The sequence below is a fragment of the Choristoneura fumiferana genome, chromosome 3 (assembly GCF_025370935.1).
Source record: "Choristoneura fumiferana chromosome 3, NRCan_CFum_1, whole genome shotgun sequence".
NCBI lineage: Eukaryota > Metazoa > Arthropoda > Insecta > Lepidoptera > Tortricidae > Choristoneura > Choristoneura fumiferana.
In genome coordinates, this window is record NC_133474.1 from 8,477,419 (window position 1) to 8,610,729 (window position 133,311).

Below are 133,311 nucleotides of genomic sequence, written 5' to 3' on the forward strand. Positions count from 1 at the left end.
CCATACTTTTGTCGAGGAAATCATAATGATATTGATTATTACTAGGTTCCACCCTGGTATGTACATGAATCAGTTTGTTCGACTGTACATTTATGGATGACCCCTAGACTTGGAGTGTGATTTAATCAGTTTCAGGTTTGCAACTTTGAACACGAACGTTTTAAACGCGGGTAGTTGTGCGCCGATATTAGTTTCGTCGGGTAGTCGCGCAAGCAGAGCGAGCAGCAGCCACCGAGACGCGTTGCTCCGGGATGAAGGGTTACAATTAGCCCGAAACATGTCGAGCTAAACTCGATTTAAGACGTGAGTTGACCGGTTTTTTTATATTTGTAGGTTTGCGTTAAAAAAACAATGGCCAAATGCGACTCGGACTCGCACACCGAGATATCCCTGCTTTGTTGGTATCTATGAATATCCAATGTAAACACAGCCCTACTAGCAAATTTATGCAGTGTAGAGTCATTTTAAGTAGTTAGTTACTGACGTAGAGAAAGAGATAAACAATTGATATTTTCAGACTTATCTTATAAAAAAAATGATTTGATGAATGATTGCTTGTGCTATATAAGAGTTACCGAATTTCAACTCTCTAGGATAGCCGGAAGTAGGTACAGTATCTGTACTTTTTAATGACTGTATCTTTTGCGTTACATTGACTTGAAAGTTTAATTTGTTCACTGCTCCAAGGGATAGCAGACCTATTGTATGTATTTGGTATTAATTTCAGCTTGATGTCTTACGCGCTCCTGAAAAAAAGGCTCTTGACAGACCGACACAAGACAGCAAAGTACGAGTACTATAAGGTTCCGTTTATCGCCCCCGATGCAAAAAGAGGGATTTTATAAGTTTGACGCCGATGTCAGTCTGTCAATTTTGATGCAGTTTTTTTACACGAAAGCGAGTTTCCTTGAGGTAGTTTTTACCTAAGTTTCATTAAAATCGGTTCTGTCGTTTTAGAGATATTAACTTTGAATGACACTGTCGGGGGTTTCTAACTTTTTTAAGCTTTTTTTAAAGGGTTTATAGGGTATACCGAGTGAGGTACAGAACGCTAAAAAGCAGGGCTACTACGCAATTCGAAAATCGAAGTTTGTATCGTACGTACCGTCCCTCTCACTCTCGTATAAAATAACATTAGCGTCAACGGGACGGCAAGATACGAAGTTCGAATTTTGCAGTTGGTAGTATAGGGCCAGGCCAGGGTTGCTGGTGCGTACCCGTGGCTTATCGAGCATGTTGCCGGTCGGCCGCCCCGCGTGGGATGTGTTGCTACAAAAACGCGAACGCCCTTGGACCGGCCGCACCGCACTGTTTATTCGACTGTCGTCTAGCACTTAACGCCGACGTCGATATTGGCTATTTTTGCACGATACAACACCGAGGAAACATCCACTCCACAAAATTATAAGCCATTTACACATCTACGAATGGGTTATTCAATATGAAAATTTCTAATATTTAAGCGCATGAATTTTTAATGGTTCTAGTAAGTATTCTCAAATTACTCTAAGTACCTCTTCTATGGATATTATTGAATTAGGCAAAAAAATTAATTTTCACAACGAAACCTGATTCAATAAACTCACTTTTGGGTATCAAATTCAATGTAAATAGATTTATTGAGTAATTGATGGATAACATATTTGATTGATTCAGGTGTCACTTTGCCATGTCAATGACCTACTCTTTTACCTTGCTTCTTCGTTCTACAAATCGTGCGCCACAGCTACGTTTATGCGACACAAAAGTTTTTACGTTGCACAGGCCAAATTGATGTTTTACTTTCATGTAAATAAAAGACATAATCAACGTTTACTATAACAACAATGCTTATATTCGTAACTAAGTATTGAAAAGCATAGCATTAAAATTACTTGACATTTAATATAGAATAATGTCATGCCACTTAGATTATCGATCAGGAGGTATAACATTATTTTAATTTACGTAATAAGGTCCTATGTAATATTAACAAAATAGGTAAGGTTAATGTTTCACAGAAGAAACGAAGCGCTTCAACCAGGCGGAATAGGAACTCCGCGTAGCGTCGGGCACTTCTCGTTTATAAAATATTCTCGCATATTATTTGAGAAAATGCTATACCTATATTCCTTGACGTAAACAATATATCACTTTAGGTACTCATAATCGTTGCAACTCTCGCGATGCTCGGCCTGCAAACTACCATGTCACTTGACTTTCTTACTTTCCGGTCCTCGGCAGTAATGTAAGTACTATACCAGTAATCCTTTCTTGGAATCAAGTAATAGGTACATCTGGTTAATAATATGCATGAAACCTACCAGTTGTCGTACAAAAATATTGTATGAAAGCACAGTTAATCCACACTTTAGCTGCGGAACACTTATCTAAAGCAGCCTACATGAGATAAGTTGGTATTGATGTAGAGCAGGCGAAACGTCGATTTTTTGTCAACCCTATATAAATGTGATAAGAGATATAATTGTTTATCCGCAATTCGCGTGGACGTGAGGTTTGGTTGCCGCAATCAGTGTTATAGGTAAATCGCTGTAAGCCCGACCAGCAGACCTTTTCACAATAAAAGTCCCAGTGGGTTTCTCGATGAAACCAATATTGGCTTACTGAGACAAGGTTGTACTGCAGATCGTGTGATCGTTTACCTATTTAGCTTGAATTACTGTACCGTGTGTTGAGAGCATTCCGCAGTTTTACCATTTACAGCACTTGAACGTCCGAGGGTGTTCCCTTCTTTCCCAGACAGAAATTTTACAGAAACTTCGAATATTATTGTTTCAATTAGGTACTATTTACTTGAATGAAACATATTTAATAGAAAAATAATTTAATGAATTTTATAATGTTTTTATTTACCTATTTAACAATCAAACTAGAGAATTGATTTTTATAGAATATTTTCTGTTCGGTGTATTTATTCACGATATTTTGTTTCAACGAAAATGTAAAAATAGACGTTATGTTGTCCATAATATAATTAAAAAAAAATGTGCAACAAATTATGAAATAATAAAAGTAGTAAAGTGATTTTATTTTGTTGTGTTGCAAGTGTCATTTAATAATAATTATGCAGATTTCAGTTTTATATGCATTTATTTCAAACGAATCGCTATCAGAAAAGTAGGTTAGGTTAGGTTAGAACCGTGACCTCACCAGCACCAGAAACTGGATCGCTACCAGAAAAGTAGAAGGTTAGGTTAGAACTGTGACACCACCAGAAAGCGAATCGCTACCAGAAAAGTAGGTTAGGTTATGTTAGAACTGTGAAACCCACCAGAAAGCGAATCGCTACCATAAAAGTAGGTTAGGTTAGGTTAGGACTGTGAGCCCACCAGAAAGCTAATCGCTACCAGAAAAGAAGGTTAGGTGAGGTTAGAACTGTGACCACACTAAAAAGCGAATCGCTACCGTTATAGGGGGGTATGCATTTTGTCGCAGTAATTAATTGAAACATTTAGAAACTACCACCACATTTTTTTTTCTTGGTAATAAGTTTTATATGAACTAAATAATATAGAATAAAGAATATTTGATTTGTTATTCTATGATATGAATACCTAAATAATGAATGTTATTTGTAACAATAATCAATGATACAAATTTCTTCAAAGTAAGTGTTCCATGTATTGATTATTCTATGAAACAATAATATGAGAACAATTCTGTTAAACGAAATTCTATTTAAATGTTTTCTGCGAACCAACGTACAACCATGTCCGAGAAATCACCAATACGCACCTGCATGAATACGGCATTTTATTCAACGAGGCAGTTAAGAAATTTACAAATAAACTATACAAGCACAAATAAGTGAAGTTTTAAAAGATTTGAAATATTTATTTTTATTATGTATTAAGTACTTACCATTAAATATTGACAGTATCAAATAAGCTAACTTAAATCAACCTTTCACCATCCGCAGCCACACTCGTAAAACCTATAATTTCGTAAGATAGTAAATAATAGCCCAAATTAATTTAAATACAGCTATCAACAAAGTTATCTGTCTCCACACAAAGTGTGTCATAGAGTTTCTCGTAAACATAACAAAATTGTAAGTTATAAGATATATCGTTTTCTTGAATCCCAGGTTGCTTTGTCTGCCGTCTATAAATCATATTGACCTCGAGGTCGAAATAATTCAATACCTCTCTCTTTGAAAAATTGTCTTGTTAACAGTACTGGTAAGTTCTTAAACCTGACTTTTGATTATAAATCATACAAATTGGTTTTAATTGTATATTTAAATATCAATGCGATGACTTAACCACTTGCTTCCTAGCGGCCATAGATCAAATCGATCTTTATATTATAAATTGAAGTCACCATTTGGATGATAATAATGAGCTTCCATGGAATTTGGGAGACATTGTATAGAAGCATCCGAGCCATCTCTATTATTATGTCCTCTGGAAACGTTCCGTATGTCCGCATTACGATTTTGACACCCAGCCCTTTTAAAACCCACGCGCCGGTGTTCCATTTCAATCTCATGTTAACAGTGACATATCAACGCCCGCGCCCTCGCGTACGTTAGCGCTACAACCATGTTATTAGCGCATGGCCAGGCGTAGTTTATCAGGGCTACAAAGACGGGTAACCACAACAACGCATAACAAAATATTCTCGAGACTCGATGCCAAGACAAGCGCGCAGTGAAGACGTTGCGTTATCTTGGGTTTTATCTCGGAACGTGACCCCACTATCTGCCGCGCAGGCCGCCCGCCCATCTCAGACTTCTTCTTGGAGACCAACGCAAATAAATACACTCACAGGCGTATATTACGGAACGAAAGCCATTAATTTAGAAATGCCGATCTGTCGCTCGATTGTTTACGATGCACGAGTCGGACCACCTTGTCCGTGTTATTAATTGATCGAGTGATTCCGATAAGCTTTGTGTGTAAACGATTTTGAAAGATACCAATACGGCGTTTTAAAAAATATTTGGAAACATTTAATTTAAATTCAATAATAAAGAATATCAGCAAGAGAGATAAGGTACCTAAACCACTTCGTGCTGGTTACTGTCCCAGTAACTGCCACCTTTAATATAAGTCAGTAGGGCTATTGGGCATTAGCATGTTAAACACTGGAAGAGTTACCTTATATAGTACATTGTGCATTAAGGGGCGTAAGAAGGGGATTACTAACGAGGTTCTATCGTCTAGGCGGAGGCGGAGGGCTTTTAATGACCCGAGTTTGTAATCCCCTTACGGCCCGTGATATACGCACAATGATTTTCATCACATTGCGAGGAAAAAATTCAAAACAATAAGTTATTTTGTGTCCAAACACTTCACAGCTCAGCCAAAGAATGACACTAAGAAATCAACTGAATAAAATATGGCTACCCGCCAATACAGGGGGCAACTACAAAATTCGAAAATCGAATTTCGTATCGTGGCGCCCCTCTCACTCTCGTATTAAATAATATTAGCGTCAGGAAAACGATATGAACTTCGATTTTCGAATTTCGTGGTAGCTCCCCTGATTGTCACTTTTTTCGAGTCGTCTACAATTTACCATAGATATAGATAATACTAAGAACCGTGTTTAGTTTAGAATTCGAATGGTCTTACGGTCAGATTATTTCAACATGCTAAAAAAATATTTACTAAAATTATTGTAAAAAATGTGGCAAATTTTTGTGCTGTAAAATTGGGTTATAGCTACGTTTTAAAGATGTACCTAAATAAAACGTTGGCTGACTTGAAACCTCTTTAGTCTGAAATAAGGTACCTACTAACTATTTAAAACTAAAGTCATAACTAACTCCCTTGGGGCACAGAATAAGAGCCACTTGCAGTAAACACATAAATCTCGAGTTAGCGTTAGGCTCAGTTTAGTAGTGTCAAATTGTATGGAACTTTCAAGCTTAAGTCTGGATTAACTACTAATTCTAGACTTATTTTTCCTGCAAGACGGCCTAAATAAATCCATAATTCATAATAACATTATTGACGAGCAAGTGTGATTCTATTGTGTGTGAGTCTATTATTTTTGTTCTGCAGTCTATGGAAGCGACGTCTCTCCGGTCCGGAATAGAACGGGGTATGAACGAACAATATACCCCGATCTATTCAGATACTCACCGAAACTCTCGGGTCTAATAAGTATTTCTATCGTTCTGGTTTTGTTCCTACTAATTAAATATCTAAAAGGTGGTAATTAAGTCCTAGATTTACCTCATTTAGCATTTAAATCAACCGAACAAGGAAGTTAAAGCATTCGATAATGAACTACCTAGTCTATGTATACCTAGAAATGCACGCCAATATAATAAATATAACAGACTTCTAATTATGTGTATTGCTTGTAACAAATATTTAAGTAGAATACATATTTGTAAACTATTCTTTTATTCGTTTATCGTTTTTCACATAAGGTATATTAATGTAAAATTTTAACTCGAAATATTTTTTTAAGTATGAAATACTGGCCCATAATTTATATAGTTTTGTCCGAAATATTACTGGATGTGGTAGCCATACTATAGTTGATTACATGATAAGGCAAGCACTCAACACACGTAACCTTTTTAGTGGATAAAGTCCTTGTTTGCACAACTTGTATACCAACAGGATTCATGGCCAACAAGTACTATCGTAAAATGTTTCGAATTGTTCGTACGGAACGGAACAAACAATACAGTGTAATTTTCACTATTTTGTTAACTATTCACGTAGGTACATTAGGAAAATATTTTTGTTGCAACATTGCCACAGAATAGATAATAGTACATTGGCCAAAAAATTATCTGGTTTTTTATTATGATCTCTGTGACACTTACAGGGATAGCTCTTATAGGGTGATTATAGTTACGGAGATAGAGCCACTTCGAATCAAAAATATAAAACCCTATTATTCCCGATGCAGAGGGAATTCGGAAGAATCTCTTCTTTATGCACTACTGTGACCACGGAAGAATAAAAACTTGTTGATTGTGATCTTCAAAACATATGTCTGCCTAATTTCAAGGTCCTAGCTCCAGTGGTTTAGGCTGGGCGCTGTGTCTGACAGTCAGTCATTCATTCAGTAATGTTGTTCTTTTAATTAAGTCGACAGTGTTTTCTTTGACTAAGGTTTAAATAGTGCCACAGGGATTAGTAAAATCCCCAACCATAAGAATACCTTAACGCCGAACGGATGAAATGATTCTATTTCTTGGTTAGGCAGCTAGGGTTTTTCAAAGCTTCACTTTGTTGCAAGAACTTCACTTAGATCTTTATCAAAAGACTGAGACTTCTCTCCTTCACCAGGACATAACCTGGTTTTTATATAATTGCCAGCCCTTCCAGTTGCTTTCAAGTTTTCAATAACAGAAAAGTTGTGAAAGTTAGTTCTACCTGTACTTACCTACTTAAATATTTAGCCGTCCGATGTCTTAATAATTTGTCGAGGTTTCATTGCAAAGGGTGGTACTTTACAAGTTACGAAGGAGATAAAAGTTAATCTGGGCGTGAGGTTCCATTTCCGTGAATTCCCCGATGAACGGACTATCTAGGTATACGAATTTTGTTTTTACCGACGGATCTCTTGATGTGCAAATCTAAGTCGCTAGGTCATGCAATTTTCAAAAAAAAAACTTGGCAAGTGCGAGTCGGACTCGCGCGCCGAGGGTTCCGTATACATTTATAGGTATGTAAGTAAACGGGAAACGTGTCTTGAAGATATTTCTCGCTTTTTCCGAGTGATTTAATAAACGTACGCAGTGTGGAGTCAGATTATATTGGTCATTCGTATTTACAGACAGACATAAAAAAAATCAAGATTTTCAGACTTTCAGACTTTCAGGTTGGTTGTGTTATAATAGCTACCTTCATACCAAATTAAAAGATTCTGAGTTCATGGGAAGTACCCTGTAGGTTTTGATTCCCTCGCGAGTTTCGAAAATTTGCGGAAATTTGCAGCATAAACAGCTGCATCTTTTGATTGCGTTGGCTTAAAAGTTTGATTTTTACACAGCTCCAAGGGACAGTATACCTCAGTATTTGATATGAATTTCAGCTTGATACCTCCACACGTTCCCGAGAAATAGGGTCTTCACAGACAGACAAACAGACAGACGGACAAAAAGTGATCCTATATGGGTTCCGTTTATTTCCTTTTGAGGTACGGAACCTTAAAAGAGTGTGTTTTTTATTAAAGTTGTCCCAAAATATGATTCAAAAATACAGTGCTAAAAAAAGCATTCGAACCAGTGGGTTAATAATATAAGTGAGTGATAGTAAAGTGACGTGCAGACAACGGACATGCCGTGAGGGGTCCCGGTGCTGGTGCACCCGGCGCGTGGGGTCCGCACGTAGGGTTACCTACCATAGGATATCGTTTCTACTTTGAAAAATCATCGATTTTTATCCCCAGTGTAAAGAGAACTGTTAAGCCGGGTCTCCACTGAGCGAGCCGCCGCGCGAAATGGTTGCTGCGCAAGTCGGTTCGCTTAGCGTGGACCCGGCTTTATAAGTTTGACGTTAATGTCTGTTTGTCTGTTCAATAAGTTATATATAGTTATGTCATTAGAGGCTAAAAGGACAGAGATGGACGTAGGTAATGGGACTTTGTAGGATATAAGCTGTTCATAAAGGAAGGAGTTGTCATGGAGAGGACATGAGAGAAAATATATGATTAGTGTCTGCAATGGCCAAGCCACACTCACAAACATCAGACTCGAACAGTTTAAATTTAGCAAGGTTGGCGGCCATATATATTTATTAACAGAAAAAATTAGGGTTCCGTACTAAAACTACAATAATGTAACTCAAAGTGTAAAAAAAAGTTGCCATTAAACATCTTTCATCGCATGCGCTGCAGCAACTATTGATTATAGAACAAAAAAATGTTTTACGATATTAAAGAATACATCAAGATCTACAAAAAACTTCGCAATACCATATGTCAAACTATTGTAGTTATGGCACTATACCTACTTTTTTACATTTTAAAAGTTGACAGAAATGACGACTAAAATCAGACCATGTTATCCATACCTTTGTAATAATCTTTATCCAAATAAATAATTTTATATTCAAGACGGTTTTAATAACTACCTGTAGATTACTTTTTGAATTATTCACATCGGACATTCCATTTAAAAGATATTACGAAATTAAAAATAACAATCTAACCAAAAAATGCATTTACTCTACGTTGACGCGCTCGGCTTCGTGCGTGTCGGGCGTAGTTTTTGGGAACTTGAGCTGAAAAATGTGTAATTTCAAATCAAAAACCAAATACGAAACATAAAAGAGTTAACAGCCAGCACAAAACCGGCCAGTGAAAACGCCTGGAAAACGACCGAAAAGTATGCAACACGATACACTCATGCAGCGTAATAATGCTGCAGTATGTATATACGTAGAGTAAGATAGATAGATAGATAGATAGATAGATATAATCTTTATTCTTCAAAACAAAGACACTCGTAACGCAAGAAAAATCATCTTCTAAAGTTAGTTATCGTCTAAGTCTTACGAGTAGACATAATGTCAAAGTGACAGCCAAACTAATGTTAATTAAACATACACTTAACAAGCCTTTATTAATAGCAGGGAAAATCTAATATGTCTTCATATTGCTGTACCTTGTATAACGCAATTAACCACAACACAGTCATTCAATCGGAGTTTAGCACGCATTTCAATGAACTTAACATAATCTTGTGGCACCAAACGATCTCATTAACTCTGTCGGCATTCAGAAGCACTAACTGTTGCGTAGTAGGTCATAAGCAACAATTTAATTAAGAAGTAAGAATACTCGATGTTCACTGAGCCGATCAAGTTTAGGAGAGACAGAGAAAGGGCTAGGTTCCAAAAATTTATAAATAGTCTGTCAATTAGATTTTCAAAAAATAGCGGATACATAGATTTATTTATTTATTTCATCATTTAACTTTGTACATGTCACCTTAGGCCTAAGTACAGCCCTGTTTAAGGGCATAGCAAGCAATATTAGCAAAAGATATGTATTATTTGTATTGAAATATATTACACTTATCTAAACTAAACGAAAACCATGAATGAAAACATGATGCTATTTGTCAATTAAACGAAAAAATATAGACATAAGTACAGCCGTTTTAAATTCCGTGGGACGTCACCTATGTACATACTTAAACTACGGGGCTATTACGAAAATCGAAGTTTCTGTCGTTCGGTCCCTCTGACACTTACAATATTTAATACGAGAGCGAGAGGAATGATACGATACGAACTTTGATTTTCGAACTTCGGAGTATAGGCCCTCTATTTACTATAGTAACGTTACGCACGGGCCCCGGGTCTCCCGAACTTTGACTCGTTTATCTTTGTAATTTTTTGTTTGATTGACAATAAAAACTTGATAGTTGCCATCTCTGCCAAGTTGAAAGTTCCAACTCGAAATGATGATACTTACCCAATAAAATACTGTTTTAAACTTTCACGATTCTCACTCGTAATAATATATTCCGGGACTTAATCACTACTAAGTACTATATTAAATGTTAAAAATATCTTGAAGTTTACTTAGTAACTTTTATCTTTTAAATGAAGTTTGCAAGACAATAATTTAAGACAAAACGGTTTCGTTCGTATTATTGCATCTTCATCTTATGACATTATGAGATTTTATCAGAATTCTCCTCAAACTCAATATTATTTCAATAACTTCTTCAGTGAAGTATTTTCAAAGTTAATTAAGTAAATCGTGACCCTAATGCCTCCTTAACAACTAAGTAGTTTACTGACTTCTGCTAAAAATAATAGAAATTGGTTTTTCTGTTTGATAAAACTTAACCCTACTCGTAACTTTTGAGATCCACTTAGGTAGGTACTTAAACTTCATCGCGACAAAAGGATCTACGGATTTACACTGTGAACCACATTAAAAGCAATATTATTAATAGGTTTTATTGTTTAATTATGTAATTCACATTCATATTTTGAATTTCGTTACAATTTCTCGATAACGCAAGGGGCAGAGGTCAAAAGCATACCGTTACTTAACTACTAACCGCCATTTATATTTTATTATTATTATCATATAAGAACCTAAAAACTCTGTCGCTGTGTTGTTTATTGTTATCAATAGATATTTATAGTTGGGTTTTTACTTAATTTTGGTTCTCTGAAAGGCGATAAGGTAATTTTAATTACTGCAACTTAATTACTTTGTGATTAGCAACTCAAGAACTTAACGTTATTTGATAGAGGTTCCCTTTGCATGAACAAGGACCATCTCTGTTTTTGATCTTGCAGGAAGCTACCCAATATGTCACGAAACAACAATGGAGTCCTGTTACTGATCTTAATGCGATTATGTGTATATATTTTGGAATAAATTAAAGAAAGGTCTACCAGAATTAAATAAAGGATTAAAAAATCATAGATAAGTGTTATTTTTAGGGTTCTGTAGTCCAAAAACGGAACTCTTGCAGTTTCATCATTTCTGTACTTCTGTCGGTTTGTCCGTCCGTCTGTCTGTGGCTTAGCTATAGAGACTTTTATGCCCGTCTTCCGCTAAAAAACGGGACATGAGCGAAAACAATGGTCAAGGACTGAGCGGACCGGAGTTACAAACTTAAGTAAGAGTTCTTATTTAGTGGAAGCAAATCAATGCAGTATGCAGTTTGCTATTATAATAATAATAATGATTTATTGAATAATTGCGAGATAACTGAGTCCGCTCAGCCTGCAGTGTACTGTAGGCATTAGTGCTAAATAGAACTAGATACATAATATTAACATATAAAACACGCGGATGAAGATAATAAAACCAAAATTTTGAAAATTTTATTAATTTATATTAGGATTTATTTTATATAAATGTAGATAGGAATTGTGGGAATGTTGCTCGTTTGCTAAAACAATTTTTCGGTTCAGGGATCGAGACCAAATAAATAACGGATAAAACCCAATTGTCATCGATTATGTATGCACCTACATTTTACGTCTATAAATTTTAATAGGGTTTGAGATTCTAATTAGGTCAAGGTTAAGAGGTATCTTATTTTCGCACTTGACGCATATTTACTTTTCGTAAATATTGAAGGGGGTCGACTTGACTTTAATTACTTTTAATTAGAGATGCAGCTTCCTATGTCTAAAAAAATATTTTCAATGATTTAACCATTGAAAAAGTGAGCTATGATGAGTGAGCGAGTCATGGAGGCGTAGTGTACAGGAAATGTTCGAAAATACAGTGACGCACGATGTTTAACATTCACATTCACCCAGTCAAAAGACGATTTCTAAACGCAACAGGAGATAAAGTAACATTTTTATGGGAAAAATTCGTATTGAGCATTATTGTTGCAGTTAGCATATCGTGACCGAGAATTTATGCGTATTTTATATGTTCGGGTGCCACGATTACAAAAGCATCTCCGTACACAACAGCATGTCTGCTTGTATAGTGTCTCGGAGCTGTTTATTTTACCGTTCTTTATTCGAGATTCTACGGAAATTGTTCGCTTAGATATAGATAGTCTATACTTTCGCGCTTAAATAATATATAGTACAGTTTACGTATTTACAGTCATTAGCACCAATATATGACACAACAAAGCGTGCATAAATTATCTGATGCGACTTATTCCTGGGCCGGTAAGATATGTCAGATGTAGGTGTACATAAATCATCACACTATACATCTTTAGGGTTCCGGAGCCAAAATGGCAAAAACGGAACCCTTATAGTTTCGCCATGTCTGTATATCTGTTTGTCTGTCTGTCCGTCCGTCCGCGGCTTTGCTCAGGGACTATCAATGCTAAAAAGCTGTAATTTTGCACGGATATATATGTATACTATGCCGACAAAATGGTACAATAAAAAAAAATTTTTTACGGTACCTCTCATACACGTAAAGTGGGGGTGATTTTTTTTCTTATACAACCTTATAGTGTGGGGTATCATTACCATTAGGGGCTTGCTAAGACGATTTTTCGATTCAGTGATTTGTTTGCGAAATATTCAACTTTAAAATGCAAGTTTTCATGAAAATCGAGCGTTCTAAAATCTAAACCGTGGGTGGAAAATTTTGAAAAATTCAGGATGGTAGTAAGTATATATCAAACTTTCCCCAGTTCCTGAGAATTATTAGTAGTTTAAGAGTAAATAGCAGCCTAAGGTATAAAATATACCTAAACTATGGAAGATTCCGTATAAAATACGAAATTCTTAGAAAAATATTACTTATTTTTTTCGTAATGGCTACGGAACCCTATTTTGTACACGCTCTAATTTTTACATATATATTGTACCTAATTGTTATAAATAATAGCAAAGTTAAAAATCTGTTCGTATTTTTTTAAACGCATTGTTTAAGTTTACAATAAGTGGGTAATTAGCACAGTAACAAACAGGAAATGAATTGCCTAAAACTACCCATAAAGACTAGTGTTATGTTAAGACACTATTATGATTTGTTGGTAGTAAAAGTAGGTTGTGCATCGTAAATTGTTTTACCTGTTTCGCTAAAACATTCTTACATATCACTTACTCTTACCTGTGTCACTACAAATACTACAATAGCTTTTGTTTATATGAGTAGTACTTGCTTAAATTTCCTGTAGAATATTACCACCAACAGTTATGCAGTTATATTTATTTACTAGCCTTTTTCCGCGACTTCGTTAGAACCAACAGTTGAATTATAAGTTATGTAAGAAAATAAATAAAATATGAAATACGAAGCTGTCCTTAAACACTCCATTAGTTTCTTAACATGCTAAGGTACCTAATCAACAGTTTATTACGCCTTTATGTAACTAGCAATGGGCCTAGTGCAAGTTAAGACCGAGAGAGCATCAACAATTCCTTTGTAAAGTTAAAAACTACTCTCAAATAAAATTATTATGGACATAAATCTTTTAGAATTTATTTAGTTAATAAAATTGACTTCGGCTGTAACAATATTGGAGACGTGGTCAAGAGGTTTAAAAACATTTTTATATTAGGTTCAGATTAAGACATTTTTACGTCATGCTCCCTGGAAACCCCACTGTCTGTTTTATGATTTATTAAGACATAAAGGTGATGTGCGCAATATGTACCGAATACTAATTCTAACTACTACTAACACTAATTTTAATTAGGTACTAACCTGCTTGAAAAAAGTATCTCAATATATTCGAGTGTTTGTTGTACCTACACAACAAACTGAATGTGGGGATGCTGGGGAGATGTACTACAGCAACCCCAAATTCAGTTTATTGTACTCTCGATTTTATATTGAGATACTTTTTTAAAGTAGGTACACTAGAACCAACTGAATCGTGACCCAATGTGGAACCTTTTCGTAGTAAAAGTCATAGTGACATCGCATTGCTTGACAAGAGAATTTATTATGACAGTTACTGTGAGAACGTTCTACGGTGGGTCAGGAATCAAATGATTCGACTGTACTAATTCGGTACATATTGCGTACATCAGCTTTATGTCTTAATAAATCACAAAGCAGACAGTGGGATTTCCAGGAAGCATGACGTAATTTTTTTTATTTTATTAAAATAGATACCTTATCATTATCACCTGTACCTTTTTATTTGTTCTGTGTTTTCTGTTATTATTGACATTAATAGTTTTATTTATGACTGACGATAAAAAATATAGATAAATACATATATAGGTAATATACATAATTTCAAAATGATATGTCCTCTCTAGAATTAAAAATAAATATGTTCGAAAAGTGGTACAAAGCCATCAAATATCAATAAAGTAACTTTTCGTCATAACCTTTGATGTCTGGACTAAGTTATCCACTTATCCGTTGCCTTTCCTCTTTTCATCCTTTTAAAGTCGCCTACCTAAGCTTTTACCAATATAAGGTAAATAAATGAATAATTATCATATGATTGTCCTAGTTTAATTTTTGCCGCAAGTTGGTAAAAATAGCTTTTTAGTGACATACACAAAATATTTATTATTAAGGAATTAATCGACTGAACTATTTACAGAATCGAATACTAGCATAATTACTTAATTATGAATTCAAACACTACCTTAGATCTACATAATTATGTAACTACACGAAACAAACGTACCCATTAATTAAATTAATAAAATTGCCGCCTATGTGAATTTTCGAACCGTAGAGGTAACTAACTACCTACTTGTTAGGTATTCAATTCATATAAATAATTAAATGACTAAAAGGAAAAAAAACTGTCTCTTAGATGTACTTACTCGTATGAATTATAAAAAGTTTATGTCGTTCATGCTACAATGAAAATCTTCAATTTTGTTGCCGCCGTCATCCCTAAATGTAAGTATATAAATAAAGTTGGAAAAGTTTTTCCTACTAAAATCAATAAAACATTATGTGGTTATTTAAAAGAAAATATTAAAACAAAATTATGAATTTTAAAAAATTAAGTCATATTCTGAAAGCAAAACATTTTCCAAACTCACCCTTCGTTTCCCTTTGGGTTTATCCGCAACTTGTTGCTCCTTCTTCCTCATGTTGACGGGAACGCACTCCAAAATCCAGTTAAATTTATCTCAAGTCCTTCACAAAACCAGAAATGTCACGAAAAAAGTTCACTTTGTATAAAATTTCCGAAACACCACAATCACATATCCATACGATCGGCGTACGCATTTTACCGTTCCGCTTTAGTTTATCGCGAAAAGTTTTGGCAAAAGTTGTGTTGTGAATCACAGTGGTGCTTTCTAACTTTTTAAAGGTTATAGTTCACTGTTTGATCACGGGGGCTGTTGGTTGTAATGACGTGTTTTCACTAGTGGAAATCCTTATCGGCCTGTGTAGCGTGCGGGAGGCGTCCCGCGTTGGAATCAGCTCGGCAGCGAGTGGGCCTCCTGCTCATCGCTACCCGCCTACAAGCCCGCCCGCGCGCCTCCCCGCTAAACATCTCAAATTAAATCCCTTTGCCCCTCATTATGATAAAGGGATCGTTGACAAGATGCTCAACGATGATCTTTTGTTTTGGGGAGCTTGGGCTAATGTCAATAATGCGCTGACATGCTTTGCTGAAGGTACTGTGTATGAATAGTATCCATGTAAATAGTTGTATCTCGAGTACTTTATGAAATTACAGCGGTGTTTATTATAATTATACCTATTATTACTGGTAATTACTTTATTTTAATCTATCGTAAGTTCGCGGGTGAGCAAGGACATTATTTTAGTTCATTTAAATTTTTAAACTTAAATTACCCACAAATTTCGTAATAAGTACATAAATATCATAAATAAATATAAATATCATGGGACACTTGACACCAATTGACCTAGTCCCAAAGTAAGCAAAGCTTGTATTATGGATACAAGGCAACGGATAAACATACTTATATAGATAATAAATACATACTTAAATACATATTAAACACCCAATTAATTTCGTACTCATTTTCCATGAAATGGGGGTAATCTTGACTCTACAGACGTTCCTCTTAGTTCAGAATGAAAAACGTTTGAATTACAAAAAACCTTTTTTTTTAGTTGTAATGAGGATCTCTTTACGGGTGATATCCCGATATCGCTAGATGGCATTAGTATCCAGAGTTTCCTTTGACATTACAGTTTTGCTTCAGAATGGCTCATTTAGTTTAGTTAACCAATCACAAACGTGACACAAATGTTGAAATACAAACTGAAATATAGATGCATAGAAAAACCAGAAAAATAAGACCAGTGCTGGGCATCGAACCCAGATCCTCGGCATTCCGTGCCACGTGCCACTACACCACCACTGGACCAGTTTGTCCACCACTGGACCAGTTTGTCCAGTGGTGGTGTAGTGGTACAGCACGTGGCACGGCATGCCGAGGATCTGGGTTCGATTCCCAGCACTGGTCTTATTTTTCTGGTTTTTCTATGCATCTATATTTCAGTTTGTATTTTCGATATGGGTTTTACAGGATGACCGTAAAAGTAACAAAAAATTTGGAATTGAAATAAAAAATACAAAAAGATTCCAAAAAACCAATCTGCACAATGTTGAAGTTGGCAAACAGACCCCATGATACTAACGCCAACTAGCCTATAACAGAATCTCTCATTACTTACCTACATAGTACTGTCGGAACATAATGAGGGCTATCGCGTATGAATTCGCCACTAAAGGCGCTAGTGTAGCGTGAGGTCTGCGAAATGTCAAATCTCATAGTTTTTGGGTGACCTACGCGGGTTTATTTATAATTAGAATAATTTTGTGAATACTTTGCAATATCTGAAATTAATTATGGCAAATATTCGTTCCGGGGCAATGAATGTCTGTATTTTGAGACAGTTTTGTCTTTCGGAAACCTTTGTCCTCCCTTTTTTCCGAACAAAACTGGGACTATGCAACACTGCTCGATATTTTTTTATGGTACGGTTTTAAGGTGTATTCAATATGATTTTAATCTAAACTTTGTTTTCACGCCCGTAATAACAGACTTTGAAAGCCATACTTAAAAACCTCACGCAACAGTGCGCCATCTAGTGAGACAAAAAACTAATAGCCCTCATTACGTAGCTCCGACTCTAGCCCTTGATCGAGGTAGAGCGAGATTGTTTACACCGCATTCGCGCCTTTAAAAACCACCATCAAAATTTTATTTAACACTGGAAAATGGCGCCCCTTGCCATCAGCAGCCTACGAAACTCGAAACTCGAAGTTCGTATCGTACCGTCCCTCTCGCTCTCGTATTAAATAGTATAAGTGTCAGAGGGACCGCACGACACGAACTTCGAGTTTTGAGTTTCGTAGTAGCCCTGCTGGCGCCTAGAGCGACGCTCCCTTTGCTCTACCCCAGCGGGCCGGCGCTGTAATCACGCGTTTTATTTATTTATTTCTCCAATGTATATGAAGCCTTATGAATTGCACACTTCAGTCTACTCGTGTGTGACGTGTGTACGGCCGCTGCAATGCAAGTAACTGAAACTTCAAGGTAATTTTAGCTATTTGATAGCGTGATTAAGGATATGTTGGGAATTACCTAGGTCTGTATGTATTGATTTGTGGTGTTCGACAAAAAATAATTGTATTGTATTGTATACATTGAATGAAAATTCACGAAAGTGACTGTGACTGTGATAGACAGACAGAAACGAGTGAACCCTTAAAAGAAATATAGAGTTGTTGAGTAACGAAATTTTGTCTTTTAACTAACGCAAGTATGATTAATAGTTCTAAATGAATATAATAATCATCGTTCTTTTTTCTCCTCTACACTGTATAATTAGGTGTGTTTAGCCACTGTGCTGGGATTGTGTGGTTAAGGTATCATGCGTAAATTGTGAGCACATAATTGCAAACCCGTATGGGTTAGTTTGTTTGTTAACTCCTTTTAGGGTTCCTTATTATTTAATACATTTAGTAACAAAAACTATAGACACGTTTCAATTTTAGACCGGTTAAAAGATAAACTAATATCTTAAAAGTGGAAATTAATTATTGTACCTACATTTACGAGTAAGTACTTATTTATTCCGGGGATCTCGGAAATGTTTCTAACGATTTCGATGAGATTTGGCGTGTGAGGGAAATAATTTGGATGCGAGTGGGGCTGTTCAGCGGAACATGTAGTGTTGGGCTGGCAACCTGCAACGTTTAAAGATTATTTGAATTAGTACGTATCTTCTCCGAATAAAACAATAGTTATTTATGCAACAAGAGAGCAAAGTTGTTTTTTTAATGCGAGTGTTGAATTTGAATCCCGAGTAAGCGAAGGATTTTATAATTGAATCACGAGCATTAGCGAGTGATTCTAGGTTAGAATCCTGAGAGCAGCAAGGGATTCAAACACACGAGATGCAAAAAAACTTTGGTCTCGTGTGACACATACAATTTTTCACCTCAGCAGCGAAAACATAATTTAAACGTAACATAAGAATATAACCACATATACCTACCTGTTTACAAAACAACCACATTTTTTTAAATATAATCCGAGTATTAAGAAACAAATATAATAATCACATTTAAAACCCTTACTCAAAAATGATACGTACAGTTGCGATTACATCTTTAAAAAGTCACCAGAAAGTTAAGAACAATACAAATCTCATAGGTACTCATAACATGCATTGTAATTTGAACCTAGAACTTCTTGTAAAATATGTCATACTTATTTTTTAATACCGCAAAAAGCCTCATCTTTGGGTCATTAAAAAGATTGAACAAGTTAGTTAGTTAGTTAGTTCTTAAGTTACATTTAAATTATGTTCTCGTTGCTGAGGTGAAACATTTTATGTGTCACACGAGACCAAAGTTTTTTTCATCTCGTGTGTTTGAATCCCTTGCTGCTCTCAGGATTCTCACCTAGAATCACTCGCTAACGCTCGGGGGGGCTTCAAAATACCTCGCATGGTCACAGGGGCGGGGGAGGGGGCTTAGGTCTTCGTCACGTAGTCAATATTTTTCTTCTAAATACTTAATATTTTATCACTTGTGATAATAGTACCTAGTTACCACGTATTCTTGTCGTCACGCGGCAAGCACCGTACCCTATATACGAAACAGTCTAACTTTTTTTTTAATTTTATGTATGCAATAATCATTTAAAACCATTTCATATCACATCATCACATTTTTTATGAATTATATACTATGTGAAAACTAGAGTGGGAGGGAGGGGTTCTTGGCATATTCTAGACGTGGTCACCAAGGGATGGGAGGGTGTAAAAAATTGCGAAACCAGATACGCGCGAAAAACAACATCACTCCTTGCAGTCGGGTAAAAAAGGTCACGTATAGCATGGGTCGTAGCGGGTACTACCCTTACTTATTTTTTCCGTTATTGTGTATTGATGAAAATCACTCCAGAACAATAAACAGCATTTTATCGATGCGTATCATCAGTTGAAGCCTTCTTATTTGCCACCGAGACACAAACCTGTGAATCCGTTCGCACCGCTGGACTTGGGAAGAAATTTGTATTTCCCTTTAATTAATTCCCTTTACTAACTCTAGACAGCAAAAGTTGATTGCTGATAACACTGGCTGGTTATTCGAAAGACGAAAATAGCGAATTCGTGAAAAATATTGTTATTAGAGTTATTTACTTAAAGGTTAGTAAGTTTTTGGTAAAAAAAACATTTTTTATACAAGCTTTTATGCTAACTGTACTTTTTGTTGACTGTACTTGTATTGTCACCCAAACTACATTTGTATACCAAATTTTATGTCGATGCCGTTAACCGTTGAAAAGTTCCGTCCTGTGGAGACGATCCTGGCCGGACTACCAGGATGTCACTACCAGATTATTGTAGTGTCACGCAATTTACATACCTAAGTATACCAAATTTCAAGTCAATCCAACTACTGGAACTTGGTCGAATTTAACTTGCAAGATTGATAACAGACAGACAGAGGGACAGGTGAAACTAAATAAAAGCTTGTAAAAATAAATATAAATTGTTTAAATGCCCATTTCATTATTGTGTTTACCATGTCACTATTCGTATTCTGTTGCTCTTGCTTTGTAGGTCTACATTTAAAAGCGGTTATTTGAATAGTTCGAGCAGAGTTGAGTTGACAGCGACGACGCTACGAGTTAATTTAGCTGTTGCTGAAACTCAAAGTTTCTGACGTGGGACCTTCACAGAAGAACGTGTCGGGTAACCGAAGGAAAGTAAGTAATTCTGACGACCCAGATGTCTAACGATAAATGAAATGTCTATTGACCTAAGAAAATGGGGCTCACTTGACGTTCATTGGTAAGATCTATGCCTGTGAAAGAGTATAGCGTTATTAAATGAGATTAATGAGACTGACCGACAGACAACGCACAGCCTAAACCACGCGAGCATGAATGTTCAGCAGCAATATTTCTGGAAGTTGTATTTTTTTAATTCCCGCAGGATGTGGAATAAAATAGATCCAAATTTTCAGTCCCGAAGGTACTATGCCATAAAAAATACTTACGAATGAAATAAAGGTACAATTGAGGTACTTAGTTATCTAAACTATCTTATAAATAACTTAACTATATATACGAGTACAATTCCCCCAAGTCTTGTGACTTTATTTCCGTAAATATAGTAAGATACTTTGAATTTGTCGTTAAAGTAGATAATAATTATATTAGGTAAAAAACGGTTTTCAGGATCTTTTTTAGCCGCCCCCCGCACGTTTGGTAGTTGCTGGTAGGTAGGCGGCCGCCAGGGTGTCTGTACAGGTAGCGTCCCACACCAGCGCACGGCCAGTCTTCCAGGGTATCAACGACATTCCGTCAGGGCGCTTGCCATTCGGTCCGCACAATCTGGGGCTCCAGAGCAGCGGGAACGTTGGTACTAACGAGCGCCTTTCTGAGAATGTCGTTGAGAGCGGCGTGGCGGGACAGGCGGCCGGCACCCGAGGAGCAGGAGAGGCCATAGTATTATGAAACATATATATTGATACGACCTGTTTTCGTAATGTGTTACATTGTTGTCATGTTTGCCGAGCCATAAATGAGTCAGCTTTTAAATGTACGTATACATATATAGGCAGTTTTGGGTACTGGATTTAGGTTATCTATGGCCACATTTTCGAGCAGTGTCGTGAAAAAGTAATTTAATCATATCGAAAATACAGACATGGATGCACAGAAAAACCAGAAAAAGAGACCAGCACTGGGAATCGAACCCAGGTCCTCAGTAATCCGTGCTGCGTGCTACTCAGCAACCCTACACCACTGCTGGACAGAAATCTAGACACGATTTTTTCCTATGCATACAACATATCTCAGGTTGCTTATTTCTACTATGCTACTTAAGCAGCAGCACTAGCGACATCTATGTTTCGTCGACAGACGTCACATTCTTTCTGAACTAACCGCTCACCCAGACAAGTGATGTCGCTACTAAGCAATCAAATTATGATTGGTTTTTTGGAGTCTTTTTGTATTTTATTTCAACTCCAAATTTGTCACTTTTACGGGTATCCCGTGAAACCATATATCGAAAATACAAACTGAGACATGTATGCACAGAAAAACTAGAAAAAGAGACCAGCACTGGGAATCGAACCCAGGTCCTCAGCAATCCGTGCTGCGTGCTATAACCCCTACACCACTGCTGGACAGGAATCTAGACACGAATTCCTCGTGGTAAAATAAATCACGATTTTCAAAACTCTTCATTCAAGTAGGTATGAGTCCATTAAACTTAATTAGAATCTCATCTCTGTGTTGCTGGCTTTACAATGAAAATCGATAAAAGGGACGCTGGCCGTTGGCCCAAATAATGTTTACCAGAAAATTCAGTCAAATAACCACATGGCTAAATTGTGTTAACTAATTCCGCCAAATTGGAATGAGGGCTATCGAGTATGAATTCGCCGCTAGAGGCGCTAGTGTAGCATGAGATCTACGAAATGTCAAATCTCATAGTTTTTGGGTGAGCTACGCGGGTTTATTTATAATTAGGATAATTTTGTGAATATTTTGTAATATCTGAAATTAATTATGGCAAATATGCGTTCCCGGGCAATGAATGCCTGTATTCTGAGACAGTTTTGTCTTTCGGAAACCTTTGTCCTCCCTTTTTTCCGAACAAAACGGGGACTATGCAACACTGTGACATGATCGATATTTTTATGGTACGGTTTTAAGGTGTATTTAATATGATTTTAACCTAAACTTTGTTTTCACGCCCGTAATAACAGACTTTGAAAGCCATACTTAAAAACCTCACGCAACAGTGCGCCATCTAGTGAGACAAAAAACGATAGCCCTCATTAAAACGATATGTTTGTAATCCATGACTGAATTCACTATGGGGTCTATATCTATAGATACCTGGCTAGAACTGGGTAGGTACCTAATTGTATCTAATCTCTTATTTTGTCAGGGAAGTTTACTAGGATTAGGAAATTAGACTTCGTCAAACAATTATCTAGTTTTTTGTCACGCAAACGAAATGAATTGACGTCACTTCAGGTAGGTAAGTAGCATTTTTACTTTCGCACCACTAATCGTTGATCGGAGTTCGCACCCCAAAAAAGTGGAAAGTTAGATACAGTCGCGATTTCTGCATCTGTAATCATCTGGAGTACCTAGCGAGAGTCCATAGGCGGTGTTCACTTACCATCGGGTGTTCCGTTTGTTCGTTTACTACGTAGAGCACAAAACATATTGTGATGCGGCTGGTAGCGGTTAGCTTAATTAATGACTGGCTTGTAATTAATTATGGATGAGCGTCATTGTATGGTCAGGTCGGGATTGTCAACACCAGCTGATTGAATCAATTGGGAGCTCTTTCTATTTATATGATGCAGATATTTAATACATGAGTGTTTAACACACAGAGCATTAACTATGACAAAGAAAATATAAAATAGATAAATACATTAAATATTTATTATCTCGACGCTTACAATACAATAAAATACAAATACTCTTTCCACTTCTCATGCTCTAAAAGTAGGGCAATATAGCCTTACGAGGCGGGAGTAAAGTGAGTACTTTAGTCCCTAGGGAGTAAAAGTAATTATTTTTTTAATTGACTCCGAGTGACTTAGATAAACTCAAACAGCCAGTACTTGCAAAAAATAAGATTGTGTGTGGATCATTTTCAAGACGAAAATGTTACGTTCTTAGTCTACGTGGTGTTAGTTCTTTCCTTTTTTCGCATAGAAGGTGGCGCCATTCTATTTTCCCCAGTTTGTGTATGGACCATTTCGCCGATGCATTTTTGTTATATTTTTGTCTGGTTGGAAAAAACTACTTACCGCGAAAATTTTGAAATTGTTGTAGAGCGTAAATCGTAAACGATAAAAATAAATTGATTATTCTATCAATGTCTTCAAGCGATAGTGAAAATTATGATGTCGAGAAAAGAGCAAAAGACTTAATTGATAATCTTTTGCCGCCGAAATCTAGAAATATTTGTTTTTAATTTTTGATTAAATCTTTTTGTACTAAAATTACTATTTTTTCTCGCAATCGAAGTGAAAAATAGAGTTTTCACCACGAGACTAAAAACCAATATATAAACCCTCGTATTAATAGACACCCTCGCTAAAGCTCGGGTGGCTAACCACCTCGGGTATGTATTGGCTTATTTTAGTCCCTCGATAAAAAATATACTATTATTGTACACCAGGAATAGTAAGCGATACAGAAAAACAGGTAGACAGAGAAAATTACAAGGTAAGCAATAGGCGGCCTATTGCTTAAGAGCGATCTCTTCCAGGCAACCTTTTTACAGAAAGAAGGAAGGACTAGTATACAGCAGGTGGTGCATCACCAGTAGATTAGAAAATTAAATCGCAACAAAAACACATCTACACATACACATTATTATACATATAATACACGTCGAAAATAAATATAGACAAGGGATAAACAGCCACAAATAAATAAATAAACTAGGATAAAGCTAATTATTACACGATTAGATTTAAAGAGTGCAGACAGAGATTTTGCCAGTCGTAAGTCAATCGGTAAGGAATTCCACAACCGAATAGCCTGGACAGTATAAGAATAGACATAGAATTTGGAGTTAGAAAGAGGCACCGTAAGGGGAAAGTTCTGAGAGCATCGAATAGAAGTAACGTAGCTAAAACGGTCTTTGAGGTAGCGAGGAGTAGCAGGGTTAAAGAGAATGCCGTAAAGAAGGTAGAGAATGTGAGAGTTACGGCGAAGGCGGATTGGGAGCCACTTGAGCTGTGATCGAAAGTTAGAGACATGATCGAACTTACGTAGACCAAATATAAACCTAATGCATAGATTTTGAATTCGCTCAAGTATATTAAGCTAAGAGATCGGGATAACAAATGTCAGCATAGTCGAATATAGGGTGCAGTAAAGTTTAAGCAAGCGCAACCTTAGTAGCAAAAGGTAGGAAATTCTGAAGCCTTCTTAGAGATCCCACCGCAGCAAACACCTTCCTGCTCACCTCGCACACATGAGGAGACCATGAGAGAGTGCGGTCTAAAATAACACCCAGGATTTTGACCTGATGTGCATACGGTATTAGTACTCCGTCAAAATGCACCGGTGGCAAAGATGCAAAGTCGACTCTTGGGACAAGTTTCGAGCTACCAATAACAATGACCTGGGTCTTTGTTGGATTAACAACCAAGCCAAATCGTTGGCTCCATTTTAAAATCTTTTTACTATGCTAAACCCTCGTAAATTATTATAATTATGATACGTATATGCTACGTGTTTAAAAAAATCGACGTCCAACTTGGTAGTTTCGCTTCTTTATTACACGGATCTCAGCATCTTATTAGGGTACCATCGAGGTAACTGAATCACGTAACAGAGTGGAAACCTTTTCATTTAAACAATTTAACTATTATTTCTTTGGCAGATGTATAGGATGCAACATAACATTTAGTAGCACAAAGGTTCCATCCTTTACGCGATAAGTTTGAGCGTGCCTACTGTTTTTTTTTAATACATAAATAATATTTTGTTCCTCCTGGAGCCCTAACTTCTTTTAATAGACGTAGTTCTAAAGACCTAGACGTGGTTCACCGGCTTTGTTATTTTGAATGTTTTTTCAAAATTCTTAAAATTCTTTATTCAATGAACAATTTTTACTTTATAAAGTACATTCGGCCGTTATTCTTAGGGGCTGTTTCACCATCCATTGATTAGTCTTAACTGACGGTTAAATGTGATGCCGTCTCCGTCTATTCGAACAAAACAAATAGAGACGGCATCACATTTAACCGTCAGTTAAGACTAATCAATGGATGGTGAAACAGCCCTTTAGTGTATTAACATTGGTTCCTTCCCTTATAAAGTACGCAAGGGCTCACGAGGATAAAGTATAACTGTACACCTGTGTCCGCTGGAAATTAATGCAACAAAACATTTCATAATCATCCCAGCCTATATACGTCCCACTGCTGGGCACAGGCCTCCTCTCAGAACAAGAGGGCTTGGGCCATAGTTCCCACGCGGGCCCAGTGCTGATTGGGAACTTCACACACACCATTGAATTGCTTCGCAGATTTGTGCAGGTTTCCTCACTTTGTTTTCCTTCACCGCAAAGCTCGTGGTAAATTTCAAATATAATTCCGCACATGAATTTCGAAAAACTCAGAGGTGCGAGCCGGGGTTTGAACCCACGACCCTCTGCTTGAGAGGCGATAGGTCAAACCACTAGGCCACCACGGCTTTTTAATTGAGACTAAAGTTTGTCTTGAACTTTTAGTTTATTAGGATTCCAATTTCCATGGAACTGCTTTAACTTTACGCTACGGACTTACTCGTATACGGTAGACGTACCTTAGTACGTAGTGCTTGAAAGCTACAAATTTAGCTTAAGTGTAATAAAACTTTAAAACTTTCACATAACTCTTTTGAAATTTAAAATTAGGTATGTAAGTAAGTACGTGATATCAACCAGTCCAATTTTATAAACGTTGCTTGCTTACTACATTTGCATAGTCTTGCTTCAAGAAATTTGAGTAATCGTAATACCTACAGTTTCTTTATAAAATCACATAGAAATCTACAATTTTTTTCCACGACTTGTAGGTAAGGTATGATCTCTATGAAGACTTCATAATGCGCCAACTGCGCCAGTGGGCTGGATTCCCGCACAGCATCAAGTAGGTAAATAATGGTAATTAGATTCCGAAGTGTACCTACCTACCGCGTTTTGAATAGGCAAGTATCTTGGTCCACGTAGGGATGTATCTAGGTCGGCCGCGTCACGCACGCACGCCTTTTAAGCCGGGATATCTTCACTCACGTCGCCACGCCAAGTTACGATTGTTCTCACTACACGCTTTGTTTACGAGCGCATAATGGCCATCTTGCTACTATTGTCGGCCTCACGCGGGTGATTGAACAATTAGCCAATATAAAGCGGCACTGTCCTGCACAACGCAACGTTACGTATGCCTCCTTTAATCTTCATCTTCATGTTCCACCAAAAACATGTTGTGAAAACTGGCCAAGTGCGTGTCGGGAAACGCGCAGTTATGAACCCATGTGACTTAACGAGGGTACTGCCATACACCCCAGAAATCTATAAAAAAGTAGGTACTTAACATGACAGACTGACGACGTACACAACCTAAATCACTGTAGCCAGAGAATTGAAATTTGGCAGACATATTCCTAGACGATCATAGAGGTGCACAAGAAGGGATTTTCCAAAATTTCTACGGGACTGGGAGTCTTTTTTTACTTTTCTGCGCGGGCAAAACCTCAGGCACTAGCTAGTTTACCCATAACCAATAGGCAGCAACTGAGGTTTAAAAATAATAATAAAATAAGTAAATATAATTTATTTAGTTCGGAAAACAGGTTCCACATTATGTTGTTAGTGTCGATTAGTTTATTATATACCTACTAGAAAAGTAAAATAAAAACGAAAAATTTAAATAGGTTAAACAAGGTTAAACATGAGAGATGATACTAAGAACTCAATCGGTATTACGTCAATTTAAATATGCGTCTACGTCTATCAAAAAGCAATAATGTCTGGCACGAAAAGAAATTAAAGATTTCTCAAGCAGATACATTATACATAATCATAAAATATTTATGGCCTATAACATACGTGTCGCTATAATGTTAGCTTGATATGATTGACGTCGATGGAAAAATTATATCGGTTTATGTGAAGACATGTAGCAGAGATTGTGGAGATTACCGGTAATTAGAGCCGGCTGCGAGCACAAGGGTGCGTTGTTCGTGAACCAGGTCAGACGGTTCCGTCAACGACCGAGATGACAACAGGCTGCCATTCAAGGGTAGTTATGGCAAATGTGCCAAACTTCTCTTAAAGCGCTATGAACTTGAGCATTCACTTGAGGAGATCATCGAGCATTCGCCTTTTTTTTTAAATAGAGCCAAGCATAAAGCCAAACATTGGTACGAATATTGAGGCGATCGTTCCAGGGAACGCTCTTGTAAATACTCGTCAAAAATTTTATCACTAGGTATGACGTCGGACAGATGCTCGGCAAAAAGCTTGAAGCAAATTTATTGTCGTTTCGCTAGAATGCTCGCTAAAACGCTCCTGGTTATTTAGTGAGTTTTTTTTACCTGTAATGTAACATTCGCTAAAATGCTCAATTGCTCATTACAAGTGAATAATCAATTTAGGTCACGCTCAGTCCTGCCTATCCATAATTATTTACACTAAACATACCTATGCCTGCCAGTCCTGGATTTATAAATAGGCCGTATAGGCCGCGGCCTAGGGGCGGCAGCGGCCTAGGGGCGGCAGATTTCAAAAAAATATTATTTTAGAAAGTTACATAGGGCGGCGGATATAAAGTGGCCTACACTCATAAAAAACATAAATCCGTAGCTGATGCCTGCACAAAAATTTGTTCACAGAACGATGCTTGCGGTTGAATTTTTATAGCGGGGATAAATAACTTCTTACAATGTTTACTTACATTATTTAAAACGGCCGTGAATTATATTGTACTTTCGGGATGTTTTTGGCACTATGACGCAAGTAGAGTCGGAAAGAGAATAGCAAACCATTATTGGGAGACATCACGGTCAAATGGTAGCGGGTAATCGACAGACGACCACACACGAAGTCCTCATTGACGTACGTTAAGTTATTGGAATTGAAACAAATCTGCGATCAAACATTACTAGGCTGCTTCTTTGCATGTGATTGTGCAAAAATAAAGAACGTGTCAACATGAAAATATGTTTTTTTTTATTCGACTGTATGGCAAACGAGCAAGTGGGTATCTTGATGGTAAGAGATCACCACTGGCCATAAACATTTGCAACACCAGGGGTATTACAGATGCGTTGCCAACCTAGAGGCCTAAGATGGGATACCTCAAGTGCCAGTAATTTCGCCGGCTGTCTTACTCTCCACGCCGAAACACAACAGTGCAAGCACTGCTGCTTCACGGCACGATTAGCGAGCAGGATCGTGGTAGCAATCCGGGCGGACCTTGCACAAGGTCCTACCACCTGATGTATTTGTTATGTTAGGATTAGTGTTCCCATACTTCGACAGAGATTTAACTTTATCTCTAAATATATATTAATGAGTACTCTATATTTCAAGCTCTGGTAAGCCGTATTACGAGTACTACATATATAAAGCCAAAAAGCAAAGATTTTTATTTTCTTACGTGTGCACAACATTAGTATTACAGTACTTGGATGGAGCTGTCACTGTTATCAGATGTTAATTTTCGTCGACATCTCAGCTGCGTCACATCCAGAGTACCTACCATAACTAGCGCGCAGTACTCATGCTGAACTGATCAGGCGCATTAATAAATGACTAAACTCCATTTATTTTAACATTTGAAACTTAACAGTAAAATTTGCACACGTTTTTAAATGAAACAACATAACTATTTAATATTGTGTTAACATCTATATTAAAAACATGATAAATACCGCTAATAAATGTACATGTAGGTATTATTAGTCCATTTGTGTTCGAAATACCGAGAAACGTGTGATACAATTTGTCCGTTAATTCAAACCTTCAATTAAATGGAGTATAATTTGTAGGCGTTACAAGGGTTTGTAAGATTTTAAAATATATGGACACGTGGTGGACCAGTGGCCAAAAAAGAAACTATTTTACGATGTGCCCGGTATAGAGCTAGGAATATCGACGAATGCGTTGCTCTAATCGATCTGCCGTATTATTTCTCAGGCACATCGTGATATGCCTGGCCAACGTTTAGGCATATCATGAAATGGCGGCGTTTCACGATATGCCTAGGAATTTCGTGATCTGGCGGATTTTACGATCAGCCGCCGACATATACATAAAGACGAAATATTTCTCTTTACTTGATTCATAGCACGTGTACAGTTAAATCATTTAGCCGGGATAGCTAATTTTATTTCATTTCTAGTAGATGGAGATCTTTTATTGGCAATTTAGTAATAACCTTGTATAGCAGGGGGACGCCACAATAGAGAAATCCAGCGAGATAAAACTTTTCTGATGGCTAAATTATATCATGCACAGGTATTAAGAAGATAGAGAGATTTAATTAAAAGTAAAATGCGATCTAGGCATTTACTTTCTAGGAATCAATATGGTGCTGTAAAGTTCAGCTTAATAACGAACGAAGGGACTTTAAATTAGCACAACTGTTCCTTAAGTAGCCAACAAAACGCCTGGTGATTAAGTACATAGCAGAGAGACTTGTGCACAGGAAAACGCATGCCATTACGAAATTCATTCCCGATAACTCATGACATGAATGCAGTATCTTCTTGCCTACGGTTCACAGAACTCAAATTAGGTATAAGTACGTGTACTCTCTGTGTATGTTTACATGCCTTTAAGACAAGCGTGAGTCAATCTCGAAAGTCATTACGATATCGCTTAGGTGTCAGTGGTGGGGAAATGGACTTGGGACGTATCGGGGACACTTACCTTATCTGCGAAGCATTGTCCGTGTAACAATAAAATGTGTTTATTAATTAACGCACCCGCTTGTCAACGGCAGGGCTCTTAGCCTTGCTCCTTTATGGGTTATTCCCAATTGTCGACAACTCGGTATTTACACCGCAAACTACCAGGATTATTTTCACACTTATTGCCGCGGGTGTGAAGTACTGGGGATTTGATCAGTGCGGACGACTGAAAAAAACCTATGCATTGTGAACTCTGAGTCCCGCTATAACGTAACGCACAGCCTGAATCATTTGATCTAGTCTAGTTTACAGAAATATTCCTTGAGGATTATAAATTTGCACTAATAAAGGATTTTTCGAAATTCCTGTGGGATGTAGGATGAAAAGGATTTAAATTTTAGTTACAAGGCTTAAAATTTGGCATGCAAGTAAGTAAGTAGTTGTAATAACTAAAACTTATTTACAGATTCTCTAAATTAGGGTGGACACAAAATTTTATGAAACATTTGAGAATGCCAAAGTAGACGTTAATACGAGTTTCCAGCTATTATCTTTTATTTCGATGTTAACTATATTGGGTTGCTAACTAGTAGATTGTAATGAAAACGGAGGGATTCGGACAATTGAGAATAGCCCTTCTTAATGGAACTAACCAGCGCACCGATGTGAAGAATCTGACGCCGTATTTCTTTCCTAAATCATTACCGTATTTAGACGTACTTTACGTTAGTTAGTTAATGAGTATTGTTTATCCGGAAACAATTAGGTCAAATATCGGATATTTACATATCATTACTTTAAATATTATTACATAAAATCTTAATATATAATAATAATTTGTAACATTACAATAATAATGGAATCAAGTACCTATTGTCATTAAGTTACTCGTAATTGTCTCAACTTAATTTTGTAAATGAACCTGCAATATTATTATAATTTTCCTAGTGAAAGTTCCAGCAAACAATGCAATTGTGTTGCCTGGCGTCCATCATTGCACACGTCATTCTGGGTTGACCGTCGAGCATTAAGTTTATGTTCATTTCACAATTTACGTTTAAGCAATCAATTTCTCGAGTTCCCTAGCTGAGCCGGAGGCCTATTGTTGCAATAACAAATTGCTTCGCAAGAGCCAGTGCGAGATTCCTCACAGAATATAACCATAAGTCCCACGGATCGCGTATGTCGATCTCGTCGGGCCGGGGCAAGACAGCCAGCGGTGCTGTCGTCGGCGGAATTCGATTTATCGCCGTGCACAACGTGGCCCGTTGTCCTGTGCCCGCGCCAGGGCTATCGGCACGCGATCTGTCGCTTACTGCGCTAACGAACTCGTTTTCTCACTGAGTTTCTACATTGACGACATCATCGCTCATTTATTGGAATTTTAATTTCCTAGACCATTTTTAGGGTTCCGTAACCAAAATGGCAAAAACGGAACCCTTATAGGTTCGCCATGTCTGTCTGTCTGTCCGTCCGCGGCTTTGCTCAGGGACTATCAATGGTAGAAAGCTGTAATTTTGCACGAATATATATATAAACTATGCCGACAAAATAGTACAATAAAAAATTAAATAAAACTAAATGAGTAAATTAAATAAAACATGAAACTAAATATGTTGTATTTTTTAAAGTATTAATCTTAGCGGTCCCCCGACACCGACGACGCTTAGATAAAAAATATTACTAGATACTTATACTAAATTAACTTAGGCTAATTTTGCGGGAAATCAGCATAGTCCCCGCGGGATAGGGATAAACAAATTATTCGCAGATGAAGTCGCGGGTAAAAGTTAGGTAGTGCATACTTATTTTGTCTTTTTAAGCGGCGTTTTTTTTCGGGCGTTTTATTTTTATTTTTCTTGCGTTTTTTCATGTCAGGGTTTTTTAATTTTAAATTTAAGTTTTTTATTTTATGTTTTTTTAAACTGATTTTTTTTTAACGTGTACTAGTGTGTTGGATATCCTGACTGCAGCATCAGCTTATCTTGTTGCCACCATTGCATTGTATGTAGAATCAAATACTAATCAAAAGGAATCAAACACGATATATCTGCTATGGTTTTATCAAGAGTTTACCTACTAGTGTTCTGGATATCCTGGCTGCAGCATCAGGCCGAGAATTCCATAATCTTGCATAGTTATATAGCATATATGGGTGTTTCAAATTTTAGGTCCCAAATATGTTTGGAAGTAAAGTAAAATACCCGTTATGCGTCTAAGATTCCTACCGCAGCGAACAAAAGAGCTGATGATCTTGAAACGGCTGAACCGATTTTGATAAAACATGTCTAAGAACCATCGCTAGAAAACCTGCTTTCAAATAAAAAAAACGCATTCAAATCGGTCCACCCGTTTAAGCGCTACGGTGCCACAGACAGACACACATAGCGGTCAAACTTATAACACCCCTCTTTTTGCGTCGGGGGTTAAGGACAGTGAAAGCTGACTCTTTAACCTCATTAGAGCAACGTCCTTTGTCACAACGCTGTATTGTTATGGAAATATACAAGGATATGATATCAGCACGGCAACCCTGCTATGCGATCCCCGCGAATTAGTAGAGGAGATTGAGTACAAGAGGTGTCGGATTACCCGCGTCCGATCGGGGGCCGTGGCCCTGCCTCCGTCAACCAGCAGCAAGGGCTTCGTAGTTTATACTAACACTTACAATTAAACTTTGATGGCGTCTAACATTAATAGATATTTTCATTTTATTTTCATAGGTACCGTATATTCTTGACTTCCATTAATTTCGGCAGTTTTAGTTTAGTGATATCACCTGGTAATCAATATATTGGGCATTTTTTTTCATACGTACGGTCAAGGACTTTAATTGATGACCCACCATGGAACCATTTCACATTGAAGGGAAGAGACAAATACGTCATAATAAACGGACGTCACACAGAGCATAATCTTAGAAAATAAGAAAAACTTTCTAATTTTGCTAAACCTTTAATTCTACACAAAAGAAATGAATCTTCAGGATTAGTTCAATACAGTATCATACTTTTTGTTCTTCACTGAATCCCAAAATTTGGTAGGTACAAAAGAAGCCAAGAAATTGCTCATTTTTAGGGTTCCGTAGCCAAAATGGCAAAAACGGAACCCTTATAGTTTCGCCATGTCTGTCTGGCTGTCTGTCTGTCCGTTCGCGGCTTTGCTCAGGGACTATCAACGCTAGAAAGCTGTAATTTTGCACGAATATATATGTAAACTATGACGACAAAATGGTACAATAAAAAAAAAATTTTTTTTAGAATACCTCCCATAGACGTGGGGTGATTTTTTTTCTCATCCAACCTGTAGTGTGGCGTATCTTTGGATAGGTATTTTAAAACCATTAGGGGGTTGCTAAAACGATTTTTCGATTCAGTGATTTGTTTGCAAAATATTCAACCTTAAAGTGTAAATTTTCATAAAAATCCCCCCCCCTCTCAAATCTAAACCAGTGGGTGGAAAAATTTGAAAAAAATCAGGATGGTAGTAAGTATATATATCAACTTATAAAGAAAACTATAACGGTTAAGTTTTCTTCAGAGTTATTAGTAGTTTAAGAGTAAACAGCAGCCTAAGGTATAAAATATACCTAAACTTGGAATATTCCGTACAAAATACGAATTCCTTAGAAAAATATTACTTAATTTTTTCGTATGGGCTACGGAACCTTCTTTCGGGCGTGTCCAACATGCTCTTGGCCGCGTTTTTGTAATATAAATGTTGAGTTCGATTTAAGGACCTAATACAATTAAATGTAACATCGACCAGAAAAAGATTCAGCACAGTATGGCTTTATGGTAATGAGATCTCTGTTATATCTCCGACATGCTTCCTTTTTTATGCTATCGACTAGAAATTACTTCACAATCATCAATAACCTCCACGGGAACCACGTCCACGCACCGATATTGACAAGCCAGTGATTTAATTTTTTTCTCTGTACAACCACACACTGCACCAAGATTAATGGCAAGTAATTTCGATCATACTCCATACTTACACAATAATAATATCCCTTTCCTTTCGCCCGATAGTAATTACTGTTACCCGGTATCATCATCTCCACTTCCATCGACATGAATGGTAAATTAGCAAAAAATAATCGCGTTGCGGCGAGCTTTGAAATCGCTCAGATGGTCCCACACAGACGCATCGTCCATCAGCCTTTCTTGCAAAACAGCTGGGTACTGAATGCCTAGGCAGGCATATATTATTCTTACTTAGTTGCTCCTATGAGACCTTTGACTGTAGAAACTAATGAGACTTTTTAGAATTCCGCATTTCAAAAGAGAATGAGGAACCCTTGTAGATAGGGTCATTAAATTATTCGTGGCGGCATGGAAAAACCGTGCAAGTGCGAGTCGGACTCGCGCACCAAGGGTTCCGTATAAATTTGTAGGTACCTTTTTATGAATATCCAGTCCAAAAGTTCATAGTTAGTCAACGGAAAATACCCTACAAACCTTGATTCCCTTGAGGCCGTCGAAATATACGTTTTTGCGGCAAAAACGGCCGTAACTTTTTTTTACGTTAACTTAGAAATTTGATTTTACCACAGCCACTAGGACTGTGTAGACCTGAGTATATAGTTTTAATTTCAACTCGATATCTCCACGCGTTCCACGGACGGACGGACGGACAGACAACAAAGTTATCCTATACGGTTCCGTTGTTTTCTTTTGAGGTATGGAAATAAAAATACGCATATCACGAAATGGTCCAAAATCAGCAAACTATAATCAAACTACCTATATAGCTATAGATACTTTAAGAAAATATTTTACATAGGTACCTACGAGTAGGTACATAGTAACTAACTTCTTAGAACTGAAAAACTACGAATATTTTTCATGAAATGCGTGATGTCAGTGCACTTTTTGGTATTGTTCCAACAGTAGCAAAGCAAGATGTTTACGTAGGTATCTACGTTTCATCGTTTCAAGGAAAAGCGTTCCCATTCTTTTCCTTAACCAGCTGTGTGTAAGTGCATGGCGCAATAGACATTTAGTAAACATAAGTGCCTTACTTCTGCTTCAAAGAGGATGTCTTGCGATGATTGAAGCGTTGCTTTTGTTCATTTGGGCGTCACACTACACGTGTAGCCAAAATATTAAAGACCATTCTACTTAGATACTTACAGTAAAGTAACTACCTGTTCGTGGGAACTTATTTTACTTGCTTTCCGTTCTTTAACGATTAACTAGGTAGATACAAGATTTTTCACGTTGCTTTTTCGCTACAGCGGCGCTGCGGAGAAGTAATCAGTTCATTGATATGAACCTCCGCAGGCATAGAAAATATAATGAATATCTTGATTGTAAAATATCATTGACTTCTGTGCTCTGTGCTAAACTTTTCGTATAATATGAGGACAACGAAACCCAAAATTCAACCGCCCAAATCTTGAAAAGCCTTCAGCTATCTCGATATAAATTACGGACGTCGTTGCGGAAGGCATGGGGGGGACGGCTGCCCCCCAAAACTGGCCCCCATGTTTAAAATTAATTTATTTACATTACACGTCCGTGTTCGGGTTGGGACATCAATTTACATTATATATTTAAAGTAACACCGTTTAACCAGTACGAAATATTTATATTTCGCTGAATGGCACAATGAAATAAATTTTAACAACGGTAAATCAAAGAGTTCAGAAATAAATTATACCATTTTATACAGAAAATATTCCATTCTTTACTTCTGTCATACATACCTTGGCGGTAAAGGGTGAAATTTTAGAGAAAATAACCTTTTAGCAGAAAAAATCGATTAATTATAAAAAAGTTAGTATTTGGTAACATATTGCGCTGAAACTATAAGTGATATCGCTTTTGAATGTATGAAAGGTTTATAGTAAATTTATCGAGGATTATTTTGTTCCTAAACACTTTTTTGTATCGTGTACGGTTTTCTTTTAAATTGGAAAATACCGCGCTCCGGGACATTTTCGAGGGCGCGGGGGGGTGACGCTTGCCCCGGAGGGAGTGGATAAAATTTAATTTTGCTCTACTACGAAACTCGAAACTCGAAGTTCGTGTCGTGCGGTCCCTCTGACACTTATAGTATTTAATACGAGAGCGAGAGGGACGGTACGATACGAACTTCGAGTTTCGTAGTAGCCCTGCAGGTCGGACATGACGAGGATGACGTTTTGATTTTTTAAATATGTACGTGGTTGCGTACTGGCCACTAAGAACGGATTCGGTTAAAAAAATAATTATGTCATAAAAGAAAAACTAAAAATCGGTGGGACGAGGGGTGACTGGTCTCGGGGTCTCGGCCAAACTGTTAAGCCTCTACAACAATGTACTATTTTTGAAAATTTTATTTTACTCCTTTGTCGGCGTCACTAATATTATGTCTTGGAAAATTGCAGCTTTCTAGCACAATAAAATCTAAACTAAGCCACAGACCGACGGCCGGACATAGCGAAACTGTAAGGGTTCCTTGTAGAACTACGGAACCCTAAAAAGGAGAAATCGTTTAACATAAGTACATAAAAATATAGAGTCGGTTACATAAGTCCTTCTTGCTTTAAGTCGGTTAATAAAGATTTTTATTAAAGTAGGTACAAAATTATAATCTTTCATGTAATATTGAGTGGCAGTGAGACATTATCAATGTTCAGGGTGTCACACAGCAAAGGGATAATCGTAATTAAACCTTTCGCGTAAAAATGTAATATGCAAATTAATCCACTTAATACCTACACGGACCTTTTTGGTTACAGTCTTAAGTAATATTTTACTTGTATAAAATATGATCTCGGAAATACACTTTTTGATATTTCTTTGAGCAGGTAACTAACTGCGTAATTTGTAGAGACCGCCCTTGTCTCGCTAGCAACTACTTGCACTTGTAGCTAAATAGCTTTCACAAGGGGAAAGTATGCAAGGGGCAAAATCCTACAATTATAATAGTTATTATAAATGTCAAAGTTTGTGAAGATGCTCGGATGTTTGTTACTCAATCACTTCTAAACCGCTGAACCGATTTAGATGAATTTCGGTATACAGAGTTCGAGTCCCGGGGAAGGACATAGGATAGTTTTTATCCCGGAAAATTTCATAGTTCCTCCGGGATAGTGATAAACGAATACTACGCGGACTGGGTCGCCCGCAACAGCTAGTTTATTTATAAGCGACGTCTACACTTGTACGTAAGTATCTCCTATTTTTGAGTACCCAAATGCAAACTTTTGCTAACTGTATTTTTTTGTTGGCTGTACCTTCTTGCATTGTCATCTATAAGAGGTTTCGCATAATAATTTAAATAATATTATCTACACCGAATCTTATCTACTTGCCGAAATTTAGTTCTTTATAAACCGAATGATTGTTTACCCGAATATTATATTAGCATAATATATATGTATATATACATGCATAATATTGTTTAGCATATATGTAATTTAGCCGCATTTTGATAGCCCGAACTCCTGTCCAAATTTATGTCCGAAAATAAATTAAGTTCTATTTTATGGTAGTGTAGGTAAATATAAAAACGGTGAATGGTAAAACAATATAATTATGACTAGAAAAATAGATTATTAGGTTAGGTTAGAATTGTACCTATTTGTAACGGAACAAACAGCCACCAGTAAAAGAGGCACGGTCGTAAAAAGGGGGCCGGGGGGGGCCCGCATTAAAAAACAAAGATATTCTACCCCCCTATTAACCTGGATAGGTTCGTTAGTTACCTTATGTCCCGCAGATTAAAAATAGAAGAATGAAAGGATACTCGTTTTAATATATCGGCAAAATTACATTATGCGAAAGTAATTTTCTGCGTACTTAACTAATTTATGCGTAAGTCATTTTTTGCCTAAACAATATTCGGAATTCGCATTATGCGTAAAGCCCATTCGGCTTACATTACATTGGTTATGCGTAAAAGAATTCTGCGTAATAAAATTATGAGAAAACAGTTTCGGCACAAATACTATTATTCGTAAACAGATTATGCAAAATAGAATTATGACAGAAATATTCGTAAACAAGGGGAACCGAATTAACTTATAAGATTTGAACTGAACAAAAATGAACAACAAACACGGCAAGACAAATAAAAGCCTGCAAAATTTATTTCATATTTCTCCTCAAACTTATGATCTCATAGGTACTCGAAATATTTATATTAGACCAAGAAGCTGCTTTCAAATGTAATACCTAACGGAATAGGAAGGATGGAATGTTTTTATTAGCCATTTGGTGTTTTATTATTTCCCATCAGAGAATGAATTCAAGGTTGGAGTTTAATTCAAACAATGGTAAATATGAATCGTATTCAAATTATTGATTCAGAACATTGTTTATTTGTTTTACAAACTAGGTAGGTGTACTTAGAAACGGATGTGGCCGGCTGGCGCACAGAGAATGGATTTTAATTTCCTGCCGTTTAAACTGGCACTGGCGCTTCGTTAGTAGAAATAAGATCTCTTGTGAAGATGTCAATGAACGCAAACGAGCAGCCCTTTCCTCCAAGATACAGCGTAACCCTTGGAGTGGCAAGCGTCCGGGTCCCGGCACACCCTTGTTTGGCAGGCGACCGTCTCCCGGCACGCTGTCAAAAACCCTTGAGTGGCAAGCGACCGGCTCCCGGTCGTTGGCGGGTGACGTATTTCACTAACAAATATAAACTGGCAGACCTATATCTCGCTTGCTTATTCTTGCAGAATGCGTTCATAAATAGACAAGGATGGCATTTATTAACGGCCGCGGCAACATTACGGAAGAAATTTCGTTCTTATCGTTTACTCAAGTTTCACTGTGTGGCCGCTGCCGTGCGCTGGTATTTTGGAAACCTCGTATTATACTATTATTTGATATTGAAAGACTATAAAAGGGCTTTGTTTCGTAAATAAATTAATATTTTACGAAATAAATCAGTGTTTCCTACAGGTAATTGTTTTATTTTGTAATTATAGTTATTTAATACATGACTGAGAAAAATTTGGTTATCAGATATTTGATAATGAATAATAAAGTTCACAGAAATTGAAGGTCATTCATTGTTATTTAATTAGATATGCCATTTTATGCTAAACTATCACTGTAAGGCTTATCTATAAAATTAAAGTAGTTTTTTTTTGGTGATATTTTTAATAAAATTCGCGAATTCGCGAAATTAATTCGTAGGTGTCACTGCAGTCAAGAAAGATTTTTTCAAAATGGCCGCGCCGCTTGACAGTAAATTTTAAATATGGCGCTGCCATTCCACAGGGTAACTGTGAAATTAATTCCCTTTACTGGAATATCCTTTTCCCCTTTTCAGGATTTAACGCTACTTTTGTTTTTAATGTACACAATAGTCTCTCTAGGTTTTAAAAGTACAAAATAAACGAGAAAACACATGTAGCTTAGCAACATGCTCCCGATTATTGTCTTAGCTATAAAGTTTTTCCACCAGTCACTTAAATTATTGTTTATCCCCGCCCACAGCCCCGTAAAAACAACTATTTCGATCGTGGCCACTATTATCCAAAACACATGCCACACGCGGACATGACGGAACCGGACCTTGAATTCCATCAAACAGAAAAGATAAATAAATGCTAGAAATACATAAAAGCCTCTTCTCACAGTGCTCGCTTGAGGTATTATTAAAAATAACAGCATTACCTGGTAATGCGAAAATAAAACTATGATAGCGGCGAAAGGAAAAAAGTTAATAAATGCAGCAATAGAGAGCAATCGTGATACGAAGAACATATACCACCCTAAGAAGTGGACCAGAGCAGCTGATACATCTTCTGGCTCAAGGCCACGCATCTTCAGAGGGCCAGGAATATGCCGCGGTATATCCGGCTCATCTTGGATCACCTCAACATGTCTGCGTCTGGGAGGAGCGGACAGCCAAGTAGGTATAGATTCAGCGTTCTCCACTAATTTTTCAGCCCATAAAGACAAAGCGCCTGGTTTTGGTGCTTCTATAGCCGGCGGGGGTGGTATATACACTTCCTGGATAGTATACTGCGTGTCTCGTCGTCGTGGTGCAACTCGGTCAATAATCGATATCGGCCTCACGTATTCACTGTCGCTCTCCAATGAAGAGGAGCGCCTGGATTTGTTTATTGGTATTGGTTGCAAGTAGTCGGAACTTGCATCAGAGCAACATCCCTCGTCATCGAAAAATGGTTCAGTCACATTAGATTTTGGCGAAAACTGTATCATGTCACTAACAATTTTATTTCTACTATCGTTTGACGTTTGTGATACTACAGATGTTCTTTCTGCTCTGCGCAGGGGAAGTGTTTCATAAATATGTTCTTCTTGTTTCACTTCTATTTTACTGGCTAATTCTGTTTCCTCATTGGTAGCATTTTCAATTAAAACCTCTGAATTGGTCTTCCACGGATACTGACGACCGCAAATCTTTTCTCTTTCAAATCGCCTGTAAACTGTTGCTGTGCTGGCCATCCGCAGCGATGACATCACTATGCTCACCCAGACCAGAGAAACTGCAAACAGATAATTTGGTCCATAAATTATATTTTTTACCAATCATCACACACATCTATGATAGTACCTAGTAGATCCAGTGGCGCATAATAAATATTTTCGCTAGACAACCCGAAGAGTGAGCGAAGCATGGGTTAGGTACGTCTTCGGACGCAAAACCTCGCATTAGTGTACATACAACACCATAGCCGTCCTTGGTGGCTTGTCTACTTAAGCGAGTTGTTACGAGTACGTCATACCACTGGTTGGTACATAAAGTGGTTTTACTCAAATCCAATTAAAATTATCATGCGGGATCTGCACTCAAACGTGATCTATGGTAGGTATTGCAAGCGCCCGTAGGTGATGGTCATGGCTAGCCATAAGATTAGTCAGACAGAAGATTAAACTATTCAACCAGATAAGATTGTAAAATACTTTACATTTTTCAAATCGAGGGTCAGAATAGCGTGACATCATATCCAAAACGTTCAAGATGGCATGTGGCGCAGAGTGGATGAATGCCTGAAGGAAGAGATAGAGTTCCATCGGAGAAGGAGCTTTCGCAGTCAATAGAGCCTCTCTGGTACGTTCTTCATCTTCAACACGGGCCGCGCAAACTGCTTCTACCCACCAAAATACTTGATGACAATATCTGTAAAAATATTAGAAAAGATTTGAAAAGGTTGATTAATTCGACGGGAGAGAGCCCCTTAAAAAGTTAGAACTTTATAGATGGCGGATAGCGTAGGCTGAATTGAAAATACAAACTGAAATATAGATGCAAAGAAAAAACAGAAAAATAAGACCATCACTGGGAATCGAACCCAGGTCCTCGATAATCCGTACCGCGTGCTATACCGCTACACCACTGATGGTCAACGGTACCGACACGAATTTCCCCTATGCACCTCATATCTCAGCTTGTTTGTTTCTTACTTAGTCACTTAAGCAGTGACGCTAGCGACATCTATGCCGTAGCCCTCATCGAGAAACTTTTTTCGGCACTCCATTGGAACTAACCGCTCACCCGGACAAGAGATATCGTTACTAAGCAATCAAATTAAGATTGTTTTTTTGGAATCTTTTTGTATTTTTTATTTCAATTCCAAATTTTTACTTTTACGGTCATCCCGTAAAACCTAAATTGAAAATACAAACTGAAATATAGATCCTACTGAAACTGAATTATTTTTCTGTTTTTAAGAATCATAATTAATTACGGATGTAGGTTAATTTTTGTATTACAAAATTTGCACCATCTGTTTAAAAGAAAATTTGTCCGTATTTGTATTTCCATGTAATCAAAACACGAAAAAAGGATCGCAGAAAGTAAATGTATGTTACTCCAAATTTAACGCGAGCGAAGCTGCGGGCAAAAGCTAGTATAAAATATGTTTGTAGTAGGTACTTGAGTCTTCGATGTTTGTATGTATTTCAGTATTATGTGTGTATGTCTACCCGTTGTTTAGCACCCATAGAACAATCTTTGCTTAGTTTGGGGCTGGGTCAATTGGTGAATTTGTGAGAAGATATTATTATTATTTAATTAATTGTATATCATTATCGTCAAATTTCAGTTCAATTATTTGATGATCAATATTATTTTCCAGTGATTATAATTAATTTTTAGGAAGCCATTTCTATATTGTTTGGTGATTCAGTTTTAGTGACACATCTATTATTTTGGCACCCAATATAATTATTTGATAATCAATATTATTTCCGAGTAATTTTTAAATAATATTTTGGTAACTATTTTAATATTATTTGGTGATTCAATTTAGGTGTCAGATCTACTATTTTAGGAACAAATATTATTTATTAGGTTGCCGAAAACGCATTTATTAGGTGATAAATAAAATCATAGGTACCCTTAAAAAACCAACCAAGAGCGTGTCGGACACGTCCAAAACAGGATTCCGTAGCCATTATGAAAAAATTAAGTAATATTTTTCTAAGGATTTCGTATTTTGTACGGTCTTCCAAGTTTAGATAAGTATAAATAAATAAATAAATATCACGGGACAATTCACACCAATTGGCTAAGTAAAGTTTTTTGAAGAGGTGCTAAATATATTTTTCTTCGATAGTCGACGTCTTAATAATCGAGGAACTGCAGCTCTTTTATTTTTATTTCCTCTTATGAATTAGAAATATTTTTTTAAGTGGTCGATATGACGTTTGTGAGATTGAAATGGCAGAACCGTTGAGGGCTTAGTAGTAACAGTAAAAAAAAAACGACACCTGTCACTACTGTCACTGTCAAGTAGAATCTAACCTAAAACCGTTTTATTTGCTTTGCGATTTGGTGAGATCAATGTGTTTTTTGGATAATTTTTAAAGACCTCTCAGCACAAACTCAGTACTTTAAAATTTGCCGCATTTCTCCACGACCTTTGCATAATAATTGGACCACGATTGGACAGTTTCGACGACTATTTTGGCTCTGCTTCTTCGACAACGCTATCTTGTATTCTCGACGACACTTGGCTTGACTTTTGGACCATATTTTCTATTTAAGCGGCTTCACCTTTCAATACGAAATGAGTGAATTTGTGCGAGCAGATTCTTGCCACACATGGCTATGAGTCTAGAATATTTTGACACCAGTGATAAGTATACAATGTTGCCGAAATCAGAGGAGATAAAGCACTTGTCCGTACCGGTAAAATGGATGAACGTAAGTACAAAATTATATCAATACAGTTTCTTGTCTATTTTTTTTAATTACATTTTAGGGCATCAAAAGTTGAATATGTTGCCGGACCAAAGTTGTTCGAGAGCACAGAATAACAAAAACATATTACCTATATTGTGACCATTTACTTAAATATCAACTGACAATGTGATTGATGCGACAGGTGATATTGTTCTGCATTGGCTGGTATATATTATGATAGAGTAAAATTTCTGTGGTTAGTGAAACATTATATTGTAAGTTGTAACTAGCTGTTGCCCCGTGACTCTGTCTACGAAGAATTCGCTTATCGCTTTCCCGCGAGTACTATGCATTTTTTCGGGATAAGACTGTGAGATAAAAAGTAGCCTATGTTCTTCCTCGGGATTCCAACTACCTCCATAATGAATTTTGGCTAAATCAGTTCAGCAACTGAAGCATGAAAAGTTAACAGACAGACAAACAGAGTTCCTTTCACATTTATAATATTAAATATAAGTAAGCATTTATAATAATTTTGATACTTTTTTTCAGGTGGATGTAAACACACATTGGTGTTTTTATTTTGGTTGCAAGAAAAAGCCAGTGAAGGAGCATAACCTTTTTTTTCCAAGGACATGCATTTTTCCATAAAAAAGAGGCATAGAAGTATCACAGAACTCCTCAATGGTTAATGAAAGAGAATAGAATAGACTTAAGATTTAGCACGGAAATGTTATTTTGAACATGACGATCTCTTAATACAGAAATGTATTTTTAGTTGACAATGCAAGTACAGTCGACAATAAGTAGTCAGCAAATTTTTTTTCTTTAAAATATCATTTTTGGTTTTTATTTGTGTAAGCTTTTATTTTTCCGCACAATACTTTTTGTTGACTATACTTGTCTTGCATTGTCATCTTAATCTGTAATCAGTATAAATACTGCTGTGCTAAGCTAATGGTACTTTAAATTTGTATTCTCATTTTGGTTTATAATTATAATACATACATACTCGTACATTGCAAGTCGAATAAAATTTAATTGAATTTACAGATGGTAGGACCTTGTGCAAGGTCCGCCCGGATTGCTACCACCATCTTGCTCGCTAATCCTGCCGTGAAGCAGCAGTGCTTGCACTGTTGTGTTTCGGCGTGGAGAGTAAGACAGCCAGTGAAATAACTGGCACTTGAGGTATTCCTTCTTTGGCCTCTAGGTTGGCAAGGCATCTGCAATACCCAGGTGTTGCAGTTGTCTATGCGTGGTGGTGATCTCTTACCATCAGGAGATCCACTTGCTCGTTTGCCATCCAGTCGAATAAAAAAAAAAAAAACTTGTAAAATATGTTTCTTTTCACTTATGATTCTCATCATCAAAAATAACGAAAAAATGTGCAGAATTTGTAACATTGCTTACAGAGATTTTGATCAGGTTCGATTCCCGGTCATGTATGTATTAGAGTCAGACAAAATAAAACAGTTGAATGCCATATATATCCATACTAATATTATAAATGCGAAAGTGTGTGTGTTTGTATGTTTCTCCGTCTTTCACGTCGCAACGGAGCGACGGATCGACGTGATTTTTGGCATAGAGATTGTTTATGGGCCACAGAGTGATATAGGCTACTTTTTATTCCGGAAAAATAAACAGTTCCCGAGGGAACAGCGCGCGATAACCGAATTCCACGCGGGTGAAGCCGCGGGCAAAAGATAGTATATATACACATCCAGGTCAACTGGTAGAACAAACAATACAATCTAGGGTCACTGTCACAAGTACAAGTACTAAAAATACAAGTAAATCACCACGGTTTTGTTATAACTTATGATCAATGGTATGCATATTGTTTACATGTATAACACACAAGTTAATCAAACCACGGTTGCTTAGGAAATTAAAAATCTTAACAGCGCGATTCAGCTTTTCCTTGAGACAAGATAGTGACATCTTTTGATGCAAAAGTAAACTAAAATCCCGGTTTAACACATAGTAACCTATTATTATATTTGTATTACATTTCCTTGTATTTCTTAGTAGTACTTCTAATGCCTTTATGGGGATGGCACAATATTTAATTTATTAAAAATACGACTTGTTTTTAAATTACCCTTTGCCAGGAATATTATATACATGTTCCAATAAATCGGGTCTTTTGAGACATATGTTTATGCTAAACGTTTTTATGATAATTTGTGTATTTATGAAATAAAAACAATATAAATGAAGTATTGCATTTTTAAAATGAACTAAAATAATTTCCTTGCTCACCCGCGCCCGCGACCTTACGATAGCTAAGCTTATGCAAAATATGCAATAATATAATAATATAATATGTTTTTATTATGTTACTGCAAATTAACTAAAACCATCTAAAACACATGCAATAGGACAGCTTTGTATAGGTAGCATGTTCCAACAAATAGGGTCTTTTGAGTCATATGCTTATGCTAAACGTTTTTATGATAATTTGTACATTTCTGAAATAAATAAAATATAAATTATTGTATTTTTATTATATTACTCTCCAAATTAATTAAAACTATCTAAAACACATGTAATAAGACAGCTTTGTTTACATAATTTTATGTGGTTATGGTTAATAACAGAGAGGCTTCAAAAATACGGATTCTTTTAATCTTCAAATCACGCATTTCACATGTATCCTCAAGCTCGCTATGACTTTAGATGGACAAGTGCAAGTTGCAAGCCACTTCATTCTGTAAATGATTTAGCAGAAACTCACTCATTCCTTCAATACACTTTGAAATAAAGAATATAAACCCATTTGTGCAACATGCAATTAATTATTTTAATGTATTGCATGACTCTTACTGAGACCATGTCCTTTTTATTGTTTTGGTAAAAAAACGAGATATCTCTGCTTTCTGTTATGTTTTCCTTTGCCGTGTTGTTGATGTTGAAGGGCTAGAGGATTCGTATAATGATGTTGTTGATGAGCAACTTGCAGTGGAAGATGAAGCTGACTTGCACCAAGTCGCTTGTAAAGACTAGGATGCGTAAATACGCCGAATTCGGAAAATCTCGTTTGTATTTCATAGACGAAGGTACAAAGCATTGGAAAACATTTCTGTAATGCTCCATTTCTACTCGAATACTGTCGGAGTCGTCTGAATCCATTGTAGGGATACTGTGATTCGAATTTACTCGTAAGGCAGTCCAAATGTCAAGCCAAGGGTGGCCGAGAATTCAAGATAACGTTGTCTAAGAAACAGAGCCAAAATAGTCGTCGAAAATATCCAATCGTGGTCAAATTATCGTGCAAAGGTCGTGGAGAGATGTGGCAAATTCAAAAGCCCAGAGTTTGGGCTAAGGTCGTAAAAATTATCCAAACAAAAAACACACTGATCGCACCAAATCGCAAAGCAAATAAAATGGTTTTAGGTTAGATTCTACTTGACAGTGACAGCAGTGACAGTTGACTTCGTTTTTTTTTAATGTTTCTACTAAGTATTGAGCCCTCAACGGGTCTGCCATTTCAATCTCACAAACGTCATATCGACCACTTAAAAAAATATTTCTAATTAATAAGAGGAAATAAAAATAAAAGAGCTGCAGTTCCTCGATTATTAAGACGTCGACTATCGAAAAAAAATATAATTAGCGCCTCTCCAAAAAACTTTACTTAGCCAATTGACCTAGTCCCAAAGTAAGCTTAGCAAAGCTTGTGTTATGGGTACTAACTAAGCAACGGATAAATATAATTATATAGATATAGATACATACTTAAATACATATTAAACACCCAAGACCCGAGAACAAACATTCGTATTTTTCATACAAATATCTGCCCCGACACGGGAATCGAACCCGGGACCTCAAGCTTCGTAGTCAGGTTCTCTAACCACTAGGCCATCTGGTCGTCTAAAGTATATTTTATACCTTAGGCTGCTATTTAAGAGTAAAACTACTAATAATTCTCAAGCAAACTTAGCCGTTATAGTTTTCCTTGAAAGTTTGATATACTTACTACCATCCTGCATTTTTCAAAATTTTTCCAGCCACCGGTTTAGAGTTTAGAGGGGGGGACGCTCGATTTTAATGAAAATTTGCACTTTAAAGATGAATATTTCGCAAACAAATCCCTGAATCGAAAAATTGTCTTAGCAAACCCCTAATGGTTTTTAAAAGACCTATCCAACGATACCCCACACTATAGGGTTGGATGAGAAAAAAAATAACCCTTACTTTACGTCTATGGGAGGTACCCTAAAAAAAATTTTTTTTTTAGTTTTTTATTGTACCATTTTGTCGGCATAGTTTACATATATACATATACGTGCAAAATTACAGCTATCTAGCATTGATAGTCCCTGAGCAAAGCCGCGGACGGATGGACAGACAGACAGACAGACAAACAGACAGACATGGCGAAACTATAAGGGTTCCGTTTTTGCCATTTTGGCTCCGGAACCCTAAAAAATGTTCGCCAGCTTCAATGAGGGCTATCGCGTATGAATTTGCCGCTAGAGGCGCTAGTGTAGCGTGAGGTATCCGAAATGTCAAATCTCATAGTTTTTGAGTGAGATACGCGGGTTTATTTATAATTAGAATAATTTTGTGAATATTTTGCATTACCTGAAATTATTATGGCAATTATGCGTTACGGGGCAATAAATTGTCTGTGTTTTGAGACAGTTTTGTCTTTCGGAAACTTTTGTCCTCCCTTTTTTCCGAACAAAACGGGACTATACGCAACACTGTTGCACTGTTGCTCGATATTTTTATGGTACGGTTTTAAGGTGTATTAATTATGATTTTAATCTAAACATTGTTTTCACGCCCGTAATAACAGACTTTGAAAGCCACACTTAAAAACCTCACCTAAAAGTATGCAGGTAAGATAAATGTGACTGCCAGAACGTACCATAACGAAAGGTAATGGAACATTTTGCTTGGAAGTAAAAGATGACTAGCTTTAAATACCTACTTAGGGGCTGTTTCACCATCCATTGATTAGTGTTAACTGACGGTTAAATGTGATGCCGTCTCCGTCTATTCAAACAAAACAAAGAGTACCTATTTTCCTTTGCTATTTTTATACGAAAATGTTAAAATTTCCGTTCTTGCCATTTTAGTTAGTGATTCCAAAAATAGATGCACCGAGCACAAAGCGACTTACCATCTTGTGCTAGCTTGCCGCCAAAATATAGCTGGTGACCAATGTATACCAGAGCTCCAGCACAGCACGACAAAGTTTAATTGTTGCTTACCTTCCTATTGCTGCTACAGGAAAAAGCAAAAAGTTTCCTATTTGCATGAATATCCATTTCAAGTCATTTTTCTCTATTTGCACGGAAAATGCAGAGGCTTCAGTTTGCAATCCCGGAGGTGGTGAAGCCAGAGTGAAGATGAGCGCTATCAAGGCAGGCAACACCATCAATATGGTGCAGAAAATAGCAATTCTGAAAAATAGCTGCAGTTAAATTTTCAGTCAATTCTATGAATCATTTTCATTATAATTGATATTACTCACCCATTATCACCGTTCAGGAAATGCTCACAGATAAGTGCTATGTCAAAGCAGATCAGGGTGAGGTAGACAAGGAGGCCGCCGCAAGCAGGGAACACCCTGTGCAACAGCAAAGCCTGCCATGTCGGCAGCTCCCAGCCCAGAACCTCACCCGACACCTCCTTGTCTAACTTGCATGTTACCATTTCTGACCATTACCGACGATTTCTGTACTTACTAAATTGGCTCACTTTTTTTCTACCTCAGTTATTTTTTACAGTTGTTTAAGAGTAGCGGCTGTTTGTTTCAAACCAAGAAAACTAAAAAGCAAATGAAACAGATTGTATACTCCCATTGATAACGCTGATAAGATATCGGTAGAGACAAACAGATAACTGTAACAGTGAAGGCCTAGCTTTTTTTTGGTAAACGTTGATATAAGTACAATTTAGGCGTCCTACTTGGTATTAATTATAGCTGCTTAAACCTATTTATTTGAGCATTTCACTGAAAGTGGTTGTCATCTGACCCCAGGTCCCATTTTCCATCTACCAAAAGTCCACTTAGCAAAACAACCTTTCATGGAAAGCAGAAACAATTTTTTTTTATTCGACTGGATGGAAAACGAGCAAGTGGGTCTCCTGATGGTAAGAGATCACCACCACCCAGAAAAATCTGCAACACCAGGGGTATTGCAAATGCGTTGCCAACCTAGAGGCCTAAGATGGGATCAATTATTATTATTAATATTATTATTAACTTGGTAATCATGCTAACAGGGACCTAGGACATGGGTTGGTGACTGTGAATGCACTAATTTTCAAGCAAGTGAGTGAAGTTATAACTTTCGAATGACCAAAGAACCTACTATTCGGCTTAAGATTTCTCGTTGATTATAGTGAAAAAACGGAAAAAAAATACTTTCATTAAAAAATCAAACTTAAAAAATATTAAGCGTCCAATAATAATACATTGCAGATCCTATTTTCCATTTTATTCACTCATTCGGCTTTGTTTAAACTTTGTAATAAAAAAAGCGTTTTTAATATTAACTGGAACAATCAGTCAATACGTTTGACTTTGACAGATTGGATTGATTGATTGACGCGCTTTAGGTGTTGGTTTGGTTGGTTGTGGATTGTGGGTTGGTTATGATAGATAGTTTCATAATAAAAAAAAAAACTAGCAGTTACTCTAAAAATAATATTTTTATTATAAGATATAAAACATTTATAGTACTCAAGTTTTCCGACATGTATAAAAATATTCTATCGAGGACTCTACTTAGCAAAACCACAAGGTTGTTCAAAGGTTCTGTTGATAATGTGAAACAAGTACACTGTGCAATTTGCTTAAGAAATCCTAGACAAACATCGAAGCCAAACAACCAAGCCTCTCCAGCAATTACTAGCAAATACCAGGTCATTACAGATAGCAACGCGACGGTTATCGAAAATACGGCAGAGGAGCATTTCCAAGAAGAAAATAAGTACCCCATATTCAGTGATGAATATGATGGGGTTAATCTTACAAGTATGGATACCCACATATTGAACTGTGTGCTTTACTATGTGGATCTATAATTTTACTGTACAGTCACGTCTAAAATATGTATACAAAAACAAGGTTGCATAAATATGTAGTCATACATTGTATCAAAAATATTTATCTATTACTGACACCAAAAATTGTATTCATTTAACTTTTTCAGTATTATGTAATCACAAAATGCTTCAGAAAGTTGCATACTTAAATAAATTCCATTTAAATGTATCCACCTCGTAGGCAAAAATAAGTATACATGAATGGGTTCCATATACATATAACCACACCAATTTGGCAAATATTTGTATACGCCGTTTGATTCATAAATATGTAAACACGATTTGATATTTTGATTCGTTTGAAGAATTACTGTTTTGTCTCTTTCGTAACCTGCATGCGGGCAGGGACATACATACTACGAATCCATACTCCATTAAAGTAATATTATATTATACTGGTGACCCGTTCCGGCACAACACGGTTACGGTATACATAGACACCGTGAATCACACTATTTATTTGTGAAAACCGCATCAAAATCCGTTGCGTAGTTTGAAAGATCTAAGCGTACAGACAAAAAAAGCGACTTTGTTTTATACTATGGAGTGATGAATTGAAAGTAACTCTGTCTGTTCCGGTATCACGTCGAAACCGACTGTCAAGGGGCTGAACATAGGGTACTTAGTTTTTATCTCCAAAAGCAACCCTTAAGGGGAGAAAATGGGGGATGAACTGACTGGAGTGAGCTGGATGAAATTTGGTATGGATATATTTAATTTTTTATACACCATCAAGATCACCAAATACTTGGAAACGTCCAGTGGTCATTAATATCGACTAAGCCAAAGCGATCAAGTTGTTCGGGTCATCCACTGAGGACAGATCCACTGAAGCATCTATAATTTGCAATCTTTAATCATTGTAATTAAAATTAAAATAAAATTAAAATAAAAACAAAAAAATGCTTAGTGCACCTTTCTGAGAATGACCCTAAACTGAAATACTCAATATTTACAAGTCAATTCAATCTAAGGACTGTCAAGTGCGTCATAGAATAATCGTGAGATAGACGTATGCAGTGACAAGTCCGCACTGTTTTCGTGAATTGTCAAATCAGTTAAATATACAACTTACGATTCTATGCCAGTCAGACAAGGTTTGTTGTTGCAGTCTGGATACATATTTATGAATCAAACGGCGTATACAAATATTTGCCAAATTGGTGTGGTTATATGTATATGGAACCCATTCATGTATACTTATTTTTGCCTACGAGGTGGATACATTTAAATGGAATTTATTTAAGTATGCAACTTTCTGAAGCATTTTGTGATTACATAATACTGAAACAGTTTAATGAATACAATTTTTTGGTGTCAGTAATAGATACATATTTATGATGAAAATGTGTGGCTACATATTTTTCAATTTTTTTTGTGTATACATACTTTAGACGTGACTGTACATATTTTGTTCTGTTTACAGGAGGAAAAACTGGAGTATTTGAAATTGAAGACCTAGTTGTTCTGCTTCAAAGAGAAAACTCCAAGGATATATTTGTAGCCACTGTACCGCAGAGTATAAATTATGTAGATTACATTTGCATTGTCAGTGCCCGCAGCAAAAGACATATATTAGCACTGGCAGAATTTGTTAGAAAAGTTTATAAGAAAAAGTGTTACAAATCAGATTCAATACCAAGAATTGAAGGGAAAGGTTCTGATGAATGGATGGCTTTAGACTTAGGTACTTAACCTATGTAACTATTAATTGAACTTATTTATCAAGAAATGGTATAAAAAAAACCTGTAATGCTTTATTCATTGTAAGCAATTGTTTAATCTGTATTATTTGTTTACAGGTAACATTGCATTGCATATTTTCTCTGAAAAGGCTCGGAAAGTCTATGACTTGGAAACCTTGTGGGCTGTGGGACCAGAGTATGATGACCAAATGAACAAGAAGCATGATGTTGCTGATATTTTCCAGAATTATAGCTCATACCTTAAAGACTTGAAACCTTTATCATAGTTATACTAGTCTAATAAACTGATATCTTATAATACATAAGAGTTTTATTAAAACTACTGTCTAGATTTTAGTCTTTAACAGATTTTTAAGAGATCAATGTAGGTGCAATAGTACCATGTTACATTAATATTCAAGGTTGCAGGCAGACAATAGCAAAGCCTCTTTTTAGCTTGTCTACAATGCAAACCGATTCTAACTAAAGATACTTGGATATAGCGGCATGCACTGGGTCTACTTCAGGGCATTGTTAATGAGTTTAACTTCTACAGACTAGCTGGGGTTACAGCTCCCTACCTATAAATGCATAATAATTAATTAAAGCTTTCACTGATGATATCAGTTAAGGCTAGTCTTAAAGAAAGTTAAAACTATATTTTTATTTGTTATTTTGAGCAACTTCTTTATTTCTGTTATGTATTGAAAAAGGCATGTCTAAAGGTGATTAGATTACAATTAGTTATATATATCAAGTAGTTCAAAGCAAATTAAGTTATGAATTGTGCTCAGTAAAATATTATGGTAGTAGGGGAATTAAGTCTATCAGAAATTAAAATAAGTGCACCATTAAAAGTCTCATATAAAATGTTTATTTTTGCTTAATTACTTAATGATACATAAAGTACTGATGGTATTGGAGAAATTATAATACAGCAATTGATTTTGTGTACTCCAAATTAAAATATTTGTTGCATTAAAATTTTATTACAAACATTTATTTTTAGTCACAACTATCCACATAATGTGTGTTTGTTAATATAATTTGATATACAAAATAACAATTTGGCATATTTTTGTTTATGAACTAGCTCAAATTTCTAAATGCATCATTACAATGTAAAATAATTATAAAAGCACAGCTGTTGACTACAACATTCATTCCACAATCACAAGATTTATTTCTTTTCAGTCAAAATGCATATGCACATTCTAATAAATCTAGTTATTATACTAAATAGCATAGTTTAGGAAGCAACCTATATGTATAAAAGTGCTTCTAGTGAATTATTAAATAATTATAATAGTTAAACTAATTGGAAGCCGTTAAACAATAAATAATAATATCAACGGTTGAAAGGAGAAATTGACTAAGCAACATTTTTGTGAAAATTTTGAGACATAGCTCAAACGACAGTGAAAAAAATTACTTATTCTGCATATATAATAACTCACTATCTTAAAAAAATGTTGTTTAGTCAATTTCTCCTTTCAGCCGTCAATATAGTATTGTAAGATTTATGTAGCAGTTACAGTGAATTAAAAACAAAGTTTATTGGACCACATGTAAGTCTTTCATTTTCATGACTATCATCAGTACAAGAAATGTATAAGGAAGAAGAGATGCAGGCAATATTTATCTTACTCTGCCAAAGTATGTTACCAATCAGTTTTGCACAAATCAATAATATGTTGAAACTTGTAAATTATTTGCCTTTTAATTCAGATCTTATACAATTAAAATTGAGAAAGTATTTTTCTGTTACTTAGCAAAGCAATAATTTAAATTGATTTGGTGCAAAATTTCTAAATTTAAATATTCATTCAAAATACACAAATACATATTCAAATTAATTGCTTTATGTTTGCATACATGTTTTGGCTCATGACTATTGAATTAAGACAATATGGCCACACTTTTTCTGACTCCAGCACCTGAATTGACATTGTCTAAACTTGACCACTTCTTGATGCCATTCTTGGCAATCTCAGCTGATATTTTGTCCTCCATGACCCGAGACATTGCTTCTAGTTTTTGTGCCCGCTCCTTGCTCAAAGGTTCACTTGGGAAAGCTAGGTCATTAGCCTCGGCCAGCGTGCGTAGGTCAAAGTAATATTTAGCATACACACTAGATGGAACATTGATGTTGAACTGCAGCATCTCTAAGAACTGCCTCTCCAACTCGTTCATGTCTTCAACAGTTATGTCTTTAAGAATTTGGCAGTAATCCACATTCCACACGGCCTGGTCATCCCACACTTTACTGGCTAGTAATATGGCTCCCAGAACTATTCTTTTCCAATTTGACGGAGCAATATCTAACTCAGCACAAATAAGGAGTCGCTCCAAGTACACAAGTGTAATGATAGCACATTCTGCAGTAAGTTGAGCAGCATTGAACAAAGTTCTAACAAATTTATATATCTGCTTGTGCTCAGGATTATATTTATCATAATCATCACTTACCCCTTCTTTGCTCAGGGGATGTAGCTTTTCATCAAAAATATCAAGTTGACGCTCAGAAGTTCTGTTCTTGATGTGATAGTAGATGGCCAGAGCCACACATTTCACTGTGTTTTTGAGGTTGGGCTGAGAAACGGTACTGTCGTCCAAGTAGATGGTGGAACAGGAACTACTTTTCTTGAGCTTGTTGTCAGCGATTTGATGTTGGCTGCGCTTCCTGGTCATGCCATTCTCTAAAGAGGCCTTTGACCTTTCCATGAAGATGGTCTTCGCGACGGGGTCTTGCGACGGGTCGAGGTCGCCATCGTCGGGCTCGCGCTCGCTGATGTGCTGGATATTGTTGGAGCTCACTTCGCCCTCGGGTAGGTAGTCCTCTAACTTCACGATGTCTTTCCGGATCGGCGATGGGCTCCGGTAACAACAGCAACTGTTTTGGTTACCCATCTTCGAATGCGATTGTTGCACTAAAGATAACTTGTTATCATTCTACGAGCACTACCAGAGTGCACTGAATACTGAACGCACTTAAATAGCGTGCCGAGTCACTGGAATCACATAAAAGGCCCATAGTATCTGAAACAAATAACATGAGCTCTTTAGGTTTCATTGAACGAAACATTCAATTAAATAATTGCTCCAAATCATAATTAAACATCAAGTACCTTAAAACAGCAATCACTATTAGTCACATTTCTCTGAAATGCAAAAAATAACAGAAGAGAAAATATATCATTCACTTTATTGGAGATTTGACAGTACGTACGTACGGTACGAGTAAGTACGGTACGCTTAAAGTTGGCTAATAAGCTGCTAGTTGGTTGCGAATGAAACGAACATCATTAAAGCCTGACGTTTTTTATCCGGCTTGAAACAGCTTTGTTAAACGCTTATACTTAATTTCATATAGAACTAGACTATGCTATGAGGGCTTTCGCATCGCGTATGAATTTGCCGCTAGAGGCGCTAGTGTAGAGAGAGGTCTCCGAAATGTCAAATGTCACTGTTTTTGGGTGAGCTACGCGGGTTTATTTATAATAAGAATAATTTTGTGAATATTTTGCAATAGCTGAAATTAATTATGAAAAAATATGCGAAACGGGGCAATGAATGTCTGTGTTTTGCGACAGTTTTTTTCTTTCGGAAACCTTTGTCCTCGTTTTTTTTCAAACAAAACGGGACTACACAACAATGTGGCATGCTCGATATTTTTATGGTAAGTACGGTTTCCATATGATTTAAATTTACATTTGGTTTCCACGCCCGTAATAACAAACTAACCACCCCACCATCACCACCATCACCATCTTGCTCGCTAATCCTGCTGTGAAGCAGCGTGAATAATTATTTTAAATTTATCCATATTTCATTATTTAAGTATTTATTCACTTGCCATACCAACGTTTGCCACAAAATATATAGAGCCGTGCTGTTTTTCCGGATTTTTTAAAATGACATCTTATAGAATGCAGTAGGTTAGGTTAGTTTAATATCAACTGAAGAAAATACTATTTCAGAAATAATCTACTTTATGGCAAATGAAAATTATGACAAACGATACATTATGTCATATGGAATTCGTCAAAACGATAGAGAACCTCACTAACCGTTCTTCATAATGTAATATAACACGCTTGTCCTGGACGTGTGCTTATCATTTTACTAGATGCGTCCATCTATCTAGTAGTGTATTAAACATAGGCAATCTCGACTCTAAGAAGTGATCTGATCCACTGAATCTGGCTTCGATACTGGAACCGATTCTGCTTATCGACTCCGGCTGCTTTATTGAATTCGGATCACTGGAGCGATCATTGTTTACTATCGGCGTACCGCCTTGGCTCCCGACCGAACATATCCGATTCGATCCGAAGACACGAAGTTCGAATTTTGCACTTCGTAGTAACGGGCCTGAATCGTCAATCCCGGACCGCTCGATCCAAAAGTCAGTTAAAGTCGATAAGATTTGAAAGGAGCCGATAAGGGATTCGGAGCCACTTAAGGACTTGATTTTTTTAATCTTCAGATCTGAGGGTTTATTGTGTAACACTCGCGATCACAATCTAATGACAGTTTAAGTATGCGAAAATTGTCTTTTGATTGTGATCATCATAATCTCGAGAATAGTGTGATGTCTCTTATTGCTATATGGAATGAAGTATATTGTCTATGGTATAAACATAGGTGTACACTCTATATAGTTGACGCCGAAACTCTATATCGACACGGCTTTGCAGGGCTACTATGAAACTCGAAACACAAAGTTCGTGTCGTGCAGTCCCTCTTGACACTTATACTATTTAATACGAGTGCGAGAGGAACGGTACGATACGAACTTCTAATTTCGTAGTAGCCCTAGCCCTGCTGGCTGGCAACATTATTTCCCAAAGAGAACTAAACAAAATGGCGTGCACTTAACTGCGCTTGATCGAATTTCCGGTGATGGCCGTTCGTTTGGATAAATTAATTTCATAATCGAGCTGTTTTATTCTATAAACTTGCGAGTTTAAGTGACTATAGACATTGTGTTATTAAAATATTCTACAATAACCAAGTTTTAAGCATTAAAGGTATATTATTTTAGGAAAGATGCGTCGTAAAAGCGAACGCACAGCCAGCAAGAAGGCTAAGCCTTCTCCAGAGAAAAAAGCCACAGAAAAACTCAAGCGTACTAGAACCTCTAAACGTCGTAAACAGTCTACTTCTTCAGAAGAGTCAGCTGAAGATACTAGTCCACCTTGCGATACCGAAGCGAAAATCGTAGAGCCGGAGAAGAAACCACCACAGACGCCTACTAAAGAAAAAGAAGTTTCAGCTGAGGACGCGCACGAGGTATGGCATGTGAAGACAGCAGAGGTGCCCAGCGACACCGGTGAGATTCAAAAATTAAAAATTTGTTTGACGCGGCCGCCCTCAACCCCTGAACGAGTTGACAGATCTCCCCGTAGTCGCAGGAAGCATTCCCGCGCTACCAGCTCTAGCGACACGCCTAGTGTTGAGGCCGTAGAAGATCGCAAAAAGAGTAAGCACCGATCAAAGCGCGCCGCCCGCGAGTCCAGGGATGAGCCTGATCAAAATCAAGATAGTCAGGGCGATGAAGCTGAGGTTGATTCTGAGATGCAACCCGCAACGAAAGATGATCAAATCACACAGAGCACTGAAGCTGTCTCTAAATCAATTCCAGATGAAACTCCGATGTCTACCACAGGTGAAGAACATAAAACAGATGAGACAGAAAAACCTACAGAGAGTGAAAAACCACCAATTGATGATCAGAGTAAAGAATCTGATGTTCAAGGAAAATCATCAGATGCAGACACAACAGTTGCATCACCCAAGGCTGAGGATAGGGGTGATCAGGTAGAAGACAGTAAACAATCTGATGAAGGCAGTTCAACACAATGTGAAGCAAAAATGGAAACGCAGACAACACAGGAAGCCCAAGTGACTGAAGAAAGAAGTGATAAGAACAAGACAACTGATAACAAATCTGAGACAAGTGAAAGTAAACCTGAAACTGAGGATTCTAAAGAACAATCTAAAGGGACCCAAGAAAAGGAGGAGGTGACAACTGAACAAGAGGTAAGTAAAAGTGAAGATAGCAGTAATAATAGTAAAACTGAGGAACCGGAGTCCTCTCAAAATGAGAATCAAAAGGCTAATGACAATGATGTTGTAGATAGCTTTGAAAATATTGACAAGGAGCGGAGGCGGTCTGTCTCCCCAGACTCAGTGAAGCCCAGGAGAGAAGAGCGCAGCAAGGAGAGACGCAGGAGTAGGGAACTAGAGCGCTCTGAATCAACACAATCTGCAAAAGATGAACCCATACAAAATGGGCAAGCTGCTCCCATTGTTATAAGCAGGAAGAGGAGATGGGGTTCAAGATCCAGCAAACTTACTACTCAAAAGTCAATAACTATTTCCACAGATATACTTAAAGAAATAATTCCAGATGTTAAGCCTGTGGAATTTGAAGAAGTTATTGAAGAAAAAAAGCAGCATAAGCGAATACAGTCCAATGAAAAGTTAGAGAGACCAGTATTACCCAAAATTGTCATAGATAATACTGAACACATGGAACATTACAAAAAGGAGTATGAAGAGAGGGAGTCAGAAAATATTAAATCCAGGGAACCATTGGCAGCTAACAGGAGGATATCTATTGTAAAAGAAAATGATAGTATTATTGCTAGGCCTCCAAGTCCACCCAGACATAAGCAGTCCTGTATCCTGTATATCACAAACCTTGTAAGACCATTCACTCTACCACAACTGAAGAATTTATTGCAAAGAACAGGAAGAATCTCTGAAGAGGGATTCTGGATAGACAGAATTAAGTCAAAATGCTTTGTCAAATATGAAACTGAAGAGTAAGTACATTTTACAATTTATTATCTATAGCTAAGAACTGAATATTTTCCAACATAAAACTAAATCTTCTTTCACCATTTACAGTCAAGCTGTTGAAACCAGGCATGCCCTGCATGGTGTCACATGGCCTGTATCCAATCCGAAGACTCTACAAGTGGACTTTTCATCTCAAGAAGCATTTGACAAAGCCAAGGCTAATGAAGATACAGACAATGCCCAGGCTACAACCATCCCAGGCACTGTGGAAGATTGGCTTCGGGAGCAAGATATGAAAAGAGAACGAGGGGAAATGGTATGTTTGTTTTCATGTTTCATTTCATCATAATTTCCCTAGTTAAAAAATTTCAATGAAGGATTGTTAGCTTATTTTTATTAACTAATAATAAAAATTTGTTTATGTTTTTGGTACATATTTTGTTACTTATTAGGTTCCTACTCAAATTCCTCATGAAATACTATAGAAATTAATAACATAGTAAAATTAGACCATTTCACATCATTATTCTTTCAGCTATTCTTAACTAAGTATAAACCATAGGAGGAATGCAGTCCTAGTGGTATACATATATTTGATTAATTTGATTGTGACACAAGTCACTGAATAAAGATTACAAATTTAATTCCAAATTCAAAATTATTTATTGCATGTCACATTACAGGCGTTATAATGGAAATGTAAAATTAAAATAATTATAGCTAAGATATTGCTTATTTTTTAATTTGATTTAAATATTTTACAATCTAGATAAAATGTGCAGGGAAAGATCTCTTTTACTATTGAAAGCAATTATTTTTAAAATATTCGTTTGTTCAATGTTTTTTTTTGCAGGATAAACCATGGGAGCGGAAAGCGGCGGTTGTTCGAGAATGGGACTTTGGGAAAAATGACAAGGACAAAGACAAGGAGCGACCCAAAAGGGATGAGCGCATTCTCGAAAAGCGACGACATCGCACACCTGAAAGAAGCCCAGAACCTGGTAGGCAGATAAATTATCGATTTTTTTACATTCAAGCTTTTCATCTAGTTAATTGATTTTTCATGCAAAATATTTGAGCTAACATTTTCTATCTTCTACCAAGTTCTATGGAGACTTCCATCAAGTTGTATGGGACCTAAAAAGTTAAATTCTTGATAGTTCTGATTTTATAGGTTTAAAGCATTATTGTAATGTGTGTCTAATATGATGGTTTATTTTTACAGCAAAGAAATTTAAAAAGAAAGAGGAAGAAGCTCCTGCTAAACTTTTGGATGACTTGTTCAGAAAAACAAAGGCAACTCCTTGCATATATTGGCTACCGCTGTCTGCTGAAATGGTATACATATATGTTTTATTTTATTGATAATAAGTACTCATTTATACATATAATATATACAATACATATAACTATACATATATTTCAATAAGAACATTTTATAATTGGATTTCCATAAAAGCGACCCTTATTGGTTTGTCATAAAAAACGCTTTATGCCTACTAATATTATAAATGCGAAAGTAACTCTGTCTGTCTGTTACGCTTTCACGTCGAAACCGCTGAACCGATTTTGATGAAATTTGGTATAGATAGTTTGAGCCCCAAGGATCAAAATAAGATACTTTTTATTCCGGTAGAGGACGCCACCACGCGATGGAACGGAAGTCACGCGCATGAGCTAGTCTCTTATAATTTTTAAAATAAGCAAATTTTTCATGAAGTTAACAGTGTACATTTAAAGTGCTTTAGAAGTATTACAAAATAATTATATATGAACTATTCCTACATTTTTTTTATTAAAACATTAAGTCATTATTGGTAGAGTAATTCACGATGACGCGTGCAGTGATTCTTATTAATGTTATTAATGTTTAATTTTGACAAAACCACGCGTCTTCGTCACTAGGTATAAACGTGCCCCTCCTTGAAAAAAAAAATTTTCATGAATGAGCTGATAATTCTTAATTTTACTTTTGAAATGGTTTTACAGATCGCTATCAAAGAGGAGCAGCGGCGTCAACACATGGCAGAGCATGAGCGGCGCTTGCAGGAGTTGCGCCGCCCGCATCGCCGTCACTAGCATGGTCCGTCCCATACACTCACGCTCATTCACCTCACACTCAACACACGCACACCACACACACCCTTGCATCTACACAAACAATTATTCACATTCATCTCGACTAATCCATTTGTCGTTCTAACGACACTTTCCAGGTTCACTTATACATTTTGAAGAGTCTTTTTTGTATGTTGCGTTTTATTAATATCACTTGTTAGAGGATCATTTAAGTTGTGGTTTATTGTAAGTCTTACAATGTGTAGGCTCAATAGTGACACATACAAGATAATTGAGGAGGAGGAGTTTGATTTTATTTTCTACGAAATGTTATAGAAAGGCACGCTTGGAGGGAATCCTATGATTTAATTCGTCGTCGCTGACGCGGCTAGACGCGAGACGGGACGCTCTCGGGACTCCGCTGAGGGATTGAGACTTCGACGCTGGTATATCCAACAAAGTCTGCGAATATTGGCGTCGTCGAAAAGTGCTTCGCCTCGCTTTGACAGTTGGCCATTCAGAATAGCACCACAACGTGTGCACGCTATTCCACACACCTGAGTCTACGAAATGTTTTCTGACAAGTATTGAGCATTTAGAGTAGCATCCCATAATGGCGTGCGTTCTGCTCTACTCAACCGATTCTGCACAAAATTATCTGGCAAAAATGACATAACTAATGAAGAAAAAAATAAGAACTAATGAACAATCTAAACCCTGTGATGGTGATTTATAAAATAAAGATGGAAACTGACCCTTTTTCGTCACTTCAGGAATAAAACGTTGGGACTTGTAAATATACGAGGAACTCAATTCGTCGTTTTATATAAATAAAAGGAGTGGACTTGTATAAGTTTAGCCTCCACTCTGCTGTAATAGATTTAGTGTGAAAAAATAGGGAATCATTTGGAACCCGTTGTCAAACTGTTTTGTCGAAAACTTTCGTTGTATGATGTTCAATAAACAATTTACATTTACTTTGACGTTTTATTTTAACTGATTGCGTTATATTTGTTTTAATTAACCCCTGCTTGGTAGCCACCTATAGGCCTAAGGGCAAAAGCGCGGTTATGGCGCCGTATATTCCCAAAAAGCTAGTACAGAAGTGACTAAAATTATTATTTTGAATTGCGTTTGCGCTTGAAAAATAGTCATGTGCATGGGATCTAAATTTTTAATGGACAAGAGAAAGTAGGAGTACGCCAATTTCACCTAACGTAAGAATACATTTTCATTTGATGATTATATTTTCTTTTGCTCTATATTTATTATCAAGCTTAGCATCCAATGTTTTATAATGAGGATTATCACCTAAATTATTTAAATTATCTATATCTTATGATATTTCCTTATCGTTTGGATAAGAGCTGTAATTCTTTGATAACATTTAAAGTAGTTGTGCTGGCGGATTACAATCGTCAGCCGCTGCTAAATATATATTTAAATAGTGATAATTTAACCGCCATAAACCATGGTAAGTACTTGTTTTTAACCTACTAAAAGCTACTTTACAGTACTCGGGCAAAACTTTATTGTCAGATAATTAATATTTTTAATCGTATACAAAAGCCCTGGTAGCCTAGTACCCCTAGACTAGTGGTTTGCTCATATGGTTACCTACTTAGGTCAAAACCTACAGTTTCTCAATTTGGAATCGAGGGTTCAGCCCGAACGTGAAAAGTGTGAGGAAACTTGCAGGTACCTGTGTAGCAGTTCAAGTATAATGGTTTGTGAGTAAAGTTCTCAATCCGCACTCTGGTTGCGAGGAAACTAGAGCATAAGCCCTCTCATTCTGAGAGGAAGTCTGTAAACAGCAGTGGATTATAGGTATAATTTTATCATAGTATGGAGATGATGATCTTGAATTGTCAAATCTCAAGACCATAAATTTAAACGTTTAGAGTATTTATTTCTTGACACTGGGATCCGGTGCGGAACTTAATACACGACATTAAATTTCTTCGCAGGTGTGGCCATGTTTTCTCACGATGTCTTCTTTTACCGTAAAGTTCATGGTCAATATTTCGCACAGACCTAAATTTCGAAAAACTAGTACAGTCGATTTCATAAACTAGTGAGCAAAAATTTGATTAAAAATATCTGAACACGACTATTGTTAACGGCGTAGAAGCGTGTTGAGATATTTTTGATCATATTTTTGCTCACAAATTTATGAACTCGACTGTACAGTCACCTGCATTAATATGTGCCACAGCGGGGCGTGTAAAACTATCTGTCACTTCCTACCGGCGCGACTCTAGAAATAGAGTCGTAACGTAACATAGGGGAGAGTCGGGTAGCCCCGGACGGCGGGTAGCCCCGTTCACTGTCGATTCTAGGCAATCACGCTCACAGATAAATAGTGCACATCTTAAAATGTTCGCAGCTGCGTGATTGCCTAGAATCGACAGTGCACGGGGCTAGCCGCCGTCCGGGGTACCCGACTCTCCCCTAATAGGTATAGGTAGGTGGGTATTTGTTGTGTCAGGTCAGGTATCAGTGCTGGTGACTACGAGTCCGGGACTAAACCCACGAGCGTCTACTTGAGAGGCGTAGGAGAAACCACTAGGCTACCACGACCACGATTAAAAAATAAAATAACCTACATTAAAATAGTCGAGGAAACTGAATCACGTACCCAGACGCGGTCGCAGCCTGAATTTTGGAGGCGGTCACTAATAAGAATACATCGCGGCTAGGGGCAAAAAATTGTTTTTTTTAATTTTGTATATTTTAGATTTTTCAATTTGACGTGTACGGTTTTGGCCGTTCTTACCCTTTCTTACCCGTAGTCATACCAGATTATCACACCAGTATGACATCCCCTGTGACCCCCCCCCCGTCTCTTCGGACCGCGCCTGCACTTACGGTCAAGTGCATAAATATACGTTACCAAGACGTCAAAAATATCTATATACCTACCTTTATGTGACATAAGGTCGGTGTATACATATTTTGACGCCATGGCTGTATATATATTTTTGCATTCGACTGTACAAGGGTAGAACCTTTGTGCTACTAATGTCATATTGACATTCCATACATCTGGCAAAGAAATCATAGCGAAATTGACTATGAAAAGGTTCCACCCTTACGTGATTCAGTTTCCTCGTCATTAAAGACACCTACATTATAAGATTGACTCTCAAAAGATGCGAGAGTCGTGGTATTTGGTGGCGCTGCTGGCGACCGTTGCGGCTCAAAACCCGTTCACGCTTGAGGAGTTCGTGACGGGCCAGTTCGCGCAGCGAGGCTTCACCGGGACATGGATCTCTGGTAAGTGTTGCTTTTATTTTTTCGTAGGCGTTACAGTCTGTTCAATATAGGAATGGACAGAAGGAAAATAGGCTCTTTATAATGCACGCTTTAGGAAATCATTTAATAAATTGCATTTTTTTAGTATACGGCACCTGTAGATTATTTATAGTTTTTAATCGCCAGTTTGGATCAAAATGTGATGACTTTTAATCATATAAGAACTTTGCACAACTAAAGCACTGTACCAAATTTGATGAAATTTGCAATGGAAAAAGCTTGAACTTCATAGCAGAAACTAAGAGTAGAATATTTTTAAACAGGGAATGAGAGCGGATGAGTCCACGAAACAGTTATTAAATTATGTATACATATAAATTGAATTAATATTATGTAGAGTATTAGGTATTAATATTGTGTTATATTTTAAGTATATATTACGTATTAATCTACTTACAAAGAAAACAAAATGATGACTTCGTCATATTACTTCTTTTATTCATCATCATCATCATTATTACGAATTCACAAAAAATGTTTAAAACCCCTTCTTCTGTGACCTTCTAGAGTCCAATGTTACCCTGAATGGACTATAGAATAATTCACTTGTTCTGTCAGGAACATTCTACCGAAAAAATATCAATTATGAAACAATAATTAACTCTGTAGTTGCGTAAAATGTCGGAGAAAAAGCAACAGTAAATAATATTATTGTAATCTTTAGCATCCACCGTAGACAGACGTTACTTAGATACCTACCTAACTACCTAATACCTATCTGGACGCGCAGTATATTGACTATACACATAGTAGGTATGCAGATTTAGTTTTACTTAGTGCTGGAAATAGGATTCTACAAAATAAATCCCTCTAATTTCATGTGTTACTTAGCACCATTACTTAGGACCATATATCAATGAACTATAAACAATTGTCTTTGCTAACCCGCGACCTCACGAATTTACGATAGCTACATCTATGCAACAAAATAATGTTTCTTCATGCAGCATCTAACAATACATCACACAAATCCAACTATCTCCACCACACTAGGCTTACACGTTTTGAACTCCACCAAGTGCATCATCAGAGTGACCTGCGTGAACAAACATTTGTAGGATGTAGCTATCGTAAGGTCGCGAACGTCGCGGTTGAGCAAAGTAATTGTCTGTAGTTCATTTATATCTTTCTAATTTTATTTAAACTTCACAGATACGGAGTTCACATACGTTATTCCTGGCGAGTCTGGCATTTACGTTTACGATGCTTCAATACAGGAAAGCAGAGTGCTTGTGTCAGGAGAACTTATGGTAAGTACTGTCACAATGCAACAAGTACTTAATTACTTTATTTGTCAACTCTTACCTCTAGTTCTTCACAAAGTAGGGACGTAGGTACAGCCAAGGGGCCGATGGTCCGGGGGCAAGTTGACATGGAGAATGAGAAAACTATGAATTGTCGGTTAAGTCAAGAGCACAAGAAGTTGTTCACTTTTACTACGAGCTTTACATCGACGGCGATTGTAATAACTTTGGTTTGGTTGTTTTACATTTTGCAACTTTTTAGAACCTCTAGGTAGGGGGGGGGGGGAAATGTCCCCCCCCCCTTGGCGACACCCTTGCGTATAGCCGTACTCTGTGTTCGCGAAAAGCCGTTCTGTGTTTTTCTGGGAAGGATTATCCAACATAATAAGATATGATTAGATATCCTTCGTTTAATAGTTACGTGTACAGTAATCTCTGAAACTAAGTCTCTACAAATGATTGCTAGAAGAACTGGCACTCTAGTAACACTCAGATACCTTTACACAGATATATGCGCCGTTAATACCATGGAACTGATCTGAATCATACCTAATTCTAATGCAATACTATTTCCTACCTAACTTTTAAATTGTGTTAGCGCTTTGTACGTCAAAAAAGTGATAGGTACAAGTACCTAACTTTATCCATGCAGGTTTGAACATTTTGCACAGTCGAGTACCTACCTAATTGATCTTTTGTCTACTAACAGGAATTCCTCAACACTTCGAACCCAATTCTCTCCGCGGATAGAGAATACATCCTGGCTCCAAGTGAAGTTGAGCAGGTAAGTGCTAGATTTCATAGAAAAACTACCTACCCAAGTAATAGAATAAAAGCAACGTTTTATTGTTTCGAAAGCCTTAAAATACTTTTTCATCACACTTGCTCGTAAACAGTTTCGTAACATGCAGGCTACCTTGGTTGCAACCCCCCAAATAAAACCCTCGACCTTAATGTGCTTGTCATGAAACCCGTGGTCGGTAAATGAGTCATTGCCCATACTAATTTTGTTGTGAAGCCCAAGGTCGGTAAATGAGTTTGTTACTGCATGGTGTGCTGCAGCGCCTGCAGGAGCGCGGCGCGCGCACGTCGGGCGCATGCTGCGGAGGAGGAGGGCGGCGGGGAGCTGGCGCTGCCAAGAGCGCAGTCAGCGGTATCGGCAATTTTTGAAAAAAAAAATAGTTTTTCCTTTACAATACAATGTGATAAAATACATTGTATGTCGCACGGGCGGTACTAGAATTACGAACATCGACTAATTACAGCCCTCAGTTTTCGACTTCGGGCTTCTAATAGACTCTCGTTCGTAATTCCTTATTTACCTACCGCCCTTAAGACACAAAGTACTATTAAAACTTACTATCATTGAAATGTTGTTAACAAGCCGCGCTTCATTACTTATAATAAAATATTATCTTCAGTCATTTAATGATGAATAAGGCGATAAGAAATATCTAGTTATTGTAAATGATATGCAGATACCTGTTTATATGAGTAAATGCATGCGTATACCTATATCTACTTACGCTGAGTAGAACTTATAAATTGGGCTTCACGGATTCTGGTGACTTTTTATAATGTTGTAATTACTTAATTAAGGTTTTTGAATTAATATTATTATTTTTCAGGTGTACAGATATTCGACCACTGCTAAGTTTGCTCTTTACGAAATCGCCACACAGTAAGTGTTTTCTGAAACAATTTTAGAAAATAGGTGTAGGTACAGCATAATTCTAATTAACGTATATGCCATAACGCTCGCATTCAATGAACAATTGTGCAGGTAATTTGAAAGACATGCCATTTATCTGCTTTAGTCGATTGGATGCACGAATTCATCAATATCTCGCAAACGGGGAGACACTATTGTTGAATGTAATGACTGATTGAGGTAGTTATTGGCCAACGTCAAATGATTTTCTATTCTTTTACTATTCTATTTTAGAGAGGTGACCCTAGTAGCGGATCATCAGCGACTCCAACTGTGCATTTTTGGAGGTGGCCATTCTCTGGCTTACGTCCTCGACAACAACGTGTACTATCTGCCAGAGAACAGCTCAGAAGCCATCCAGCTGACGGACGACGGCATCCCGGGGGTCATTTACAATGGACACGCTGATTGGGTGTATGAAGGTGATTAAATAAAAGCCTTCCATTTTCCAAGTTATAAATATCAATATAACTCTCAAAATAGGCTTTTCCGGTATGCGATTCCGCATCCGAGCAGAACTCGACAACGTAATAAAAAAACTGTTAAATTATACTGAGCGTTGCAAAGCAGAAAGTATTCCATGTCAAGACCTTTGTACGTACAGCAATATTCTATCATCCAAACCAAACCCAAGCAAAATAATTTCTCACACAAAATAATGTTTAATGTCTTGTAAGTAGTCGAGTAGAGCAAGCGCTTAATGTTTTCTCGGCTTCCTAAATTCATTGATATTATACAGCAGTGTATCCGATTGGCTCTGTTACTACTTTATTCATACTTTCAGAGGACGTCATGTACACGGGCCAAGCCACTTGGTTCAATCCCGATGGCTCCTATCTGGCATTCGCGAGTTACAACGACACGGAAGTTGAGAGCTATTCCTACTACTACTTTGTGGACAAGAGTGACCCCGAAGACCTATATCCTGAACTCGTTGATCTTAAGTACCCTAAGGTCAGTTTGTTTGTAGCAGAAGAACATGTTTAATGATGCTTAAGGGCTGTTTATAAGTATCTTTCTATTGGACAGGACCTAGCTTTATCTCGTTTCTCATGCTTTACCATTTTAAAAACAGATGCGTTGTCGTTAGTCTTTCACCGAACTTCTTTAAGCAGCATTTCCACCAATAATGTGCGAGGTTGTGTTGCGAGGAATGTCTATTTAATTAACCAATAGAAACGCTTCATTTACACATCCTCGCACAGCACATCTCTAGTGGAAACAGCTGAGCGGAGCGAGGCGAGGTAAATGAAGTGTATCTATTGGTTAATAAAAAACATATTCCTCGCAACACATCCTCGCACATCTCTGGTGGAAACGCTGCTTTAAATTGGAGATTTACCACGGCAAGACATTAACGCATCATCCGTTTCCAATTATTTTTAGGTGGGGCGCACAAATCCAACAGTGAATCTTCGCGTGATAAATCTCAACGCTCTAGTGACGGATGGCACGTGGGACTGGCAGACGATTGAGGCGCCGGAAGCGGTGACCGACGACCATATCCTGGGGGGTATCATCTGGCCGACTACTTACGAGATAGCTGCGCACTGGCTCAACAGGCGTCAGAATTACACCGTGCTGAGGTTCTGCAATGTCGTCACTAGGCAGTGCCCGGTAAGTATTGGAAAGAACGCCTTAAGGGCCGTCATAAGCCATGCGGAGGCCCTGGGATACACAAGAACTTAACCTTAACCTTTTGGAAATTAAGGAAAGTAATTTTTTCCCTTCTTTTTTGGTATTTCGGCCTTTCGGGGGCGCACGGGCCAAATGTGCCCTTATGGTAGAGACGTTATTGAACACCTTAACTTATCCTTGTCGTTATAGGTAGAGTTTGATGCAGGACTGTTCTTTGATATAAAGCTATTTATAGAAGCATTTCTTGTTACAGAAATAAACGTGGAGTTGACACGTATTGTTAATTAGCGTAAAACGTAAAAAACGTGCAGTGATTCGCGCCGCACGTTTCTGTGCGTTGTTTAATTTACATTACGATGTGAATTGATGCATCGTCGTATGTAATGATTTTCAGCAGCCTTAAAATATTTCTATTGCCCAAGGCGCCAGGATGAAGTATTGGCACTACCCGCGACCTTATGACAGCTACGCCTATGCAACAAATATCTGATCCCGCCGCTTCTTCACCTCCATGCTGGAAGAACACACATAAATCACACAAACCCAACTACCACCATCACCACGCTACTGCTGACGCGTTTCGAACTCAACCGGAGTTCATCCTCCGTGCAATACAACCGTTTAACATGTTACTATGTGGTGGTGCATGTTGCTCTGATACGGACCTTCGCAAAGTAACGCCTGATTCAATATAATATTTTACTGTTCTGTTGGTAGGAAGAAGAGCATCGCCAGCAGCCCAACGGTTGGGTCCCGATAGCGCTCCCACGGTTCAGCAGTAACGGCGACTTCTACGTGTCTACGCGCTGGTCAATGGAACAGGCTGATGGCAACATCTGGCAGCACCTCTATCTCAGCATGAGGGTTAATGGCGAAATCATCTCCAGCTCCATCACCCCTGGTGCTTTCACTGTCAATAATTACGTCGGAATGGATGAGTCGACTCTTTCTTAGTGAGTATGATGTTAAGATGTGCTCGCAAAAATAATGCTTAGCAAAGACCAAGTTGTCTTGCTATTTCGTGTTAAAAACATCCCTTCTTGGTATTTATATAAGGATAATCGTATTGTTAAAGCAGCTTGAACATGTGTTGAAATAGAAGTTACAGCTGTTTTCGTACGCAAAAGATAGTTTCAACAATTTAAATTTAGCCGCAGATGTGGGAAACAAACGTTCACAATCATAACATTATGTTTAAAGTCTAAATTATCTTCGTCACAATGAAAATAAGCCTTTGTTCCCACGATTTCATCGTGCCCAAAAATTGCTTAAAAATACGAAAATGACAGACCAACATAACAGAGTTCAAACATAAGTAATACTTATACAATTTTCCTTACACAATTGTCTAACAATTTGTTATGTAAAACGGGGATATTTTACTAGTTTTTCACAAGACCATTCTCTCCTAGAAATATGCATGAACTGTGTCTTCAATGATATCTTTTTTTAGTTACTTCACTCGTACGGTGACCGACTCGCCATGGCAATCTCAAGTCCACGTAGTGGGCGCGCAAGCTCGTTGCCTCAGCTGCAGTCTGGTGTTGCCGGACGGTGGCCCCTGCACTTGGGCTACTGCCACAGCCAGTCGCGCGGGTGCCTTCATGACTATCACCTGCTCCTCGCCTAATGAGCCTTCCGCTACCTTCATCATCAACCCGAGGGTGAGTTACCATTGGTAAAGTTAGCACGGTCAGTTGATAGCTGCGGGATATTTTACTAGATAGAGGCCTTTGAACGTTGCAATCATTACATTTTGTCACCTGATTCCGCCCTAATGAACCAATCAATTAAAAGGCAAGTGGTATATCCTGAAAGCGACGCGCAGTACTAAGTCGTAGAACGATGATGGTATCTGTTGCGATTTTTTTAAGAATTGGGATTTTTTTGAGATTAAAACTTTTTTCAGACAGCTAAGATACTCGTACTAATCTACACCTGAATGCCAAACACTTGACTAATGATTATAAAGACCTGCCCGAAACTACATTCACTTACACTATACAGGGGGCGACACTAGCGCAAACCTTCTTGAAAACGTCAGTTCTCTTTATATTTTGACGCCATTACAGATTATGACCAAAGAGTATTTGTACATATAGAAATCATGATATATTTATTAGTAACAAAATAACATGATATTTACATCGATATAGTAACGATAAAGCTATATTTCCAAAAGTTTAATTGAAATAATGATATTATGGCATTTAAGATACTTAACAAACTGTTTACGGTTTTGTCTTGGTTTTGTGCTAGTGAATTTGCTAGTCATTTTCTTGAATTTGCTAGAAAATTTCAGTAATATTCCATATTACATACATTGCGTTGCGTGCCCTATATAGGACCTACCTACCTACCTATGGTCTTGCTAGCTATATTCGGGCACATTATAAACAATCAAGGTTCGCCTTTGTCAGACACGTCAAGGAGTATCATCATCATCATAATCAAAATAACAAAAAAAAATAATTATACTTAACTGTTTCTGCTACAGACCGCTGAAATCTTGACCACCTGGGAGGACAATGCCATAGTCCGGAACCGTCTGATCGGCAAAAACCGCCCCGGCAGCATCATAACCACCGTCCCCCTGGAGAATGGCTTCCCCGCTCCCGTGAGGCTGTTCCTGCCCCCAGGACTTGATGTCAACGACCCCGACACTAAATACGCCATGGTTTTCTACGTGTACTCTGGGCCTAACACCAATACTGTTTACGATACCTTCACTGTTGGTAAGTCTTTTTTGGGGAAGTTTATATGGTATAAAGAGATAAGTCTACCGTGAAGTGGGATTTTTGTTTTCATTTACAAAATAAGATCGAATGTATAGTAGAAATTATTTGAGCTGTGCCGATCTCAAAGTGAAATAATAATAATAAATAATAAATAAATATCACGGGACAATTCACACCAATTGACCTAGTCCCAAAGTAAGCTTAGCAAAGCTTGTGTTATGGGTACTAAGCAACGGATAAATATAATTATATAGATAGATACATACTTAAGTACATAGTAAACACCCAAGACCCGAGAACAAACATTCGTATTTTTCATACAAATATCTGCCCCGACACGGGAATCGAACCCGGGACCTCAAGCTTCGCAGTCAGGTTCTCTAACCACTAGGCCATCTGGCGTCAAAGTGAAATGAAATATAAGATAAAATAGCTCATGAAATAACTACTTTATTATTTACAATAGAGAGTACATTTTAAATAAAACTTTTTTGGCAGATAATGTTTTTCATAATTGAATACGTCGTAGACAAGCAGCTTCATTGAAGTCATTATCTATCTGCCAACGTGTTTTTTTTTCAAAACGCACTTTCTGCTCTAGATAATGAAGTCGTTATTTCAATGAGCTATTTTATTTTATATTTACGTTCATTTTAAACTGAGTATTATGCGGTTGAGGGTCCAATAGAATACATAATACATAATAGGAAAGGCTTTGTTTGAAAGGTTCGCTGTTAACGAGATGACACCTCAAATAATTCCTACTATACACTCGAACAAATTGAATCATGTACGAGGGTAGAACCTTTGGCTACTAATGTCATGTTGACATCCCATACTTTTGTTAAGGGAATCATAGTGAAATAGATCAGTAAAAGGTTCCACCCTGGTACCTACATGAATCAGTGTCTTCGACTTTACCCTTCCTGGAATCATGAAGCTGTGAGAGCTGCTGTGGACTCGAAACAATAGTTTTATATCTGTTATAGATTTGCATTTATGTCCTACCTTTTATCGTATACTCACTAAAAGAACCTTGTTGTAGCCATATCTAAAGTCAAAAGCTATAAATTTTATCAACAAAGTATTTGAGGCGGTAATTTAGAAATTGTGTCAAATTCTAACGCATTCATTCCCAGGCTACCATTCCTACCTGACCACAAGCCGCAATGTCATCTACATACTGGCGGACGGACTGTTCATGAGATACAGCCTGGGGACTGACGGACAGAGAGACGGACGGAAAACGGAGTTTTAGTAATAGGGTCCCGTTTTTTACCTTTTGGGTACGGAACTCTAAAAAGAAATTTGTTAAAGCCATATCTAAAGTCAAAAGCTATAAATCTTATCAACAAAATATTTAAGGCGGCAATTTATAAATTGTGTCTAATTCTAACGCATTAATTTCTCAGGCTACCATTCCTACCTGACCACAAGCCGCAATGTCATCTACATGCTGGCGGACGGACGCGGCTCCGGACTCAAAGGCCAAGACATCTTGTACTCGCTCAACAACAAGCTCGGCACCGTCGAGATCGAAGATCATTTTGTTATCCTCAGGTAAATAGTGCGATAAAAAGGAGTTGAGAATCATTACAATTCAGTGCATACCTACCTACCATGGCCTACCAACCCCAACAAGCTAAATTTAATACTAAAAACAGCAATAGATGGCACTACCATTAGCATTTGTAAATTATAAAATGTGAAGAAGCCGAAAGACTTTGATATGCAATGTATGCCAGTATAATTTTTTTCCACAGAGGAGCATCTGAAGGGGTTGCTCCAGACGGCCTAGAACGCAATTTGACTAGTTGTGGTTTTAGACGGATGACGCGGTAGCCATATTGCGATGTAGGCAAAACTACTATTCAAATTGCGTTCTAAACCGTCCGATACCAACCCATCTGAAGCTTCCAGGATTCCTGGGTTCATGCAGCTAAAACCACATGTTTGCTGACAGGCAGGTGCTGGAGCGTTACGCATTCATCGACCCGTCTCGCGTGGGCATCTGGGGCCACAGTTACGGCGGCTACGCGACGCTACTCACGCTGCTGCACGACGACGACCATTTGTTCCAGTGCGGCGTCTCCGGCGCCCCCGTCACCTCCTGGCTTTATTATAGTATGCTATCTTGACGTTTAAAACCCCATTTTGACTATGCGAGAACTTGCATGTAAGTTTCAGTACATTGCGGTATTTGTTTGATCAACTGAATTCATTGTCCCTCGATAGTCTGTGTAATGCAACTTGTATGCAAGTTATTGAATGGTCTAATTGGGGCTTAAGACTTGAGGGCATGGCTCTAACTGTTTCCCCTTCTATGTTGAAAGCACAGTGCTAGGGTTATTTTTTTATCACGATGTGGTCAGGATGTTTGATACGCATTCTGTCCTTTCTTTCTCTTCGCCTTTAACATTTTTCATAGGTAACACACTAAGTAGGTTCTTACATCAGAGAAAAACAATATCTAAGGCAGATTGTCTTAATGACCTTTACGTGATAATATTCTTTGATATTTTAGTCATACTTAGGATGATACCTCTACAACAGATGGACCATCGGTCCAAAAGTACCACTTAGAGATTCTACCACCAGTTGTAAATTAACTGACAGTAAATGCTGACAAATATTTCCTCCTAGTTTCTGTAATAGTAAATGATTAGGCCTGAGTAATTTTCTTAACGTTTATTTAGCTTTTCACAAGAACACAAAATAAAACCAGTAGACAGCTGGAAATACCGATCATTTTGGCGGGCTGTCATAACAAGTGCTTTAATGATGTGTCATCTACGATAATAGTTTCTTTCCAACAACCGGTCTTATGCTACATCCAGCGGCGACGTGCAACTTCTATCGGACTTATCTTATTAATCTCTGGTTCATTTTCCAGACACAATGTACACCGAGCGTTACATGGGTCTGCCCACTGAGGAAGACAACTTAGCAGGTTACGAGGCCGGCGATGTCACTCTCTTGGTAGACAAGCTCCGTGGACACGACTTCTACTTGATGCACGGCAACGCAGACGACAATGTGCATTACCAGAACGCTGCCAAACTGATGCGAGCACTACAGGAGCGTGATATTCCGTTCGAGCAGATGGTAAGATTTTGAAGATTCTGATTGCCAATCTTTGCCAATTGATTAATTAATTTTAGCCGGACGTTAACCGTCGCATCGCTCCGAATCGAACACAGCGGAGAGCTGTAACTGTAGCTTGATACTTCTCGAGGATTAAGCATATGAGAGACAGAAGAATCTGCAATTTTTGTTGAAGATCCTGATGAGCGGAAGTAGAGAAGTGGGTAGAAATGTGCTTGCAAGATTTAACCTAGGCAAATTATGATACCAGTACTACTCACAGGTGGAGCAAATGGAGTTGTTAGGGGTAGTGCTGACATGTGATAAATCTTGAAAAAATATTTCATTCACACTAAAATGCTCTTTGCATAATATGTTTCGTCTATGTTGTCATCGCCTAGCTGGAGCATAATAAATTATATGCAACAGTCATCATGGAAATCAAAAATTTACATTTTACCTTATTATCGTCACTCATGTGCGTGGGCTGAAGTCGACCGTGACTGATGTGGATCCGTTTCAGTTATCATTTACCTTTTGTTTTACATTATTTTGGCACAAAAAAGAAGTATTCTATTTACACAGTTGTCTCGAACTGACATATTTTTATCAATAATATGTGCTCTGTATTGATCTGTGATATGTTTCTTTAACAGTCTTACCCCGACGAGGCGCACAGTTTGGTTGGAGTGAACATGCATCGATACAACGCTATGAACCAGTACTGGGCCAAGTGTCTCAGACTGTAATTTTTAATCAATTTCATAATAATACAGAGCCATTTGTCACAGTTGAAAATTTTGTGGTTACCTACATAACTAAATTTTGCAGTCATAAGTAATTTTTTTGAGCATAATATCCACCGCCCACTTGTTGTGGGTTCAAATTATTAAACAAACTTAAGTATTGTAATTACAGTTTGTGAGCAAATATGCGACCACTGATCTGTACGAAACAAACTGCAAGTTTAAAACCGTGTTTTTTTGATACTACGTATTGATGACATCTTGTTGTCAGGGGTAGATAACCTTTTGCCAGGAAAGTGGTGACATTTTTTCTGCCATTTATCGTTGGTATGGCGTATATTTACAGTACACGTGTTTACGCACACGCATGTCAAAATAGTTGTTCCTAAAAATAAATGCGTAAAAGAAAAACTGTAAACGAATACGAAATATGACGTTTTCATAACCAAATTGGTAATGTACTGTGGCAGAATGGAAAACGAACCTTGTTCCGTTTCATAATGTTTAGTGGCCTAGATCACAAAAGTACAAAAAAAAGTTCCTTGCGGTACTAAAAGGATTTAATGAATTGCGAAGAGCCTACTCAAGGCATGTGAAAATTTTGTATTTTTATAAAATGTAATATGACAATAGTTATAATATTTTAAAGATAAGTACCTAAAATAAAAGTTTTCTACGTAACCTATTCTTTCATTTTCATTCTTATTTTAGTGCCAATGAATGCAGTAAGTATGCAGTATAACTATATATATGTATAAATGTGAGAATATGATGAATGAGTGTTTTTCCTGGGAATACACAGATTAAATGCCACTGCAACAACAAGAACATGAATGAAACCGAGCTATTGCCAGCGCTCGCAGTCTAAAGTACTCGGGAGTCACATATATTCATCATGAAACTACCGTGAGACTCACTCATATTAAATGATATTGTAACGGATAACTCGCGTCTTAAATCGAATTTAGCTCGACATGTTTCGGGCTATTTCGTAGCCCTCTTCACAGGAGTACGCGACTCTGCGGCTGCCCTAGACGTGAGTTATCCGTTACAATATAATAATTTAATATATTCATCATTTCTTTTTGCCAAATGAGGCTAGAAAAAATGGTAAGTATACTTATTGTGTTGCAAAAACGATCAGTAAAGGAGAAAAGTATGCCTCTAATCCTTATACCACTAACCACAAGGTCGGTGTATTATACACATGCCTATTATCTGACCCCGATGGCTGCAGGTAAAGATATTTGTGACCATGATTGTACCTACCTACAACCTACATAATATGTAGGGTTTCAATCTATTATAATATAATATTCTTGTAAGTCATTGACCGAGGCAGGAAAGACACAAAAGACCAGGATGTGTTACACAAATGAAACTCGAATCTCAATGGACTCTAACGACAGTGAAAGGTTATACAAGAACATAATAATCGCTAATCCAAAGTACCGCACAGCGCCGCAGTTACAATACATTGACTCTTTTTTTTAGTGTTCCGTACCTACCACAAAAGGAAAAACTGACCCTTATAGGATTACTTAGTTTTCAGGCTGTCTGTCTGTCTGTCTCTCTGTCAGTCCGTCTGTCAAGACCCTTTTCATCAGAAATGTGTGGATATACCTTCACAAGCTAAAATTGATATCAGACTAGCTGTTGTCCGCGACTCCGTTATTTTCTGTATTACTTACTAGATTCAAAAAACCTGTCAAGTGCGAGTCGGACTCATGCACAAATTTATAAATAAGTAGGTATCCATGAATATTCAGTGTTAGCGGAGCTTCAAAGCAAATGTATCTACGTAGTGTGGAGTCGTTTAAAATGGTGACTGACAGACATACAGACATAAAAAACTAAAATTTTCGGACTTTTCTTATTGGTTGTGCTTCACATCAAATTTCAAGTTTCTAGGACAACCGGAAGTAACCTATAGGTTGTTTGATTATGGCAATTTGTTTGGAAATACCTTTTTAATGACTGTAAGTATCATTCGATTGCGTTGACTTAGTTAGAAGTTTAAATGTGATGCCGTCTCCGTCTATTTTAACAAAACAAATAGAGACGGCATTACACCTAACCGCCAGTTAACGCTAATCAATGGATGGTGAAACAGCCCCTAATTTTTTCACTGCTTCAATGGTAAGTAAGCAGACCTGAGTACCTACCTATCCCATCCCGCTAGTATTATAAATGCGAAAGTTTGTAAGTCTGGTTGTTTGTTACCTCATCACGTCTACACCGCTGAACAGATTTAGATGAAATTCGGTATACAGATAGCTTAAGTTCCGGGGAAGGCCTTACATACGATATTTTTTTTCGGATGAGGTAGGAAACCTTTTGCTCTTAAGCGAATAAATATATACTCTCGCTGGCACACATAAAAAACCAATTTAATCATGCTAACCCTGGTGTAAAACTCAACTTTCCAAACAAGTTAAGAACTACTTAAGTAATTGTTAAGTATATACAGTCGACTACGAATAATATGTATAGATAAGGTCAAAGTTACAAAAATATGGACAAGACCTTAACTCAATAAAATTGTGAACACATATTTTTTAACTTCGGCACTACTATTATAGTTGACTGTACCTATTGCCTTGTAAACCTTTGAATAGTAATTGCTCGTATTAAAAACAAACTATTAATAACGCTAGCATAAATGCCAAGGCGACACAAGTAACGCAAAGAATATGCCAACCTGCATAATGCAGATATGTGATATGACATGCAAGACATTTTCCTCGCGGATACCTCATTCGATAAACTTCACGCTGTTTAGTTTTTAACTACTACAAATTACGAAATTAATGCGATATTTTTAAGCAGTAATCATCATCATCATCGTCTTAGGGCCCCGAGATACAGGCTCCTGCCTAGTTCGGGGTCCGCCGGATATCTCACTGTGCGAATATTTTCAATGATGAATTTTAAATAAATTTATTCTTATTCTTATATCAGCCGTAGGACGGCCACTGTGGGACATAGGTTTCCAGTTGCTTCGATTGGAAGCGGCCTGCATACACCGTGAACCTACGGCTTAGTGGTCATCCGTCCATATCGTTGGTGATCCCCGAAATGTGATAGGTACCTATTCTTCTTTTTAGGGTTCCGTAGCCAAAATGGCAAAAACGGAACCCTCATAGTATCGCCATGTCCGTCCGTCTTTCCGCGGCTTAGTTTAGAGACTATTAGTGCTAGAAAGCTGTAATTTTGCATGGATATACTTAACAACCGATTAAGTAGTAGAATAATAGTTAAAGAGTAAATAGCTGTCTAACTTGTAAAATATACCTACTTACTTTTAAAATAAATAGACAAAGATAGTAAAACACCACATGTTTTAATGTTTTATATGTTAAAATAATCTATGCAAAGATTTTTTCATAACGGCTACGGAACCCTATCCTGGGCGAGTCCGACACACTCTTGGCCGGTTTTCTTGTACCAATCAGCAATAAATATGTCGTAGCAATGGTGCAGTCGGCCGCTGCATTGATGCCCAGCATCAAAAGTCATACATTTCATAACCTGCCTTCGGGCAGTCGGGTAAAAAATAATACCTTTAGTTTTTATGGCAGGAGGGTCACTCGATGGGCCACATGCTGCACCACAGTTTGAGTATAACTGGTTTAGAGAGCATACGCGCAAGTAGGGAATTCCAACTCAGTTGTTCGGAAGATAGAACGAGAGACAACACGAGGAAACTATATAAGGAAAACTTTATTTAGAATGAACACTAGATATCCAAGTGGACAATTTCAACAAGCTCTCAATGGCGTCAACGACACTAGTTTTTGCCCGCGACTTTGTTTACCAAGAATTCGTTTATCGCCATTATCGCATGCCCGCGGAAACTACTTAGGTACTTTTGCAATTTTCCGAGATAAAAACTATTATGCTATTCGCCTCGTTGATACTAGATAGCTTGATAGCTATCTATCTCCATACTAAATTTCATCTAAATCGCAATTTAGGCGTTTAGAGGTAACAGACTGACAGACAGAGTTATTTTCGCGTTTATAATATCAGTAAGGATTGATAAACTCAAATTTCATAATGCAAGTCGAATATAATTAAATCATTTTCATTAGACATGACTGTATATAAAACAAAAAAGTAAAAAAAATTGCTTAACTAAAAAATAATAATTTTTAATTGATAAACTAATAAAAAGAAACTTATTTTTAAAAACTTGCTACATCTAGCTCGTAATTTTCGGACAAGGTGATTTTTTAATCACCACCCAAATCGAAGTCGTTAATTTATTTCATTTTAAATAAATTCGTGTTGTTTTGTTCCATGACATTTGTCAAATCGTCTGGTCCAATTACCAAGGACAACCAATAATTTAAAAATGTTAATAATTCAATGAAAAATATTACGTATTTTTCAATGAATTATGTTCTTATATCGTCACCTAATCACATGAAATCTGATTGTACAATGTACATACCTACTGGTAGGTACCTACCTAAAATAACTAAAGCAAAACAAAGTCCTACAGTAGCTTTAAGTTTTATATTTTAATTTGAATTTTTAAACTTGATTTAATTTTTTATTGCCATGATTATTTCTTGTATGATTGCATTTTATCTAATTAATTATTTTGAACATGAAACTACCGTGAGACTCACTCATATTTTATATAATGACCCGGATAACTCACGTCTTAAATCGAGTTTAGCTCGACATGTTTCGGGCTAATCCGTAGCCCTTCGTCTTCGGAGCAACGCGACTCAGCGGCTGCTGCAACACGTACATGAGTTATCCGGGTCATTATATGAAATATAATTAATTATTATTTTTATTTCAATTGTATTTTTATGTTAATTTGATTGGCTTTCGGCTGAACTTTAAATTGTATTAATGAATTTACATACTTAAATATTTCACACGTAAAATTTTGAATTTTATGAATAAATGAATATGAATATAAAGATCATAACAAACCCACATTTTGGCCGTTGGCATTTTTACCCAAATCTTCGGGCCAGTAATCATCCGGGTCGTGTTTTGTTTTTATATGGGAGGCTGCAAGTATTGGAAAGGTCTGTGGACGGTTGTGCAACACGAGCTCACATAACTGCATCCACGACCGCCGCAATCGAGCTATTATGTCACGCAGGTAAATTTGTTGGTAATGCTTATAGCTGACACACTTGCTGATGGCCTTAAGCAGTTTGACTGAGTTAGCTCGGATCAAATAATAACTTTGTTCGTTTTGAATATACTGTTTCGTGAAATAATTTTAGAAATAAATACTTTAGACTTACAAAGAATAATAAATGAGCCAAATAAATGATGGTACAAATGTTATAAATGCCAAAGTTTGTAATACGTGCTTAGGAACCTTTTTGGACGGTAATCTACTCGTACACATTAATTTGTTTAGCTTAGCTTAAGTTTGGGAGCGCCAAAGTTCGCTCGCATACCCTTCGCTAATCATATCGTAATTTTTGTCTGAATCATCGTTTGTCAATTTTTTTTCCACTTAAACCTTACAGTTTTCTGAAAACTATGGGTGTGGTTAGGTTTGTTTTATAACAATTCTGAATAATTATTGGATTTAGAGAAAAAAGAGTTATGACAAATGATCGCTCTGACAAACATTAGGTACATCAGACTTCCAATAGTATGCGAACCGATAATGGACCCCTTAAGTTTATTTTCAATCCCGTAAAGTTGATAATTTCTACGAAAACTGAATTAGTTAAGTAAATACATAAAGGATGGCTCTGACCATGGGGCTTTAAATTCTAGGTTCGATTCTACTCACAAAATTAAGCTACTTTTGTTTTGTAACATTTTCAAAAAGTCTCAAAATTAATCATGTCTTACAAAATGTATCTTGGTAACGGGGCCTTTAAATATGTTTTGACATTTATTTGACATCGCCAAGATAAACATTTATCAATGTGCCGTCAATTTAGTATTGTACGAGTATCGCATACATTGAAAATTACCTTAATTTTTATGAAAAAAAAGTGATCATATTTTTAAAAGGTAGCAGAACAAAATTAGCTCAGTTATGCGTTATGCGAGTAGAATCGAATCCTGGATTTAAAGCCCCATATGGTCAGAGACTCCCTGTATACAAAAATATATCTACTTAGGTAGGTATTTTATTATTTGACAAATAAGAAACGACACAAAACAATTAGCCACATTAAATAAGAAATTTAATAACTAATTAAAACCAAAATAATGCAAGTTCCTTAGTACTAAATTTAAGTTAAATTAAATTAATAATATTTAAAAATATTTTTTTAACATTACGTTCTTTGATACGATATTACATCAAATCAGCATAATAACAAAGAATAGTCAAAATGTCTAAATATAAATGAAGTTCAAAAATTTTAGCAAGTCAGATTTAAATGCAGTCGTGCCAAACATTATATACCTCTTAAGTAAGACGAATTATTGTGTATGTTAGCCTTACAAAAATAATGTTATGACCGTGCATACGAAATTGATTACTTCAGATGAAGGTCAAAGTGAAGTTAAGTCAATATAATTTTATTTTATTTGTCGAAGCCGAGTGCCGACACGATGGTTTCAAATTGTGAACACCTCTACGCATGCCTAATCTATTCTACCAATATTATAAACATAAAAGGTTGTGAGTGTGTTTGTTTGTTACACTTTCTCATGAAAACGGCACAGTTAGATGGATTTTGCTATTTTTTTTTATGTGCAAGGTCGACTACCTACCCGACTAACTGGCGTAACTACGCATGTAAGTAATATCTCGAAATAAGCTGAGTGTTCTCCATATAATACAAATAAAAAAATTATTTTTTATTTTTCATTAAATTTAAATCCAATAGGAATTTAATAAATTTCCGGGATTTCAACTGCCAGGTTTAATGTTACTTAAAGCTCAGAAAGTCTACTTGGTTACATAAATCCGGAAAAGCGAAATTAAACCTAGTTACTAGGCGTATCTACCATGCACCTACAATGTGCACTTTTCGCTACTTAATATGTATATCCATGCTTTGGTACGGCCTGCACATTAATTATTGAAATTAAAGTTGGTCCTTCTATCTATATATGTGCCTGTTTATACTAAAAATCCATCATTACGTCACGATACATATTTAGGACTTCATCTTTTGTTACGAGTCGAAAGATAACTGATTGTTTTCTTTCACTCAACAAATAATGGATGAAATCATCAATTGAATTTCCATATTGATAAACAAGTTTATCTTAAACCCGAATTTTACGCTCGCCCATGACGCTTCCTTTACTTCAGGTACTTAATACTAAGACTCATGAATCATAGTTGCGTTATTATTAGCATTTACTTTATTTAATTTACAATACTCGTACGTTTTTAAATCATCGATTCAAATTTCAGCCCTTGAGAGTAGTTTTTTTTAAAAAACCAGGCCATATACCACGAAGTGCAAAACTCGAACTTCGTAATGTTGCCGTCCCGCTGACGCTTATGTCATTTAATACGCGAGTGAAAGGGACGGTGCGATATGAACTTCGATTTGCGAGTGTCGTAGTAGCCCCTCTGTAGCTACGATTTTTGTCTGTAGTGCATCCGATCGCTTTGTTTATTCATAACTTTTTCTTAATCCCAGTCAGTACCTTATGTAGCATAGAGTCGAGTTCTTCGCCTATGCAATGATTTTTGTATCGTCCGATCATTTTTTAACCGACTAATGTCTAACTGTTTAAAGCGTGTCAGTACTTAATCACGGAAAACTTTTTCACGAAATCTCCCAAGGAAACTTTCAATCAATGTATGTGCCTAGTACCTATACAGTCCAGAAAACTGAAACACATACCAGGGTGGAACCTTTTTAGGGTTCCGTAGCCAAAATGGCAAAAACGGAACCCTTACAGTTTCGCCATGTCTGTCTGTCTGTTTGTCCGCGGCTTTGCTCAGAGACTATCAATGCTAGAAAGCTGTAACTGTGCAAGAATATACATGTAAACTATGCCGACAAAATAATGCAATAAAAAAAATGTGTCTGACACGCTCTTGCCCGTTTTTTTTTAAATAATCAATGTCTCTATGGCAAATGTACGAGATGTCAACATGAAATTAGGTAGCAAAGGTTCCACCCTGGTATGCGATTCATTTTCTTTGACCCTGTGCCTATTCCTGAGTTCCTTTCGTAACTTCGTAAACACCGACACCCACTCAATCTCCTGCGCCAGGAGTCGTATTTAACATTCGAACTCCAAGTCGTTACTTGTCGTTTGCCGCTATTGTATTATGACGCGCAGACTCAACTCACGCGCAGCGCGGCCCGCGCAGTCGCTGACCGCGCGGTCCCGCCGACGCCCGCGCATGTGATGTTATATTGGACCACTTAACTCATTGAGGATTACTCGACGCGTCCTCGCGTCCTGTTAACAGACATGGTAAGTAGTTTGATCATAGAGCGGGTATCACAATTGGATTGTTAGAGCTTTTAATAGAATTAAGCGGCCCTTAATGATAAGAGCGATCGATATTATACGTAGTTTTTTCATATATTTAATTTTTCTTAATTTATAAAAACACGCTTTAGATGTTTACTTACTACCGACTCTCGAGTGATAATAGGTAGGTAGGTATAATAAATTTTAGTTTGTGCGATAAAACAAATCAAAGGTCTCGATAATCATTTAGTAGCGGTTATTACTTATCCCTAAATTAACCATTTTCGGACATTACTCCGATATGTAATAATAATAATTATAGCTAGCATTCTTTTCATAGATTACCTATAAATTAAATATAATAGTGGCTTAATTTCATAGTAAATAAGGTAGCTCATTAAAAATGAAAATAAAGTATCTGCTTGCTTATTATTCTAATGTATACGTACCTACCTACTTGCCGAGTAGGTAAATAAAAACGTGAATTCTTTTAGGTAATTAATTACCTATGTATATGTTATGAAACAAGTAATTAATAAGGGCATTATAAATAATGACAAGCTATACCGGGTAAAGTGATAATTATATTATCTAAGCTTAATTATGTATCACATTGTCCGGTCATTATGAATATTCCTTCGTAATTGTTGGGCAATTTGATTACAACTGCTTTTTGGGCAACTGAAGTCTAATTCAATCAATCGGAAAGTTAGGTGCGACGACGACTTGTTAGGTTCAACTGCGACCAAAACAATCGCGAGCCGAGCGAGCGAAGCGAGTGCGCCGCGGCAGCGGCCGGCGAGTGCCAGAATTGAATTCAACCATTAGATATACATAGGTAGATAACTTACTTTACAGATTTTGATAGATTATTTAATTATATAGGTAAATGCAACTATAAAACGAAGAAATTTTATGTCAAAAATATAAATAATACTTAGTAATGAAGCACATATATTTTTATTACTCTGCCCAATAGGTGAGAGATATTAGGTATGTACAATGCCCGGACAATTTAATTATTTGAATAGTTATTTTGCCATCTCATATTGGTCATTTTTCATGCTCCGGCATTATGAAAAATGACCGATTTATTACTTGGTCCACAACATTTTATACATTCTTTTTTTATTTTGATTATAAACTACTTATTTAGCTAGGTATAGACAGGCTAGCACCTAGTGCCATCCACGAAGACGCGTGATTTTGTCAAAATTAAACATTAATGACATTGTAATAAAAACCACGGCACGCGATACCTAATAAAAAAACCGCGGTTATTTATTAGATTACCTATGATTCACCCAAATCCGTCTAGCCGTTTCAGCGTGAAGGAGTAACAAACATACTCACTCACTTACAAACTTTCACATTTATAATATTAGTAGGATAGTAGGATGAAATACTTCTAAAGCACTAGACCTATTTTATGTACATTTAACTAATCGTAGTATAACTAATATTAATACATGATCAGCAAAAGAAGGTTAAACAAATGAGTTTATGAGTTTATTAGAATGTCATTCAAGTTTGTGATTTTTACAATGACTGTGAACTTATACTGTTTGAATTTTTTAAAAGTTGTTTGTTATTTACCAGGTGCTTTATATCGATGAACTGAGCCATCTGTCGATGTTAACGAAAATCAAGAAATACACGGTGTAGGTACAATAATACATGTGCATAGCGATGCGCCCCGGCTTCGCGGGGGTGTAGTTTTTGGGAAAGGGAGGTGAAAATTTTGGTTTGGATAGGTAGGAGTATTTAATTAAATGTTAAGAAAACAACGTCAATTTGTGTCTTAAATATTGAAATTTTCCCATTAAACTAAGTATCTAAACAATCTGTACTGAAATACACCATGTAGTTTTTATTACAGTGATAGATAAGTAAAATGTTTAAAATCCTTCAATGTACTAAATCTGGTAGCTGAAGTTTTAGTTAATTACCTAAACCTTTCAAGTATAGGTGCATCATGAATATTGTTCATGTTTATATTTAAACCGATATAATTATTATAATGATCCTTTTTTACCCACGACGTGACTTAAATATGCTCTAATATCAATTTATGTTTCATTATATCTGGGTTTTGAGGTTTTTGATTTAAAAAATGTAGCAAAATAGGTATAGTACGCATACTATGCCATAGATACCCGGTACCCGACACATTGTTACCTATATTACGATAATTTAATTTATTTTTTAATTTCTACCCATTTGCTTGCCTTCCTAATTTTACGGTACATGTTTGACGACAACACAACAATGGATCTTGCGTCAGCGGCGTACGAATATATTACATTCTCACATGACAAAAGACAATCGAGGAAATCAGTGAATCACGTACAGACGAAAAATGAATGGCGTAGGATGAAATCTTTTCGCTGCAAATGTAGTGTTGATTGACATCCCATATAGCTGCCAAAAAATCATTGTAAAATGTATCCTGAAAAGGCACCTACATATCACCCTGGTACGCGGTTTCATAATTAGCAAATCCCTTTTAACCCCACTGCCCGAAGGAGGGTTGTTAGTAAAGTTTTTATAATTAAAACTAGCCGGCTCTTAAATGTAGTAAATGTCAAGTTAAGAGTTCATTTGACATTGACATGGTGAACTGCAACACATACAGTCAGTACGTACGAGTAGCAGAAGTGGATGAGCACCACAACCGCTCATAATACACTTCTGCTACTGACTGCACAAATGCAATAACCGATGGAATAAACCATTAGTGCCATCTTCAACCTCGACATTGGCGTAATTATCAAAAAAAATATGGAGCTATGTTTCCTAAAAAATGATTAAACTGCAATATTTTCATCGGTATTATTGGCGGGGCTACCTATTTATTTTTAATTCAATGAAACTACTTATTTGTGACAATAACCACCCAAATTGGTATAGTTCCCAATTAACTACAGTTTGCTGCATTGTGAATTAAGCATCTAGGTTTAATGGATTTGTTGAGATCTGTATGAAACATACGAATATTTGTTTTCGAGTCTTCGATGCTTAGAATGTGTATATATTTACGTCTAAGTACCTATGTATGTTTATTCGATGCGTCGTATCTTTATTAGCACGTACAAGCTTTGGTCTGCTCAGTTTGGTCCTAAGTCAATTTAGAGTCAATTGTCTCATCATATGTATAGGTATTTTGGTTTTTTGGTTCACAGTCTTACCTTCGTATACTAATCTTACATAGCCTTATATTTGCTGCATATTTCCTTCAAGTCCGGTTGATTTATATCTGGTATTTTGTATAAATTAAGTACATAATTATGTAGTTCTCCGTATCCTGTTAGTCGTCTGCGCTATTTTCCATTTTATAATAGGTATCGTGACCTTGGATTGGTGACGGCATAATTTTAAATAACTTATATTTAGTTCAGTGATTATTTGGACAGTAACAAAATACCTAATTTATCTTATTTTTCCTGTTGTCCGTATTATTGTACCTAAATATATCGAGATATGTAAATTTTACAATACAATACAATACAATTATATACTTTAATTTCCAACCGTTTATTATTTGATTAAGATACGTTTGATTTAGATATGTTTAGATCGTGTATCTTTTTGTTAGAAGTTTGATTGAATTGCATCGAAATAGTACCTACATTAGTAGAGGCCGGGAAGTAGAGGGTTGCCGGCCAAGCAGATATAGACCGGTATGGATGCGAGACCGGCAACCCCACGTTCCGACCGTGGCTTGTATAGTACTTTTCTTAAACATGACATGAAATAAAATAAAAAAAGGTCAAATGCGAGTCGCACTCGTACATGAAGGGTTCCGCAAACAGTTCAGTAAAAGTTTTTCTTAAAATTCTTCTAATATAAGTTTTTTTGCTGACTACTGTATGCCCCTGGTAACCAAAGTACTCGTCAAGACGACAAACGAGTCCAAACGGTTGAAGATATCCACTTCAAATTTGAGTTGAAAGGTTCCACTCGAGCAAACATTACACTGCAAATAAATATAATGCTTGTAATAAGTTTTTGTTAATACAAGCTCTTTTGCCGAATGTACTTTTTGTTGACTGCACTTGCATTGTCGTCTAAACTACATATCTGTGCCAAATTTCAAGTCTGTACTATTAACTATTGAGGAGTTCCCTCCTGCAGAGACGATCGTGGCAGGACCACCAAGATGTCACTACCAGATTATTGTATTGTCACCAAATTTACATAAGTATGCCAAATTTCAAGTCGATCGGACCACTGAAAGTGGGTCATATTTACCTTCCAAGATTTGACCCAAACAAACAATAAATAAATAAATAAACAAACAGAGCAAGCTAAAGAAAAGCTTCTAAAAATATCGCCGAATTTTAAGCACTTGTGCAAGTATTTCGAATAAAAAACAATTTGAATTCTCATCCTCTTTGGTTCTGGCTGTTTGCTTCTGAAACCATTACCCGAAACGCGCCGCGCGCGGGTCAAAAAAATTGCTGTCAGCGCGGTTCATTCATTCGCGGGAAATTCGGCGGACTTCGTATGTTGTGTAATTAAATAATAAGACGGCATTACTTTTATCTGACAGTTAAAGTTAGTCGACAGGTGGTGAAACAGGCCATTAGTATGATTTTTTTAGTGTAAAAAACAATAGGTAAACATAGTGATTAATACGGTGTGGATTTGGCGAGCGCTTTATCAAAGTTGGCTTTATTGAGGTTTGTGGTTCATAAATTGCTTTATTAATTTTGCACAAAAACGAATTAACCACACAATCAGGCATCATTATAATCGCAAACTTAAAGGTAGACTCGTACGTCTTAGCAACGGCTAATAACGCCTAGCAACCAAAAAACGCTGAAAAAAACACGTTTCTTGTATGACGACTCCCTTCAATTTGTAACTTTATTTTATTTTTATTATTTGATGTTATAGCGGCCACAGTAATACATAATCTGCGAAAATTTCAAGTATCTAACTTTTACGGCTTCAGAGATAGAGCCCTGTGACAGACGGACGGACGGACAGACAGACAGACAGCGGAGTCTCAGTAATAGGGTCTCGTTGGCACCCTTTGGGTACGGAACCCTAAAAACAAGAAATTAAGCTGGCGGGATATGGTAGTCTTGTCGGCCTGTTGTGCTTGTCTGCTGGCGCGAGCCGCAGCTCGCGTTGAATCAAAGGACGGTCGTATTGCTGGCCAGCGGCCGAAAAAGTTGTATGAAATCTCTTTGCAGGCCGCTAGAGTGCGCGCAGGCAGCCGAGCCGAAGCGCCTGCAGCGCGATACTTTCTGACCTATTATTTGTAACACAACGTCAACATTTCATGTCATGTTTTAGAAAAATACGTTTTCTTTGTTGTTCTCATTAACATGTTAATAAATAATATATTACTCATTCATCGTCCCAGCCTATATACGTCCCACTGCTGGGCACAGGCCTCCTCTCAGAACAAGAGGGCTTGGGCCATAGTTCCCACGCAGGCCCAGTGCGGATTGGGAACTTCACACGCACCATTGAATTGCTTCGCAGGTTTGTGCAGGTTTCCTCACGATGTTTTCCTTCACCGCAGCTCGTGGTAAATTTCAAATGTGATTCCGCACATGAATTTCGAAAAACTCAGAGGTGCGAGCCGGGGTTTGAACCCACGACCCTCTGCTTGAGAGGCGATAGGTCAAACCATTAGGCCACCACGGCAATCATTAGGCCACCACGGCAATCTCTCATTATAGCGAGTTTAAATGAGCTAGTCTGCCGTTGGTATTTACTTATGATATTATGTACCTTATTTCACAAATGTAGTCATTATGCGATTAAAGAGGAAAAAAGGTATTTCATCATAAATTTTTGTCGGTTATGCATGACGACACCAAAAATTGGTAAAATAGGTATTTAATAGAGAAAATGAAATGTAACTTGGTGTATGATAATATCTCTCTGTGTAAATTTATAACGATTATCAATTCCAAGAATTAATTTTTTTTAGTTAGTTACTAGTAGATTCTTAGGTCAAAAGCAACCTTATCTAAGGTTATCAAAGGGTCAATTAAGAATTTAGACACTGATATAAATACTATGTCATTATTTACGTATAGTCGATCAGGAAATAAGAACAAATACTTTGCCCACCCGCGACTTTATGAAGCTACCGCGACCTTATGCAACTAATGTGCGTTCATGCACCTCCTCAACCCCCAAACTCTAAGAACAAGAACACACACAAATCACACAAACCCAACTATCATCGCCACCACACTACACTGACACATTTAAAACTCAACCATATAATAGTTCATTCTCAGAGCAACACAACCGTGAAAGATTGTATTACTCATTGTGTAGTAAATAGTTTAGATTTAGAAAATCGACGATGGCGGTTAAACACGTAGCGGTGAACCGGTAATAATGTGCCTATTATCATGCTAACACAGTAGCTACCTAAATCTATTTTATTTATGTGCAATCTTTACGTTTTAACAATAATTATTTGAGTTTTTGGCGTTACATTCTGGATTTGATACAGACATATAAGACTTACCTATTTATAACATCCACATGGAAAAATAGAATAGTTGTCGACCTTCAAGTCATTTGTAAGTAACAATAGTTATTTGTGCAACAAGAGACCAAAGTTGTTTTTTGTTGCGAGTGTTGATTTTGAATCCCGAGTAAGCGAAGGATTCTATAATTGAATCACGAGCGTTAGCGAGTGATTCTAGGTTAGAATCCTGAGATCAGCAAGGGATTGAAATACACGAGATGCAAAAAAACTTTGGTCTCGTGTGACACATACAATTTTTCACCTCAGCAGCGAGAACATAATTTAAATTTAACATAAGAATAAAACCACATATACCTACCTGTTTACAAAACAAACACATTTTTTTTAAATAGAATCCGATTATTATCAAATATAATAATTACATTTAAAACCATAAAAAGAGTCCAGTAGCTACAATACAAATCGCATACTCATAACATGCAATCTTAACTTCTTGTACTAATGTCACACTTATTTTTTAATACTGCAAAAAGCCTCATCTCGGGGTAATTGAAAAGGTTGAACAATTAAACCTTTAAATATGATTTTTATTAAGATTTTTATTACATAAACATAAATAGATTTGTTAAAAAATCATTCAATTTAACAAATAATAATTATACTGTAGAGGCAGTATACGGAATTCTTTTATAAAAAAAAACAAGAGAAGCGGCTTTCGTGCAACGAGGTTGCATACTTTATTAAAAGATCGGGAAAATTTACATTTTGGAAATATTTCGATATATTTTTAATACCAAAAATTTAATTTAAGTTTGTAATCGACAAATTTGATCCTATCTCTTGCTTTTTCGAGTTGAAGTGAAATGACAGATCAAAGTAAAGTTCAAATATTTGGAATTCAGTGAGTAGACCCAACACTGTACTCAGCATTTAAAAAAAATAATTAAAAAGTTACTTTGTCTCACGGAGTGAGCAAAATGCGATTTTGCTCACTGATTTCTCATAGCAAAACCTGCCTGTTTGAGGTGCAAAAACATTTGCTGATCGAGTTATTATTTATATGGAAATTGGAAACAAGATTGTGTCACTTCTATTGCATAAATGCCATTCACTCTGTTTAACTCATACCTACATAATGTCCCATAAAGTGCAGTCGTAAAACTTGTATTTAACGCAGCAAACCTATCTATATAAATAGATAAAAATGAACTACAGAAATGAATATTCACGCAACACCTATTTGGTTAATTTTTATTATAATAATTTATTTTTTGTCGTGTTTGTTAGACAAATTTTCTGCAATAAGAAAATCCGGATTTAAAAAAATCCCTGCCAAAACTGAGCGTGTGAGGTATAAGATGCTTGCAGGGTTGATTTTGTATCTTAAATTAAAAAAAATAAAACAACATTTTGTTAGAAAATTCATTACATTGCATTTGTAACAATATTTGTATTATATTGTATATTAAGCGCTCACTTGCAAAATACTTGTATTGCCATATAAATTACGCCCCTACCTACCTATACCGTGAACTGCTTCAACTTTGCCCTCTGGCCCCAACATTGCCTGATTCAATTTAGAGTCGATAACTAGCACCCTTCTAGGTTTTTAAAGTTTATCCCCCCGTAATAATAATTCCCGTGTAGATAAAAGTTTTAAACTTATAAGTGCTGAGTTATGGACTCTAAATCGAATCAGGCAATGTTGGGGGCAGAAGGCAAAGTTGAAGCAGTTTACGGTACCAAATTTCAAGTCAAGCCGAACACTAGAAATGGGGCGAATTCTACTCCGAAGATCTTGGTTACTGATAGAGACAGACACTGGGACTGGTGAAACTAATGCACTAAAACAATTGCTTTGCTTAACCGCGACCTTATGATAGCTCCTCCACCTCCACATCAGTGTGGAATAGTCTTGTCTATTTACTAAATAAAAACGCCCAAGATAAGGTTCCGTAGCCATTACAAAAAAATCAAGTAATATTTTTCTATGGATTTCGTACGGAATCTTCCAAGTTTAGGTATATTTTATACCATAGGCAGCTATTTGCTCTTAAACTGGGTACTCATTATTCTCAAGTAGTTATTCTTGTAAATTTGATATACTTACTACCATCCTGACCATCCTGTTTTTTTTCAAATTTTTCCACTCAACAGTTTAGATCCAACGATAGGTACCTAGCCCACACTTATGGTTAGTGGAGAAAAAAAATCACCCCCACTTTACGTCTATGGGAGGCACTTAAAAAAAACTATGATGCAATTTTTTTTCCTACCATTTTGTCTGCATAGTTGCTTGCTACATTATAGGTAGAGTCATTCACGAAGACGCGTGCCGTGGTTCTTATTACAATGTCGTTTGTCTAATTTTGACAAAATCACGCGTGGATGGCACTAGGTATATATCCGTGCGAAATTACAGCTTTCTAGCATTGATAGTCTCTGAGCAAAACCGCGGACGGACAGACAGACAGACAGACATAGCGAGACTTTAAGGGTTCCATTTTTGCCACTGGCTACGGAATCCTTAAATTGTGATAATAACTAATAATGAATCGTTTCCTTGCAGACGGATACTTTACCCGTCTTAATCCTGGGACTACTGTTCCTGGGTTGTCCCAGAGGGTCAGCTCCGCAAGCTGTTCTCAAGACATTTACATTGGAAGAGCTGATACCACTGAAGGTAGACTTTTACCCGGATAAATTATTCGGAGAATGGATATCAGGTAATATTCGTTTTACGGGAATATTATATAGAATTGGGTACGTAGTTACTAGTTACAGGTAAAGTTAATAGAAGCGTTGAAAAACAAAGTATCAAATTCTAAAAAAACTACCACATCGATTAATAAAAGACGGATTATGGAGATTACAAATAAAACAATAAAATGCAACCCCGAACAACCCCGTTTTCGAATTCGATTAGAAAAGTTTTTGGCATAATAATTTTTCTGACGACAGCTCTATAAAGTCATTTAAATACATTTCATTTTTAAATGAAAATTCACACATGTAACATCTTCCAAACATACACAAAATTAACATATATATAGCACGTAGGCAGGCAGCGTTAAAATTGACAAAACCGTAATCAACCATTCTTTTTTGTTACACAGATAGTGAATTCGTAAGTAAGGATGGTGCTGGCATGGTGAAATATGACGCCGCGACTCAATCTAAGGAGACACTTATAAGTCATGCGGATTGTGTAAGTTTTATTAAATTGGTGAATATTGTAGACATTGATGGCCCATCGTAGAACCTTTTCATGTAAATAGTTATAATGTCATTGCATTGCATAACAAGGGGATTCATTGTGTAACTTACTGTAAAAACGTTCCACATGGGTCATGAATCAAATAGTTCGATAGTACCTACCTGTTGTACTGTCGCGTAACATCAGCTACATTATATTATATAATATCTAATACCTGGGTGACCGGCTCGGGCTAAAACTCGATAATAAGCGTTATCCCAGATATAAGAACATGCTAGATCGAATTGTCATCCCCGGAAACCCCTACATACCAGATTTCATCGACCAGATTCGAAATTTTTGTAGCCGTTTCCGAGATTCTGAGTATGATTTGTTTTAATTATTTGCTCGTATTAGGTATAGGCCACACCCGGTATATATATATATATATATATATATAGTATCATGAATGACCGATTGATTGATCAACAGACAACGCACAGCCCGCAAGTCGCCGTAGCTATACCTTCCACCGCCTAACTTTGCCTAAAAGTTCATTGCCCCGACTAGTACCAAAGTAGTAAAAAACTATAAAGGTAAAAGTCCAATAATTGAGTAGGCAATATACCGTTAAGCGATTCGAACACAATCCGGGAGTAACGTTAAGTCGTCGCATAAAAAATGTATCTCAAAAATGCGTCAAAACTGAGTATTAAGTAATGAACTTTTAGGCAGATTTATATGGCGCGTGGTATAGAGACTTGAGATTTGGCAGACATATTTCTTGAGGATTACAGAGGTCCCTAAAAAAGATTTTTCGAAATTCCCAAAAGATAGAGAGCTAGATAATTTAAATAGCAACGCCGCGAGATAGAACTAGTGTTTGTTTAAGCAAGTAAATTTAAATTACAGTGTCTACAAAGAGTTAAAGCTAGAATAACAAAAACTTTGTCACGTATTTTTATGAAGATGAATTTATTAACCTAACACAGATAATTGCAAGTTGACCTCCCATTATCATGCAAATGCCTTATTTTGCACTCTATTTAGTATAAGATTACGTAAGAATAGGTACGTAACTCGGTTAGAAACCGTGATTAAAAATTCATGCCATGTTTATACCCGCACTAACTTTATCAGTTTACCTTGAAATTCCTCTATCAACTTAACTCCTAATTATATATCTAAGTAATCGCGAAATATAGAAATAGAGGCTTTTAATAACAAGTCTAGGACAAGAGATTCTCTCCAATCACATAAATTATGACTTATGACCCTTTTAGATGAATAATTTTAAACCTTTTTTTCCAGTACAATTTAAGCACTAATGGTTACTCCGTCTCTGCATTGTCAAAGGACTTGAAATATTTATTGCTGACTTCGCAAGTAATGAAGGTAAGCAATTTCAAATTTTTAAGCTGGAAATTCACTATCGTAAAATTCCCTTTGGCTTTTATAATATTATGTTATATAAATCTTGTCGCGGACAATTTGTACCTCCCTTATTGTCCCCACTTACCTTTTGGTATAATTAATGGCTGAAACATACCAAAGTACATATTGCTACCTATATAAATATGTAAGTGTATAAACGCGTGGGAGGGATGGATATAATTCACAGTAGTCATATGCTTTATGTACCGTAAAGATTTGCTATATGCTTCGCTGGTCAAGTATGCAAACATGGGGAAATATAATTCGGATCTCTAAATATTTTTGCGTGAAATAAGATTTAAATCAGTAAAATCTGGGTTATATTTTAATTAATAATTTTATACCTATAATTAAGTTGTCTACGAATTTTAATGGTTATCTTAGTTCTTTAGCTTAGACTTCTACTACCTTGGCATTATTATATTAGGTAGGTAGTACGAACCTAGTCTTACATGGTTTTAATTTTTATTATGCTTTTGGTATATTATAATGGTAAAGTGAGTATTTGATAATTCGGCAGATTGATCACTAATTAAATATTTTTGTAATAATTAATTTAATTGTATAGGTGTTTAAAGAGTTATATATAGCGCTAATGACATTAACAAATAAATAAATACAGGTTGATAATCTTGAAACAACTACTGAATATGGTTCATTCATACATTTGACCGCTGGCTCAATATTACGTGCAAAACTACACTGTAGATAAAATTCGAGCACATACTTACTCTTCACAATTTAACTCATTTATCAATTGTTATTAAATAAAACTATGATACCAATTTAACGACTATGAATTAATTATGACTAATGAGGTTTTTAGAGTTCTGTAGCCAAAATGGCAAAAACGGAACCCTTATAGTTTCGCCATGTCTGTCTGTCCGTCCGCGGACTTGCTCAGGGACTATCAATGCTAGAAAGCTGTAATTTTGCACGAATATATATGTAAACTATCCCGACAAAATGGTATAATAAAAAATTAAAAAAAAATTATAGTACCTCCCATAGACGTAAAGTGGAGGTGATTTTTTTTTCTCATCGAATATTGTAGTGTGGGGTATCATTGGATAGGTCTTTAAAATCATTACGGGGTTGCTAAAACGATTTTTCGATTCAGTGATTTGTTTGCAAAATATTCAAGTTTAAAGTGCAAATTTCCATTAAAATCGAGCGTCCCACCACTCTAAAATCTATACCGGTGAGTGGAAAAACTTGAAAAAAAAAACTGGATGGTAGTAAGTATATCAAACTTACAAGGAAAACTATAACGGTTAAGTTTTCTTGAGAATTATTAGTAGTTAAAATATACCTAAACTTGGAATATTCCTTACAAAAATACGAAAATATTATTTAATTTTTTCATAATGGCTACGGATCTCTATTTCGGGCGTGTCCGACATGCTCTTGGCCGGTTTTTTTTATGAAGTTGTTTCTTTACAAATTGAGTGTCATTTGACGATCGGATTATCTAGTGGCTTAGAGAACAAGAGTATAGTTATAGGTTGCCAAGTATTCCAAGTAGGCATCCAGCACTAGCTTTGCTTAGCTCGGGACTAGGTTAATTGTTGCCAATCGTCCCATGCTATTTATTTGTGAACCGTTACCGGTGTGGTGTGGACTAATAATAATGCCAAAATATTAAATACCTTATTTTTACTTTACTCCGCGACCACACGTGCAAGTCAGCTACTTCTGTGTGACACGTGTATATTTTACTTACCATAAGAATATAGTACTCGTATCTTGCACAGGCGACAACAGATAGGCAACATCGCCCTTTTAATTAAGTAGTTCTTTAAATACGAGTATTTACATTTTGTCTTATTTATTTTTATTTCTAGGTTTACCGGTATTCACGGATCGCCGTGTATTCGGTCTATGACCTCGAGAGCAAGTAAGTGATTTCAATAACATTGTGCTTGTTAAGGAATTGTTAAAGCGTAGCAGGCCGTGTAGCCCTTAACTGTCTAATATACATTTGAATGACTGACTTGCATATGTTTAAGTTTACATACAAAACTTAACTTCATTGCAAAAATGAAGGTTTGTAACTATTATTAGTATAACAATATAATGTTTTAAACTTTTGTGAGTTTCACCCAATTAATCACGATTTACATGTTGCTGGCTATCGTTTCGAGTAGACAGATAACACTTTATTTTTACTGGGTGCGCCTTGAAATGTTGACAAACTATTTATTGAATTTCATTTCACCGAAAACAATTCATCGAATATTCAATACTAATATTTTCTCTTGGAGTAATTTCACTTCATCGAGTATTCATTACATATTAAAACAATTATTAGAACAACAGCACAAGGATTATTCTTTGCTTAAAAATACATTTCATCAACTATTCATGAGACAGAACAACTAAATGTCGCTGTTTATTTCTACGACGTATTATCATAAAATACCAGAAAATAGGTTAGGTTAGAACTACGACGTCAACAAAAATAAATCGCTACCAGAAAAGTAGGTTAGGTTAGGTTAGAACTGTGACCCTAAAAAAATAACCGGTACCAGAAAAATAGATTAGGTTAGGTTAGAACCATGACCCCAAACAAAAATAATTCGCTACCAGAAAAGTAGGTTAGGTTAGGTTAGAACTGCGACGCCAACAAAAATAAATCACTATCAGAAAAGTAGGTTAGGTTATGTTAGATAGAACTGCGACCCCAACAAAAATAAATCGCTACCAGGAAAGTAGGTTAGGTTAGAACTGCAACCCCAAAAATAAATTTCATTCAAAAAAGTATGAAATATGAAACTGCCAAATAAACTATCTATTAAATAATATTTCCAGAAATTAAAAAACAGTGATTTAAAAATACTCGTTTTAATCATTCGAGGTAATGAATATTCGATGAAATGAAAAAATGGGAAACGTTGACTTTTAACTGATATTCGATATAAGTTTGTCGACATTTCAAGGGTAAACCAGTTTTACTAGTAAGTTTACTAATATTCAAGCCATTATCAAGTGCCAGATGCGCTTTTAAAGAACTACTTATCCAAATACCAATGAAACTATCGAGGTATTCCTAGAAATTAACCATCACTTAAATTGGGGTTGTTCGACAAAATGACGACTATATGAGGTGAGAAATACGTACTCAACATTTAACACAATACTTACGTTAGGTTCCTTTAGTATACTTCTAGTTTTTACGTATTTTAACATACTGTAACTAGATCACGTCAAAAAAAAAAGAAATGCTGGGGCTGGTGATTGATGTGATTCCTTCCACTAAACCGATCTTCATGACAAAAAATTCCCAATGTGTTCTCGAGACAGAAGGTACTATTTTTGATTTCCGAATTTTTGCCTTCAAGCTTTTAACCCCTACCTACTCCAGTTTAAGAAGCCGAACCCATCTCAAGACCCCAACAACGGCATCAACCAGCAACCTTATACGGAGGTACTCATATAAAAAATTCATGCTTATTTCAGGTCTATCAACAAGATCGGTAAAGGTCCCCTACAGGCAGCAGTTTGGGGCAAAGGCAGGTCCCTGGCCTATATCCAGAATAACAACGTTTACTACGTTCCCGACGTGACGCTACCAGCTGTCACCACTCTCACCACCGAAGGGGTACTAGGAGAGGTCTACTTTGGCGTCGCGGACTGGATATATGAAGGTAGGATGATCTTTACAGTAGCCCAAGCTCTGTAATCACTAATGGTTGGTCTTTGTCACTAATGGTGTGGTAATGGTAGATTTTTAGCGACGATATCTGGTATAAAAAACCATAATCATTCAACAACAACCAAAGGACCCGACTGCAAAAAATCCCAAGTGTAAACTTCTTTTTCTCCAACTTGCTCGGAAGTGTCCTCATTAATGTTAGACCGGGAAGTCCATCGTTATATGCGTTGATGCGATAATAAGTTAAAAAAAACCGGCCAAGAGCGTGTCGGATACGCTCAAAATAGGGTTCTGTGGCTATTGCGAAAAAATCAAGTAATATTTTTCTAAGGAAATCGTATTTTATACGGAATCTTCCAAGTTTAGGTATATTTTATACTTTAGGCTGCTATTTAAGAGTAAAACTACTAATAATTCTCAAGCAAACTTAGCCGTTATAGTTTTCCTTAAAAGTTTGATATACTTACTAAAATCCTGAATTTTTTCAAATTTTTCCACCCATGGGTTTAGATTTTAGAGGGGTTTACATTTTATCAAAATAAATTTGTGCGAAATCCTCAGTGCGTGAGTCCGACTGGCACATGGTCGGTTTTTTATGACTTATTTGGGATTTGGGTTACTAGATATAAACTAGTATTATTTACTAGTTTTGTTTCAACGATTTTAATCGAAACATAAAAAATCTAGGTAGACGGTTCAACATGATTAATCGCCAAATATTTGCCAGGCTTTTAACGACTACGGCTACACTAAAATTTGGTTTTATAGGCGTCAGGTTAATAAGGCCGCGAGGCAATTAATGTCGAATAACGTTTAAGCTAACTTACATTACGTCAAACGACGTTGATAAACTCATTACCTAGTAAAGACATTACCTACCTCTATTGTTTCTAAGCGCATAAATAAAACAATGGTATAAACAGAAAAGTACGACACAACAATGCATGTAAATGGTGATAATGTACTTTAACCACTTTAAGTATGTATGTATGTACGACTTTATGCACTTAACATTAAGGCCGTGTATACATATTTTTGCAATTTTGGCCGTGTCGATATCTCTGTACGTACGTGCTCTGAGAAGTAGACTTTTTATGTGATTGTAAAGACAAAGGAATCAAAGTGATACGATTGCTAGTTATAAAAAGTAAATAAAAGAAGTGTGCATAATCGACGACTAAAATGTACATAACAATTTGACGGAACAAAATGTGGCTAGAAAAAATTTACATTATTGTGCTTTCTGTGATTCCAGAGGAGATTCTCAATGCTGCCGAAGCACTTTGGTTTTCGCCACACGGGACATCTCTAGCTGTAGCTTACTTCAATGACACGCTAGTGGAATCCGCTTCATATCCCATCTATGGGGACCCATTCGACCCGATGAATCAATACCCTGAAACTATGAGCTTCAAATATCCCAAGGTTCGTTAGTTAAAATTCTTTTTATCTCATAAAATAAATACCCAGAGTAAGTAATTTTATAACAATGAAAATATGTTTCTAATTGTTAGGCAGGTCGCGTCAATCCAATGGTGGGGTTGAAAGTTTTTAAACTTGGAAATCCTAGCAGCGAAGCTCGTATCATTCCGGCACCTGTCGATGTTATTGGCCTGGACCACATCTTGGGTCGAGTTTCCTGGGCGTCTGATCAAAATCTCATCGTCTTGTGGCTCAACAGACGACAAAATATAAGCATTTTAGTGAACTGTGATCTAACAAAGGACAAATGTAACTTACTTCAGCAACAAACTGAACCTAACGGATGGATCGATATCAACGAACCATTTTTTGATAGCACTGGAAATAAGATGCTCGATATCCAGCACATGTATTCTGGAGAGCGAAGGTTTCCGCACGCCACTATTTTTAATTTCAATACTTCAGAAACGGAAGACCTAAGTCCTGGGAATTTGACAGTCACAGAGATTTTAGGCTGGAACGAAGAAAAGAACACGGTTTATTTCATAGTATCTCCTGGTAATCTGCCATGGCAAAGACAGTTGTGGTCGTCAACGGGCGGCGCTATGCGATGCGTCTCGTGTCAACAACCCTCTTGCTCCAACGTGGACCCAATGTTCTCACCAGGTGCCAGTTTTGGTATCTTATCTTGTAGTTCAACTAATGTTCCTCCTAAAGTATTTTTATATACTGCGCAGGTAATTTAAAAATACCACGCTTTCAACATTAATTTGTGCTTATTTTCTTAAAAGCAGCATTATTTAATGTCATGTTTTACTTTCAGACTGATAGTTTTAAATTATTGAAGGACAATTTTAAACTGAGCGAGAAATTCAGCAAATACAATTTGCCCATGGCTTTGTTCAACACGATAAGTTTAGGAGATGATGTGATGGCAAATGTGAAGTTGCTGCTTCCGCCCGTTATTGAAAAGGGACAGAAATATCCAATGGTCGTTCGTGTGTACGCTGGACCAGGGACTTCCAGGGTCAAAGACTTTTTTGACTATTCAGGTTCGCACAAAATATAAACTTAAATTAATTTTCTCTTTTTTGTGAACTTCTTGGTATTTGATAAAAGATACATTTGATAGATTTGATTGCAGAATACTATAATACATATTTAGCTGCTAATAGGAGTTTCATAGTAGCCTCTATTGATGTCAGAGGATCCAAAGTACTGGGTGTCGAGGCCATGCATGCCGTAAATAATGCTCTTGGGACTGTAGAAGTAACAGATACTCTGGATGCCATCAGGTAAGTTATTTATCAAATAGTGTACCTATATTAGAAGAACAGTAGAAATTGAATCATGACCGAGGGTGGAACCTTTGTGCTACTAAGGTCATGTTGGCATCTCATACTTTTGTCAAGGAAATCATAGTGAAATTCAGAGGCGTATTATAAGTGCAGGGTGGGTCATGGGCGCAATTTGTTAGGGGCGCCGGCCGCGGCACCATGTCACACTTTGTACCTAATAGAATTTGAATGCGCGCTTCTTAGATTCGTAAAAGAATTGCACACGCGCCACACATGGGATAAATTAGTTAAAATATGGTTCCACCCTGGTTCATGAATCAATTTGTTCGACTGTACATACATTTCTTTCCAATCCAAAAGGTAAAAGAAAGTAACTTCAGGTTCAATTCTTGAAGCGGCGATTAGAGAATTTTAACGTTAAAGATGGCGCCAGGAAGAATAGTGTTCACTGTTAAGAGTGCTATTACTGTACATTGTGAAGAAAATTAGAGAATGTTTTGATGATTCACTTTGTTTCGTTTCAGGATCTAGAGACAAAGTACTCGTTCAAAGACCCTAAGCGCGTGGGCGTCTGGAACTGGAGATTAGAGAATTTTAACGTTAAAGATCGCCGGAAGGAAGAAATAAGTGTTCACTGTTAAGAGTGCTATTACTCACACATTACATTGTGCTCTTACATTTTGATTATGATGCTAATGTATATCACTGATGCTGAATGCTGATGTATTCACTTTGTTTCGTTTCAGGATCCTAGAGACAAAGTACTCGTTCATTGACCCTAAGCGCGTGGGCGTCTGGGGCTGGAGCTATGGAGGATTCACCACGACGATGATGCTGGCCAAGGACGACCAAAATACGATTGCGTGCGGCGCTGCCGTCGCCCCCGTCACCTCCTGGCTTTATTACGGTATTATGGTCAAATTACGAGTAAAAAAAACTTGCTTGCTACTATTGTTGTATGCATGTACTTAAACTCGTTATTATCATTGAAGACAAAGACAACAGTAAACTTAACTTTTAAAAACCGGCCAAGAGCGTGTCGGACACGTCCAATATAGGGCTCCGTAGCCATTACGAAAAAGTCAAGTAATATTTTTCTAAGGATTTCGTATTGTGTACGGACTACGGAATCTTCCAAGTTTAGTTTAGTTTAGCTTAGTTTACTTTATACCTTAGGCTGATTTTCCTTGTAAGTATACTTACTATCATCCTGAATATTTCTAATTTTTTTCCACCCAAAAGTTTAAATTTTAGAGGGGGCGGATGCTCGATTTTAATAAAAACTTGCACTTTATGAAAGTTGAATATTTCGCAAACAGGTCACTAAATCGAAAAACCGTCTTATGACAACCCCCAGTGGTTTTTAAAGACCTATCCAACGATACTCCACTATAGGGTTAGTAAAGAAAAAAAAAACACCCCCACTTTACGTCTACCGTACCGCGTACGTCTAGGTATACCCTAAAAATATGTTTTATTTTTATTTTACGACTTTTCGGCGTGACTGATATGTATCATCATCATCATCATCATCCCAGCCTATATACGTCCCACTGCTGGGCACAGACCTCCTCTCAGACCAAGAGGGCTTGGCTTACTGATATGTATATTCATGCCAAATTACATCTTTCTAGTACTAACGATCTCTGAGCTTAGCCGCGGACAGACAGATAGACGGACAGACATGGCGAAACTATAACGGTTCCTAGTTGACTACGGAACAAAAAAAGGATATTCGTGGTAATATTATCTATCTATATAACCGCTCACCCAATCAAATTTAGATTGGTTTATGGAGTGTTTTTGTATTTTTTATTTCAACTCCAAATTTTGGTACATTCATTTTGTTATTTTGTTGTTTGTTCCAAAAACCAATCTTAATTTGATTGCTTAATAGCGACATCTCTTGTCCGGGTGAGCGGTTAGTTCCGATGGGATGTTGGAAGTTTCTCGATGAGGGCTACAACATAGATGTCGCTAGTGTCGCTGCTTAAGTGACTAAATAAGAAAACAAATAAGCTGAGATATATGGTGCATAGGAGAAATTTGTGTCTGTACTCCTGTCCATTGGTGGTCTAGAGGCATAGCACGCAGCACGGAATGCTGAGGACCTGGGTTCGATTCCCAGCGCTGACTCCAAAAACCAATCTTAATTTCCTTCTCCACTGTTATTCATAGATATAATATGGAACTCGCAAAGTACCTTACGCCTGATTCAGTTCATTATCATTTATTGGGTTAAAAAAAAAGCTGTCGTACCTAATCTCTACCTAACCAAGTGGTTTGCCCTGTGGCCTCTTGAGCAGAGAGTCGTGGCTCCAGACCTGGTATAGTCCCTATGAGTTTTTCGAAATTCATAGGCACATTTTGTAAATATGTTTTAAGTAAATTTATTTTGTTATGACGATCCCTATTTGAGATACCATTTATTTATAGTTTTAGTTTTACTTTTCATTGACATAATTAATAATTTGATTTCTTGACAACTCCCCCTTGAGGACGAATTTAATTTATTTTGACATTGTATTTTATTGATTGTTTTTTATATTTGCTTATTTTTACAAATTTTGACGATCTCAGCATAAATTCTTATATAATCTGACTTAATGTATTTATATAATGTAATTGTTATGTTGAGTGAATAAATAAACTAAACTAAACTAAACATGAGCTTCACGGTGAAGGAAAACATCGTGACGAAATTTGCACTCACCTGCGAAGCTATTCAATGGTGTGTTCGTGAATCCCTCTCATTCTGAAAGGAGGTTTGTATTCACCACCGAGACTTATGTAGGCCGGAAATAGTTAAAAATATCGTTTTTTTTTCAGATTCGATATACACAGAGCGTTTCATGGACTTGCCGCAGCTAAATCCGACGGGCTACCGCAACTCTGATCTGATGTCGATGGCGGAGACGTTGCGCGGGCGCAAGTATCTGCTCGTCCACGGCAGCGGCGACGACAACGTGCATTTCCAGCACAGCATGCAGCTGGCCAAGGAGCTGCAACACGCTGACATTGAGTTTGAGCAAGTGGTGAGTCCTCACACGTATTAAAACAAAAAGTCGCAAAAAAATATATTTTCCCATAAGATGTCACTGAAGATTAAGCAAGATGATCTGAGTACTAGCTCCTTGAAAAAATTACATTCTCGGTCTTCAAAGGGTTAAAGCTAATCTTCCACAAATTCTTTTAAAAATACTGAACAAAATATCATGTTTTTCCCCCCCTTTAAACCATCTTCCTCATCAGTTAGTGACTTGCGAAACTATTTCAATTCCAGAGTTACACAGACGAAAACCACTCGCTGCGAGGCGTGAGTCGACACTTTTATCACACGCTGGATCGCTTCTGGACTCATTGTTTCTATCCTTAACTTATTTATAAAAAACTAGTAATTTATTTACAATTGTTCCAGTGACAGTGTTCAGCATTATTGTAATAAGTTTGATCTCCAAACAGAAATGAACGTTACATTTACTTGTAAGAAGTCGAAGACAAATGTTGTGCTTAAGCATAATAAATACTGTAAAAATACGTATAAAAGTTATTTCATTTACTTAATATTTATAAGCGAGGTAAATGAGGCTTTTCATCACATTTGCTCATAAACAGTGTCGTAACATGCAGGCTACCTTGCTTGCAACCCCCCAAATAAAACCCTCGACCTTAATGGGCTTGTCATGAAACCCGTGGTCGGTAAATGAGTCATTTGCCGTACTAATTTCTTTGTCATGAAGCCCAAGGTCGGTAAGTGAGTGTTACTGCATGGTGCGCTGCTGCTCCGTGCGCGCGCTGCTGCAGGACCACACGCACACGCACGCTGCGGGGCATGCTGCGGGAGGGGGAGGGCGGCTAGGTGAAGGTATCGCCAATATTTGAAAGAATTATATTTTTTCTTTTAGAAATATAAAATTTTACTCGCAAATGCGATGAAAAACATTGTATGTCGCACGGGCGGTACTAGAATTACGAACATCGACTCATTAAAGCCCCCAGTCTTCGACTTCGGGCTTCTAATAGACTCTCGTTCGTAATTCCTTATTAACCGCCCTTAAGACACAATGTACTATTGACTACAGGCATCCTAGAGTAACTTTATTAAAAGCTAGGTTCGTCTTCAAATTATCAAAATCATCCCATAATTCAGAAAATTTAATTAGCGAGGTCAAAACTTTCGTGATTTTTATCGAACTGCGTGTTCAATGCAGCTTTTGGGTACCTATTCTCAGACCAATGCCATAGAATTTGTTTTAGCATAGAGCGTTGGTATAGCCAAACATAAAGCTTGCCCCTAAGAATGAAACTCCTTGCAGCAATTTTCTTTATTTATGGTTTTTGCTCAGGGTTTTTGTGTGATGCGTGAGATGACATAGTGATGACGTCGAGAACTTCAAAATAAGCAGTAGCTCACACACAGAGCACAGCTGCTTTTAGTATAGCAGTGCCAACATGTCAAAATGAAGCTTTAATGTAATTTTTTTTCTTTAGACAAACCGGTTATAAATTTATCAGTATTCATGAACATTTGTAGAAACAGACTTGCCTTGTCGGCAAGATATTGGCCTAAACTAATAAGAAGATGGTAAGTCGTATCACAAAATGTTTTATTCCTAACTCCATGGAAACTCTTTTATGACAAGGAAAAAGCGCCTTGGTGTCTGTTACGGATCATGATGTCGTGAATTGTCGTCAAGAGTAGTCAAAACGAGTATTTTTTTAAAGACTGTCATAATACAATATTATTATATAGAATCCAACTTGTTCATATTCGTGAACTCAACGCATTGGTCGCTAGTCACGCTTCACAGTGGCCCCAAGTTTGCCTCAAGGTCTTTCCTTTCATTGCCCAACTCTATGCCGCTAACATGACAGTATGATGATGGTGGAGCTTGTTTTTAGTATGTCAACAAATCCACCAACTGTAGTGGAATGCGGTCCAGACCTCCAGGAGCGAGGCACGTGCGCCATTGACCCGTGTGACCCGGACAAATGCTACCCCTCGCCGCGGGTCGTCATCATCGGGGCTGGCATGGCTGGGCTGTCGGCCGCCGGGCGCCTGTCGCAACGCGGCATCAACAACTTTGTGGTCTTAGAGGCGTATGAAAGGTAGAAGATGCTTTTACCTTCTTGGTTCTATTACAATAAATATACATATTTTAAGTTACATTACCTCTTAACGTGTCGGTCATATTGCAAATTTTAGTATTTGTATCATAATGGTCGATTATTACAGGCCCGGAGGTCGTATACATTCATGCTTTCTCGGAGACGTCGTTTGTGAACTTGGCGCCCACTGGAGAAGTGCGCATACAACGAATCACCCTATCTACGAAATATCTGCCTCAGAGAACCCACCGCGGCCTGGAGTACCAGGGGCTGCTCATCCACGCGGTCTTTTCAACCGAGTAGTTACTGGAAAGATGGAATATCCACCAACTCTTGCAGCTTACTATAAATTTCGCCAGATCGAGCAGGAAGCCGCTGCTTTATATTGTCTCGGTGGTAGCAAGCAGCAAGGATCGCTGATAAACTTCATTAGTTTGAGAATCCAGCAAGAGCTGCATGAGTTCCCGTTGGATCAGCAGCACGACGCAGCCCGGATAATGTTTGGAATGGCTCACTCGCTGAGCGCACGCTGCGGTGATGACACAGCCATGCTCAGCGGCTGCAGCGAGGGCTGCTTCATGAACATGCCAGGGGGAGTCACTCGCGTCCCTCTCGGTCTCCTCGCCACGCTGGCGCCAATCCTCCGTCAAATCCCCGAAGGCTGCATAAGATACTGCAGACCTGTCAACTGCGTTTACTGGGGAACTTCACAAAAGACTGGCTATAGAGCCACGGTTTGCACGACCGATGGAGAGGAGTTCCCTTGTGACTATGTTATTTGCACAGTTTCTCTTGGTGTGCTTCGAGCAAACTCTGCTAAACTGTTTTGCCCCGCATTACCAGCATCGAAAATGGATGCGATGCGATGCCTCGGATTTGGTTACTGTAATAAAATCTATTTGGAGTACTGTCGTCCGTTTTGGTTTTGGTATAATGCAAAATTGAACTTTAAGTTTTCGTACGGCCAATGCGACAAATGCGATTGGACTCGTGGAATTACATCACTTGAAGTAGTGCCTAATAGTAACCACGTGCTTTGCGCTTGGTGGTAGGCGAAGAAGCTATTATGATGGAGGGTCTGTGTGACAAAGATATAGCTGAGAGTATCACTGATATTTTGCGAAAAGCCACAGGTGACTCTTGCCTTCCATATCCCTGCACAATACTTCGATCACATTGGTCAACGGACCCCTTCTTTTTAGGGGCATATTCTTTTGACTGCGGCTGTTTGGATGGTGACTGCCAACGAGCTCTCGGCTGTCCAATTCCAGGGCCAAGCGAGCCATTTCCTCCAATCCTCCTGTTTGCCGGGGAGGCCACAGTGCCTGGGCACTTCGCTACAGTTGCTGGGGCGCGTTTGAGTGGAGTTAGGGAAGCTGAACGGATAATCCAGCTAACGTTACAGTTTCAAGGTCCACCTCTTCCCGTGCCATCGTGTCGTCCGGACAAGGAGGTAAAGAAATGTAAAGCGTCAAACTAACTGCTCCAAATATTGTAGTGCAACTTTTCTGCGTTTCATTAATATTTGCTAACATTGTGTGTTGTCGCGGAGTGTGAAGCATACACTAGGAAAAAGTTTCACAATGAATCCTTGTTCCACAGCTTTAATATTTCGGCCCAGAACTCGTCATGTCGCCGTAACTACTAACTTATCACCGGAAAACTCCCACAAGACTTCCTGTTGTTAGTTTACTAACTTTGATGATACTTGAATTCTGCTTTATGTTGTATTTTTATTACATTTTTGGTTCATTGGTGACTTTTACTTTATTCGTTACTAGATATTACAAATATAGTTTTGCTACGGTAAGTAAATTTAATTTTGTACTTTAATTGAACTTAAAAAAACAGTCTAAACCTTTGCTATTTTAGGGATATAAAAATAAACACTTTAACAGATAATAAAACCGACAGACAGAACTTTTCGATAATACACGTATTTTGTATCTTTAGACTCTAAAGAGATTAACGAGAGATTAGAGATCTTTATACTCTGAAGAGTAGAGGTTGGTTATTCTCTAGTTTCGATAGTGTTATGTAGGTACAGCCGCCAACATTTTAATCTTAAAGTTTAACTGATAATTCGGGAACCTTACTCTTACCTTGTTATAATGTGCATAAATGGTTAAAACAAAGTCAAGAGTTCACCAGCATTAATATCTGCCACAGAGGAGCGTGCAAAAATATCTGACACATCCTTTCGGTTCTGGAAGTCGTATCAGATAAATATGCACGCTTGTTGTGTCAGATATTGGTGCTGGTGACTGTACAATCGAAGTCTCCAGTAGGGTGGCTGCTTTAAGTATGTATCAATACATGAAATTATATACCTACAGTCATGGATAAAGTTTTAAAAACTTCCACCATATTTGAATCTGTTTTTGTTGATGCCTGCTTGCAATATCTTCACATATTGCTGGGGTGCTGGCACAGAGGGTAAAGCGAGTCACACATTTGTTTGAGATCATTATCGGTTTCATAAACTTAATAGGAAAGAACCACCAATCTCAACCACAACTCAACACATACCTAGTGTACAGAGCATTTTCTGCAACAGAAAAATATATTACCAAATATTATATAATGTTGTACTTTGTCGTATCAGTGAACTTATCCAAGTGGTTTTAATTTAATTAATTTTTAAATTTTATTTATGCTGTTTTCTAATAAAGTTAATCGCACCAGCATGTTCAGCAAACGCAATATAAAAATAACACCCTTCTTTTTGCATCGGAGGTTAAAAAACGCCGCGGCGCATGGCAAGACTCTAAAGCGCTATTCAGCCTCCGACAGGGAGACAGCCAAAGAGAATGAGAATTTAAAATTGTTCTTTATTCAAAATACTTGCACCTAGTGCTTACATTTTAGTGATCAGCCCGTTTAGACCTGCAATGAAAAGTTAAGGCTTACTTAAGTTGTCAGGGTAACACAGCCAAGTATAGGTATTACTGGCACAAGAGAGTATTCCACCTTGTCCGGAGGGTCAAGCAGGGGACGAAGAGTAACCACGAGTGTTTCTATTGGCTATTGCTACCCGGTACCCACCTGTTTTCTTTTCTTTTTAAAAAAATGTTCTTTTACCAACTCTTGCATATAATTTGGAAAACCAAATATAATTGAACGTTTTTTTCTTGTCAAAGCCAGCATTTTCCGGACCCCGGGCCATAGTTGGCGATCTTTTCCGCCTCCTTTCCGCAGTTGTGTTCCCTTTGTTGTGTTGCCGAGCGTGCATAGTTATCATAATTTGTACCGACTGCTTTCTCTTTGGTTTCCGGTTGATATAGGTATATGTTAAGCTTTGTTAAACGAGTTGAAAGGAATTAGTGAAAAATCTTAAAAGCAGAAAATATAGAAAAATAAAAGAAATTACCAAATAAAATAATGCGTTTGTTCTAGATACAAGAGTTTTGTAAACGAGTTGTTTAAATTGGTAGCTGGTTAAGGGCACTGGGAAGTCGTAAGTGATAAACAAAAAATAAATAATCACATTTCAGTAGGTATGCATTAGGTAGTTAATATGATAATGATTCACTCATTATGAAAACCGACCAAGAGCATGTCGGACACGCCCAAGATAGGGTTTCGTAGCCATTACGAAAAAATCAAGTAATATTTTTGTAAGGATCTCTTATTGTGTACCTTAGGCTGCTATTTACCTATTCTTGAACTACTATAATAATTCTCAAGCCGTTATAATTTTCCTTGTAAATTTGATACTTACTACCATCCTGATTTTTTACAAATTTTTCCCCCCAGTAGATTAGATTTTAGAGGGGGGGGGAGACGCTCGATTTTAATGAAAATTTGCACTTTAACGTTAAATATTTCGCAAACATATCACTGAATCGAAAAAATCGTCTTAGCAACCCCCCAATGATTTTATAAGACCTATCCAACGATACCCCACTATAGGGTTATTCGAGAAAAAAAATCACACCCACATTACGTCTATGGGAGACGGATGGTTCTCTGAACCGCGGATAGACAGACAGAGGGACAGACATGGCGAAACTATAAGGGGTTCATAGTTGACTACGGAACCCTAAAAAGCAATATTTGTATTTCTTTCATGAGATTAGCTTGTAGACTTTGGTTTTAGAAAAATAAAGATAACAATTTAAATTTTAAACTGTTTATTTCTTTTTAATTGACATTATTAATTATTGTTACCTATTAGTACAATCTTTTATTATTATTATTTTTTTAGTGTGAGAAGCTTTAGCTTTTGTTCAAGAGTTAAAATCTTCTTAATTGAAAAGTAGACGGTCTGCAAAAACACGTCATACCTACTTGGGATAGGCAAAAACTTCCTGTAAGCTTTGCCACCTTTTATATGAGAAAAGCGGATTTATAGTTCGGTAGGTTTTGGATTATTAGGACTAAGGTATCAAGTTACAATTTTAGGTACGGTTAAGGACTTTAATTCATGATGAACCACCACGGAACCTTTACAAAAATAAAGAAATTACGATTTTCCTTGTCGTCGTAGAATTAATGCGATGTCACTATGACGTTTACTGTGAAATGGTTCCGTGATGGCTCATGAATTAAAATCCTTGACCGTACCAAGTAGTTATTAAGTATTTTAATAGTCGAAGATCCGAACTTGAAAAATCTGCACCGGTCTGATAATAGAATGAAATATATTTTATAATAAATTTAGTATATTTATTAGAAATGGTTTTGCTAAAAAAACCCTGGACAGGCAATTTTCTTTTCAAAATATTTTTTAATTAATTAAATGCAGACAACCCTGTATCAACGTGTTCACAATAAAGCAACGATAAACGTTGATATACAATTTGTTCTATTATCTAATCAAGTGAAAGTAACTGGCATTGACATATGTATGTATGTACTGTTTAAGTATAAACCTGGCAACCCAGTAGTTCGTCCAGGTTAACAATAGCAAACCCAACGTCTGCATATTGTATAGGTTTTATACTTTAAGTCAATATACAATTTTCTTATATCTCGATGATGGAACAAAAATTTATTAAAAATATTTTTTTTAAATAATTAAAAATAGCGTGTCCAGGATTTTTTTAGCAAACCCATTTCTAATGTATTTTCTAATATACTAAATTTATTATAAAATACATTTCATTCTATTATCAGACCGGTGCAGATTTTTTCAAGTTCGAATATTAGAACATAAGTTAATTCTTTATTGCACTTAAGTTAAAAAATACGAAAAGTAGAATAAATGCAAGATTACCTACCATTAGGGATCTCCTCCAGTTAAGTCAAGTTATTTTTTTTTCATCTTTCGACTGGTGCAAAGGACCTGGCTCTCGCATACGTATTAAGTATATCGTGTGGGTTCCACAGAAAACTAGAGTTGCTGCATATAACATGTGGCAACACATGCTGAGTGGAGGCCCTTTTTGGTGCCCTGTCGTGTCACCGAGTAACTTAGCTTTATTGTTAGTTTTATTGTTTAGTCTTATTACTGTAAGGTGGTATTACTGATGGAACCAAAATATATCTTTCTCTTTCTTTTCTTTCTTTAATTAACAATTTTGAATATTCATAGGAATTCAATAGATAAAATATTATCGAATTAAGAATTCGGATAGTACACCCAAAGTCTTACTAATATTAATATTAGTAAGACTTTGGGTATACTTACTATCCGAATTCTTAATTTCTAATGACAATTGTCATCCCCTGACCTTTCGTACGTATGGTAACCCTACCTGTAACTCAATTAAGGCTTAGCTGAACGATAACGGGCAAGGGGGGAGAGCTTTGCCAGGTGGAGAGAATCGAGGTAAACAGTAAGTTTACTATAGCAGCTTTTAGTCATGTCAATAGTTAGTAAGCTTTTCTACTGTATGTTTTTTTTATTCGACTGGACGGCAAACGAGTAAGTGGGTCTCCTGACGGTAAGAGATCACCACCGCCCATAAACATCTGCAACACCAGGGGTATTACAGATGCGTTGCCAGGGGTATTACAGAGGCCTAAGATGGGATACCTCAAGTGCCAGTAATTTCACCGGCAGTCTTACTCTCCATACCGAAACACAACAGTCCAAGCACTATTGCTTCACGGCAGGATTAGCGAGCAAGATGGTGAAAGCAATCCGGGCGGACCTTGCACAAGGTCCTTCCACCTTTACTATAGCAGCTTTTAGTCATGTATTGTCATTGACTTAGTAAACTTTTCTACCGTATGATTAAGTTTATCTTATGTAAAAGGAGTGACAGACAAAGTTGGAGTCGTTTTTGGCAAGTATTCCATCAAGGTGGTGTACACGCCTTTGCCAAAGTAGCTAGGTATATTAGGGCGCCCAACGACGCCGTTCCCTTCCAATCACTAGATGTTTATAAGGTTGATTGTAGTTGTGGTAGTTCCTATATTGGACAGACAAAAATAACAATAGCTGAGAGGGTAAGGAACATTATTATTGCAGCTGTTACAAATCGTCAAACCACTGGATTGAGCTTCACAAACCCAAAATTCTCTCCACAGAACGTCGTTTCTACTCAAGAATGGTACGTGTATATAGCTTTCATCTTCGTGGATAAATAAGTGTTGGCGCTTAGACCGTTCGGTGGGACGGTCGGATATTGTTCGTGTTGTGCGTCGGTATGTGATGGGGTGACAAATAAAAATGACCAAGTGCGGGTAGTTCGAGATACGAGTGCCGGTACTATTTGTGATAGGATAGGTAGGCAGACTTGGCACCCCACACTACTCGTGACCACGGCCACTCTGATGTGGTCGAAACGTCGAAGTAAATATTACTCGTGTGTTCAGCGCGATAAGTCCCGTTTGTGGTATTTTATTATGATCAAGTTTTTTTTTATTAGCCTGTTAACTGTGTTACCCACTGCTGCCCAAGTTTTATTTTAGGTATAACTTTTAACGCTCGAGATCTCAATCAAATGATAGATTTCGCATAAAAAAAACTGTTATTTGATTGCGATCGCGAGTGTCAGAAACGTTAGGCAAAAAGGCCTCTGAGGCCTTATTGCCTAACGCGCGGGCTCTCGCCATCGCTTTCACCATTTCTTTCTGTCACCATCTTACACCGTTAGACTTAAAGAGAATGAATACGATAGCAAGCATCCGCGCATTTGACAAGACGGCCTCTGATTGAGGCATCCGTCATCTCATACGGTCATAGAAGTGGTGGAAACGATTGTGATCCCAACTATGTTAGATAATAAGGCCTCTGGACGGGTGAAGCTAAATAAACTAAATAAAAGCTTATAAAAACGAGCGCGCTGTTTCCATCGCTGTGCCTTTCCTGAGGGAGGCAGAACGAGCCGCGTTCGCCCGCAGACATTTTTCACCAGATCACTGGTTGCAGCGGCAACATTAATTTCAATACGACGGCAACTTATAGCTACGAAGCTTGCTTTCTCATCCGTCTCGGATATTTGTATGAGGATCATCTGCATTTTTCGTGGAAGAATTTCTTGTACCATTCTGCAGAAATATTGTTGGACGTTGGAATGCGCGGTGATTAATCGCTTTGCAAGGTGCAACTGGGCGGTTAAAAAGTGAGGTTTATACAGATACAGAATACGTGTTTGCTTCATATTTTATGTGATCTAGCATTGGAAATGGGAAGACACCAAATTATTGTATGAATAGTAAAACCAAAAAATAGTAAGTACCTACGTACAGATGGGGACAAAGATTTGGCTCACTATACTTAGCTTTCTATGACTTTGTTAGCTATCAAATTGTTCCATCTCCTATATACAAACACAAACCGTACCATCTTATTCGCTAATCCCGTCGGTATGCAGCAGTGCTTGCAGTTTTGATTGTGTTCCGACAGGCGGGGTAATCACAAGCACACGAGATTCCATCTAAGCTCAGGCTGACTGAGTTGGAAACGCATTTGAAATCCCTATTGTATTACCAATTTGCTTGTTTCCCTTCTTCCTTCATTACAATGTACCTATGTATAGCTTTTTACAAACTTACATTTTTTTGTTACAAGTAGTTCTTCATCAACATTTTCAGCTTATAAACATCCCACTGTTGGGTTCAGGCCTCCAAAGCAAAGTCAAGGTTCAGGCCTCCTTTCTGCTTGTTGTGTAAGTAGGTAGTTTAGGCTAAATCTTGCACGTCAAAATACACTCACTTCCTTCCGTGATCGGATTGAATTAATATTTCGAACAAGCCTAGGGAACTATGCAATTTTCCGAAATAAAAAAACTGGCCAAGAGCGTGTCGGACACGCCCGAAATAGGGCTCCGTAGCTATTACGAAAAAATTAAGTAATATATTTCTAAGGATTTCGTATTTTGTACGGAAAATTCCAAGTTTAGGTATATTACCTTAGGCTGCTATTTACTCTTAAATTAAATACTAATAATTCTCAAGAAAACTTAACCGTTATAGTTTTCATTGTAAGTTTGATATACTTACTACCATCCTGATTTTTTTTTAATTTTTCCACCCACCGGTTTAGATGGAGGAGGGGGGGGACACTAGATTTGAATGAAAATTTGCACTTTAAAGTTGAATATTTTGCAAACAAATCACTGAATCGAAAAATCGTTGTAGCAAAAAGCGTTGTTTTAAAAAACCTATCCAACGATACCCCACACTACAAGAAAGACACCCCCACTTTATGTCTATGGGAGGTACACTAAAAATTTTTTTTTTAATTTTTTATTGTACCATTTTGTCAGCATAGCTTACTATATATATTCGTGCAAAATTACAGCTTTCTAGCGTTGATAGTCCCTGAGCAAAGCCGCGGACGGACAGACAGACAGACATGGCGAAACTATAAGGGTTCCGTTTTTGCCATTTTGGCTACGGAACCCTAAAAACTATCTAATGTCCTTCCCCGGGACTCAAACTCTCTGTATACCGAATTTCACCTTTATCGGTTCAGCGGTGTAGACGTGATGTGTCTTTCAATTGTTTACAATTGATACGCTAAGATCTCACGAGACCCTATTTGTTATTTCATAGTTCCCGTTCCGAGGAAACCAGCTTCGGATTGATTGTTACAGAGATTGATGAGCGCCATATCTCCTTGACACGTGTTCAAAGTGCTTTGTAACACACCGCGATCTGTTTCCTCGGTGTTTACGCATACCTACTATAAAGTCATAAATATAAACGTAAAAATGTGTAATTGTATCAATCAGTGACGCTGTGTTATGTGGATTGGATAACATTAATTTGGCACATTCCCTGGAATCAGTGTTTATGTGTACCTACCCAAAATAGTTTAGTACCGTACTTAGAAATTGTATTGGATTGAAATATTAGTTAGTATTTTTATTGATTACCTCCTAAGCCTTATTTGTTAACATTTAGATAATAATCTCATTTATATGCGTGACAAACCTTTAAGATATAAACTTCTACAATATTTCAATAAAGAGGTACCAGTGAGGTTAGGAATTTTGATTTTGCGTCGAATAAAACGAACGTGATCTGAAGTTAAATCTTTTTGCAAAGTTACGAATTGGAAGTTATCTACATGTACCGCATATCAACATGTGGTGCGGAAATAGACGTCAGTGTGCATTGATTGGTAAAATATCTTTCGTGCTAAAACTGCTTGCTATGCTGTAAATTGATTCTCTAGTTGATATAATTATATTTATATTGCATTTTATTTATTAGTATAATATTGTAAAATAAAAGATGACGAGGTTATTGAACCATATTAAAGCGTAGCAGAGTCGCAACATGAGCGTGCGGGCGGCGAGCGTCGAGCGGCAGCCGGGCCACGGCCGGCGGCGGGCGGCGCTCCGGGCACGTCCCTGCAGATGGCGGGCTGCGGGAGCACGCAAGAAAACATCGAGACAAATGCGTGACGCAGCGCGCAGGATCAGATCCCCGCCCCGCGCGGTGCGTGTCCGCTCCCCCGCGCCGCCTTATCCTCACAAAACACATCGATACCGGCGTCGTGCGTGAGCCTGCGGCCGCCTCGGCTCCAGGGTAGTGAGTGGTGGTGACCGTGGTCGTGGTCGAGCCTGGTGCGTGGCGCGTGGTGGCGCGTGGTGCGTGGCGGCGCGGGCAGGTGCGCGCGCGGGGGCCGCGCGGCCCGGGCGGCAGTCGCTCGAGGCAGGCGGGCGACGCGCGACGCCCCGCGCGAGGTGCATTCTTGCTGAACTGCGATCGCGACCAGGTACGCAACGCCGCTGCCTCTGCTCATTGCACACGTGATCGCTCGAACGCATGCATGTTTTCATTCAACCCGCCGCGGTTTGGCAGCTTCCGTACCGACTCGGTTCGGAGCTACGAGTACCTCGCTGTTCGTTCTTGTTAATAAATAATTCGCAGTTCATCTTATACGAACGCCGAGGTGAAGTTAATTGAGCGAAATCGGTGAGAGAATCTAAACATTTTTTTTTTCGATTTTCCTCAATTTTCGAATTGGTGTAGGCATGCGTAGATTTCACGATGACAAATTGAAGATGACGAGTCGTTGAGGGCATTTTATTTTTTATCGTAAATCGCAAATTGTAGGTAGATTCAATTACTATTGTATAAAATCATGTAGTATGATAAATTTTCTTCGCTTTCCTCGACATTGGAAATGCGCTGCGTTTTATCTTATCGAAGATGTCGTGAGGTAGAAAGAACTATAGCACTGGCCTGTTGCCAAATGTCGATCACGACGCATCTTCCACTGGAAAAAAGAAATATTAAAGTTTGAAAAGAAATATTGTCTGAAGTGCTAAATGTGTACCTATACCTGGCTAGAGCCCGGAGCGTGTGCGATGAACCCATATTTCTTCATTTGCGGAGTCGTGATGGTGTTGTTGTCGCGATTCTTTTAAATTAATGTCGTTTCAGCGCCGGACGTGGCGAACAAACGATAATGTAGACCTACGAATACCGATTCCTATAATGTGATTCGTTTTGGCTTTTTAATTACATTAATACCCGTTGTAAAGTTTTGAATTTCCACCAGGTCATAGAATGGTGAAAATGTTGTAAAAAAAAAACAAAGCAAGATTTCTGTGAGTCCGTTCAAGAAGTGCTGAAATATGCCCACCTGATTAGTTGAAGTAAGAGAAACAAAATCCACATCCCTCTAACATCTATCATCAAAATCTATTCTCTCTTTTCATGATAAATTATAATGCTGTACTTACATACCTACTGTATGAAATTTACGGTGTGAAGTAGATTAGTTCATATAACATACCTACTTATAGCAAATAGTTTTTTTTAAATCTAAGTCTTGTGAGCAGAGTATATCATCGATGATCCGTTTTACTAAAATGTGGGATGGAAAATAACTTGATTTACTTCTTCAAACGAAATTCGATCAGCATTGTTTTTATATTTCAACTATGTTATTCACAAATTACAGCTTGTGGGGGTCTTAAAGCTAACTTAATGTATTAAGTATGATCAAACATATTAACTCATAAAAATCACAAATTAAAAACATTAGTTTTGATAGACGAAGTAGGTGTGAAGTGACGTATCACGTGTCACTGGATACGGGAGTCGCAATAAAGAGTTTAGTGTAGCACGAACGAGCTATCAAGATGTAGCCGGCCGCGCGGCTCCCGGCAGGATTCCGTAATATTTGATCGGGGCAACCGCCCCGCTCAGGCTTCTCCACAGCCACGGTGCGTCGATCAATGTTTTCAGGAGATGTTTGGAAGCCTATAAAGGCTTAATTACATCGCAAGGAAAAGGTTGAGGGAAAACTTTCTGATACCAATATGCGTTATCGAAGAGAAATTCATCGTTAATATTAATTTCTTCAAGAAACAAACTCACCATCTCAAGAATCACGCAGTTTTATCTCATCTATTTTTATGTCTTTGTTGACCTTTAACATGGAATGTACTCCGGATTTCGATTGGATTTTTCTGCAGCGAACCGGACAAAAGTTAAAACGAATTTATCTTCGGATCGACAGTATTGGCTATTAGACGACTAGAGTCCGATTCGATGCTCGGTGTCTGTATCTATTATGTTTTACTCATAAACGCTCAGTCACTGATTCCTAAAAACTTTCGAGTCCGAACAGCAAATTGCTATTTCAGTTGGAGTGTTGCTGACGTTCAGGGCAATTTGTGAGTTATCCCCAAGAGGTGCAATTTCCCCTTCCGTCTAATTGCTCCCGAGGCTCGCTACTACTACAAAGCTAGTTAGGAAACTGCCACTCGTCCCGTTCACGTCGCCCAAACTCGCCGGGCCCCAATCAATTATATCGCAGCCCAGGGCTGATGCTGAGATAAGCACTTCTGTGATGAAAAGGATCTTGTCACCAACCGAAATTTCTGTTGCTCGACAGCGAATCCTTATTTGAGTTAAATGTAAACGGGGAATCAGAGGACGCTACGATAATTAAATAAATATACGCAGCGTGGTGCCATCCATCATTTCGGGGTTGATCCTCTTTTAAATTTATGAGTGGGTGTGTGCTTGCATACATTTTCATATATTTATCAACGCTTTCATAAATCGGAATAGATAATTGAGCAATTTTAATTCTGGCTCTACAAAGAGTCACCAGTAAGAAATATATGTATACAAAATATTGTAAATCTAGCACGAAAGCGTTGCCTGTTTAAAGTATTCCACATTTTTGCCTTCTATTTATCGTTCTATTGTCGTATCGCATGAATTTATTGCTTGGTTATGCAAGTCGGGGACATACTGGAATGGAAGTAGTTTAATATCGTAAAAAAGTGTCATAAAATGTGAAGAGCATTTTGTTCAATTAAAAGTCAAATTCGTTAATATTAACAGACACGTACCCGAAATTTGCAAATTTCATCACTGAATTGGGATGCACCAAAAAAAAACCTAAGTATAGTTTTTATCTTATTTTTGGAAAGAATAGGATGTTTTAAGATACCATTTTCATTGATTTTGAATTTGAATGAGTATTTAATTTTTTATATTTTTTTACGAAATACTCTGTATGACGTCACAGTGAGACAGCCACGTTCCATTGTCTAGAAAAATTCAGGTAGTACATAACATAATCTGTGGCATTACAATTTGAAAATAATTCAAGCACGGCTTAGGGTCCTAAATGAACCGTGACAAATAGTTTTATTTATCTCTCTTCTTTTAGCTTCGATTATTCCTGTTTATTTAATGGTGTGATAGTAAATAGTTATTTTTTGTTAAAATCTGATATTTAAATTTTTTTGTATTTACTTGTAACGTAGTAATTTAATAATTCAATTTGTAAAATTACATTGGAAATACTCGTATACATTTCGGACTTTACGATAAATGACAACTGTTTAAGGCCGGGTGCGCATCATGTGATTAAAGTTCTAGCTTTGTCACTCTTTGCTATTATAAGCAGGACAGGAACATTTCAAATTGTCAATTTGCTTACGAGTGTAGACCTGCTTTATAACTGCCTTTGTGACGAGACACTGCAGGGGTCAAATGAGGGTCATTACTTAAAATTTGTTTATTTAATTCAGTTTATCACATTTTTAGAATCTGATTACTAAAAACGCTTCACAAAGCCTATTTCTCCAAATGGTTTTCGATTTATTATACCTATGTTGTCAAAAATTGGGACATCCCAATTTATAATAGAGGTGTATTTCGGTCACTGTATGTCGAATATTTTTTAGCGCTGGTTCGGCACAGCTATTGGAATGTCACGTAACATTTTAAACGAAGCCTCTTTCCGCCATTTTTTTACATAAATCAATTTAATCCGTAGATGTCATTTTTCATACATATCCGCTTTGTGATTACTTTTATTAAAACAAACTACGCTAGGCAACAAACGAAACAAAACCAATAAACTAAATGTATGTGCTATCGGTTTGATTCGATAACTAAAGTTAATTAATTTCTCTCAATGGATAACAAAAAACATACTTTTTATTGAAAAATGTATGATTCCGCGACTGTCGTATTTATTTATATTCTTTTGCTAGACATCATGCATGCGGATATGTTCGTCTATACTTACTCGCGTAGAAATGTATGTGTTAATGTGGTATATTCTAAAAGTTTTTTTTTATGAAATTACATAATTAAAATGAATATGTTTAACTTTAAAAATGTTTTGTAAATAAAGTAAAGGAAATAATAAAATGAGAAGTAATTACCTATTTGACTGGAAAACGGAAATCACTTTATTTGCTTATTATAAGTTGAATAATAAAAGTTTTTTTCTAATGAAACTCAGTAGGTAAATAATATTTTATTTTATTTTTATAAAACGGCTTGTTAAAGAAATGCGTAATAATTAATAAACAACAGATCGCCTTGCTCTCATATTATCACTGACCTTATATTTAAATGTGTATGAAGTATTTTATCTTTTATTTAGCGCTGTGTTAAGTGGGTAATATGCAGGTTTTAGGTAGGGGTATGTAGGTACCACTCAAACAGTCTAGACGTGAACAATCACACTGGTAGAATGACAATCCTTAAAGCTGATTACTATTTGGCTTCAGAAACCTTATATAATAATTCGGGACTGTTAAAGCGTAGCATTGTTATATTGCGTTCACTTAAATCATTAAAGAATTAGGTCATTAGTAATTGTGTAGGTCAATTATAAATTAATTCGGAATGGAGGCACATTAATTGCGTCGTACCTTTATTTTTTATGCACGATTATAGGAAGGAAGAACGGTGATATCTCGCCGGGTCCGAGTATGACCCAGTTCGTGGTAGCGGCTACTAATATTCAAATAGATAAATCAAGTGCCTAGTCCTGCCAGCTTTTTGTAAGAGCAAGATTGATGGCGGAATTTTTGCAAAATTCTTTAATGCTTACCGTCGCTCATTACGCAAAAAGCGCTATTGTGATACAAATGATATTTCAGAAGGCACATCATAACAATAATATATTTCCGCTTAAAACTAACATAGTCACGTCCGCAGCCCCCTATCGGTGCTCGATTGATGGCAAACAATAGATAGTGGCTGGAATAACTTTTCGTCAATAGTAAATCCGGATATAGGATTGATGAACACAGCTCATCGAATCGTGGTCGTCATTCACAAAAAGTTTTGTTATGAATGAAATATAGTTTACAAAATTTACTTCTTTAAAAGTCGGCTGTATAACGTTAACGATTTAAATAACTGAAGATCATTAGGTCGGTGGTTTATTTACCGAGAATCCCTTTGTGAATAAGGTGAATTGTTGTTATTTTTGACAAACGCCGCGCTCTTTAGTTGTATGGGGGACGGCGACAGTTTTCAATGTGATGCGTTTTTGTTTCAGACGCTGAAAGGGAGCGCGCGCGGCGGACCGCTCACGCTACGCATTCTCTAAATCAGACTTTTTCTCTTTTAAAACAGCACGTCCTATACTAGACATTATTGCTGCAGTGCGCAACGCTAGTGCTTTCTTATGTCGATAGTTAAATGTTAAATTTTTCAATATTTAAAGTGCCTCACCGCGGTTCGTTATAGATATAACCAATAGTTTAATAATAATTGATCGAAGCTGAAGCAGGCGGCAAAGTGTGTGGTGAACTTACCATTGTTGGTATTTGGTACCCGAGTGGACAGTGCAGAATTTTGCTAGAATATTGGTGACAGATCGTATTATCCGGAGCAGCTTAAATATCTCCCGAATATGACATAAAGGTAAGTGGAATATTTTATTGAAATTATTTTACAATTTGAATTAGGTTCATTTTTAATAAATCAACTGGAAGACAGGTGTAACGAATTTGATGTATCAAAATGTATTTTGACGGAATATTTTAAAATGAATAGCGCTCGAAAATAGGTTAATTTACTTGACAGGTAGAAAATAGCGTTCTTTTTTTAAAAGCATCACATAACTAATTTTAACGTTTGTTGTATGGTACCATGGTTTCAATGGAAACTTTTGCTTACCTAATTATTTATTTTGAACAATCGCAAATCGCAAAAAAAAAAACTAAAAAAGAGAGGTGCATTTGCATAATAGGAATGCGAGAGAGCAATAATGCAGACATTAAAATCTGATACATATCTGGACCAGTGGACCAATTAAGAGTAAGTATATCTAGAAAAGATAGTAAGCATGGCTCATGCCGAATAATGTTAATATGTAGGTCTAGAGTCACGCATGATTGTTACGGAAATAAGTATATTTTTTCTTATCGACGTAGCAAACAGGTAGGTACGAGTATATAGGTACGCGGTTGCTTTTATTTTTAACTCCCGACGCAAAAAGAGGGTTGTTATAAGTTTGACCGCTATGTGTGTCTGTATGTCTGTGTGTCTGTCTGTGGCATCGTAGCTCTTAAACGGGTAGACCGATTTGAAAGAATTTTTTTTAGCGATGGTTCTTAGATATGTTGTATCAAAATCGGTTTAGCCGTTTTTGAGAAATTGAACCTTGAAGTGAAAAAGTCGGGGGTTTTCCAAGTTTTTGTTGGTTAGGTTATATAGTTATTTGGATGGTTTAAGAGTTGACTAGAGTAAAAAAACCTGCGGCCATAAAATCACGATATTTAAAATACGTCCATATAAAATTATCCGAGTCTTTTGGTTTATCGATTTATGTCAAGCTTTAGTATCACACTAGCCTGTTGCCCGCGACTTCATCCGCGTTGAATGCGTTTATCGCTATCCCGCGGGAATTATGCAATTTTCCTTGATAAAAAGTATCCTATCTATCTATTCTGTCCCGGGACTCAAACGGGGTATACTATACATATGATATGTCGAATTCCATCTAAATCGGTTCAGCGGTTTAGACGTCTCGAAGTATCAAACAAACAAACAGAGTAACAAACTTTCGCATTTATAATATTAATGGGATGTATCTACTCACGCAATTTTTAATACTTGCACATTATTTGGTCCTTTTCAACGGACGTGATTCGTAGATAAAACATACAGTGTGTGCATAGACAACTCGATACCCGACATTTTAGCAGGGCATTGCGTACCTACGTACTGGCCTACCAACTATTGGTATACGAGCACCAGTCGCACTCCAGTTTACAACCAACTCATAAACACCTAAAACAATGACCCTTAGAGTAATAAACACATTCATTTGTTTATTCTACTTATAAAACGACCCATTAATCCCGCACTAAAAGCAACACGGAAGGTTAGTCCTAATCAAAAGCATTTCTCGCATATCTATAAGCACTGCCCTATTATTACACTGGCGGTAATCCAGCGGCGCGACATTCGCCGTGGCCTTGCAGAGGTTAATATATTATTTTAATTGCGGAGGTGTTCGCAGGGCTATTATTACCACTAACGTCTTATCTGAGCCGTCATTAGCGCTATTAGCGACGGGCAGAAAATTATCTCTTTATAGAGTTTTCTCCTTTTTTATTTCGCTTGCGGAAAATTTCAGAATTCTGCATTGAAGTGTTAGATTGCATTTAGTCGCATTAGTTACTTCGATTTTTAATTTTTTGTTCCTTAGTAAGTGCAACACTTGGACATGTCTAATATTTTTACGAACATTAAAGTAGTTTCATTATAATTTTAAATTTACATTCTTTCACTCCTTGCATAGTATTTAGGTATAAGTATCAACAAATATTTTATACCAATTAAAAAGTAAAGTTACTGGCTGACAAACAACATAGAGCCTAACAAAACCATTTAAACCTTGAATTATGGCAGAAATATTTTTGAGGATCATAGAGAAACTAATTAGGGATTAAGTAGAGTAGACAATTTTATTTTCATGCGTGGTGAAGCATATACGAGTATAACACTATAAATAATTTCATAATCTGAATATTGACGTAAACAAACATTTATTGCCTGAAGCGCATGCGACGTTTTAAGAGCGCAGCCCGTTGGCAGTATTTGCTCCACTAATCGTAAACACGTTGGCACTCTATTTGTCTACAATCACCGGCAACGTCTTGGACTTTCGAGTTTACAAAATATTGTCACAACTTCTCTATTTTCAATAGGTACCTTGGTATAGATGTGGCACAGGAAAGCAAGTATACATAGGTATACAGCTCGCGGCACGTAAGTGTCTGTTAATGCGCAGAAGTTCAAAATAAGCTATCGTACACGGGGCCTGTACTAAGAAGTGCAAAATTCGAACTTCGTATCTTGCCATCCCGCTGACGCTTATATTATTTAATGCGAGAGTGAGAGGGACGGTACGATACGAACTTCGATTTTCGAATTTCGTTGTTCACCCCCTGAGTGATGCGCGGGGCGAGCGGGGCTGCTGATTGGCGTGCGTGTCTGTCAGATGCGCAGAAATTTACGGTTCGCGCTACTCTGTACATGCTGCGGTCTGTAGGTATCATTCTTCACTTATGTAAGTAATACCGCCCTAGCCACGACTTCGCGCTATCGGCGAGCACCGAGCATTTCTCGGTTCGTTGTGCGACCGAAAGTAGTTTGCCGATAGTACCATTTAGAAGCAATGAACAGAGAAAACATTCCTCGCGCTGCTGGTCGCACGTGCAGTCCTGGGCGCCGTGACCAAGCCGTTTAATGTACAAATCCATTTGAAATATCCCTGACGCTAGCATGTGCGCTCGTCGACGGAGAGCGGAGCTAGCCATTTTCTCACTTACAGATAGAGTGCTCAAAACAAAATAAATACAAAGTTAACTCGCTCAGTTCTCTCTTAAAAGGTCAAAATGTGAGCTCGTTTGCTAAGTACATTCACTTTTCTCGACATTTCTTGTAACTGGCAAACCCCCAAAAATACCGGTAACGGTATAACAAACAGGTGTTACATTATTTCCTACGGTAAATTACTGGCCCGATAGCGATCTAATATAACTTCAGCTTTGATGTCGGTATAGCATTGGCCGTTATTAGTTGATAGTAGTACTTACCGTGCCGATAAGCTTTTTTTACTAAGCGGAGGTTTATTTCTTTAATAAGTACCTATTTTTCTTTATGATAGCCGCATGCAAGTTAAGAAGAGTGGATTGTAAACCACTATTTGGCTACATATCCGTACATTAAAGAAAGAAAGAAAAGAAAGAATAGTAGATTATTGTCGTGGCTTGGAAGTAGGCAATTGCTGGCTGAGTATGAGTATTAAACGGACGAGCTTGCGAGTCCGTTTAACTAATACGAAGCCAGCAATTGCTATTCCAGCCGAGACTAATATAAAGCTTTTCTCAAAAATGGTGAATAATTCAGAAATAGAATAAACATTTTCTCAAAATATATTGTAAAATTTAATTTTATTCTAATATTTTTCTTATGCTTTCCCTGCCTTTTTTCATTAAAAATAAACTGCAGGTGTATTTTCCCACCGAAAAAACCACTAGCTATTTTATACCCAATAGAAAAGCCCGGAGTTCCAACAAAATATCTGATACCGGCCATTAGACTTGGCTGTATACGTCTTGTGCCAATATTTCCATGGCCTTTTTAACTTTAAAAAAAATGTGACTGATTGCAGGCGCGCTAATTCATTATTGTCGAGCTAGCGCGCCTGCAATCGTTTTAACTTTTTAATTTTTCGCTGACCATAAACTATGCACTTCACCTTCTGATATGTAAATAATAATGTCAACTTTTACGGACATTTTTGAGAAAATACATTTATTCACAACACAGTAATAGACAACACTAAACAAGACACATCAATATTATTAAGTACAACAGCATAGATAGGTAGTAAGATATGTATGTATGCTACAAGTCCTGACGCCCGATTGTGGTATAGTTTCCAGAGATTTTGACCATAACTTAGGGCAGGGAAACTATTGGCGGTGAATAGTACTGCAGTCAGTACTGAGTACTGACACGCATTAGACTAGAAGAACCTAAACTGCAATCAAAGTTTAAAGGTTCCAACAGAGCTATGTGAGGTAACTAAGCGGTGCGTGAGGAAACAATTTACTAGGTAATAGGTAAGACGCGATGAGGGAGGATTTACCTTATACACCACTCATACAATAGTGGGTGCATAGCCTTATCTCACACGAGTACGTGTAAAGGCTTAGGGCTGTTTCATCATCCATTGATTAGTGTTAACTGACGGTGAAATGTGATTCGAACAAAACAAATAGAGACGGCATCACATTTAACCGTCAGTTAACACTAATCAATAGATGGTGAAACAGCCCCTTAGAGATAGACTTCCAATGCATGCGTAAATGGTGTCAGTAACGCCACGATAGTGACGCCGCTAGATTGACGCCGCGATAGAGGGACAAATCTATGTTATTTATACATATAATTTATTTATATACGAGTAAAAATGTATTGAACTCTAACCGTACGAGTTGTTGGATATAATTCTACTTGCGTTGTTCAGCGCAATTAAGTTTGTTTTGTATCTTTTTTGGGCATCTGGCATTTTTCAAATAATTTTAGTTTATGGTTATTTTAAATATAGTTAGTATAGTAGATAAAAATATAATTAATTAGTTTATTGACATTTGTTCACGTCACCTTTACAGCATTTATTACCAGTAAAACGTGTTGTGAACAAACATTCAATAGGGAACATCAAAGAATTGTTATTTTTATATTTCTCAACATAAATTTTTTGTTGCGTCTTCAATCAAGGTGACCTAAAATACGATAATTATCAAGATAAACCTTGGCTCAAAGTGTATATAGGTAAGTAATAAATACGAATAAACTTAAAAACTGGAAGAAAGCAGATAAAATAGAACTAGCCCTAAAATAATAAGTAATTGTTAAAAATTTAATGTTTTATTAAACATAGGTACACAGAAACATACGAGTAGTTGTAATGTTTTTGTATTTAAAATAAATAAATCAATTGCTTTTATAATTCTTTTGAGAGTAATGTTGCCACAATACCTACTTACATAGATAACATTATTCACATATGTCGCCCAGCGTTAAATCGAAAAATTGGATTTTTTTAAGTAATAGTAGGTATTTTGAACAAAATGACAAGCACGTGGAGAACTGAATCGAGGCATCCGTATTATTTTGCTTTACATGTTCTTGTAAGGCGAAATAGAAAAGAATATTCCAGCGTTTGCTTGTTGGTATCTTGTCTTTATTTAGCCACCAGTCGCTGTTGTCACTAATTAGTTGTCGCCACTGCAGCCCCAGTGGCAACCACGGCGCGAATATATAATATACTTATATAATTGTAGGCACAAGCGGCCACGGGTCGACCACGCCGCCTAATTTGATATCAAATCCCTACCGAATGTTTCACTTGACCACTATTCACGCTATTGTTTGGGATTTTATAATTCAGCACGCAAACCAAGGTAAAATTCCATTTCCTTGTTAATTAGAGCACCTACTTAAGAACTCAAAATATATTTTTTACTTTGTTAGTCCTGAGTAAATTAGAATAGTTTGATAAACGTAGTTTTATTATGAAACTGAGTTATCATCTGTAAGATTTTCAAAAGTCCTTTGATTCGTTGATCAACTTTAAGATCAATATAATGTATTTTGTATAAGTGAACGTACCTAAGTAAGATAACATTTTATAAAGAAAAAGAAGATTGAAGAAAGGAAGAAAAAAAAATACCTAATATATTATGAGCCGCGTGGGTTACAATTTGTTTTTAAGAATACCCTACTACGACACAATCATTAATTATTTAACGAACTGAAATAATTAACTCATTTTTCCACAGAAATAGTAAAAACAACTGACATTGTGTGTCGTTTATATTATTAACATAACTACAACAACCCGCCTTCATCCGATTCTACAGTACTACTCTTAAATCCTTTCCACCAATCATTATTCTTCTTCAACCTTGACCCAATGATGAACAAAGGTCTCTTTCATTTCTCCACTCCAGCAACTTTTTCTGCCATTCCAATCGGACCTAATCATTCCATATTTCAACACAAAGTGTTAACATTTAAATTGCTTAAAGGCACAATGCGTAATATATCCTATTCCAGTAATCGGTATTGAAGAATCGTCAGCTCTCTGTTCAATGACACTTTTTTTTGTATACTCTATACCTACTTTATACCGTAGTCATAACATAACACACGCAGTATATGGTAAGTAGCCAAGGCCCACTTTGTATTGTAAACACCGATGATAAATTTTTTGCTGGCCAATCATGAGATTCTTGGAACTTTGACAAAACCGAAATATTCATCCTTGTTCGCAGCTGATTTATAAATGCCCCACTTTCTGAACACGCGTTGTGTCCAATAAAATATCTTATCGGATTATTAAATAACATTAGCAGAGATTTAAGGCGGAAAAAACTAAATCAGTTCTATGACTACGTACTTCTTTACCCCCCACCAGTAGTTTGTAGGTAATCTTTTTGCGTTAAAACGGTTCATTAGATTTGGATAGAGTTTGATAAATAGATAGATGGATCTCTGGAATAATATTTAGCTACCTACTTACCTTTTCTTCCAATATTTTCAAGGAATAGGGATCTACGACTGTAATAAAATCCCTAAATATTAACAGCTAATGTAAAGACATGGAATAACTCATGAGAATTTTGTAAAATCCCTAAAATTCAATTCAACTGTACAACTAAGTTGTTGTAAGCGAAGTTGTTAGTGAAGGCTAATCTTCTTAATAAATAAAATTAATCGTAAAATGTGTTGCTAAGCGCACAACTCGGGAATGGCTGGACCGATTCGCTAATTCTTTTTTTTTGTTTGTTATTGTCAGGAAAGGTTTTTATGAAAGAAAATTGGAAAAATTACAACGGGGCGAAGCCCGGCAACAGCTAGTAAAATATAAATCCAAAATTTCTTATCGTTTTTCTGCACGTATTGTACTGAACGAAACACTGGTAAGGAAACACTCAAAGTTCAATGGATAAATATTTTATTGACTTTAAAGAACTAATATGTATGTTAGAAAGGTACCTATTGGTTTCGAGTGGATAATATACTTGCTTATCCAGACTATTTCTGTTACTTTTCGTATAATCGTAATATATCTAAGCAAGTAGGTACTTACAATAATTCTATTGCCATTACTAAAGGCTCAGGAACGTAACGACATGTCCCGGGAAGACTGAAGTAGGTAATCCTCAAAATTGCTTGTCATAATGTATTAATCCATGTTTCAGAGTGCATATGATTGTTCTAGACCACGCAATTCCAATTGCATGCATACATGAATAATAATAAGGCGCTGTTCGTCTAGTCTTTGACTAATTTGCTTTCAACTTGCTTCATGACTATGAGTCTAATTACACTTTGCAAATCTGTTCATAATTTAAAATTAAACTTTGTTCATAAAACTGTAGGCCGGTAGTATAATTAATACGGTTTACCGGTATTACTGTAAAGCTGCAGTGAAATTAAGATTGTAAGGTTTCTTCTGCTCCCAACGAGTAGAAAATAAGTGATTCTAAATAATTTTGATTTTTGTTTTGTTCATTGACATTAAAGATTAATAAAATTGTCATTGATTATATACTTATTTGTATATATTTTTTATGTAGCCCCTAATATGTCCCACTGATGGGCAAAGGCCTCCCCTTTCCCCCGCCAATTTCCATATCCTGGTAATGATTGTGCCCATGGTCCGGATGCATGCGGCAGACATGTCCGGCCCAGTCCCACTTCAGCTTAGCGGTCTTCGCACCCACATCTCTGATACGAGTTTTGGAGCGCAGTGCCGTGTTTCTGATTCGACCAGGTTTGAAACACCCAGAATACTGCGCTCCATTGCTCGTTAATTAGTCATTTGATTAAAAGACTTAATATAGATACCTGCTAAGGTATAATCTTTTTTAAATAAAATATACCGATATTCTTACTGTATACTTGTGTACCTTCTTTTGAACTTATTTAAATTGTTTTGAAGGTGTACAAGAACCGTCAAATCGCATGCATGTTTAGTATTCTCCCACAGACCCTTGTTTCATAACCCACCTTTGAAAGTAATGTGTCTGTACATAATACACTGTATAGGTAGGTATGCATACCTACATAATAATATTTTATGCTTTGCCTCCGCGGAGGCGCGGTTGTAGACTTCAATCATCGTACGGAAATGAAGTCTAATTTCCATTGTACTTGTAAATTTCCTCTAATGCCGCCACGAAACAGCCAGTTAGTTATATGCTACTGTACGAATGTTTTCATTCTGTGGAAGCTTGAAATGGTTTAACTGATTATATGTACCTATATGACGCGATTCGGTAAAGTGTCAAATGCATGGCCCACATTAATAACTATACCGTCCTTTTGTCGCATGTAAAATGAACCGTATCGCGCTTTTGTTTTACCTATTACCTACAAGCTGATATTCCTTCTGTTTAGATAGATACAGAGACTTAAGATTGTAAAACAAATTTTCCTGAAATGTGGCCTTTCTCAAATCACCCTTGTCTTTACAAAACAAATGGTCACTACTTTTTAAAAAACTCGTAGCTCAAAATAAGATAATTTTTTTTCTGAGTGAACTTTAGACATTACATCAAGGTTCAATTTTGTGACATATTGATTTTAGATACGAAATTTTTTCAAAGTAGACGAAATGACAGATTATTCACAGAGATATTCAATCATACATAGATATTATATCGGATCATACTTCATACATTTCACTTGCCTCGATATCGTATCGGCGTCGATACCAATACAGATTATCCGATCCGATATCGGTATCGGACGACTATGGTCGACACCCGATAGCTGACACCATGTCCTGTTTCACATATTTCCGGCAAAATCGTTCCGATACGGCCATTAGCTCGATAGCACACAGTGACAATTCAGATACATACGTATAGCACATATACGAACACATCGCATACGTCCGATGATGCCGCCAACATAATAATATCGGTGTCGGCTCCGATGTCCGATATCAGGCTGGACAATATGAAATACCCATATCGGATCGGATAATCAGAAAACGTTCTAACCCTTATTAAAATAACATGGAAAGTAGTGATTGTGGTGGTTATTCATTACTACTTGAAGAAGAAAAGAAGAAATTGCAATATGTTTTGCGATGCAATCCGATACAGCTACGAGTATTACGGAGTGCCTACCTAGTTTACCCGCTAAGCTTTTACAGTATATTGTATAGAATATTTCCTGTCCAAGCATCACAAAAGGTAACTATAAAACTAGAAAGAAAAGAAAGAAAGGAAAAGTTTATTCGGCAATATACATTAACTTATAGGTAACATACAATAGGTACATAACGAGATTTTCGTATGTGAAAAGCTGGTGTAAAGTTAGCAGAATCGGAAATGATTGTATTCAAATCAGAAAATAAATTGGGTGCGCTCGCGCTCTAGCAAGTTATCGATAACACTACAAGCACACGGTAGGTAGGTATCGTACTGTTGCGTTATTTTCCGCTTGAGCGAAATAAGCGCTGTCATTGCAAGCATGTTACCACAAACAATGTTTCTGTAAAGGGAATGTGAATGCAGGATTTTTCTTTCTTACCAGTAACTGCTAAAGTTTGCGCGCCCCGAGTAGGAATCCGCATAACAATGCGGCAGACACTACAATGGGGCACGTCTCAGAGGTGTTCGATTATAATACTTATTGAAGTTCCAGGCTATTTTACATGCAAAAAGTTTGTGAATGAAGAAATTAGAAGAATGAATGAAAATTTTATGATTTATTGAATTTTAATTCGTCAGTCAACTGAATGATTCTAGGTTAGGATTGCTACAAATATAGTGACTTCGACCGGGGCAATTCAATAGAAAATAGTTAACTTCATCTTCTTTGAAATCATTAAACGCTGCTGTAACTATTTAATTTTTCATTTACAGGAACTAGTCTGAGTATGAGAATGAGAATGTTTTTTTTTAACAGAATACGTAGATATAGGTCGTAGTCGCTGCGTTTTCCGTTGCGGAACCGTTTTATGTGTCACGGTTTGCCATGCAGTATTTTATTTAAAAACTTTTATGTATTTCTGTGAGAGTTATAAAGTTCCCAACATAAAAACCTGTCATTAAAAATATATCACTACTTTTTACATAAAGCTATACCTATTTATAAATAGTTAATGATTTAATGTAATTTGTGCAAATGAAATAAAGGTTATTCTAGATATTACTATAATTATATACTTATTTATACATACCCAATTAAAATAAATCCATACTCATTTAAGTATTAATCGATTTCAAGAATATGGACGTAGGTCGCACCGCTACTACGCTTTACTTGGAAACGTTAATTCATTTATAAATATGTGCAGCAAAATATTTCATAAAACTGGACATTTTAATTAAGTTTTTATGTTTTACATTTACTCACTTGTACATTAAAATGTACACTTTATCCTGGATTAAACAATAATGCGAAACTAACTCTGTCTGTATGTATAATAAATCTTCACGCTTAAACCGCTGAACCTAATTAGATGATTTGCAATACTTGCATAGTTTGAGACACTGAAAAGGATATAGGATTGCCCGGAAAATTGCATAGTTGCCGTGGGATAGCGATAAACGAATTCTTCAGAGATAAGCTTCTTGTAGGACTACAGAACCCTAAAAAGAAACAAAGTCTACCACTTTTCATATTGGTATAAATGCTTCAATATATGTATTTTACTAAAAAACCGTTTGATTTTCCTATTTTTCTTCAGTGCTCGGCTCAAAGTTTATTCTCTTCTTCATTATTTATAATTGAATGAGGAAGTACAAAGAGTATTGTTCGGATGCAGGCGCGTTCGTTTCATTGCACAAGAGCAGGTAACTTTTTTACATTGATTTACTAGAGCGAGATGAAATTGGGATCGCATCGATTCAGATTCGATGTTTCACTGCATTTGTAGAGTTAGGGTGGCCTGGCTGGCTTACAAAGAGCTCTCGTTCCGCCATTATGGCTGTCTGTTGTCGGCCCTGGTTTTCGACTTTGGCTTGTAATTTCCGCACACATATGATCGACCACGAAAACAATGCGCCTGCATTCCAGGCTGGATGCACATCGCTGCAGGCGATGGCTCTTCTCATGGTTTGTATTTCTATGTCGTTTAGTTTTCAAAAAATATAATAGTGTGAAGCCCGATATTCTATTATGTATGACTGTAACCCTTCATTGTACAATAAAGAAAA

The 133,311-nt window shown here is 37.0% G+C and overlaps 7 protein-coding genes and 1 long non-coding RNA gene across 12 annotated transcripts in view; 5 read left to right on the top strand and 3 right to left on the bottom strand.

Moving 5' to 3' along the window:
- The window catches only part of LOC141426487 (uncharacterized), a 49,808-nt gene extending 34,011 nt beyond the window's left edge, over nucleotides 1–15,797 (bottom strand). For all 3 annotated transcript variants that reach the window (XM_074085420.1, XM_074085421.1, XM_074085419.1), the window contains exon 1: nucleotides 15,393–15,797. In XM_074085420.1, the coding sequence (XP_073941521.1) occupies nucleotides 15,393–15,443 (51 nt within the window). In that variant the 5' untranslated portion in view covers nucleotides 15,444–15,797. The remainder of the gene's footprint in view (nucleotides 1–15,392) is intronic.
- Nucleotides 15,798–39,471: 23,674 nt separating this feature from the next.
- Nucleotides 39,472–49,757, bottom strand: LOC141426489 (uncharacterized). 2 transcript variants are annotated; one of them, XM_074085422.1, is made up of 5 exons: nucleotides 49,688–49,757; nucleotides 48,844–49,139; nucleotides 48,581–48,772; nucleotides 41,131–41,342; nucleotides 39,472–40,707 (listed from the first exon to the last, which is right to left on the bottom strand). In XM_074085422.1, exons 2-5 carry the CDS (start codon nucleotides 49,023–49,025, stop codon nucleotides 39,518–39,520), a joined length of 1,776 nt encoding a protein of 591 aa, XP_073941523.1. In that variant the 5' UTR covers nucleotides 49,026–49,139; nucleotides 49,688–49,757; the 3' UTR covers nucleotides 39,472–39,517. The 2 variants fall into 2 exon arrangements, with proteins under 2 accessions (XP_073941523.1, XP_073941524.1); XM_074085423.1 differs by lacking the exon at nucleotides 49,688–49,757 and having other exon boundaries at nucleotides 48,581–48,783; nucleotides 48,844–48,932.
- A 171-nt stretch (nucleotides 49,758–49,928) lies between these two features.
- Nucleotides 49,929–52,434, top strand: RsfS312 (ribosomal silencing factor RsfS-like protein, 312). Its single transcript, XM_074085425.1, has 3 exons — nucleotides 49,929–50,352; nucleotides 51,850–52,110; nucleotides 52,226–52,434. The coding sequence occupies exons 1-3, from the start codon at nucleotides 49,971–49,973 to the stop codon at nucleotides 52,393–52,395; spliced, it is 813 nt and encodes a 270-aa protein (XP_073941526.1). The 5' UTR covers nucleotides 49,929–49,970; the 3' UTR covers nucleotides 52,396–52,434.
- A 532-nt stretch (nucleotides 52,435–52,966) lies between these two features.
- On the bottom strand, nucleotides 52,967–55,470 carry CycY (cyclin Y). Its single transcript, XM_074085424.1, has 2 exons — nucleotides 55,237–55,470; nucleotides 52,967–55,147 (listed from the first exon to the last, which is right to left on the bottom strand). The coding sequence occupies exon 2, from the start codon at nucleotides 55,016–55,018 to the stop codon at nucleotides 54,008–54,010; it is 1,011 nt and encodes a 336-aa protein (XP_073941525.1). The 5' UTR covers nucleotides 55,019–55,147; nucleotides 55,237–55,470; the 3' UTR covers nucleotides 52,967–54,007.
- Nucleotides 55,471–56,956: 1,486 nt separating this feature from the next.
- Nucleotides 56,957–76,133, top strand: LOC141426091 (uncharacterized). Its single transcript, XM_074084954.1, has 20 exons — nucleotides 56,957–58,941; nucleotides 59,027–59,234; nucleotides 59,772–59,919; nucleotides 60,144–60,256; nucleotides 60,908–60,996; nucleotides 61,486–61,513; nucleotides 64,129–64,252; nucleotides 65,444–65,541; nucleotides 66,245–66,319; nucleotides 67,164–67,216; nucleotides 67,481–67,668; nucleotides 68,031–68,200; nucleotides 68,633–68,863; nucleotides 69,602–69,837; nucleotides 70,338–70,548; nucleotides 71,382–71,619; nucleotides 73,035–73,182; nucleotides 73,586–73,746; nucleotides 74,516–74,727; nucleotides 75,363–76,133. The coding sequence occupies exons 1-20, from the start codon at nucleotides 57,161–57,163 to the stop codon at nucleotides 75,453–75,455; spliced, it is 4,605 nt and encodes a 1,534-aa protein (XP_073941055.1). The 5' UTR covers nucleotides 56,957–57,160; the 3' UTR covers nucleotides 75,456–76,133.
- Nucleotides 62,352–64,122, top strand: LOC141426494 (uncharacterized). Its single transcript, XR_012451239.1, has 3 exons — nucleotides 62,352–62,450; nucleotides 63,465–63,528; nucleotides 63,977–64,122. It is a non-coding gene; the product is annotated as an uncharacterized lncRNA (long non-coding RNA).
- A 7,575-nt stretch (nucleotides 76,134–83,708) lies between the features above and the next one.
- On the top strand, nucleotides 83,709–104,851 carry LOC141426492 (venom dipeptidyl peptidase 4-like). 2 transcript variants are annotated; one of them, XM_074085426.1, is made up of 13 exons: nucleotides 83,709–83,843; nucleotides 92,879–93,035; nucleotides 93,426–93,517; nucleotides 94,817–94,900; nucleotides 96,784–96,836; nucleotides 98,399–98,586; nucleotides 99,850–100,019; nucleotides 100,109–100,753; nucleotides 100,840–101,068; nucleotides 101,149–101,311; nucleotides 102,061–102,221; nucleotides 104,144–104,349; nucleotides 104,598–104,851. In XM_074085426.1, exons 1-13 carry the CDS (start codon nucleotides 83,841–83,843, stop codon nucleotides 104,688–104,690), a joined length of 2,244 nt encoding a protein of 747 aa, XP_073941527.1. In that variant the 5' UTR covers nucleotides 83,709–83,840; the 3' UTR covers nucleotides 104,691–104,851. The 2 variants fall into 2 exon arrangements, with proteins under 2 accessions (XP_073941527.1, XP_073941528.1); XM_074085427.1 differs by having other exon boundaries at nucleotides 83,710–83,843; nucleotides 101,161–101,311.
- An 851-nt stretch (nucleotides 104,852–105,702) lies between these two features.
- On the top strand, nucleotides 105,703–108,175 carry LOC141426206 (protein anon-37Cs-like). The gene is given in 5 exon segments (XM_074085059.1): nucleotides 105,703–105,899; nucleotides 106,217–106,423; nucleotides 106,551–107,467; nucleotides 107,470–107,876; nucleotides 108,026–108,175. Coding segments are annotated over 5 exon segments (1,602 nt in total). The 5' UTR covers nucleotides 105,703–105,834; the 3' UTR covers nucleotides 108,032–108,175.
- The last annotated feature ends 25,136 nt before the right edge of the window (nucleotides 108,176–133,311 follow it).

What these genes read in the sequence shown, in the direction of transcription:
- LOC141426489 (XM_074085422.1), bottom strand. Translation starts at nt 49,025, where the DNA reads ATGGTAACATGCAAGTTAGACAAGGAGGTGTCGGGTGAGGTTCTGGGC. An exon ending in CCTGTAGCAGCAATAGGAAG is followed by an intron (nt 41,343 to 48,580) that starts GTAAGCAACAAT and finishes ATATTTTTACAG; the next exon opens with ATATTGTCATCAAGTATTTT. An exon ending in TGACCCTCGATTTGAAAAAT is followed by an intron (nt 40,708 to 41,130) that starts GTAAAGTATTTT and finishes ATCTGTTTGCAG; the next exon opens with TTTCTCTGGTCTGGGTGAGC.
- CycY (XM_074085424.1), bottom strand. Translation starts at nt 55,018, where the DNA reads ATGGGTAACCAAAACAGTTGCTGTTGTTACCGGAGCCCATCGCCGATC.
- RsfS312 (XM_074085425.1), top strand. Translation starts at nt 49,971, where the DNA reads ATGATAGATAGTTTCATAATAAAAAAAAAAACTAGCAGTTACTCTAAA. An exon ending in TGATGGGGTTAATCTTACAA is followed by an intron (nt 50,353 to 51,849) that starts GTATGGATACCC and finishes TTCTGTTTACAG; the next exon opens with GAGGAAAAACTGGAGTATTT. An exon ending in ATGGATGGCTTTAGACTTAG is followed by an intron (nt 52,111 to 52,225) that starts GTACTTAACCTA and finishes ATTTGTTTACAG; the next exon opens with GTAACATTGCATTGCATATT.
- LOC141426091 (XM_074084954.1), top strand. Translation starts at nt 57,161, where the DNA reads ATGCGTCGTAAAAGCGAACGCACAGCCAGCAAGAAGGCTAAGCCTTCT. An exon ending in CCTTCATCATCAACCCGAGG is followed by an intron (nt 70,549 to 71,381) that starts GTGAGTTACCAT and finishes TTTCTGCTACAG; the next exon opens with ACCGCTGAAATCTTGACCAC. An exon ending in CACCTCCTGGCTTTATTATA is followed by an intron (nt 73,747 to 74,515) that starts GTATGCTATCTT and finishes TTCATTTTCCAG; the next exon opens with ACACAATGTACACCGAGCGT.
- LOC141426492 (XM_074085426.1), top strand. An exon ending in CGCGGACTGGATATATGAAG is followed by an intron (nt 98,587 to 99,849) that starts GTAGGATGATCT and finishes CTGTGATTCCAG; the next exon opens with AGGAGATTCTCAATGCTGCC. An exon ending in CACCTCCTGGCTTTATTACG is followed by an intron (nt 102,222 to 104,143) that starts GTATTATGGTCA and finishes TTTTTTTTTCAG; the next exon opens with ATTCGATATACACAGAGCGT.